Source organism: Eumetopias jubatus, unplaced genomic scaffold (assembly GCF_037043125.1).
Source record: "Eumetopias jubatus isolate StellerSeaLion01/CBP00866 unplaced genomic scaffold, mEumJub1_p1.0 scaffold_12, whole genome shotgun sequence".
NCBI classification, from domain to species: Eukaryota; Metazoa; Chordata; class Mammalia; order Carnivora; family Otariidae; genus Eumetopias; species Eumetopias jubatus.
Genome location: NW_028274818.1, coordinates 31,046,381 through 31,190,559, shown reverse-complemented (window position 1 = coordinate 31,190,559; position 144,179 = coordinate 31,046,381). Strand labels below are relative to the sequence as shown.

The 144,179-nt window shown below is 35.7% G+C and overlaps 1 long non-coding RNA gene across 2 annotated transcripts; it reads right to left on the bottom strand.

The window, feature by feature from the left end:
* Positions 1-33,923: 33,923 nt before the first annotated feature.
* On the bottom strand, positions 33,924-93,823 carry LOC114221950 (uncharacterized). Of its 2 annotated transcripts, XR_015769558.1 has the most exons (7): positions 93,719-93,823; positions 68,306-68,454; positions 66,329-66,375; positions 58,077-58,161; positions 47,949-48,062; positions 42,103-42,210; positions 33,924-36,541 (listed from the first exon to the last, which is right to left on the bottom strand). It is a non-coding gene; the product is annotated as an uncharacterized LOC114221950 (long non-coding RNA). The 2 variants fall into 2 exon arrangements; XR_015769559.1 differs by lacking the exons at positions 42,103-42,210; positions 47,949-48,062.
* Between the last annotated feature and the right edge of the window lie 50,356 nt (positions 93,824-144,179).

Below are 144,179 nucleotides of genomic sequence, written 5' to 3'. Positions count from 1 at the left end.
AAATGAATTCTGATAGTGTATCTTATTTAGAGTCTAGTGGACAGATTGGGAATCTGGGCAAAACTTAAAACAAGCAAAGCTTATCATCAAGACTTCCCTATTTTTTGTTGTTGTTGTTTTGTTTTGTTTATAACACCTTCTCTTTCCTTCCCCAGAACTTGTCTCTAGGTATATAAAGGTTCTGGACTCAGATGGATCTAGACAATTTCTTAACCTCTTGGAGTTTTTTTTTACTAATCTGGAAGATGTAACTAATAAGAGCTGCCTTGGAAGGTTGTGAGACTGATCTTACAAAATTACCTGGTACAATGTTGGCATTCACAAAATAGTACTTATATCATTCACTCTGTCACCTGGCTCACCTGTATTTACAGCTTGGTCCTACTTATGTGATGCTGGATTTTAGTGAAGAACACACACACAACACATACACACAACACATATCCACAAAAACATACAGAAACAGAAACATATACACAAATGTTAAGCAGTGGGTATTATCAGACATTACAGAACCAATGTAAACATATGACTAAAACATGGTTTCTACCATTGAACCAATTCACAACTAATAGAGGAGACAGTGGCTAAACAAATAAATTAATTCAGATGCAAGTATTCCCATGAGTAGGCTAATGCATTATATACATGAGAAATAATAAGCAGTGAACCAGGGCATGCAGTAAGAAAGAGGATAGAAGAGGAAGAGATGAGATGTCAGAATCAGCCAACAAATGTCATGTGAGAGATAAGGGAGGAGTGAGAGACAACCCTGAGGTTTTTGTCCTAGGTGCCTCACCATGGAAGACAGTGTGGAGGTTCCTAAAAAACTAAAAATAGAACTACCGTATGATCCAGCAATTCTGCTGCTGGGTATGTATCCAAAGAACACAAAAACTTTAATTTGAAAAGATGCGTGCACCCTTATGTTCAGTGCAGCATTATTCACAATAGCCAAGCTATGGAAATAAGTAAAGTATCCATCAGTGGATGATATATCACATATCACATTCGTATATATAATGAGGAATACTACTCAGCCATAAAAATGAAAGAAATCTTGCCATTTGGGACAACATAGTAGTATTATGCTAAGTGAAATAACCCAGACAGAGAAGAGACAAATACTGTATGATTTCACTTACATGTGGAATCTGAAAAACAAACAAACAAAAATAAAATAAAACAAACAGAACTCAGAAGCAGGGAACAGATAAGTGGTTGCCAGAAGGGAAGGTTTTGGGGGGTTGGCAAAACGGGAGAAGGTAGTCAAGAAGTACAAGCTTCTAGTCATAAAATAGGTAAGTCATGGGGAGGAAATATACAGCCTGGTGACTATAGTTAATAATACAGGGGAATTAGGACTGGGGAAACTAGATCTCTTGTGGTGATCATTTCATAGTACATACAAATATTGAATCACTGTGTTGTACATCCGAAACTAATATAATATTATATGTCAATTATACCTCAATTTAAAAAAAAAAAAATCACTGTGCATTGGGTCCCTGGTGGTGCCAAATGAGTTTTGTGAGTTTTTGAAAGCCCACAGAGACCAAGGAGAGTAGATGGGTGTAGATAAATCAGTGCATGTACCGCTTACACCCTAACAAATCAGCAAATTAGGATTCAACACTACCAGCATCGTTCTGCCTAATAGCTCAGGCAGATATAATAAACTGTGGGAGGAAGACCTATCACTGTTCTTTTCAAAATCTGGTCCTACCTTCACATTTTTCCCAAATCTACTTTTAATTCTATATGAGAACCAAATAAAAGATGGCCTAGAACCACTCTTTATATTGTAAAGTTTATCCTAACCTCAGAAGAGCATTAAATCTTCATCATTTATTGAAAGTTCCAATTGCCATTGATTGGTAGGGGTTGCCAAAATTTCTTAGTCCTTATTTGAGCTCACCAACAAAAGTGCTGAGTTCAGCCATTACCAGGCCTCCCAACAGTTGTGAGAGGGAGAAAGACAGCTCTTGTGCAAAGAGATTCCCTCCTCTGAGCTGAGATTTATGTCTGTATAGGCTCAGGCTGGGTCAGAAGCAGCCTCAGGGTGGACACCACATAAACTCCCATCCAGCTAAACTCTCCTATGCATCATTTCCATAGACATCCGTTAGCTCAAATATTTTCCTTCTTATTTCCACACATCTATTTGAGTACTTGCTGTTATATTGCAATTGGCAGGCTCCTTTTATGAGTATCAAACAGAGCAGGGCAGCCTTCCACCGCAAGAGCAGAGATTTCCCAGAAAACTATGAAAGCTTCACGATCACCCCCAAAATTGTGCTTCATTATAAAGACCTGTCAATACCATGAACCACAGGTGAGTAGTTCCTGGAATTGCTCAAACAGTAAATAAAAACATTTAAAAACACCTGAAGGGAAGGGACAAGAGGGCTTTTATCATAACTCCATTACAAAGCCCTAAAACACAAACACATTCATTTCCAAGTAAATTTCTTTTCATGCTTAAGAAAGGAATGAGAAGGAAAAGAGTTTAAATTTCTTTACAGTTTCTTCTGTAGTGGAATGTGTAATACCTGGTCATCGCTACTGAGTACACTGGCTTGTACGCAAGCATGAAGTCAAACCACATAAAATGATGTTACTGTTTTACAATTAAACAATTCTGTCACATGCCTAATACTGTGGAGGGAAATTATTCGGTTGAATTCTCTCTCTTGGCTCACCATAAAAATTGGCAAAATGTATAGGACTTGCCCTACATCAGGGGGACCCTCTGAGCTTTCTGTACCTTTTAATCATATAAATGTAGTCAACTCTCCAATGTCTAGTATTAATAATCAGTTTGTGAATTATACGCACTGGGATGTTCTTTTCCCCTTCTCTTAGTTTTTGCTGTTGTTTGTTTCTGTTTTTGCTTGATGGCTTGGCTGAGCTTTGGTATCTCCAGAAATGGAGTAAAAACAAATAAAACATAAAACAGGCTTTTTGGGGTTTGGGTTTTTGCTTTGGTTTGGGTTTTTTGTCTGTTTGTTTGTTTCTTTATTAAAGCCTAGGTTAAAGCAGTCAGTCTCTAGAGAATCCTGAAGTTTCAATCAGTTTCAGTTAATCAGGCCTTCCCCACTGCCCTCCATCTTCCTGGCCTCCAAAACAAACTCGATTGCCATGAATGAGAGTTGACTGAAGAACTGGCAGAATGGCATCAGAAAAAAAATAGCATTACCTGAAACATGGGGACTAGTTACCCTTAAGACCCTTAATTCTTTGTCACACTTTTTCATGTGTATTACCTCCTTTGCTTTCTTTTATTTTTAAGATTTTATTTATTTATTTGAGAGAGAGAATGAGATAGAGAGAGAGAGCATGAGACAGGGGAGGGTCAGAGGGAGAAGCAGACTCCCCGCTGAGCAGGGAGCCCGATGCAGGACTCGATCCTGGGACTCCAGGATCATGACCTGAGCCGAAGGCAGATGCTTAACCAGCTGAGCCACCCAGGTGCCCCCTCCTTTGCTTTCAAAGTGAGACACACCAACACTGAATTCCAGAGGGTAACACGGGGGTAAATGGCAGGGCTGTGATTTGTACTCTATTGCAAAACCAGCTCTCTTTCCTTACCCCCGTGCTGATTCCTTCTGGAAATGAACAACAGCAGCAGTAAATATCAAATCAGCTTTAATAATGTGTCTGAAGGTCTCTAGGTATATCAAATTTAGTTTTGTTGATCTCTCAGATCCCAAAATCTTGATCTACTCTCCAAACCAAAGTTTATTTTTCCCCATTGTTATAATCATGTTTTCACATATTATTTCAAATATGTGTTGGTAAGAACATACTAGAAAGCCATCTTTGGCTTTAGTGAACTTTTATTTTCCAGATAATGTTTAGCCAGATAATATGCAGAAGAGTTTCTGGGAGATCAGGTGCCTTCTATCTTGAATTTAAGGGGTGAATTAGGGTTTCTCATCAAAAGTCTATTTTCTTTTTTTTTTTCTTAAAGATTTATTTATTTATTTTGAAAGAGAGTGCACACACACATGTGTGCATGGGAGGTTGGTGGGTAGGAGGGGGAGAGGCAAGGGGAGAGGGAGAGAGAATCTCAAGCAGACTCCCCACTGAGTGCAGAGCCCAATGTGAGGCTCCATCTCACGACCCTGAGATCATGACCTGATCTGAAATCAAGAGTTGGATGCTTAACTGACTGAGCCAGCCAGGTGTCCCATAAGTGTATTTTCAATAGGTCTCTTATTAATTTATAATTCACTAGTTTTGCCAACTGTAGTATATGACACCCCCCTCCCTTCTCCTGGAGTAAAGAAAAATGCCATTTTAATACAAAGACATGATGCTTACTGTTGGTTGATACTTACAAAATTTGACTTTCTTTCATAATGACATTTTAACTTCATTTATTGTTTTAAAGTTAAAATTAAACCATTTTTAGGGATGCCAAAAGTTTTAAGGCAAATGATTTTTGGAAATGAATTATAGGATAAAGTCAACATATTCTTATTTCCACTCATTAAAAGATTTTATAGATTGTGAAGTCAAAACATACTATTTTTATGAAAAGAATTAAATGGGAGAGTGTAGTTTCCCAGAAGATAATAGTTGAATAATGAAATAATTAGTCATTTAGTTATAGAGCTGCTTTTTTAAAAATCATAGAAACTAACATTTGTGTAGTACTAAACCATCATTTAAATTATAATATTTAATCTTCACAGTTACAAATGGGGAAAACAAGGCTGAGAAAGATTGAAAAACTCTAAGTTCACACAGTCCGTAATTGCTGGTACCAGTTCTCAATCCTACATCTTGGCATAGGTTCCACTCTACTATATCCCTCTGACTCTTACTCTTTCCTCAAGATAAGGAAATTAGGGCCAGTGGCCAAGAAAGAAAAATCCTGTGAAATAAAATGGTTCAGTGTGATGCATTTCTCTCAGAATTGGGCATAGATTTCAGTTAAAATATCTCATCTTCAAAAACACTTACCATTTGGAAATATTTGTATAAAGTGCACTTGTGACTGATAAAATGAAAGCAGTTGCCAAATCCATTTTTAATGCACGCATATTATTGGAAAACATAGGAATTACCATCTTAGGAGGGAGGACTGCATTCCAACTAAATCTGAAGGGAAGAAGGAAGCACCAAGTTGGTGCTGCATTTCTCATTCCCAGGATAATGTCCTGATTAATGTGCCTGTGTTGAACTGAGAAGTAAGTACTTGAAAGTGTATTTACCGAGTTTGTTTTCAAGTGTGAGATTCATGAAATTCAAATATATTTATGAGCAGATAAACACATTTATGTCTACCAAGGATTATTCAAATTAAGTATAATTCTCGTAACCCTGGTTTTAACCCCTGTCTGTTGCTTCAAGACTTTGGGTTCCCTTTAAATTATTGCTCAATCTGGCTGAAGGGCTGAAGTATTCCTAAAGTGAGTTGCATGTGTCTAGTACTACTTTATCCTCCCATATATGCCAATTTCCTCCTCTCCTGACCAGGGACCTGGAGGTGGGGAGGTATCTTCTTGACATCCCGCTGCTTGCTAGGGTGAGAGCTTCTCACCCTAATACTGTTGGTCAGACGCAAAAAGACTGAGGTTCCTCACAAAGTCCTGTCTTCTGATGTTACCACCAGAAACATCCATGCTGGGACTGCTCATGTTTTGGAGATCACAAGCTAGACAATGACTCTCTGGGGAAAGATCTCAAGGCTCCTCAATGATCCTCTCTCCACTGACTTCCTCCCCAAAGAGGAGAAATTATGATAGATCGATCAGTTTCCAGCCCATGAATTGGGCTACATTTTCTATGGGATGGTATTTTAAAGAAAATAAAAATATAAGCCCTTTTCATCATAATTTCTTTCCTCCTTCCCTCCAACCAACTGAGGTAGTCTAGCCAAAGTGTCAGCCATTCTCCCTCTCCTGAGATGTCATTTTGACCCATTTGGCATCTAGACCAGAGTTACTACCAACTGGGCTCTAGGCAGGAGGGCACTTTCTCTTGGTCTTTCTCTTTGACTCCTGCTCTTCTGGCATTTCTGGGTATGCTCTGAGTCAACCTAACCTACCAGTGGTAGGATCTGCCACTTAATAAAGGAAGCCAACACTTTCTCTCTCAAGTCTACTCAGGTATATTAGATTTCTACTGCTGCATAACAAATTCCTACAACCTTAGCACCTTAAAGTAATAACCACTTATTGTCTCACAGTTTTTAGGTCAGACCCCTAGGAGGGCTCAACTGGGCTCTCTGTATGGGGGTCTCACAAGACTAAAATCAAAATATTGGCCAGATTAGGTTCTTATTTGGAAGCTCTGGGGAAGAATCCACTTCCAACTTCTTACAAGTTTTTGGCAGAATTCAGTTCTTTGTGGTTCTAGGACTGAGGTTCCAGCCTTCTTTTCAGCTGTTAACCCAAGGGTAACTTTAATTCCTAAAAGTCTGCTTACAAATCCTTCTGTCTCCAACCCCCCAACCCAGCTCTGCAATGAATCTATCTTTTGTCAAATCCATCTTAAACTTCAAATCTCGCTGACTCCTTCTACCATCAGCTGGAGAAAACTTTCTGTTTTTAAAAGGCTCATGTAATCAGATTGGGCCAATCTGGAGAATCTCCCTATCTTAAGGTCAACTGATTAATAACCCTATTTGTATCTCTAAGATTACCTTGCCAAGTAATATAACATAATTAGGATAGTTACACCTTATTAAGTTCACAGGGAGTCATTCTAAAATGCTGCTTACCACACAAGGTATTTTGAGGAAGTTTACTTCAACTCTCACCGCCTGCTTCTTCTGAACCCCTAGTCTCCACTCACCTCTTCCTCACACAGCTTTGTCCCATCCTGAACACTTTCTCTAAATGCATCAATAATATAGCAAATAAAAAACTCTTGTATGTAATGCACTTTACTACCCGTGGGGGTATTAGTATGAGATTATATCAGAGCATAATAAATACCAAAGTAATTTAAATAAATATGAGACAGTACTAAACTTTCTTCCTGGTCAAGTCCTAATACTTGGTTCATGACCATTTTCTCAGGGTCAGTTCTTCTTCATAAAGACCTTTTCTTCCTTCTCCCATGCTCTAACTATCTATGACTTCTTTAGAAGTCAAGGTTACAGTTTGTCGCCTACCCAAATTATCCAGATTTACTCAGGCACACATTCTGGAGCTTTCTCTGACAAAAGACCCATCAGCCAAGTCCTCATTCTCAATAATGGTCTCCTTCCCTGCTACCTCACCTCCAGTAGAATATAGAAAGGTTTTTTTTTTTTCAAAAACTTTATTTTAGCCCTGTATACAGCAAAACACTAGAAATAGTAGATTTTTTGGTTTGTTTGTTTTCTCCCATGTAAAGAAACTCACGATCAGTCCCACCAGTGTCTAAGTGGAGCAGTGCAAGCTGAAACCCTTGTGCACCAAAGCCTCATGTTTGCCAGAGACCTAGAAAATTCCTCTCTATACCCTGGTGCTCTATCATGTCCTCTGTAGCACTGCCTTATGACCTGTGTCTGCACTTCACGATAAAAGAGTTCTCTCATTTCTACTTGGAGGCCTCTCTCTTTCTATAAGACACGTGGGTCTTTTAGATCCATATATGGGTCTCCTGACATGGAGAAGAAAACTGACAGATGTGATATCCCACCTCTCCTCACAATAGAGGCTTGGTGGGGCCCTTTGGTGGGACATTTTCCTTAGCATGTCTTTCTACACAAGAGGTTTCCCCAGTTCCTCGTGTAAACCAGCTCCTGGGGGTGCCACATGGCAGCCAACCAAGAATTCACAAACATGCCTGAAATGCTGCTAAGACCACAGACTATGCTGGTTCTGGGATCACCTACACAGAGGAATTTGCAAATTGTTCTTTTCCTCATGTACCTAGACATACAGTCTTTTAATCTCAGCATGTAAGTGCTTTACCAGTTTTATTGGTTAGATTTGCAATTGCCTCTTTCACTTCTGGTTTATATGGTTGAGGTCAGAGTGTTAAGTTTTATGGGTTAAATATAAGAGACTCACTGTTCCTTCTTGTTTTTCTTGTCATAAAGAGTACAGCCCTGGAGTGGCAGAACTTAATGAATCGGGTCTTTAGACTGACATCCAGACCAGCACCTGCTGGTAGCTGGAAGTGACACCACTGTAAACCTTCTACCCCATGCTCAGGCGGGGCTCACACTGGAGCCTGTTAACACACTACCCTTTAAACGGATGATAAATGCTCTTTTTATTTTTATAAGGTGTTGTAGATCAGAATCTTGTTTTCCACATGGTGATTTCATCTGTGCTATCAGCTCTAAATATCGATAACAATAGAAAACCCATAGTGAGTTGCTTTGTGTGTGTGTCTTTTTATTGCAGCTGCAAAGATTTACATCTTTTATCTGCCCTAGCCATATTATGTTAATACCTAAAATAAACATTGGAACTGGATTCGTTCTGAAAAGTCTTGCATAGGCCAGGGAAGAGAAAGAAACTGACAGACATGAAATTAGATTCTTTCACCACAGCAGAGGCTCTGGTAGAGTAGCCTTTCCTTTACCACATTTTTCTACCCACGAGGTTTCCCCAGTCCCTCTTGTAAGCCAGCTCCTGGGAGAGGGGCACCTAGCACCCTGTCAAGCACTTATAAACATGCCCGAGATGCTGCAAATGACACAGACTATCCCCGTTCTGGGATCACCTACACAGAGGAATTTTCAAATTGTTCTTCGTCCCCTTTATCTCAAGTGGGAAACCAAAGGCCTGCAAACTCCAGAAATACGATCTGACAAGCCTCACCTGTCACAGACATTGAGGAACTGAATAGTTGGCTTGACATTAAGAACATCTTTTCCTTTTTCAAATCAGCAAAATGTGAAATTCTTTCCTTTATTAGTCTCTTAATGAAATACGTGTAAGAAATGTGACAGTTACTTCTTCAAAATCTTCAAAATAAAGTGTGGTGATTTTTTTTTAGAGACATTGTCTTTTAAATAAGTTCAGATAAAGACAGCCTGCAAGACGACTAAAAGGATGTGCTACTCAATCCCAGGCAGAAAAATTACGGTACAATCACTCTTGCTTTGAGAAAATGCTCATGAAACATCTTTTTACAACAAAAATTCTATCGCTGTGTAAATAAGCATGAGATTTTATAACCAAAAATCCCTCAAATTAAATTTCTTCATTAAAACCCAATCATTTTCAGGATTCATATAAATCTTCATATAGGGAACTTATTCTACACGATGAAGATAGTAGTTTCAATGCTGCAATGACCCCAGAATTTATTCTGAACAAATTGATTAAGAACAAAAGCATTTATTAGTGTTTTCTCTGTACCAGGGACTGCGATAGTTGCTGTGAGATACAGTATTTTATTTAAGCCTCACAAAATCACAGCAAAATATGTATGTATGTATGTATGTATTCATTTGTTCAGTCAACCAAGATTTTATTTATTTCCTGCTATGCACCAAGCACTACTCAGGTTAGTGTGTATCAGTGAAGAAAGTAAATATCTCTGCACTCAAGGAGCTTACATTCCAATGGTGGAAGAGAGAAAATATTCAATAAGCATATGTAATATACACATAACTTATGTAATGTATTAAGAAGGGCCAAGTGTATGGAACAAAGAAAAATATAAGTAAGGGGGATTTGGAAGGTAGAGAATAGTTTGCTTAATAAAATAGCATGATCAGAATAGGCTCATTGAGAAGGTGATATTTGGTCAAAGCCTTGAAAAAGATAAGAAAGTCAGCTATAAGATTATCTGTGGGAAGTTTCTACAGGCACTGGGCATAGCTCACAACAGATCTTAAGTCAAATGTGTAACTGTCCTGTAAGCATAATAGCACGATGCCCAGTATGGCTGGAGGCAAGTAAACAAGGTGAAGAACAATGGGAGATGAAGTCGGCATGCCATGTAGGGTCTTGTCGGTCATTATAGGGACTTTCTTTCCAGGTAAAATGGGGCACAGTTGCTGACTTTTAAGGAGAGGAGTGACATAATCAGGTTTACATTTCAAAAAGATTCCTCTCTTTACCTTATAAAGAGAAGACTATAGATAGGTAGCCAAAGGAAACAGGGAGCCAGAGAGATGAGATTAGAAGCTATCATAATGATTCATGCAGAAATGAGGGTGGCCCTGACCAGCATGGTAACCTTTGTAGGGAATAGCCAATAGAATTCCATGCCTGGCTTGATTTTAAGGGTGGAAAAGTGGCATCAAGGTTGACTCTCAAGTTTTGACCTAAACCATTATCATGACATAGTTGTTTCAACTGAGATGGGAAAATTTGTACAAGGAAGAGATTTGGAGGTAAAAATCAAGGACTTTGGTTTTGGACATGTTAAAAGTATTGAAAATTACGTTGGAAATTCCATGGATGCAGTTGGATACTCAAGTCTGGAGTGAGGAACAGGGCTGGGCTAGAGATGATTCTGGGAACCATTGGGATATAGAAATTGCTCAAAATCTTCAGTCTAGTTGAGATCGTCAAGTGAATCCCACAAATAAAGCATATGACCAAGATCTGGGCCCTGGGACCTGTCAAGGACAAGAGTTGAGAAAGCAGAGGGATCATCAGAGAGGGCTGCAAGGAGGTAGGAGCTTAAACCCTGAAGATGAGCAGGGAAGTGTGGTGTTCTCAAAGTAACACGAATGCAATGAAGAACACTATTTATCTATACATGTGGCTCAAAAAGTTTAACAATTATATTAAATTTTGTAAAACTAGTAGGGAGCAGAAATTGGATTTAAAAACCAGCTGTTTGACTTCAAATCCAGGTGGTTTTCCCCAAGCACTAGAATCCTAGAGAATAAGCTATATTTGTTATACCCATTTAAAAAAGATACAAACATGAGTTGCAAGAGAGAAGTGTTTTCTTGTCTTCAACAAGAAACTCAAACCAAATTGAGGCCAGAAAACTGAGAGCAATTCACTGATTATTGAGAGCGACCCATTGATGATTACTTAATATGAACATTTAGTGTACTTTTATCATACTCTAAAATGGTTTCTTATCATGGCTTACTGATTATTCTATTTAAAATAACTAAGACACATATAAAAATATATTTTAAGGAGGCTTAAAGTGAAGAGGAGACAAAATATATAGTAGAGAACAGAAAAGGTGAAAGATGTGGTAAAGAACTGCTGTGGTACACTAACTGAACTCGACTTCAGAGAAGTGGGTAATCTAGTTGAAATACTTGACTAGAAACAGAAAGGGCTGGAGGAGATCTGAATCTTCAGATCTCTAGGACCTCTTTTCTATTTTAACCAAAGAAGCGTCACTGATATCTGTTTTATACCCCAGGCTGCCTGGCAAGGATTTTTGTTTTTTGTTTTTTCCTAAAGAGCCTCACAAACGATTTTTACTAATCCAATTTGTTATTTTACCAATAAAAAAAAAAAAAACTGAGGACCCAAAAGTTCTGTGACTCATGCAATATCATGGCTATTAATAGTTGGGCTGAAGCTCAGTTCAATCTTAGGATCCCAAATCCAGAGTGTGTGTGTGTGTGTCTACTTTCTTATCAACTTGATGGAGAAGTAGGGAAACCCTACACTTTTTTTTTTCTTTTAAAAGATACATACAACATTCTTACTGACTGGCTAAGTAACGTCCATGTTTAGATTTTTGTTAAAAGCAGCTATTGAGTAAACTCAGGAAAGTATCCAATTTACGTGAAACTGTGATGTCTGCATTGTACTGTCTAATAAAGCATTGCCCCCTCGGCATGGCAAAAACCTCAGAAGTCCATCTCAAAACCTGTGTGGGAAGCTCTGGGCACCAGAGCGCCCAGGCCAATTCTATAGTCACTAGGGCTTGCCACAGTAATGGAATGCCGTAGGAAAACATCACCGTCGGTGCCTCTCGGGCTCTCGAATTCTTTGCCTCCCTTTTCGTTTCACCATTGCTCCTTCAGAGCAGCTGACTCCTGCTAATAGTAATAGCTAATACTTTTCAAGTCTTATTATATGCTAGGCACCACTCTGTGTTTTCTATATATTCTTTATTTAAATTCACCACAGCCTCATGAGGTTAGTTTTAAAAGCACTTGTAGCTTAGAAGTGAGGAAACCAAAGCAGAGTGTGAAGGAACTTGCTCAAGCTCTCATCACTGGAATTCAAATCTGATATTCTAATTCGAAAGACTGACATTTAACCAGTATGTGCATGTGGGAACGGTCCTGTTCCTCCTGAGCCCAACCACATGCTTCATGTTTTCTGAGTTACTTCTTGCTAAGGATAATAGTTTTGTTTTTTATAGGACTTCATACTTTGATATTTTCCCTAAGCATCACATCACAAAAATAGGCATTAAAACTCTTGCTATATAATTCATTTCATCCAAGCCTTTCCTTGACTATACAGCTAATCTGAGAAACCAATATGAGGGAAGTTATTAATATTTATAATGGGATAATGTATAATTCCCCTACTTTGCACTTACCCTTTATTACACTTGAAAAGAGCCTTTACCTAAACCAAACACAAAATAGCTGTGGAAAATTTAGCCTCCAGGATAAGATTGAGAATGAATATAGTTCTGATTTTGCCGATCTCAAATTACACCATCTGAACACACATATCAGCTATCTGTGAGGAGGGTCATATCCTAAAAGCACTCAATTTATAAACCATTCAACTTGTATTCTCTAATTGGTCATTACAGGACGTTGCAACTGGGATATTTCCTGTACCTCAGTGTATCTTCTAGTGTGCAGAGAACTAACACTGCCCCTTCCCTCCCATCCTTCTGGAAAATGATCTTCCCTACACTGTTGATTACAGGCTTTCTGTTTGAACTGTCATGGACCTACATGACTGCCTCCTTAGCCACTCAGATTGTGATCGTTGATTGGCCTAGATTGCCTGATTCAGCAAGAGTCCTATCCTAAGGTTTTCGAATTTGAGTACATTATGAGTCACTCTTAGTGTCATTCTGTTTGCAAAGCTGGGAGAGGTCTGTTTTGGTAGCTATGCGGTCATAACACCTACTGTGTAGAGAACTTGTGTCTGAAAAAATAAAGCCAATCTGGAAAGAGAATCTGAAATGAGGGAACTGGTAGATTCTGTCATCTTTCAAATGACTGAGGCCAGCCACACCCTTGTCATCCTACGAGTAGGAAGCAGGATACAGAGCAGCCAGAACAGGACCTGCCCAGGAGAGTCCCCTGCTAGACCCCCTAGATCCATCCCTCCCTGAGTTTTATGTAGAGAAAAACTGTAGCCAGAAGCTGAAAGAATTTTCTTTTTACAGGGAAAATTCTGAAACCTCGAGTTATGAGTGTGAGGGGGTGGGAAAAAGGGGCAGCCACCCCAGTTACTCCTGAGAACCATATGGTATCTGTTTAGCACTAGTTTGTCAAGTCAGAGTCAAGTCATTAGTGGCTTGGGCAATTGCATCATTGGAAAGGACACCAGACCTTCATAGTTGATACTGACAGCAGGGGTCAGAGAGAACGAGAATGTAATTGTTATTGGAATCCTGTGAAACATCTCAGGGACTCCCAGAAATAATTTTGTGAAGCTTCAGGATGGAGAGTAATAAGGTGTCAGTGGTGGAAGAGCTCCTTTAGTGACCGTGAACACTGTCATGCGAACACGGGTTATTAAAACAAACGTGACACGTTAGCTCCATCTAGAACTAGTCAAACACAGATTAAGCTAGTGCAATTTCATTTTCTATTTTTAAAAACATTTTTTTCATAAAATGACATAAATCAGGGTTTTGAAAAGGTTAAATTGTATAGAAGGGTTCATATATACAACAGTATTAACCTCCCCAAGTTTCACTTCTCAGAAATCATTTTTTTTTAATTTTTGTCTTTTCTATATTTTTAAATGGTATCTTTATGCAATTACTTATTAATGTATCCACTTTTAGCATAATTTATTGATAGCTTGCTGTGATTCTCCCTAACTCCTTCCTCTCCAACCCTCTGGTATATGGCTTCTCTGTTGGTAATCGTGTGGCTTTAAAAAATATACTGAAACTGCTGTTTCTTTTTCCATCATTATTGACAGTATATTTTAACTGCTTACTTCTTCAAATGAAGATATAAATGCCTCCAAACTGCTATTCTCTAACTTTTCTTATGCTTCCCACATTCTGGCAAGTTTACTGTTACTTTCAAGTCATCAAGGATGGTAACAGTTGGTCTGGGTTTGGAAATTAAGATTGAAAAATGTATTTTTCCTCTCATGTCATGACGGTATTGTTTCCTTCTTTTATGGTATCTTGTGTTGATAAGAAATTGAGTGCTACATTAATTCTCATGCTCTTTAAGACTTTTTTTTTTTTTTAGATCAGTTTTAGGTTCAAAGCAAAAATGAGAGGAAGATACAGGGCTATCCCATATACTCCCTGCCCCTACCCATGCATAGCCTGCCTCATTACCAACATCCCCCACCAGACTAGAGCATTTGTTAAATTGATGAACCTACATTGATACATCATTATCACCCAAAGTCCGTGGTTTACATTACAGTTCACTCTTGGTGTTACACATTTGATGGCTTTGGACAAATGTGTAATGGTATGTATCCATAATTATAATGCAGAGTATTTTCACTGCCCGGAATATCCTCCATGTTCTACCTATTCACCCAGATAGTCTTCTTTCACTTATATGGATTTTAGGCTCCTCTGTGTCTTTTCATGGCTTGATAGCTCATTCATTTTTAGTGCTGAATAATATTCCATTGTCTGGATTTGCCACAGTTTATTTATTCACTTGCTTACTTGAGGTTGCTTCCAAGTTTTGGCAATTATGAATAAAGCTGCTATAATCCATGTGCAGGTTTTTGCGTGGTATTAAGTTTCTAACTTCTTTGGGTGATACCAAGGAAATTGATTGCTGGATTGTATGGGAAAAATATGTTTAGTTTTGTAAAAAACTGCCAAACTGTCTTCCAAAGTAGCTGTACCATGTTTCATACCCACCAGCAATGAATAAGAGTTCTTGTTGCTCCATGTCCTTGCCAACATTTGGTGCTGTCAGTGTTCTGGAGTTTGGCCACTCTGATAGGTATGAAGTGATATATCATTATTGTTTTAATTTGCATTTCCCTGATGACATGCTTTGGAGCATATTTTCACGTGTTTATTTGTCATCCATAAATCTCTTCTGTGAGGCCTATTGTTTAATGTTTGTCTTTTTTCTTATAGTTGATTTTTAAATTCTTTGTTTATTCTTTGTTTATTATTTCTTATCAGATATGTTTTTTGCAATTATTTTCTCACAGTCTGTGGCTTATCTTTACTTGACAGTGAATTTTGCAGAGCAGAAATTTTTAATTTTCATGAAATTTTCAATTTTCATGAAGCCCAGCTTATCAATTCTTTCTTCCATGGATCAAGACTCTGGTGTTGTATCTAAAATGTCATTACCAAGCCCAAGTTCATCTAGATTATCTCCTTTGTAATCTTCTAGGTGTTTAATAATTTTCATTTTACATTTAGGCCTGTGATGCATTTTAAGTTAATTTTTGTGAAGGGTGTAAAGTCTGTGTCTGGATTCGTTGTTTTGCATGTGAATCTAGTTGTTCCAACACCATTTAAGCTCTGTGCTCAGTCAACTGTATTTAAATCCTACCCTAATTTAAAATATTAGATGTTTTAAGATAGTAGAAAATAATTACCACACAGGCTTTGTCTCACACGCAGGCCGGTGTGTCTTATGGGCACTTAACAGTTCACTGGAGACCCATAGTCTACCCCAGGCAGAAAGACATGCCTCTATAGAGACATTTCCCAAATTTGTCTACAGAAAATCTTTATCTTAGAATGTTAATAAGTGTTTCTTGAGAACATAGAATATGTGATTTTAAAAAATAAATTACATATTTTAATAGATCCTTTTTACTCACTTAATTTTTTTTATATTTAAGGTGGTTCAAACACATCTTGAGGATTGTTTTGCTGAAAAATAGGGGTTCAGAATCAACTTATATTTGGGATATGTCTCTTATTTTAACAAAGTCTAAATATCTGATAAAATTAATTTATCTCTATTTTTATAGCCAAGATGTAAAAATACAACAATATGTGCAAAATCATCTTCTCTCAATTTAGTCTTCCTCTGCTGTGTCCTCATTAAAAGGATCTTATCTGAGGTGCCCAAGTGATTTCTGGTCTCTTCTTCAGCCGATGCAGCCACAATTACCTTCCACTGGGACAGGCATTGCTCCTTCAGCATCTTTTCAGGTACCCCTTGTACTCCAGAGCCTCAAAAATCCACAGAACCTTTCCTATTTGCCCAACATTTTGAAAACACAGTCAAATCCTCATAACAAAGATGCCATGGCAGCTATTGAAAATTTAACTACTAATTCCTTAAGTAATATTTATCAAGTAAACATGCTATGCCCAGAGCTCAAGTGAACATGCTTTGCTATGCTATACATAATACCAGTACATCATTTAGTACAACTTGAATTTAGTCATAGTCCCAGGAGAGAGTTAGTGTTATATATAAAAAAATAATAGGAAGGAAGAGAAAAATCAGAAAAGAAAAAATCAATATCTTTTGATCAGAGTTTACCAGTTATGATCATAAAGCTCAGCTAGGAAAATTCTCCCATCAAGGGGCGAATGATTGACTCCCATCTTTCCCACACCTTGAGAGTAAATCCATCCTACATACATACTTTTGCCTCAGAAACTGTAATTGGAAAAAACAAAACAAAACAAAACAAAACAGTGTTTTCCTGGAAAAATTTAAAATATCTTTCCCAGTTTTTCTTTTCTCCTTTATATATTTGAACTCAAACTATCCCTTCACATTTAAATTGTGTCCCTGAATTGTTGGGGCAGTCTACTGACATTGCCTTCTCCTTTTGAGCTGAATACCTTGCACGTTATGTAGGCATTTCTCCAAGCTGTGATTGTGCTTTTCCTGTTAAGTTTGCTTCTCCCATAGGAAGGGATGCCTGATAGTGGTCCTGCAGGAATGGCTCTAGTAGAAAGAGACAGATAATGGTTTGAACACATAATGCAATTTACCAAGATTGTTGTTACTTTTGGGCTTTGCTGTGGACAAAATTTGGGAGAACATGTTTATTTGGCTTTTAAGACATGTTTATTCTAATAGTTCCAATTAAAATATAGCATTACATAATTTTTAATTAAATTCTTTGATTTTATATTTGTACCTCTTTACTTTTTATACTGAAAATCTTGGTTCTAATAATATTAACATATTATGTATTATTGTAATTATTTATATTATTCTCTAATTTACATAAAATAGCTTTCTAATACCAAATTACTGAAGAATTAAACTATTGAGTGAAATTTATAGCTCTGTATCTCTGTATGAGATATATTCCACAAAGGTAGTACCATCATAATATCATGTATTATGTCAAGTCTTCTACCAACTGGATATGCAATTAACTTGATCCATTTCAGTTCATTTTTAATTTTGTGAACTGTTTGTTAAGTATTTTAATTATATTTAATGCATATATCATTCTATTAGATATTGCCAAATTCTCTTTCATTGAGGCTGTACTATTTTGCATTCCCATCTGCAATATTTGAGGGTGCCAGTCTTTCCCTCAGTCTAAGCTCATCGGCCTATATTCCTAATTTAATGAAAAAATTCTGCAAAAAATTTGGGAGTATGAATAGCACATTTTTTCTTATTTTTTTCAATTGTGCTCTACTCTTAGTCCCTTTTGGACATTTCAGTAAAGATTTGCAAGAGGAGCAAGTTACTCTTGTGGAATCAAAGTGCAAAATTTTCCCCCAGTGCCTGATATTTCCTTCTGATGGCACTGAGTCAAATAGACTAGAAGACATATAGTGTTTCTATTACCCAGGGAGAGCTTGTATACCCATGCAAATACTATACAAGATCAAGTAAATATTTAACAATGAAATTATGCTTCTTGATAATTTACATGTATAATTATTTGGCATGTTTTACTTACATTGGGGGTGCTCTTGGTAGAATATAAGTTAGTAATAAAAGCATTGTGAATCAAGTTTGATGCCCAGGCTTGAAATCAGGAGTCTGAATCATTCCTCCTATTTCAATTAGCCTGGAATGAGATTTCAAACACATTGGGAATTACAAGTGTGAAGAAAACAGCAAAAACTATAACCTGCTGCTGACTTCCTCAAAGTGTGGAAATGAAATAAAACCCAAAAATGGAAACTTGGGGATTATTTTTGTTCCCTTTGCTCTTATTGTCATTGTTTTTATACCTCCTTATACTTGCCCTGCTTTAATATATATTTTTCTATTTGATTTTCTTTGAAGGTGTGCTCTTTAAAAGAATCTTATCTACATATTTTAGAGTGATCAGTGTGATTATTGATCCAAACCAGCAAATACTTCCTCCTCTCTCTATGTCTCTGTTGAATAAATGGCATAAGGGGTGCCTGGGTGATTCAGTCAGTTAAGCACCCAACTCTTGATTTTGGCTCAGGTCATGATCTCAGGGTCATGGGATAGAGCCCCAAGAACTGCTTGGGATTCTCTCTTTCTCTTTCTCTCTCTCTCAAAAGAAATAAGTAAGCAAGTAAGAAAATAAATAAATGGTTTAAAATTGATGAAAATAAAAAAAATTCCAATATCAATAAAGGCAAACGTAAAACAAAGTTTCTAAGATATATGATTGTTTGGCTAAATAATTTTTCTAAATTTTTCTTTTTTTTCAATTCAATTGTATAGATTTAGAGTTGCAAGGGACTTTCGATATCTACTATTCCATAAATTTTATTTAAAGATGAGGAAATCATTTGGCATGGAAGATTCTGGAAGAATAGTCAGTCTGATTTGCATCCTAGAAGTAGTTCATGGTAGAATTGGGCTGAAGCAATTCTCCCAATTTCTTAATTCAGTGTTCTTACTGGGAAATCTTGAGGTATTTACTATTTCTACTGTCATTGTAGATGTTAACAGGAAAAATTAAAGAGTAAAGGATTACTTAACTGGTGTTTTATGGAACCACTCTGAAGTCAGAGTTTGCAGACCAGTTTGAGGCTAAGTAGTTGCCTTTGCTGTAATTCAGATGATTCTCACTATGGCTTCCCAAGAATCTATTTCATGAAGAGCTGAGGAACTTCCTTACAGACAGCTTCATTCTAAGAAGGAAAAAAAAAAGATTTTTAGGGTTGGTACAATCATAAAACCTTAGCCTCAGACTTAGCCTTAATATGAAAAACAGTTCTGAATTTAGCAAGGTGCTTGACATGTATGTAAATGAGTCTGCTGGCTTCACCTTATGGATTTATGCTTGAGTCTCTGAATAAACAGAAAGAACTACTCCATTACAGCTTTATGTGGTAGTGGAAAAAATTCAGTTCTTTGGTAGCATTTTACTGGAGTGTGACACTGAAAAATGAAAGAAATTCTCTAGCTCTCCATATTGTGAAGCTTTGGCAGCTTGAGTCAGCACTGCAGGGGAGAGGTGGTACCCAGAAGTGGCAGAACTTGGCAACCATGTTGTTGTTACCCAATGAGACTGCTCTGTCAGCAGGAGAAAGCAGTGTCTGCTGGGTGTGACTACATGCAGCCAAAAGAACAGTGATGCTAAATAGGAATGGTTATAATTCAACAGAAAGGAGAAGTGGAAGAAGGTGGGTAGTACAATGTAAGGTTTGATTGGGTTTGTGAAATCTCCTAGAACCTCCATGAAATCTGTTGAGTTGGGGCTAGAGATGGGGAAGGAATTACTGAAGACTAAAGTCCTGCAGTATCCAGAGGGCAAGATTTTCATGGAAATAACTTAATTTCATATTTTATAAATGCCCAAAGTTCATTCTTATTTTGTAGTAGCCGATATTATGAACAAGATACAGAAAAGGTCTTTCTCCTATCATTATATAATTACAGCAGAAAATGGAAGGCAGTTATTTTTACTTAATTAGTACTACTAGAGTTTTACTAAAAATAACTCAAATTTAATGAAACAGAAAAGATAAATGTACTTTGAGTTCTTTCAGTTTATTTATTCTTTGAGAATGCCAAATTTACTGAGGCAGAATACCTCCTAGCCTTGTAATAGAGATGAGTTTATAAATATATCACGATTCCTATTCTTTTCTCTTTTATCATGTTTTAAATCATTCAGACTTAAACTATCTAAATTTTCTATCATGTCTGTACACTGATTTCAATAAAAATAACATTTTAAGAAAATGCAGTAAGAAAAGTGATAAGGGATAAAATAGTGAAGGAGTGGAAAGTAGTATATCTGGAGCTTTATTTTTTTTAAATGAAAGTGACTTAAAAAGGGCAAATTGCTTGCTGAAAGTTAGTCATCTATTGCTGTGTAACAAAGCACCCCAAGCCTTCACAGCTTAAAAGAATAAAGACATGATCTCACAGTTTCTGGAGTCAGGGGTCTGGCATGGCTTGTCTGGGTTCTTCTTGGTCCAAGGTCTTTTTGTAAGGCTGTGATCAAGATGTCCATTCAGCTTCAGTCATCTGGAGATTTGACTACAGGAGGATCCACTCTTGCAAGCTCACTTAAGTGGCTACAGGCAGGCCTCAGTCCCCTGCTACAGGAAACTTTCCATGAGACTGTTTTATGAGATGGCAGGTGGTTTTTCCCAGAGTAATCCAGGAGAAAGCAAAAGAGAGCAACCATGACAGAAACTACATTTTTTGGTAACCTAATCTTGGAAGTGACTCCATCACCTCCACCACAATTTGTTAGAATTAAGTCACTAGGTACAACTCAGATTCAAGAGGAGGTGTATGTTTATACACCAGAATGTATATATCAGTAGATGGGGATCTTTAGGGCCCATTTTGAGAAGCTGCCAACCACAGTCCTTAAGACAGGGAAATGGGTGGATCAAGGACTAGGTATTATGTTGAATGATGGGGGCAGTTTGAAATTTGGGTGCCCTAATTATCATTTCCCCTCACACTATCACTTTCTTTCATTGTTGAAATCATCCATATTTACCAGAATCCTCTCTGTTTTAAATTCTGTCATCTCTGTTCTAAATTCTGTCATCTCTGTTGTGGACAATGTTGATTGCTTCCTAAATGCTATAGAAGCAACTCAACTAGCAAACCCTTCAGTTCATCTTTCACACTGTAACTAGTGATTTTTTGAAACACTAATCAGAACATCCACTACCCTTCAGCCCCATGTATTTTAAAGGTCCTTAAGTAGACTCCTATTGTTTTTAGGACAGTAGACCAAAACTTTTAATGTGGCTTAAATATTTTATATGGCCTTTCCTTAACCCACCTCTTCAACCTCAAGTGACAGCAGTCTCTCTATAGGCTCTTTTCCAGCCACACAGTATGGGCCTCTAACATTTCCTTGAACTGTCTTTCTTATCCTACGATTGGCATCTACACATGTCATTCTCACATGTCTGCCTGGGATGCTCTGTCTTTCTTCCCTGACCCCCCCGACTCCAACTCCTTTACCAATTATCTCTTACATCTGTAAATGGAAATTTTTGCACCAGAGCAGCCCTTGCCTGAATGACACAAAAATTAAATTTCATCATAACTAGCTCAAACCATCTGAAACTTATAAAAATGATGAAACTTTGAATGACCTTGGTACACCAAACCCTTACTTGACCTAACTGAATACCGATTACTGACCAACAAACTATGAGATTTTCTTTCTTTCTTTTTTTTGCCCAACCATGTATAGACCTTGGATTCATTCATCTTCTTATCCAGAGAGCAAGTTTTCAAGACTTACTTAGCACATCACTAAGAATACCCCTGTCTAGCACTTAAAAATCTGTAACTTTTCCATGTCAGCAAATGACCCAGTGAATTTCTTCACTGGTATACCTTCTCTTGCTTTGTAAGTTAAATAAGATGCAACTTTGATCTTTTTTTTTTTTTTTTAAGTTCTGGTGGTCTTCCTTTTATTCTCTAGCCTTTTACTTTAGAGCTCTCTAATTATGCAACTATGTGATAAATATCTTTTTCTGCCGCTAGACTTCAGGTTCCTAGGAAGTGGTAACTGTACTTACCATGGTATCCCCCAGCACTTAGCAAAATGCCAGTAAATAAATAGGCTCCTAACACATATTTGTTTAGTGGATGAGTAAATAACTTTCATTTTATGGCCTTATATTCTACACCAAGAAAGTATATAGTATGAACTTTCTTCTTTTCTTTTCTTTTCTTTTCTTTTCTTTCTTTCTTTCTTTCTTTTTTTCTTTCTTTCTTTTCTTTCTTTCTTTCTTCTTTCTTTCTTTCTTTCTTTCTTTCTTTCTTTCTTTCTTTCTTTCTTTTTCTTTCATTTTTTTAGTTGTTTAGGTCTTAGGTTTTCAGGCAACAACTGGCAATTTTTAAAAATCTAATAAAGACACATCTATCTTAACTGCTTGTTAGTTTGTGTTTACAAGTTGCAAAAGGCATGTAATGATTTGGAGAAGGTGATCTCTCTTCCCCTTCCTTTTGACATTACCAATAATGTGCTTGACCAGCTGTGCAGCACTGTCCATGTGTACAGAAATTCCTTTCTGAAAGGCACAGGTGATCATGTTACACCCTGAAGCCTGAGATCTGATTACTCTTATTATAGTAGCCTGAAAAGTTACAAATGTCATTAGTAGTCATTAAATTACTCTACTTGGCGTTCTAAAAGGAGCTCTGGTATTTGACTCAGAGATCTCTTATGACTGTAAATTCCACATTTTGAACATGCATTTTCATGGGGCTGCATATCCTCTGACAGATCCTATGTATTATTGCTCTGAAAGTGACTCTCAGTAATGAAAGTAGAACCTGAACCCAAGAATTCTAATGGAAATTCATGAAAATACAAGTCTTGGAATTAAGTGTGTGTGAGTATTCGCATGCCCAAATTGTCTTCTCCAACCCTTCTACTACCCGCTTCTTTTTTGCTGTGTTCAAGCAATTTAATTCTGCATCTAATTTTAATCTGTAAACCATATCCCTTCCTGCAGTTGTAAAGCATGTGTTAGCACTTAACCAGCAGGAGGGGGTTGCCTAAGGTAAGAGGATTGATAGCATAGACCAGGCATCTTAAAAATGGCTTTGTGTGATTTGGCGCCACTAGCTAAGGCTTTGCGTGCATGGATCCAATCTGTCTGTCCAGGGTTGAGAGAGATTCAGGCAGTGAACATAGTGGAATCTTTTATTCTTATTACTTGCTGTTGATTTTTCAGGAAAATTTGCCTAGGGAGGGGTGGTTTAAAGCAATCTGAAGGTATTCACAATTGCTTTCTTAGAGGTAGAAGGAACAATAAGTGAATTTGTCTCAAGAAGGTGAGGACTTGGAAAATGTTGATTAAGACCCATTAAAATTATACTGAATTGTGATGGCATTGTGTAAAGTAAAAGAAAAGATTTGTACAATACAAATTTGGCTGCTAAGTAAATGCAATCTCTTCTTATTAGGCTATAATTTATAGCATTAGAAATTAAGAAAAAAACTGTTCATATACCAGGATTTATTTTTAACTTAAGGTCAAGGGGAATGTTAGATTTTAAAGTTAGCATCTAGAATAAAAATCATGTATAACTAAAACAACCCTTGAAAACTCTTAAAACACATGTAAATTTCAAAATATGTGTTTCACTTGTGGTCAATGGTGGGAAAAAAATTGTTGACATCAGTCCCAAAACTTCTCCACCATTTTTTTCCTTACTTGCATTATCTTTTCAGATTTATTTGTATTTGTTGTTTAATATAAGGAATACAACTCATCAGTGGTGGAGGTCTGAGGATAATTACTGTATTTTGTTGACTCTAAGATGAATCTTTTCTTTTCCATTTTAACATATCTGAAATTGAGATGTGTCTTATAATTGAGGCATTTTAAGATTATAATGATCAGGGTTTGTTCCTTCCTTCTTTTTTTGATATATTTATAAGTTTATTAGCTTATTTCTTTATTACGTCTCACCCTCCACCAAAATGCAAGTTTCTGAGAATAGGCACTTGTTTTCTGTTGTATCTCCAGTGTCTAGAATTGTTTCTGGCATAGAGAAGGCACCTAAATCCTTATTGGATTAGTGAATATAGCAGATATTCCATTAGCTTTGTTTTCTTCTCAGACTTCTCTCTCCTAGAATCTTCTGTCCTGCTCCAATCTGGACCTGCAAGCCCAGCTTTCCAATCTTGAGTTTTGGGCCTCTAAAGTTTTTCTTTTTCTTGGTTTAGTTCCTAATTTTGGTGGACCAGAATTCATAAATTGTAAAAATTTTTAGTTACATTTCCAATTGCTATGTTACAAACCACCTCAAAGCTTAGTGACATTATGCTACAACATCATTTATTACCTCTTGTTTTCTGTAAAATAGGAATTTAGGAAAAGCTCAGCTGGGCCCTTGTGGCCTGGGGTCTCTCACTGAGGTTGCATTTAGATTGAAGCTGGAACCACAGCATTTATACAGTAGTTGGGGATTGGTCAGGCATCTCTCTTTATGTAGTTTCAGGGCCTGTCCATTTGGTCTCTCTCTCCGTGGTCATCTAGTTTAGTCTTCTTCACAACATGGCGCCCTCAAGGCAGTTGGACTACTTACAAAGAGGCTGGCTTCCACTCAATAACATTATTTGGCCCTTCTACTTAATGAAAGTTTTAGGAATATAGAATTCTAGATAGATTATTTTCCAAGATTTTGAAAACAATTTTCCATTGTTTTCTGACTTTCAGACTTTTTGAGAAGTCTGATGTCATTTAAATTCCAGATCCCTATAGGTCAGCTGATTTTTCTGTCACACTTTAGAATGTTCTATTTATCCTCAGGGTTTTGAATTTTCATGTGAATCAGGAAATAGCTTTGATAAACTAGTGAAGTCTCGCTCAGTTGAATTTTAGGTTCTACTCCATTTTATGTCCTGATAACTGGGTTCTCTCTCATCACTTCATTAATCTAGTTTGAATCATGTATCTGTCTTCATTTAGGTTGTTGTAAGAAAATACCAAATACTGAGTTGCTTATAAACAACCAAAATTTTTTCTCGCAGTTCTGGAGGCTGGGACGTCCAAGATCAAGGCACCAGCAGATTTGCAGTCTGATGAGAGCCTTCTTCCTGGTTCAAGCCAATGCCTTCTTACTGTTTCCTCATATGATAACACAGCTTAGGGCTTTCTATAAGGTCTCTTTTCTTTTCTGTTTTTTTCCTTTTCTGTTTTTTCTTCTCTTTTCTTTTTCTTTCTTTCTTCCTTTCTCCCCTTTCTCATTACTTTGGACAATACTGTTTTGTCTTGTCATTAATTATCTATTAGATTGAAAGAAATATAGTAGTTAAATTCATATGTGGTAAATACATAAGTAAATGTTAAGACTCCACTCTAGAGGCTACAAATAAAGGCTACTTCTGTATGTAGTTTTTGGAAAAAAATACTTTTCAAAGAGACTCAACTTTGACTCATAGCATCTAGTTTAAAATATTGTATCATATGAGTCAGTCATTGGAGGTGCTGCTTGCTGAGTAACCATGTTCATGACTCATTCACTCAACTAATATTTATAGAGCTCTTATCATGTGTTTGACATTGCTCTTAATGCAGGTTAGAGCAACAAATGAAATAGGTAAATGCTCTGACTTTTGGAGATTATTTTCTCTGATGAACAAGGAAAAAAAAGGTCTTAAATCACTTAAATTATAGTACCATTCTTCCAAATATGGAGTCTGGGAGTACATACCTTATTCTCAGATCATGCCTTTATATATTATGTAAATCCCAACAAAAGTTAATTTTGGCCAAGGTATTATTTTTAAAGGAATACACTATTCTTTCTCAGAAATAGTTATTCATTGAAGGTTAGATTCTCAAAATTTCTATTTAAACTAGGTGGTATAGTTTAGAGCCATCCCTCAGCTGGTTCTGTGACTGTGGTCATATTACTTATTGTCTTGTCCCCATCTTCAAAATAATGATCTCTTCCTCAAATGGTTCTTGTGAAGACTGAAGGACACCTAGATCATTGTGTAAATTCAATAAAGTAAATGATAGTTCTATTTAACTTTATTTCCTTTTGCAATTGACCAATGCCTTTTTTTTAACATTTTTATTTTGTTTTTAAAGAGAGAGAGTGTGTCTGTTTGAGTGGCAGGGGTGGGGGTTACGGCAGAGGGAGAGGGAGAGAGAGAATCTTCTTTTTAATTATTCAGTTTAAACATTTGTTCTTTTTTTAAAGATTTTTTTAATTTATTTGACAGAGAGAGAGAGAGAGAGAGAGCACAAGCAGGGGGAGCAGCAGCAGAGAGAAAGGGAGAAGCAGGCTCCCTACTGAGAAAGGACCCTGGGATCATGACCCAAGCCAAGGGCAGATGATTAACTGGTTGAGCCACCCAAGCACCCCAGAAAGAGAATCTTAAGCAGACTCTATGCTCAGCATGAGCCAAACATGGGGCTTGATCTCACTACCCTGAGATCATGACCTGAGCCCAAATCAAGAGTAAGATGCTTAACTGACTAAGCCACCCAGGTGCCCCAAGACCTACTGTCTTTTAGGACAGCAAAGATATATGTGTTATCAGCTTGAAACAAAACAAAATAAAACAAAACAAAAAAATAGCAAGGCAAAAAAAAGGAGAAGAAAAGATAAATGCATTTGAAAAGAAAAATCACCAAAATTTCAGCACTAAGAATTAAACAAAAATAATGTGTCATACATAAGATAGAGTTTACTGCTATTACTCCCTGCTACTACTAAATATTTATTAATTGTCAGAAATTATACTCAAGTCATTACATGAATTATTTTATTTATTCTCAAAACAACACTATCAGGTAAGAAATATTATACCAACTATACAGCTGAGAAAATTGAGGCTTAGGAAGGCTAACTAATTTCTTCATGGTTTCTCCTTTAGTAAGTTGGGATCTAATCCTCAATCTGACTTTTACTTAATTATAAGCAGGCTCTCCATTCATTAAAACATTTTTGGGTTATTATTATTTCTTATCATATTCCTGTCATAATTCATTGCCCCATTCTCCACTGTTGAACATATAGCTTGCTTCCATTATTAAATTTCTAAAAATAATGTTGCTTTGAATATCTACATTAAAGAGAATCCTGGAAATATAGTTATTGATTCAAAGTTTATGAAGATTTTACAGTTCTTGATAAATAATGCCAAATTGTTTCCATAAAGTTGGCATCAGTTCAAACTCTCATGAGTATTATATGGTTCTGAAGGCAAAGGATAGATACCAGCCTTAGCTAACAAATAAACTAGGGTTTATTTCAAGGCTTCAGTCATTCTGTAGACATCTAAAAGCCACACACACACACACACACACACACACACACACACACACACACAAAACCAGCAAAGACAGCTGGGAAAATGAGTTCTAGACCTGGAACTTTGTGGACTGAAGTTACCCCATCCATCCCTCAGGGAACTGTACAATATCACACCTGCTTCTTATTGTTGCTCTTCATTGACCACCTTCTACTTCTGACTTACTGACATATATGCAGGGTAAAATGTCAATCCACCCCTTATCTTTGTGACATTATAGATCTTGTACACACCTACTACATCCTGACTGATTTAGTGTATTTTAGTTCAAATTCCTAAGAAAAAAATATAAAAGTTTCTGCCAAGCCTACAATTGGTTACCCTTGGGACAAGAGCATGCACCTGGTCAATCAGGCACTGCCAGGGAGATCACATGTTTAAAACAGGCGGTAAGATCAGGCTTGGAAGTAAGTATCAGGAGAAATCAAAGATAATCATATCTAGGATATGAGAACATTCATTTCAGCATTAATAGTTTCTGTGTCATTTTTGTAATCAATTAGCTTTACTAAAGATAAATTACTTCTCAGTGTTTTAAGTTTGAATTTTCATTAGTGAAGTTAGAATTTTACATAAAATATGTAAAATTTACATCACTCATTTGCATTTCTTCTGTGATTCTCTGTTTGGTTCTGTTGTTCATTTATCTCTTGAGGTGTTAATTTTTCCCTCATTGCTTTTTCTATATTAAGAACATTTTTAAATTTTTATGTATTAAGAACATTTTATTTGTCTTGCTTATTGATCATATTCTTTTCCATTTGGACATTTGTCTTTTTATGTATTTTTTGGACATGCTACAGATTGAAGATTAAGATCCTCCCATGATTTTTTCTTTTTGCTTTGATTCTGTTAATATCAAAAAAAGGTCTTCACTATTTCAAGATTAGTAAATCTTCAACTACAGTAACTTTAGAAAATTTTTTACAATTTCAGTTAATTCCTTAATGTTCTAAACTAAATCTTGAGGGATTATGTGAAATTCCAGGTAAAATTCCATTTTTTTTTTCTACTTGGCTAATATTCACATTTTTTCCACCAGAACAATCCATCTACTAAACATATTAGAAAACTTTATTCAGAGTGCATTAAAGAGTTCTACAACATAATCAAGTTTTTAATTTAAAAATACTGTGGAGAAAATATTGAACAGATGGTTGATTGTAGACGGGAATTAATTAGGAGACTGTTGGAATGGTCCAAGTAAGGAGTATGAGTTTCTAAACTAGGTAGTAGAAGTACACAGAACAATTGGAATTTTAGTTCACAAGAAGTGAACATCTTTTTTTTTTTAAGTTTTATTTATTCAAGTAATCTCTATGCCCAACACGGGGCTTGAACTCATGACCCCCAGATCAAGAGTTGCATGCTCTTCCAACTGAGCCAGCCAGGTGCTCCAAGAAGTGCACATCTTTAGGACATTGTGATTACATGTGCAGAAGAGAACAGAAAGCAAGAGATAAGAGATGCAGTATATAAAAATTTCTGGCTTTGACTGTCTAGTAGATGAAAGGTGTTATCCCTTGGGGAAAAGATGATGAGTTTGCTGTGGCCATGGATGCACTTGGGTCTATGGGAAAAGCAGAAGATAATTATATTTGCAGATTTGGGACATCTAGACTGGAGACAAAAATTTCAGTATCAGCAGAATCTAAGTAGATATAAACATCATACATATGCTGAATTCCTTCAAAGATTGTGAAGCATGAGAAGAGAAGAAACTCTGAAATTTCAGTCAACAGTGTGTCTCACAAGAAAACAATGGTAGATTAAACAGATTAAGATAGGCTTCTAAAATAAGAAAAAAGATCACTGTTATAAAGACAGAAAAATTCAAATGAGATTAGGGTCACAAAAGTCAATGGAGGCTGGACTTTAAAGGAGGAAGAAGTGTGAATAGTGACAGACATCAAGGGGAGTCCAAGCAGGAAAGCATGATTTGTATTTGTCAATATGGAGCTTGCTGGTGATTTGGTCAAGAGCAGTTTCAGTAGAACAATAGCATACACAGGTGGAGAGAGGAATGGAAGAAGAAGACAAATTACAGGTAGTTGTGAAAATAGGAAGCCAATAAATTTAGACAGTGCTGTATACTATATTGAAAGTCTCAGCTTTGAAGAGGAGAAACAAAGGGGATGAAGTGAGTACAGAGATTTTTCTTAAATTTCCTTTGTTTTTTGCTTGAGAAGAGAGAAAGCTAAACCTTATAAGTTTCTTTTTAAAGATTTATTTATTTATTTATTTGAGAGAGAGAGAGTGCATAAGCAGGGGGAGGGGCAGAGGGGGAGGGATAGAGAGAGAGAGAGAGAAGTAGACTCCCCATCGAGCATGGAGCCCGACGTGGGACTCAATCTCACGACCCTGAGATCATGACCTGAGCCCAAATCAAGAGGCGGATGCTTAACTGACTGGGCCACCCAGGTGCTCCAACCTTGTCACATGTTAAGTGGAAAGAACCAAGACAGTGAATGAGGAGAGGGATATCATAGAGTAAGGTGTGTCCTGAGCAAAACAGAAGGAAGATAACTATGGGGCAGGAACCTATATGTTTGTAAGTATAGCTGAGGAAATCGAGGGAGCAATTTGGTGGACTAAAGCTACTCAGTGAAAACCAGAAGTCAGTTCATCCATTGGAAATGGAATGATGAAGCAGCTGAGGAAGGAGGAAAACATTTGGGCTGACAGGGGAGAGTGGGGTAAGAGAATGCTAGGTCAGAGTTGAGGGACAAAGGAACTTGGAAACCCATGGATACGTACTAACATACATCCACATGATTCTGTGACATTTTTTCCCCAGCAACACCAAAACTGAAAAGACAGTCGCCTTGTGGATAAGAGAGTGAGAAACTAGAATAGTAGGAAATGATAGGCAGAAAGTGAGATACCAGAGTTTAGGTCTTGGATGTGGTGAAATATTTTATGGTCATGATTAGATCTGGAGCCAGGTCCCAGGAATGGGTTTCTGCAATGGGACTTGAAGGAAAATAAAGTTGAAAAGGGCAAGGAATGAAAAGAATAATGTATGTGACAGATTTTAAAATATGAATATCCAAGCCTTCCAAATATTCCAAACATAAACATTCTTAAAGGATTTATGTTATTATAATTACTATTATTACACATAGCAATACAATAATTATTATTTCAAATGATAAACTTAAAACTGCTGTGGTAGAATTCAGTGACAATAGTTCAATATAAAAACAGAGAGCCAAACTATTTCAGAAAAACCATGACATACATAGCCTTTTTGTAAAGAAGTCAGATGAGTAATATGAGGCAATTAATAGACCACGGTTGTAAGTCTAATAATACAGATCAGCATCTTGGAAGGCAAAGCACAAAGAAAGTGGGTAAAGTTTTATCTTCAAGTTGGACTTAATTAGAGAAATCAATCTACCATATGACTCTCACAGGGTCCTGATAGTTACATAGTTATTTATGCATTTTTTTCCTCCTTAGCTAATACCATAGCAAGAGGAAGGATTACTTGAGTCAGTCCCCACCCAGAGTGACAGAAATATAAAATAATCGGGTGTTTCTGTCCTAATTTGACCAAGAAATCCAATAAGAGATAGAATGATAAAATAAGTGCTGTTGTTATTAAGGGCATGGGTGCCAGATGGCGTGGGTGCTGATGTGTGTCTTTCTGTCTTCTCTGCCACCCACACTGCGACAGTAGGAAGGCGTGCTCACTTAAACTATTTATCTTATAGATTCTATGAATAAAACAGGTTACCTTTTTTAAAAAAAAAAAGTGCTCTGTACCATTCAGAAATGTAGAGAAGTATTATTCTTGCTTGAACTAGTGCCTTTTTCATCCAAATCTGATCATTATGATAAAAGCTGAGTAAGTAAACCTCATGATGCTGCTGATTGGAAAAGTTAAAGATCAATATTACTACATGCAATATATCTTTCAAAGGTGGGGTACCTCTTGATTGTGTCTGCAAAAAGTGGGGCCACAGTTGCATTCATTGTTCAGTGAGCTTGTCCACACAGTTCAACCCACCGACAGCAATGAATGTTGATTGTGACCTTTTAAAAAATAATCTCTGCATGGGGAAGAGAACATCCTGGGGTGTCCAGGTTTGGTTTTCCGTCTTCTGCAAATTCTGAAAGTTGTGGAGTAGTAGATGATGATGATGGTTAGCCATAGGGTACAATCAACGGTCGATGGTTTTGATTTTAATTCCAAACTCACCGACAGCGTTGAATGTTCACTGAAGCAACCTCTACGCTGAGAATTCTGCTGACTTTACAGTATCTGTAAGTCTCAGAAAGGGGCGGGAGACAGAAACAACAGAGTAACTTTAGTCATACATTTATGCATTTTAAGCCATTTCAAAAGAATATGAAAGAAGAATGTGATTCTTCCAACCAAGAGTTTGGCAAACCTCCACATCACATTGTGTGAGAGGAAAGGATCTGTTTCACTGAGCTAAAAAAAATATGCCTATTCTGGCTTAGTTCCAGAGATGAAATTATCTCACTCTTAATGACAGGGAGAATTTGTTATTCAAAGGAGGCTGAAGTATCAAATCAAAACAATATCTTATAATTTAAATATTGTTATGCTTATAGAAGGTAAAATGAGGTATTTAGATTATACAAATTAAACAGAAATTTTCATAAATTTCCTAAAATCAAATTAATGTTAGTGTTATCCTTTTTTATTTAGTATTTTTTTCTAAACTAGGTTATAGAAAAATAAAATTTAAAAAGGCTATAAAAATTAGTACATTTTCTAAACTATTGAACAAATAATAAGTGAAGAAACCAGCTCCACACATTTTTCTTTGCTTTTGGCACCAAGATTTCATTAAAATGCTAAAAGGTAAAAACAATCTACGTATGCTACAACACCATTCATTTCTAACTATTTTGGATATGAAAATCCTAACACTTTTTGGGGGTTCTTTTCATATTCCTTTTATCCAAAGTGCTTTGTGACTTATGCTTATTTTTAAATTATTGCAAATTCTATTGAATATATTTTTAGAACCACTTTCAATAATTTTTTAGCATCAATTAAAAAAGTCACTTTGTATGTATCAAAACCAGGATAGAAAGTCACTATTTCATACATTTAAGCGGCAACCAGTGTGGTTACAATTATCTGTGGGTAAGACGACCCACAACAATTTAGAATAGTGCTTTGAAGGTGACTATGGTCTGTTTCACCAAGGCAATTGTTCTTGAAATGTAAGTGAAATATGTACTCTAAACGGTTATATATTCTAATATTTCACTTTAATATCTTAAAGCCATTGATTGTTTAGTGCCTTCTAGATAAATGTTTATGTGGAAACTGATTTTTTAGTTATCTACGGGGAGTATGTACTGAGGCGACAATCTTAGAATATAAGCTAGTGATTAATCTAAATTTTACAGTGTTTAATTCTTTTGAAATAACCAAATTTTTCCTACAAAATAAAACTTTTTAGGAGAATGCTTTATCCGTAGGTATTTCTGGGTTGCTGCTGGAAAGAATATTATCAAGGGACTGCGAATTCATTTGTCTGTGTTATCAATTACAACTGAGGGCACGTCACTCCTGCTCTTTTGCCCCTGTTACAATATTAGTGGCAGGTCAACTTACAAACATTTTCAGTCATGCCTTTTCCTCTCTTGCTACATGTGTTAATATTATTATAATAGGGATGCTATGATAAAAAACTCTAACTTGTGTATTTTGCATTAATACAAAATATGCATTTGGCTTACTAATAAGCAAAACTCTAGGGCAGTTACAATTAATCGCAATGCATAACTATGTTCTTATTTGTGTTCCAAAATATTTTCCTACAAGTCTTTTATATAATTAACTTAAAATTCCTAACTATAAAAATGATTCACTTATAACAATAAGAAATTCCATTAGATGTCTTGCCATATACACATAAAATAGCAATAATAAATACAGTGATTAATTTCTTTTTTCCCTGGGATAAACTAGATGCATGCTTCATATAGTTATAGTTTGTTGAAGGTAAAATCTCATCTCTGAGCAATGTAAATGTTCCAGAAGTGGAAATAAGATGTCTGTGTTCTTACTTGCAGGTTCCCTTGTGTCAGACAAGAGAATAAACTTTAGGTTATTTTTATTCCATATGGAAAAAGTGTTCTACTTGCTGGTCAACTTAATTTTCTACTAATTCATGTGTGCTTTCAATTATTATCTCGTATCTTCTAAATCTCTCTCTTCCACACCTTTATTCTCATGACTTAATCCTTAGCTATAAAACAATGATTTTTGAAACACTGAGATTCAACAGTACTGAAATTTAAATTTTCTGTAAGAAAACATGGTTTCTTTTTTTAGAACACATTGTTCATAATTCCAGAATTCTTTGAGATGGCAATTCACAGACAAATCAGTCCAATAGACACTTATTGGCCCTTATAATTTTCAAAAGGAAATTTCATTTTTTGGAAAGATTTGGAAATCTACAGACTAGCCATCTTTGTGGTGTTTGTTCTTGGAAATGTTCACAGACATAAATATTGGTGTGTTTGGTAGCAACCTGCATACTTGCATCGTCTTCCTTGAATGAAAGGAGCCACGGCAGTAGGTCATTTATGGATCAATATCTTTCTATTCACCTCCTCATAACTTTGGAGGCTTGTGTGGACAGAATAAGACCAACTTGAAAAAAGGCCAGATTTATTTTAACCTTTATTTCTCATCTCTAGGCTTGCGAGAACATTAAATATTTCAGTTTTGCTTAAGGTTAGTAGGTCGTAAATAAACCAAAGCCATTTCTTTGCTTTGAGCAAGAGGGTCACAGAATACATGAAATACCACTTTTCAACACAGCACACCCTAACATGAATTGACAGAGGAACATGAAGAAGTGGTGTGATGTGCCTCAGTAAAAGGCCATAGGGATTTGGGATGCTGAAGTTGTCTGTTTTAAGAATAGATTATATATCTTGTCTGATGACCTGTATTTAATTTAAGTGACTGCCTCTGCCAGTGCTTCCAGAGGGCAAGTGTGTGAAATAGAGCATCTCAATGTCAGTCTCCAGTCCTTTCCTCTGCCTGATGCCTTGACCTAAATTGAGCATGTGGGCGTTGATCTGGACAAACGAAAGAGAATGAGACTTTGCAACCATGTGAGTTTTATTAATTCTAGTTGGTTTGAACATTTTAGGGACAGCACATATCCATGAACAGATTTATATTTTAGTCAGTTTTATTTTCTGTTTATGGAAATGAATCTTTGTTTTGAAACATAAAAAGTGAAAATGTTGTGTTAGAAAAATAGCCATTGCATTTCCCTCCCCAGTCCCCTGGAAGAAAGTGACACCATCTCTAAAACCCAGAATAAATGAGATGCCAGTTTAAGCGGTATTTTGGGGGCCCCTAGATTCCTTTCTCAGGTTCATATCCATTTTCTTGGACGATTTCTTCCTCTATTCAGGATATGAAATCTCATAAAATGTTTCAACACTAACATTTTCACCTTACCAATTATACAGTTAGAGTGCCTATTACAGAAATGCTCGTTCTTGGTAATTATAATTGGAATTATTGGGACTTCTGGCTACTTCAGTAGAAAGAGTGAAAGCATCAAAGAGGTAAGAAACTGACTCGATTCAAAGAGAGCCAAGTTGAATACTTGGACCTCGTTCTTCATGAGAATGCAGAAAAATCAGGGCCAGTCACGCCAGAGCTTGGCTCAGATGAGACATCTTTTACTACCGAAATACTGACACCCCAGAGGGGCCTGTAATTTTGTTTTCCAACAGCTTTGTAATTCCTGATAGCCTTTAACCCTTGGTGACAGCAGAGGGTCTGAACATTTCTGGTTTTCCTACCCTCCCCAAACTGTGGAAATAATTCCACACTATTCACTTCATAAAATATCTTATGAATTTGCTTTGGAGAAAAGAAGCATTTCCAGCACAACCTTTGTACTACTTGGCAACATTACCAGCAACTGAATAAAAAAAGATTGCCTTTTGATATACATATTAACTGGATTTATATATAAATAACCCATATAGTGTATATGTTCCAAAACAAACCACGAATGATTTTTAAATATTTTTCACAGAAAAATCAGTCCAATGGACACTTATTGACCCTTATAATTTTAAAAGGAAATTTCATTTTCTGGAAAGATGTGGAAATCTACAGACTAGCCATCTTTGTGGTGTTTGTTCTTGGAAATGTTCATAGACATAAATATTGGTGTGTTTGTTTAAAAACTATATATACTATCACAAATCAAAGTTTAATCTAATAGAGAAGGTTAAAAAAAAAGAACCTATAACTTCAACATGAATACCACTTTTAATAAAAGCCTAGCATTAGTGATACTTTTTGCTTTTCTGACTTTCCTTATGTTAATCATTTATTATCACAGCTGGATTAAAACTTTTTTTGCGGAGAACGTATACAAACTATGTTTATATGTACAAAGGCTTTCCATGTATGTGTATTGAGGCAATTTGAAAGGTATTCTTTATTGAGCAGCACCGGAAAATAACTAAAAGCACCAAAACTGGGTCAATGGACTGGGATCTGCCACTCACTGGCTTGGTTACATAACTTCTTTGAGCTTTAATTTCCTAGATAAAATCTGTATAATAAAATCATCCTCACTACACTAGTTCAATTTATTTCCAAATAATCCTTTAGAATAGATATTCTGCAAAGGATAGCATAATATTCCTTATTTTTTAAAGGATAGAGGTTTTTATCTAGGTCTTCCAAGAGTCTAATGCTTCTTCCCTTTAAAAACAGCTGCTTTCCCACTTCTAAGATGAAAAAAAGAGAGAGAGAAATGTTAGATTTCTTTTCTAAATAGCCTCAAGATATATAACTTAAAAAAAAAATAAAAGCACAATAACATTCCCAGTAAGATCAGCACTCTGCTATGTTTGTTCCTTACCTGGTAGGTGGTACTGACAGGCAGGGAGAACTCTTCCAAGACAGGTAGTTTTAAAGAGGATGGATTGATGTCTACTTTAAAAGTTACAATTAATCTTAAACGCTCCTGAAGTTAGGAGCCCTTGATTAACCTAATGCATCCCTGTCTTAATCCCCATTAGCACAGTGTGGGGACTAGAGTGGATTCAGGATGATTTGTCATCTTTCAAAATAGTTTCTTGTTTTTGAGGTTATGTTGTAAATTATTTTAAATCAAATAAGTATGTAACTGACTATGCATAGAATTAGATTAGTATTTAAGTATCATTTTATCTTTAAACATTCATCAAATCTTCATATTTTTTAATGTTTGAAGGTTTGTCTACTGGAAAAATATTTCAGTGTTTCTTTGCTCTGAAATTTAAACTTCTTCCTGAAGCAAAAAAAAAAAAGAAAAGAAGAAAAGAAAATATACACATTACTACATTCTCCCAAAATCCATTTGCATATTTTGTAATTAAATTATATTGGGATTTTAAACTATCCCTTTACGAATAATCAATCATGTAAATAACCAATTTACAAAAAATGTCTTTTTTTAACTAGACTAAAACCTCTTTTTTATAGAAAAGGCACAATACTAGTGTGAAGTTTGGAGTGAGCTGAATATAATGAAAAATTCAAGTCATAACTGAAGCTAAAAAATATTTTTTCATAATGAAGATTCATTATGCCAATAGTATAACCATTGTGACTTCCACAAACTGTGTCAATGCCATGGTTGGCAGTGTTTCTTTTTAGCAAGGAAACATGGTGAGTGCCCTTGATCTAAGACTTTGCAAGAATGGTTGATTAATCCCTCAGTTTGGAAAGAATAGGCATGTTGACTGATATTTAAAATAATTTGAGAATTAACCCCCAATAAACATACCATGTTAGTTACAAAACTTGTCTTATTACGGCTATATTCTTAAACAAGTAAATTAATTATGGAAAATTAAAAGTAACACATGTATTGAAGAAAATAAGTGTTTTCTCCAGGAAAAACGTATTAGTTTTTGAAAAAAGGCAGACCTTGCTTATATAGATTGCTTAAAATTTGTCTGTGGAAGAGACCAGAGATGCATAATAAAAAAAAAAAGATGATAGACTTTTTATTTTTCATGTGAAACAATCAAATACTAAGTTGTGATTTATCATGTTACATTACACATGAATGATTACAATAATATTTCTTAAATATTGAAACATCTTTCAAATTGTCTATGTTCCATTCAAAATTCAGTCTACAATTTAAATTCTTCTAAGCTTTTGACTTCATTCCCCACTAACTATGTTATTAAAATACCTCACTATTTTTGGAAGATATTGTGAAGGTATTTCTGGCTTCATGAATTATACGGGCATCTGTTCTTTCAATCAACAGGATACCAAATGTTTTTTACATCAATCTGTGTGAAACAATGTATATAATACTATTTTATTTCCCATGAGCTTTGAGTAAGCACTGACTTGGTAGTAAAAAATGTTTCAATGATTAGGATGGCGGAAAGGGGATGAAAAATAGTAAACAAAAAATGTATTATAAATAGGACAGTCTGTGAAAATTTTAAAAAAAGAAAATAGAATAAGTAGAATAGGATAAGCAGCCTAAAAATAGAAAATAAAAAAGAATTTAAGGTATAACATAACAATAAAAAATTTTTAAAAAAGTAGCTATGATACCTTTCTACGTTTCTATTCCACATAGACATTTAAAATTAGTAAGATTAGCAGAACTTGACAATTTTAACCACAAAGCTGCTCCTCTATTAAAAGGTTATTTCTTATGGCTCTAATATTATATAAAATACGATATTTGGAAAATATGGAAGTTTATAAAAATTGATATTAAGTTCTGATATTCATTACATGGATTTTGTTTTACTCCATCAAAATCACCTTTATAAGAATTTATCCTTTAAGAATGAATCACCTAAAGTAAACTCGGATATGCAAGAACTTTACCTAATACAACCAGCAGGCTGCTATGTTCTCTCCACAGTGACTTCTAGGCTGAGAAAGGATTCCAGCCACAAGTCAAGAGTCCGTTACTCTTTTACTCCATTAAGTATCATATTGCTCTTTAAATCTTATGAAAATGAAATGCTGTAGCACAGGTATTCATCAAATATATGTCATGTGACATATTTGGATTAATTGTCTAAAGGACTTATGCGTTGATTTGAACCCTGGAAAATGACCTTGTCTAGACCTAAGATTCTGTGATTTTTGTAGTTTTTATTCTATTTTTATCTTTCTTAGTCAAAGAGAATAATTCCTATAGGGCTTCATTAATATTTCCTCCACTCTGCATTTTAAAAGAATAAACAGGCAAAAACCCAATATTTAGTTAAAAATCCAGTGTTTTTCTCTTCTAAGAAATATTAATAGATCAGTTGTTTCTTGAACAATAAGACCATGTGGCAACTCAATCACTGAAATTATAATTGAAGAGAGGAAAGACAAAAGACCTCATTCAGAAGTTACTTGATGTTTGTACCAATGTAAGAATGTTCCTTATTAAGTGTGTAGCAATAATCCAGATACGCTGACCATTTTATACGACTAATTATATTCTTTATAACATTTCTTCTCCAAAAAAAAAAGTTACATGGAAATTATTGTATGTTAAAATCTGTTTTGAGATTGGGAGAGACAGATAGAGGAAAGTGACTTCATAGTAAGAAAGATTCCTTCCCATCTAAATCTTCAAATCTTCACTTTTGGGCTGCTTTCCTTTCATAGTTACATATTTGCAGAAAATTGGATGATGTAAATTTGCAAAAAGTACCATGAAATATATGAAAATCTATCAGACATGGAGGTAAGCCATCTTTGATATTATTAGGTTAAAGTGGAAAATTGTGATTTGATTTAAGCAATCTTTATGAATTTATTATTTGCAACCCAGAAAAGGCACCCTTCCACCACCACTAATCCAGCTAGCAAACTTAGTTTCTGGCAAAGATATGATATCATTGTACTATATTTTTTGAAATTATTCCTTTTGGACTTAATTTACGAGCAACTTCTCTCCTGTATTAATTATAAATGGTTTTTGGAGATTAATACTGAGGGAAACAGACACAGTGACACTCTGTAGAACTGTTTGTAACAATTAGTTATTTACTATTAATAATGGAGTGGCTTTATAGCTTATAATTTTTGATCAGTGACGGTATTAATCAGATAATCTTGGATCAAAGTCAATTTAGTTGTTTTTATATCCCCTCTGAAACTCGAATTAAATACACTACTCTTCCCAGTTTCCTGTCTTAAAACTATTTTTTAGTGTTGCCTTGAAGCTTAAACAGCTGCAACATTCCAAGCATGAAGTTAGCGATGAGTAAATTACACAAATGCAAATACTGTTAAATTTCTTCTTCAAAAGGGTCTCAAAGGCATAGATTTGCGGGGGGAGTATTTAGATGTCAAAGAATTTCAGACATAAGACTGTAGATATGCCAAAATGATGATTATTGTACAAATAAACATATCGTATAGCCATAGGATAAAGACAAATATTTATTCTCTAAAAAATATTAAATTATATACTCAATTGACACAGAGACTCAAAAGTTCTGGATAATTTGACACAAGCTATCAGAGAGTGACAGAATTCTATGGTTACTGCCCACCTCACCTCCTTATCAAATTCTCTCTTTATAATTACTCAGCATCTATTTTTAATACTTTTTCTTGCATAATTATTAGCTAAGAATTATTTTCAATTGTGCAAGAAGACAACATAATGTTCCATATACACCCTGAGACTTTTAAAGGCCATTTAATGTTGCCTGTTGAACTTTAAAATGAGGGGAGAAGAAGCAATTATAATGGATTAAAAACATAGACAGCAAGAAGACAAAGAATTCTAGTTTCAATATTATATATATTTTCTCTGTGAAATGGACTCTGAAAATGAAAAATAGATACACAAATACTTTTATGAAAAAGTGCTTTTTTGTATACTTCTCTTTCTTTGCCTGTTTTCCCCCACTGGACCGTGAGATCTTTGAGGTCAGGAACTGTTTCTTAAGTCATCTGAGGACCTGGCATGTTTCCCTGAACATAGTATGTGTTCAATGTGTGCTTGTTGTCTCTTCCTTGATTCTCAGGCACACATCTATATCTAACTGCTCAACCAGACACAGTCGATGTCCATCTATTCCTCATTTTCCTGACTTTATATAAAACAGCGTAGAAGCAGCTAACTTCCATGTTGGGGCCCCACACATCCAGATGGCCTGGAATCTCAAGCCTCAATCACAGAAGCTAATCATCCTCAAAGGTTCTGGTGTGGAAAAGTGCAAACGGGTTAATGCTCATCAGAGATCTTGGCCACCATCTGATTCATTGATATAAAGCAATGCATGGGGTTAAATTTCAGACAAATAACTCTTTTTCTTTAATAAAAGCATCTTATTAGATTCTGATTTTTACTCTTCTGTGCAATGGACCATATATTTTCTTCAGATGACATGAATAAAGATAATCATGTTTTTAAACACTGCAATCATAAACATGTGTCTAGCCCCAAAATATCTCTTGAGAGACTTTATACTTCTGATAATATTCTCATTTTTGAAAATATTTCTATATTATCTCAATTGAACAAGACATGTGGGTACTATGGGAAGCATAATAATTTTGGGATCCATTCAAAACTATATTCTTTAACTGTCCCCAAGTTTTGTTTAGTAAAAGACGATATAAAAGAGAGCAGAGAGGCAGCGATGTGCTCTGGTTAGATAAAAGTTCTTCCTTACCTACTTCTCTTCTTACCAGAACATACCTTTAGGGGGAGTTTCATGCCCTCTATCTAAATATATTAACCACATATTGTTCCCTCCTTGAGGTCCAGTAAAAATTATTTTCCCATCTCATTACTTTTTCAGTGTTCCTCTAAGTGGGTGTTCAGAACAAATATCCAGCTAATCTGGTTCTGTTTACCAAAATGAACTTCAGAGGTATTTCATTCAGCACAGATGAATATTAGATTAGTTGTTTTATTCCAGTCCTTGTGAATCAATGATCAAACTATTTTATGCACCAAATTTTGTAACATTATGGGTTTTCCAGCTATTCTTGAAATATGAATCACCCTCAAAGGATGGAGACTTGTCTTCTTTCAGTATAATGATGTACTATATGTTGGGTAATTGAATTTAAATTAAATTAAAAAATGGGGTTTAAAAATAAATGGAGTTGGATTTAAAGACAATTCCCAAAACGTGATCAAAGGCAGATTCCCTGGCCTGTGGTGCCACCTTCCGAGGCAATTAACTCCAAGGAGCCAATGGAGTTCAGATGTGTATATAGGATTATGCTTATCCAAAAATCAGTCACATTAACATAAATATTGATATTTATAATAAATCTTAGCAAGTGGAATATTTATTTCACAGCTGATTTAAAGAAACACAAGGGCTTATTTACTAATAGTTAAGATGCTATCAATTATAATATTCTCAAGGGCAAATGTTCTCACCTTTTGGGATTTTATTTTTTTAATTAAAATCATTTTAGCTAGAAGATATTTTCCGCAGAAGTTACCATTAGAAAGACCTTAACAAAATCATAAGTTATTCTAGAGTCTTCTTTCTCTAACATTTCTTTTGCTTTTATTAAATTCAGTTTACATCAATGTCCAAAAAGTTAACAATCATTCCATTGTCATGCTATCAACTCTTACTTTATTTTTCAGTACATCGTTCTCTTTGAGATGCCTATTTACATTGTGGTCATCTGTGGTCATCGTATTGTGCCTAAAATTGCATTTCTTAATGTTACACTGAATTTCTGCTTGTTGCTCAAAAGCAGAATTCTCACAAGAAAGCAACAAATTGTGTTATATAGTTAACCCAAAAGGCGAAGCATCCCCAAAATAGTTTCAGACATAATGACTAATTTGAGCAATCCAATTAGTTTCTCCCCATACCTCATACTTACCACAGGGAAGGCATATTTTACATAATGAGATTTACAGAAAGTTCTGTCATTCTGGAGAGAGAGCCATAAAAATATATTATGCTTCAGTCTATTTTCAGCTTTTATTTTCTGCCAAAAAAAGAAAAAATAATTTTGGCAATAACTTGTCAAAGAGTCCCCTCAATTCTTTTTGTTGTTTTAGGGCAACAAAAATATTTTTATGAAACGGAGTTTCTGACCTAAATGCTCATTTCAAAATAGTTTCTTTCACATTCTCAATTCTACACTCTGCCCAGTTTTGTTACGGTCACCTGAATGATATAAAATTTTGCTAACTTATACTGATTTAAGAACCACCATAAAAAGTGTGCAGTTCTATGGACACAAACTACAAGACTGTAACTCCAATAAACAAGATTAGCTTCATGAAATATCTTTCAATGAGCACTTTCAAGTTACCACAGTTTTCCCATCCTATATGGGAAACATTTGAAGGCACTCCAGAGAAATATCTTTTCTTTGGGATGCAAAATTATTATCAAAAAGCTAAAAATATCTATCGGAGACAAAAGATATATCAACAAATAAGCTTTCCCTTCTATTATGGGAAATGGCCTGAGGCACATGCAGAAATAATGGCAAGGGCTTCAATTTTCCTACTGCCTTTAAATATAACTTTTTACTTCAGTTAAAACCAATATTACATTGAAAGTACAATTTTCATAAGCTTCTATAGTTTCTAAAGATATCTTATTGGAATGGATAGTAAAATTTAAAATGAGATGTAAATCCATTATCACAAATTTGGAATAGTTTAGAAGAAATAATGGAATAAAATATATATATAGCACACCAAGAAATTCATAACAGATGTCTCCTGAAATTCAGTATATTTACATACTTTAAAACAGTGTATTTTTCCAAAACATAACATTTCTTCTTTAGGACAATTTGTGTGTTTATAGGATGGTGGGGGTGGGAAAGGAAAAACATATTTTATTCAAAGTTCTATACTTAATGAGGTTGAGTCTTTAGAATTCTTCCACGTGCAGGACATTTCCATTTGGAGGAATATTTGAAAGAATAAAGATTGGTGATTTGCGTCGAGTTATTTTCATGCTTTTGTACATTGCCCTGTGAAACATTTGCTCAGTACTCATTCCTTTTCTTTTTATATTTTTATATTTTATATTTTTAACGATTTCAGGGATTTCAGAGATTGGTGCATAAAAATGTGTGCCAGAGCTGTTTTCAAATATCCTTCCACAGGAATAAGGCTGAATTTGGAGGCTGCATCAATTTTCTTACTTTATGACTTTATAAAGTTTGTTTTGGAATTCTCAGTAGAGTGTGTTCAGGTAGTTTTTACAAAACCTTGCAAACATAAGGAGAAGCTGCAGGAATCTGAAGTTCAAAATTCCAAATAGGAACAACCTATTTTTTCTTATGTCTGGAAGCAAACGTGAGAATCAAATGTTCCACTTCTATTGCTAATTTAGTAACTGCACATCAAAGCTTCAAATACAAATAAATAAAATATTTTCTCATCTAAAGCTACCACCATTTTTTCTTAGTAAAATGCACCACAAAAAGCAAAAAGAAAAGGAGAGGAAGGAAGGAGGGAGGGAGCGAAAGGAAAGATTTTTAAGTGGCCTGCTCGAACAACAACTTCATCTTAAGAAAAAGGAAAACAAACAACCCTTTTAAATATGCTCTATCTTGGTTTTTCTTTGTAAAATTTAAAATTACAAGAGTTTATGTTTTAATTTCAGAGAATATTAGTATGAGGATTTGACATCAAATAAGCATGTATTATACCTTAAGTAAACAGATCTGCACTACTTACTTGCTTATAGATTATTAGCTGAAAGTGAGTATAAATTTGGATTACCTCTCATTCACTTAAAAACACAAACACACACTCATAAAATATCTTTTTATCAAAAGATAACACTTAGAGTTTTATAATCTTTAATTCTAATATCACTTATCTCCTATTCAAATTGTTTTTTAAGCTCTTTTATTTTTTTTAACTGCATGTAAGAATCTAGAATTTCACAGTTCCTTCACATTAGCGTCTTCACACTGGTACCACATAGACAGCTATTCTGTCCACTCAGCCCTTCTTTCCCATCTCCCAAAAAGCCACTAGGAAATGTGTTTGATCTCAAAATGTCATAAAACAAACTTCCATTAATTTTGTTTTTGAAGAGCAAGAATGTTTAATGGATTTTTTCCTTTGTTATTTTTCTTGGGGACAAGAAGCTGAATGTTTTATGTTTTGCAATAAATAAAAACTTTTTATCTAATTCTTAAAGCCCTGGATACTTTGTCTTCTTTCTTCCTCCTCCTCCTCCTCCCCCTCCCCTTCCCTTCCTCCTCCTCCTCCTCCTCCTCCTCTTCCTCCTCTTCTTCTTCTTCTTCTTCTTTCTTCTTCTTCTCCTTCTTCTTCTTCTTCAATAGCCACCTTATTTTTCAATATTTGAAATGAAGAAGGGTAAAGTGTAACTTGTGAATGAAAGAATACATTACCTGCAGAATTATACATTGGACCTTAAAATAGAATTTTCTCAGTATATTTTCCTGTTATTGAATTGACTTTCCAAAAAAATACTATAAAGCTTAAGTTCTACTTGATCTATGTGAGAAATAATTTAAAAATACATTGTGAGAGACATTTACCAACCTGTATTATTAATATAGACATTTAGGTTATGGGCTAATTATTACACTAGTTTGAATTTTGCTATTTATGGCTTTGTCTCTTGCCTTTTACTCCCAACCCAATCTAAACACACCAAAATATAGATAATTGGATTCTTAAAATATAAAACTACTCTAAAGATATAGAAAAATAGAAAGTGATAAGTGGGAAGTCCATACACATGGGAAAAAACAAATCTTCTGAAGCCTTGTCTGAGCAGGAACAAAGCTTGTTTCAGAGGTCTGCAATCTTCTATAAAGTCAGGCATCAGGAGCCATCCTGGACCCCTGTCCTTATCTGTGATGGAGTCATGGCCCCATTCTTACCTTTACAATTACCAGAAGAATCAATAAGCAAAACAATGTGCTAGCTTTCTTCTATGATTCCTTGATAAGATTTAGGGAGTAGATTTTCCAGAAATAAATGAAGAACTAGCTGACAAGTAAATTGGGGTTTGTTTGTTTGTTTGTTTGAACACAGAATTCATTGTAAGGACTTTCTCTGCATCATTATATGAAGTAAAAGGAAAATAATCAGAAAAGGTCAGATAAAGCACATTTTTTTTTCATTCTAAATGAACAATAACTGAAGTTAAAAATAGTTTTCTATTCATTTCAAAAGAGCAGTCATGTAGCAAGAGAACTGTGAGAGCGAACTGCAAGATGGTAACTGCTGACCCTTTATGCTGCCAAGGCCTGAGTTGGCAGCATGCGCCTACCAGTATCCCTTTGCTCCAGGCCCCTCTGCCATGGTGAGGAAGCGCAGCATCAAGACCCCGGAGTACAACACACTTCACAGTGCATGGATTTAAAAGAAAGCAGATGTAACCTGCAAAGGCTGATTGCAAGGTGGGTTCCTATCTTCTAGGGAATATTCCAAGGTGCTTTTGGCTCTCTACCAGTGCTCAAGGGACAGAATTCGGGTAATAGGGCCACAGACTGAGGCAAGTAATCTGCCTTAGGGATGTGCATTTCTCTACCCAAGCATTTCTCTCAAGGAGGACTCAGCACATAAATCAGAGACAGAAAGTTTGTCTCCACGGAAGCCGAGGTATAGCTGAGAGGGTGAGGGAGCCATTGTCGCCAGCACTTGGCTGTCTGTTGAGAGTGTGATTATAGGCTGGAAAAATGCAGCCTTTGCAGAGGTTCAAGTGCCTGAGTTATAAAACAGAGATTAATTAGGGCAGCCAAAATTCAAAGTACTGAAATAATGAATGAGTTTTCAGGACAAATGGAATTAATTTATAATGTATAGTAGGCAGTCTGCCCAATTGCTGTGCCCTTTGGACAAGTAAAATAATTAAAAGGCTGCATGTTCTACTAACTCTATGTGAATTTTTTCTACTGATTTCTACAATTCTTGCTGGAACTAAATATAGCATATGCTTTTTTAGCTTGACAAATAAAATCTGCTAAATGAATTAGATGCTCACTATTACACAAGAATTGGACTAAATAAAGAAGTATAAGCATGACCCTTCATTTTAAAAACCCTCAAAGACTCCTATTTTGAGTCTTTTAAGAAAGCAGTTCCCTTTTTCTCTGGTGAGGCTGAAAGAACAGGCTTCGGTATTACACTGAATCTATTGCCACCTTGACAATGAATTAATTACTAGGTGATTTGAAATTTTTCTCTTCAGAAATGCCGCCATATTTATCGAAGATTCCAGAAGCTGTGCTGCAGGTAGAAAATAATTAATACAAAATCTTGATCAATAAGGTATAGAGTAAAGCACAATCTTAATGTTACCATGTACTTTTTTGCTTTAGGATGAATATAAACATATACAGAATTTGGATTGACGTTATCAATAGTAAAAACTCATTTCCTCCAGGGGGAATATTTTAAAGAGGTTAAATGGTCTGGCTGGTAATGTCTTGGTGTGTTTGTGAGATCAAACAGCAGTTTGGAATAAACAAATTCTGTGACAGGAAACTATTGTCATTTCATTAACTGATTATTTGATAAAATACAGCTGTGTATTATAAGAGTAAAAGTAAGCGCAGAAAAATCCATAACACAGACTAGGACTACACTGTTTCAGGTTCTATGAGTGTGACTGCTACATGTGATATGCCTTTTTAAAAATAAGATTATAACCCATCATATATATATATATATATATACCCAGTCTTTATGTATATTTTTTTTTCAGTGTAACTTGTGAATTTCCACATGTCCCTTTCTATCCTAAGTTGCCTTCTGTGCATTTTGTTGTTGTTGTTATAAAGGGTAGAAATTGGGAAGGAAATTTGGTGTTCATTTATTTGTTCTTTTCATTGCCTTCATTTGTCACTTACAAGTGGGACTCAGTTCCTGGTATACAGTAACTAACTTGTACCAAAGATACTTGGCTTCAGCTCTCTCAACATCTCTCTATACCTCAATTTGGTTGGCTCTCTTATTATCAAATCCACAGTCCTCACAATGGTATACACGAATGGTCTGAATGGTTTCTCTCACTTTGTCTCTTACCTCTCTTCTCACTCACTCTGCCCTAGTCACTTGTGTCTCCTTGCCATTAATAGAGCATGTCAAATATGAATTAGCCTCAGGACCTTTGCTGTTCCTGCTATCTAAAACGTTCAACCATCAGTTATCCCCATGGCTTATTTTTCTCACTTCATTCGTGTCTCTAGTCAAAGGTCACCCTCTTAGTAAGGCCTACCCTAACCACTTTATCTAAAATAGTGCCCAGATCTTTCTCTCTACACACTTAATTCTGTTTTATTTTACTTAATTGCAAATATCACCACAGGGCATTACACTAGATATTAATGCAGTCACTTAATAAATAGATAAGGAATCCCTAATAGATACCAGGCCCACACTAGGCCCATACTGAAGCGGGCCTAGGTTCTTCAGATACAGCAGAGAACAAAACAGACAAACATCCTTGCCCCCATGGGGTTTACATTTGAGTAAGGAAGATGCAAGATAAACTAGACAAACTAATAAAAATATATGGTGTGTTAGACAGTAAAAAGGAATCATTATTTTTAGAAATAGAGCAGAAAAGGGAATTGAACTGTGACAAGGGTGGGATTGAAATTTAAAGTAGGTGCCCAGTGAAGGTGATTATAAGAACATGAATCCTGGGAGGAAGCTAACCCTTTAGACAGCTGCAGGAAGGCAACTCCCAGGCAGAGGAAAGAGCACTTACTGTGGGTTGGAGGAAGAGGAGGGCAGGTATAATTTATCAGTTGATTATCTCTCCCCTGGAATGGAACCCCATTAGCGCTTCTATCTGTGTGGTTCACTGCCAAATCCTCAAAGCCTAGAACAGAAAGCTCTGACTAAGCATGTGTGAATGAATTCAGTAAGTTAATTATTCTCAGTTTACCAATGAGAAAATTGAGGCACAGCAGTTAAGTGCCCTGCCCAAAGCACCCAGGTAGATTAAGATTTGAACCAAAAAAATCTAACCCCGTAGTCTATGTGCTAACTACTATTTTCTGCTGCTATAGCCCAATTCTTTCTGAAAGTAAGAAAGTTTATATGGTATGCAGATTAAATGGCTAAACTGGGAATCACAAAAGACTATGAAAAGAAGGAAGGAAAGAAAGAAACTATTCTAGATTACCTATTTTTATGTCCAATTTTAGGTTTAGACTCAGAAAGGTTAACACATTTCCCAAGGTTAACTCCAGAATTGTCTGAATCGAAGGCAGACGTGATCACCACTGAAGAGAACAGCGAGGGATGGGTAGTTAGTCTTGGCCTTATGGCTGATTGGTGTGTGACTTTGGGCAGTATCTTCGCTCTGTGCCTCAGTTTCCTCAGCTGCAAAATGGAAAGGATGGGCTGCCCAATCCCTAAATCCTTTTCTTTTTAATGTTCTTTTTTCTCTAAATACAAAGTCCATGAAAATATTCTGGAAAGTTTTGAGCAGTTCTTGTCCACTAACAGACAAGTAGAAATTATTTGTGAAGAAAAATGTACATACAGAGGCATTCCAAGGGGAAAGAGTTTTAAGGAGATGGCAACAGGGCATAACAATTTATGTGCCAGGGAAATAGTACACAAATATTAGACCAATATGGCTGGAACACAGGGTAAGGAGAGAGGCAAAGGGGATGTCTGAAGATGCTCAGTTTCTGAGCTTAGAGTATGAAGAGTTTTCAGCACTGTGGTAAGGAGTTTGGATCCTACTTGATGGGTAATTGAATGTATGGACAGTTTCTACACAGAATTACCAGGGTTATTGTTTGTTTTTCATATGGTTAGCGGTATATCTACATTATGGGCTAGAGCAACAATTAATGTTTTTTGTGCTAAGATGTTTTCTTTGATATGAATTGTTTCAAGACGAGGAGGACAGGGAAGAGACAGAGCTTTAGAAAGTGAATACATTTCACAGATGTTAAAATAACATTAGAAGACCCTCCTTTCTCCCTTCTTTCTTTCCTGCACTAGGGTCGTTGTAATTGTGAGGCTTACAGTCCCTGCTCCCATGCAGCTTATCACAGAGTGGAAGACAACATCAAATAAACAACGCAAAAACTTACTCCTTGGGTCACTTTATAGTGTATAGGGTACAAAACTTAAAGAACAATTCTAAATTGAATATGATCAATTTTAGAATTTTCAAATGGCACTATGTACATGAGAATGGTAACTGTAACAAAGAGTTTATAACAAACAAAAACTGTAACAAACTGTAGCAAAAAATAATGCAAGTGTCCTTTCTGTCCTTGGTTCACTGGTCAAGAAACTAAGGAACAGTAAAAACTGATTATAGAGAGCCCCCCCTTATTTTCCCCTCCCCTCCTTTCCCCTCCCTCCTTTTCTTGCTTATTCCTTGCTATGTTTTGCAGCAGGCATTGGTGTCAAAAGCTCAAAAAGCCACGTTTACAGACTGTGTGATTCACCAGTCTTTGCACAGTATTGCATTTCTTGATGACTCACATGTTGGATAACCCATGTGTGCCCTTCATCTGTAACTGGAGATTGTGTTTGTCTCCTAGAATTGTATGTAATTCGCATGGCCAGTAGCACATTAGTGCATCTACAAGATAAGTCAATAAAAAAGTAAGAAATACTTTTCAGCAACAGCTTGTCAAGTGCACCTAAGAAAATTTAGTAGAAATCCATTTCTGAACAGATAAGTCAAAAGGAAAAAAAAAAAAAATATATATATATATATATATAAAACACAGATGCAAAAAACGCATAAATACTCTGGATTTTGATCATATTAGGAAATTCCAGCCACATTCAAATCTAAATATTCAAGTTAACACATTCAAGTCAAATTACCACCATAAAGAAGAGTGACCAAATTCTAGAAATTGCTACAGTGCTTACCAGTACATTTTATTCAAAAAATGAAATTCATGTGTAGTTTCTAAGAAACAAAGGAATTGTTGCATTGATAGTTTTGGGGTGTGTGTGTGTGTGTGTGTGTGTGTGTGTGTGTGTGTCACATATATCTGTATTTTAGTAATATACATGTATATATTTTTAAAAATAATATCCTTGCTTTAAGTAATGAGTTTTTTAGAAGTAAATAGGCCATCTAAAACTTTATTTTCCTCTTCCCAATAGATTCCTCATATTTCTAAAGTAGAGACAACCACAGAACTCCCCCATTACTTTTCCATATTGCTTCCCTTTCTCTGCCTTCTTGACTACCATCCTTATTTTATTTTATTTTGTTTTATTTTGTTTTGTTTTAGTTAATGCCTTCTTTTACTCATCTATCCCCATGTATTATTTTAGAATATGTCTTACCTTCAATTTATTTAGAGTTTTAAAAAACAGTCTGTGTCTCACTTTTTAGGTACCTTAGTACAGGGATATTTGGAAGTGACAGGAAGAGTATCATTACAGAAGGGCCACTTCACAAACTTTAAAACAAATGGACTCTGGTAAGGTATCTTCTGAGAATCAGAACATAGCTCTTCCAAACATACACGACTACATCAGCTGTTAATGTCAGGCTTTTTGCAAAGTTGATGTCTGGGAAACAACTATTTATACTTTGTCTGGGGAAAAAAATTCTCTTCAGTTAGCTAATCCATCATAAGAAAAACAAAGTTTATTCATTTAAATGCGGAGAAATGAGGACAAATAACCATTCTCCTTTGGAAACGAAATTGTGTTATACAAATATTTCAGAATGTTTGCATCTTTAAAGTCGTGTCTATATTAAAAGTATAAACATAGGTATGTTCCTAGTTTTCTCCAGTGAACTCTACTTTGTTTGCATCTGAAAATATTCTAATATTATTACCAACCATCTTTTACCAACAAAATATTTTTTCCTTTCCTTGATTTTAGTTTTAAGTAGTCATTATTAAGTTCTGTTCTGTATTATGCCAAAGAAATTGAAATGTGGAGGAAGTGAAATCAATTGGATAAAAGTAAACATTACCTAATAATTCATTCTCCAGGAGAGAGGGTCATGTGAGCTGTGACTTGTTAGAGCAGGGGCATTACTACTGGGATTGGTATACAGATGTCTCTAGGTGGAAATGAAGCCCAGCAGTGGGAGAGGTGAGAAAAAAAACACACTTGTAATAAGAGGATGTAATATCTGTTTTCTTAATAGAAACCAAAGAGGGTTTGGGTCTGGATTTTTAAAGAGCACTTCATTCATATAGTTCTGTATTTTAACATTTACAATGCACTTCCCCCCCTTCTTTTTGAAAATACGTCGCAATAAAAGGGGCAAAGATACTTTGATGAAGTGACTAGAGTGTGAATTTTTTTAGTCTATATATAAAAAAAGGTAAATTCATTACATTTATGCTTATTCATTTGCATATGAGTGTGTGGAAACTACAGTTCTTTGACACAAAACTGGATTAATCCAAAAAATAATGAGTAAGTACCTTTAGGAGATACCCTCTTCCTCACACGTTAATGCACAAATAACATCTGTATTTACTAAAATTCAAACACAGCTAGGTTACTAATAGTTCTAGCAATAATTACTGAATTTTTCTATGGGTTAAAAACTAGCACACTGGAAGATACTGAATAGTGCTAGTGATCCACAGTTAGCTATAAAGACAAGCTTAGGTGGAACCCTTTGAAGGATTCGGTCTTGAAGTACCTGCACAATTCCTGTCACATCAGCTCAGGACTAGTAGGATTTGCATCAAAGCTTTAAAGTATTTTTAACACTACAAAAGTACAAATGCACTCTTCAGTTTATATTTAGGAAAATTTCTCACAGTAATTCTTCCTAAGAGTAATGAGATTAAGGTCCAAATGACGGAGAACTATTTTTAAACTCAAATCTAAAATGTGATGCTTACTCTGTTGATAAAAGAAGTATGGCATAGGGCAAGTTGCACACTTTGCTTATTTTAAAAACTACATATATTTAAGGTACTTCCAATCCATGAGCATGGAATGCTTAGATAGTTCAGACTTTAACTTTTGGGATACAATATGTTAACTCCACAAAAACCAATGGCAGTCATGGCTGCGTAAGCTATGGGGTGGAGGCGGAGTGTAAAGAATGGAAGAGAAGACCTGAGTTTTTGCTGTACCACCTATCAGCTATGAAATCTTAAATGAATGATTGAATCTGTCAGAACTCCATTTCTCAAGAGAAAATGAATAGCTCTCAACTTCCCAATCAACTTCATGATGTTGTGGTGAGGATTAGCATAGCTAAAGGAGGACAGAATCTATAATGGTTAGAATGGGTTTTGGTGCCAGGAAGACCAAGTTTGAATTCGGAGTTCTGCCACTTTCTAACTGAAGGCCTTGTACCTTTCAAAATCTCAGTTCCCTTCTGTAAAATAGGTATAAGAAAGCTGAGCCAGACTGGCTAGTTATCTTTCTCTCTATCATCTATTTATGTATCATATCTTTCTACCTATCTATCTAATATACTCATTTATCAAGTAATCATCACATTGTGAGTGCTGGCAAATATTAACAAAGTAGGAGAAAATATTTTGCTGATTAGTATTCCATGCAAATATAACCCATTATTAATGGAAGTAGCAGGAGAAAAATTGTATTTCTCAAATGTGTTCTTTAAAGTAAAAACTTTATGTCTAAAGTTAAAATTCTCAAGCAATTACATATTAAGTTAGAGAATAACAAATAGGATATTATATCAATATTTAATTGTAATTCCTGAAAGAAATGAATGCATTCAAGTAAAAGGGAAACATTGTAAAAAAAAAAACTATAAAATGTAGATTGTCTCTATCCTTCCTTCTGTCAATCTTAAAATATTTTTAGGTTTTCTTTTGACACCTAGGGGAGTAGCTGCTCAGGAGGCTGACTTATAGGAGTTCTTAAAAATCTTCATACCTAAAGAGAAGGCAAAGCAGTGACTCAAACAGATACTTGTACACCCACGTTTTTTGCAACACTACTGACAATAACTAAAAGGTGGAAGCAACCCACTGTCTATCAATAGATAAATGAATTCACAAAATGTGGTGTATACATACAAGGGAATATTATTCACCCAAAAAGATGAGGAAGTTTTGTTAAACTCTGATGAACCTTGAAGAGGCTAAGTAAAATAAGCCAATCACAAGAGGGCAAACATGATAGGATGCCACTTGAGGTACCTAGAGTAGTCAAGTTCATAGAGACAGAAGGCAGAATGATGATTGCCGGGGCCAGGGAAGAGAAGGAGGGAATGCAGACCTACTGTTTAATGGATATGGAGTTTCAGTTTAGGAAGATGAAAAAATGTTCTGGAGATGGACGGTGGTGATGGCTGCACAATGATTTCGATGTATTTGATGCCACTGAACTGTGCACTTAAAAATGGTCTAAAGTTTAGGTTATATATATTTTACATCATAAAAATATCTCCCTATCTAATAATTGTTGGTACATTTTCCTGCCTCAGAATCGTAATCACAACCTTCAGTTTTGGGTGTGTATTCAGTATTTCCAAAAATAATCTGAATGGGATGTGGAAAGGGGAGTAAAACTGATCCTTTTTGCTTTGGCTGAATCATCTCATTTTAATCCCCATTTTCTGAGTTTAAAATAAATTCATTTAATCCATGTTAAGATAACCAAAATGGCTTCTGGGTTTGCTTCTTCTTCTGGCTAATGGGTTTGGACTAGAATGATTGATTGATTTAGCAAGGCAGGCATTTTATAGAGCCATCCAAATAGCTCCCTATAAATGGAACTGAGGTCTATACACAAATAGTACTCATACAAATGCTGCAAGTATTTATAATTGGGTCTTTTAAAGAAAGTCTTATGTAACCGAGTATCATAATATTCTTTATATACCCTCATCAGAGCTTTTAAGTTTTTACTTTTCACGTACACCCTTACTCCATCCATAAGCTTTAAGATTCCAAAATTCCTATTCTAGTCCATTAGAACATTTCTTGCCCATGTGCACCAAAGGACATATGCAAGGATATTTATAGCAACAGCATGTTTAACTGCAAAGCAGGCAATAACTCAAATGTCAAAGAAGAGAAGAGAAAAAGAAATTGAGGGTATTTGCACAATTGAATACTATATAGCGGTGAAGTAAACAAACATATAATTATAGGCAACAATGTCCATGACCCTTAGCAACATAATATTTAGTGAAAAAAGCCAGTACTAGTAAGGCTATTAGAAAATGACATTTTTGCAAAGCTTTAAACAAGCAAAATTATCATACATACATAAAAAGATAATCCCAAAACAAGTCTCGAAAGTGGCAGAGCCATTGTGAAAATCTGTGTAGGTTACACTGCACACTTCAAAGGGCATCATTCATATCAGGCCCAGCTGGATATGAAAGTGCACATCTTGTACATTTGTTAAGTACACACTTTGCACAACTTTGTATGTAATGGCCTTGATAACTGTAGCTTCTGGGGAAGAAGGGAGAGAGGGAAGAAGAAACACTTTCAATACTGTTCTAGTTCTTAAACTGGGTAATGGATTTATAAGTTTTCATTGTATTGCATATAATTTTTTGTATTTATCAAATAATAGACTCCCAGAAATAATTCTAAGATATATCTTGGGTTTTAGGATAGAAGAGAGTGGGGATATAAGATCAACTATTTTCCATACATGGAAATTTTTTTATTCTACTCTATTGTTTCATCACTAAAAATCACTAGTTTTTTTTGCTACCTAAGGAAAAAAAATACATATTTTAAATCAGAATATTGCACTATAAGGCCCCATTTAGCTACATCAAATTCTGCAAATAAAATACTTGCAATAATTTCTTGTCAAATATCAACTAATTATGGAGACATCCAATCCTGATTCCATGAAAAAGTGATATATTAAATTGTCCCAAGCTCAGTAAATATCTTCTGCATTTCCTCAGGTAAGTAAAATACATTGAAGGACCCTGGCATTTCTAGGCCTAACTCCTCAAACCTACTGTATGTCTGGTGATTCCCATCATTCCTACTCAATATGTAGCATGCAGCATACTCGTCTGTGATTTTCTACACATAATTATTAGCGATAAAAGTTGTTCAAAATTGTTTGAAAATTTAAGAATCAATTTACTTGTAATGGTTGGCTCTTTCCAAAGCAGATGTACATAATATAATAGAAATATTTTCAGTTGAAGCTTATCTAAGGTAGTGTCACTTTCATTTAAAAAAAATAAATGCCTCCCATGGGCACGTTAAAATCACTTATTGTCAACAAGCATCTTGTATCCCAACCTTAATATGATTTAAAAATATTATTTTAAAAACTTAGGTGAATCTACTTGAAAATCCATGGATTCCCACGTTATATTTTTGAAACATGGAAACAAAGTTATCTATCAGTTACTAATCTAACATGTTTCTAGACAAAATAAATTTTACTTTTTTAAATATCTCTTATAACCACTTATAAATAGATGTAATATTAGATAGTATTAAGGTATAAGATAATTGATTACATATTCTTGCTGATATCTTTTTAATAAAATTCTTAAAATTTTTACATTTTTGAGAAAAAACTCACTGTTTCTGTAGAAAATGTAACATCTTATTTTCCTATCTGCAGGAACATTCTAAGCGAAATACTCATTTTCAGAAAGTTTTGATTGCTAAATCACTACAATAAACATTATTTTAAAGGAACACATTTGAAACTTGTTTCCCCAGTGACATTTGAAACACCATCTATATTGTGTGATACACAAAAATTCAGAAAACAGCTCCTTCCATTTATATATAATAATCCCTCTATTATATATTAGCTTAATATAAAATACTTTGCTTTAAGAACAAAATATTTTAGCTATTATTCTCTAATGGACACACATTCTTGATTTTCATTTAATATTTGTCTATAATAAACCATGTATCATTTCATATGTAAGAAAGATTAAAACCCCAAAAACAAACAAGCAAAAAATGCGGAGAGGGGTTATCACAATAAAAAGGAAAAAAAAACCTACAAATTGCTTTAAATTAATTAAGTTAAAATAATATAAACCAAAGTATGTCTTTTGTCTAGCTTGATTAGGTCAACTTGTAAACCCAGTTTAAAAAACAATTTGCTCCATTTTTCTTGCAGAAGTGAAAAATGAGGGCAAGTACAGTATAGGAGAATTTTTAAATGAGACATACTGACAGATTATAATATGGTGTCTCATCAGATGACGTGGTGTTTTGACTGCTTGACTGCAGAAGGGCTATAATTTAAATGCCATTAAAGACACATAAGCTCTAGCATGGAGACAGGAATACTGTAAAATTTTTTGGTCTGTAGTCACAATGCAGATAAAATTGTTCCTTTGATCTTTCAATGCCAAAGTCTGTTGTCCAGAAGGGAAATGTCTTTGTGCTTCTGTCTTAAGCTAAGACAGATTTCATTTTCCATCTAAGTCATTTTGTTAACACCACATAAAAAGTAAAGTGTATTTTATCAGCAGAGCTTAGTTTTCTTTCATTGTTATTTTAGGTTATTTTATGACTATGTAGTGCTCAAAAAAATGTGCTCAAAATACACACATCTGGGTTTAAAGTGACTAGACTCTAATTCCAAATATCTTGATGTGAACAGTTTACTGGCATTTGTATCTTAGGAATTAAGAACACTGTTGTTTTCTTCTCTTCTTCTCTATGTATTTCTTAAAGAGTAAGGACATACTTTGCTTAGAAGACTCACAGAACATAAACATACATTTGACCTTCGTGAGGAACCACACTAGCTAACAATCTGTAATAAAATTTATGCTGCAACCCGATTTGCAAAATCACACTGAATTCTCTCCTGACCAAGTCTCTTAATTACTGAAAACTTGTGATATGTTAACAAGTTTTTAGCTTTAAATTCTAAATGTGTATGTTACATTTTAAGGGAAAATATGATCTGGGAGATGTTCATAATAGATTCATTATGTCTTGTTCTTTGGAAAATCTGACAAAAGGAATCACTCATTGTGATTTGCACATAGTCTTGGTAGCTCATTGTAAATTTATGTCAAAAACAAATATTGTGTTTAGTCCACAGTATGCCAGTGAGAGTTTCCAGAATCCAGTAAACTTTAGGTCTTAAGCATTTACATTTTGACACTTTTAATTTTAAAAAATGAGAGATAATTTTAAAAAATAGATCCCAAGTTAAGAATATTTTTTGCCAAGATTGAATCTAATATTAAATAAATATCATTTATTTCTATTCTCTATTCTTATGCTTAGGAACTATTTCCGGTTTCTTTTCTAGGTGAAACTTTGGGGATGACTAAGTAGCATATTTAAAGGCCAAAAATCATATTTTTATTTTGTCAAATTTTACTCTCTTGACAATAAACTGCTAAAATCTTGATAATAAATTACTGAAGTCAGGTTGGAAATAGTTTAAAGGTGAAACGTCATATGCACAAATAGTATTTATTTTTTTCTTCCTTGATACATTTTGTTCTATCATGACATAACAAAATTCTAAAAGTCAACTTTCTGACTGACAGGTTTTTTTTAGAAAATTAAGTTATTTAAAAAATGAAAGAAAAAGGAAAAAGCTTATTCAGCACTATTTCTAGAGCAGATCATGCTCAAAGGACAATTCAAGCGCATCAGGCTTTTCTGCAAAACACCCATCAACAAGCAAACAAAATCACAACCAAAGCTTGTAACTGAACTCTTCATTAATGCTGTTCTTCTAAATATTTCAGAAACGGAGGCTTCTTTTGTTGCCTGTCCCAGTGAGGGGATGAATGGAGAGGTTTCTGTTAAAAAGTCTTTGCCTAGCTTTTGTTGTTGCCCATCGGTGGCACAGTATTAGTACAGACTCTAAAGTGTAACCTCCCTGAGAGCAGTGTCCTATGCATTCTTCTTGTTCTCTCCCCCAGAGCTCAATACGTATGTCAGATGACAGAAGTCCCCACCTGCTCGATGCTGCACCCGTGCCTCTTTTGTGTAGATGGATTCCTTGACAATGAAAAGTACATCACTGGCATATTACCCAAACCCCTGCAAAACACAAATGATGTGTAAAAATACCATCATATAAAAATAATTCTGCTTTATTAATTTTGAAAATAACGCATCTGCCTATGAATGTCTAGGAAGAACCCAAAGTTGATATAGAATTTTCTATTACTCAATGCACCTTGATGAAAAGTGAATTATAGCTAAGATAAACAAGAAGGGAAAGAGCATGAATGGCTACAAAAAACTACCCTAGGAATACACTGTATATTTTGTATCTGATTTTGAAATGGTTTTTTAAAAAAATCATGTCAACAACTTTCTGGAATCCATAATTGCTAATGGTTATAAGTATCAGCCCTAGGCAGATTGCCCAGCAAGATTTTCTGGAGCAGTGAAGGTAAACAAACCAATAACTATGCAAACAAATATTGCTTTTATGGTTATTTAAACACTCCATATACACTGGAGTATTAAAATACTAGGAGAAGGCACAATAACTTCTGGTTATCACAGGAACAGTTGGATAAAACTGACAAATGCTTAAGCATACACGGAATCAGTATCACAGGAAATTTATTATAAATCCAGCATAAAAATATTTCTAGCCAGAAGGGAATATCAGAGATTATAGTCACTAGAATAGAAGACATAAATAATTATTTTAAATCAACTATTCAATTATGAAAGAGAGATTGAGATTTCATCACTTATGAGTATAAAATTCCAGATGAAATAATTAAGCAAAGGGGCGCCTGGGTGGCTCAGATGGTTAAGCATCTGCCTTCGGCTCAGGTCATGATCCCAGGGTCCTGGGATCAAGTCCCACATTGGGCTCCCTGCTCCTTGGGAGCCTGCTTCTCCCTCTGCCTCTCTCTCTCTCTCTGTCTTTCATGAATAAATAAATAAATAAAATCTTTAAAAAAAAAGAAATAATTAAGCAAAAAAGAAAAACTAAATTAAATTGGAGATTTAAGGCAAATAAAAATATACAATGGGGGATATTGTTATATCTTGGGGGAAATATAGGAAAGAGGAAAACTTTAGTAAAATTTGTAAATTAAATAAAAATCATATCAATATATTCTTGGAGAGTTATGCTCTGAATCACAGCAGTCCTCAACCTGTTCTGCAGCAAACCAGTTTAGCTTCACGGAGATAACTGGTAATAATTTTGATTAATAAGGTAATTGTAGGGTATTACTAAAATCCATTTCATTCTTAATTTGATGATTAAAAAAGCACTAATGCTCTTATAATGAAGAAAACTATTATTTGTAGCCATTTTAAAGATAAATTAACAGTAAATCAACACAGTAGTTACTTCTTTTGATTCTTTTTAAGGAATAAAAGCATTCTGAATAAACAATATTATAATTTTACTGGCTCAAAAACACAAAATAGTTTCAGACGTTTAGTGAAGATAAAATACAATTGCGTGTGCCCAATACTAATAATTCTGCACTACTTTTGGAGATCTCTTGACTTCTGGCAGATTGATAAGGATCTGAAAATCTCTGTTAAGTGAGACCCTATGTGAGCAAATGCAAGGCATAATGATTCTCACAATACTATTCTAATACTGTAATGCTATTCTAATACTAATACAATTTCTAACTTAAATTAAGCAATTATCTTCCAAGTATTTAGATAGAAGCATGTCTTTGGATAAGACTTCTTCCATGCTGATTACTTGAGAAAATTATGGCAGAGGTTAAACCACCAAATAAACTATGGAAAATAGTGCGATTATGAACAAAATCAGGTTTAATTCTCTAATAAAGTGCACAATGTCTAACATGGCTAACTTTGGACTATGACCACAATGAACAGTCATCTGTCATGAAGAAAAAGAAACTCCCATACGTATAAGTGGTTCAGATTGTGACAAGATACACTTTGTTGTATGGTTCCAAACTGCGGTTGGTACAAAAGAGTGTGTTCTCCTCTATCCAAGCTCCTGAAGCAGCCAGAAAATATCAAAACAATGAGGGCACTTTGGAATGTGTAGTCAACTTCCTGCTGTAGAACAGGAATCACAGCTGCTACTGTATCAGTCGGTTTCCAGATGTCAAGGCTATAAGGATAGTGAGGTAATTGCAGGAAGGAAGGGATACAATTTTGTTATCACAGATTACCCTCCCCTTTGAGAACCATGGATACGGCATCAATGTCGATGCTTTGGATATGCACATTATGAACTCGGTCTTCATGCGGAAGTGTCTCCACATTTGTACATTTGCTTCTGTGGAAAAGGATGGGCCAGAATTATTAAAATGGGTGGGAAATAAAGAGTGGGCGCTCTCAAAGCATTATATTGCTGGTTTTATAAAGCGTCTGTAAAGTGTTAATAGGCATTATCAGCTAACGATCTTCTAAGGAGAAGAACCAGACGACAAGGTTTAACTGCAAGTGTTCCTGAACGATAGCATTAAGAAAAAAATAAAATGTTTGGACATAGATTAATTAATCAACAACTCTATTTAAGGCTGTCTGTGATTATTAGTGACTGAGCAGAGGAAACTGGATGATGATTTTCCAGGATTCAGCTAAAAATAACTCCTTTCTCAGCTTCCCCTGCTGTGTTGTCAAAGGCTAGAAGTCATCAAAAAACTCCATGAACTTTTATTCCAAAGCCAGAATCAAGGTGCTATTTTGGCATACCTCACTGGCAAAACCAGTACATATTTGTTCACGGGTCACTGAAGTTAACTGAAAAAAATTCAACAATTTCTTGCGTTTCTGTCTAAGGTTCTCAGTTATTATGCTGAGTGTGGAACATCTGTTTAGTGCTCTTTGTAAATGAACATTAGCAGTTGGTGCCTCGGTTTACCTACAAACAAGGCAGGATTGAAAATAGTTTCTGAGAAGTGGTCAACTCTGGATTCATTCTACCAACTATGAAGCTAAGAGACTTCTCATTTCCCTCACACCAGAAACCCAACCCACTAAAACACTAAGCTTTTCACGGTTTTTGTGGGCAGGTGTAGATTATTATTGACTCACATTGAGCTAACAGCAGTCTACTAAATCAGACATAAATCACATGTGCCATTCTTCTGCCATGTCTCTTTCATTCTCCAAGAATTTTGGAGTTAAGACAAGAACTTTATGGCTGTCTTATTAAACCTGGCCTATTATTTCTGACTAAGGAACACCTGATTGCACAATTCCAGAGAGTACCATTTACATCATCGTCTAGATCAATGGTGCCTCCTGAAGTTGTGCAGTGCACAGCCTATATAACTGTAGGTGATAGCCCTGCATACCTTTGAAAAGATTGTTTTGAATCCTGAATAATTTATCCAATATAATAGATGTCCTGTAGTTTAATGACACCTTAAATTTAATAGGACCTTGCCAAAGTTTAAATAAAAGTCTTGAATTAGTAGGGTTGTGCTGTACATTTTTAAGCTGTAAAATATATAAGGGCAAGAGCAATTGTATACTTTGGGAGGCAGGACAGTGAGTGGTGAGAATGATTAATTCTTTTCTGGCAAGTGGAAAAAAGATGACTAAGGAAAAAATATGAACAAAATATTGATAACTAAGTGTTTTCTAGTGTGGGAAAATGAACTTTTACTTTGCAAGCAGGCAGCATTTTTTTTAAAAGGTTTTTAGCAATTTAAATCCCTGTTTGGGCATAGTTTTATCAGTTTTCTTTTCCTTTTAAGGTTTCCTGTCTTTCAATGCTGTGTGAAGAATCTTTTATTAAAAACATCCACTGTCATAAGTCATTCTTCCCAGTGACAAAGCTGATTTGGTCTACTGCAGATGAGTAAACTGAAATTTATACAACTCCTTTAAGCAGCCTTTCCCATTTTCAATAAAGAGAAAGTTACTAAGCACACCAAGAAGCTAGATCAGAAATTAAACATGTGTCTAGAGCCATGGGCCTTTCTGGGCCTGGATTACCTGAGCACTTGCAAGAAATGCAGCTCTCAGGCCTTGCCTATTGAATCAGAAACCCTGGGCTTGAAACCCAGCCATCTATATTTTAACATGCCTTCCAAGTAATTCTGATATGGCAGAAGTTTGGGAAATTTTGACCTAGAAAATGTGTGATAATCAAAGTCATCCTTTAGTAATTAAGTTGCAAGAAATACTGACAGTGCATTGGTAAAGGAAACTGTATTTTCAATTTCTACATATTTTCCATAAAAATACTTTATTACTTTTAAAAATTCAGTAACAATGATAAGTCCTTATATCCACTTTTCTGTTTATATGTTACCAGGGAAAGACTTCACTGTTGATTAAAAAAAAAAAAAAAAAGCACTGTTACTCTGAGTTCTTCATAAAGAAAGAAAAAGCTATAAGCATAACTCTATTTTATAATTTCATTACTACAAGTTGGAACTATAAGCTTTCCAAGTTTTATGTCTAACTCTTGGCATTATAGATTCATGGTTATATGTTCAGTGATAATCCAATTCATGCTAGAAAGGAACTCAGCCCATATCTATTCTTAGTGTACAACTCAAGGTCTTTAAAAGGCAAACCTGTTATTTTATCTTTCATGGATCCAGAGATTTTTTTTTAATCTCAAGTCTGAAAAATATAATAAAAAATAAATATTGGTTATATTTAAATTTTAATGCCTCCATATCATTAGTAGAGGGTCTTTAAGTAGACGATCTTAAAGAGCTTTGGAAAAAGTACATGAATGCCATCAAGAAGGAAGGGCAAATCAGCTCAGTCTTCCCAGGTGCTCACTGGGGAAGCCAAACACATTCATAATATATTTATAATTGTATACAAAAGCTAAATAAAACATCATTTAATATATTGAAATCATTCATATAGCTTTTTTGTTAAAGCTAAACCAGGCTAAAACTTATTGGCTTAATGACTTTCACAGTTTTTAGAAGACCAATAGATCAATACTATCAACATATTTTTTTTCCAATTGTCTAAAACTTAGGATTCCTTGCTTTCTGCATACTTCTCTTTTGATGGCTTGCTTCTTAGACTTCCATGTAGCTTATTTTTTTTCCTTTCTTATCAGTATATTTCCATCAAAAGAAAAAACAACTCTCAAGTCCCAAAGACATATCAAATTAATAATTCTCTACTACCTCATTGTTAGTTAAAAAAATCGCTGATAATCTGCATTTTAAATACATGGTTATCAGCCCATTTTGATGATGATCTCCCCAGTTCTCTGCAGACTTTTTTCTTTTGTTTTCAGTCTTTTGTGTGCCATTCCAAGGAAACTGTGCTTTAGTACACGGAGAAAGCCAACATTTATGGAAAGCACAATGAGGGCCACTATCCTGCTATAATCAGCTCCATGAAGAATTATCTGGTAGCGTCTTAGTTTGTTCTCTGCTGCAGAAAGTTACCTTTGAAAATGTATTGCTATATTTAACTATAATACACAAGAAAAAAGTTTTCATGTCCAATCAGAGGCAAACATATTTTGCATTAATTTCCCTGGCTTACATTGCAAGTTTTCAGGTATGGCACAAAGTATGAGCTCACATTCAATATCCCTTATAATTTGTGTATTTTTTTTATAATTTGTGTATTTTTAATACAATATTTAATGTTTCAAGTAATGAATGTACCATTGAGATTCCAATTGTTTATATCCTGCTGAAATATTCGCATTATAAACCACTTCTTCACTTAGTACATAAGAGTACTTTATAGAAAATGTCTGTTAAAGATAATGCAAAAAGCCAACAAAACTCATTTTCAATTGAGATAAGAGAAGAAATGAAAAATATCTAGACATGTGGCTCTCAACCAAAGGCAATGTCTGATAATATCAATGTGGTAAGAGAGGCATGCTACTGACATCTGGTGAGTAGAGGCCAGGGATGCTGATTAAAAGTGTTACAACGCTTTTCGGCTCAGGTCATGTTCCTGGAGTTCCAGAATCGAGTCCCGCATCGGGCTCCCTGCTCGGCGGGGAGTCTGCTTCTCCCTCTGACCCTCCTCCCTCTCATGCTCTCTCTCATTCTCTCTCTCGCAAATAAATAAAAATCTTAAAAAAATTTAAAAAAAATAAAAGTGTTACAACATACAATGCTACAATGTACAATCTCCTATGCCGAAGAATTATCTGGTCCAAAATATCACGTGCCTCTGCTGAGGAACCCTGGCCGAGAGAAAAATTAAGTACTATTTAGTCAATACAAGTTCCATGATACCCATTGGAGAAATTAAAGCCTTCCATCATGGCCATGTAACTATGGAACATGAATCAAATTCCCTTTTCTTACACTCAAAATGTCCACATCCACACTAGCCATCAAGATCTGAAGAGACCTCTTTTTAGTGGAGAAATATGGCTAATTATTGTAGACCAGCACTGAATCCCTTTTTATGGGGGGATTCAATTTTTGCACTACCTTGTGTGAATGTTCAGTTTTGTTAATCAGCTTCTTTCCCTGAAAATGTTATTTACTTAAAATGAAACTTCATCTTGAAAAAATAAGCAGTCACTTCGCTATCTATATAATTACTGCTCCTAACAAGATTTTCACTTACATTTCTTCTCTTTCTAAATTTCCTTTATAATTGAAACACTATCAATCAAGTATTTTATGAAGTTGATAAAATACTAAAGCACAGCCCAGCTTCTAAATGAAATATATTCTTGAGCCATAAACATCTTTCAATGTGTCTTTCATCAATCCCTACAATAGCTCTGAAAATGTTTTCTCAAGGGTATGTGATGACTTTTTCCTTTATTCGCCAAAGGATGTTTCTAGGCTTCTTTTGTTAAAGATGCCATTCAAAATTTAGTATAATTGTGCAACATAAAAACTAACAATGGACAAATATTGTTGTGCATATAAAATTTATCTGGCAATATAAATAGCAGATTGGGAATACTGTATTTTTGTGCATTCTGATTTGAATTTGCATTGAGTTAGATCCTTTGGCACTATCTGTAGAAAGGGCAGGTGATACACAGCTGCATTTCCTTGTCCCTGAAGATTCTAGAAGAGGTAGTTTTACGTGAAGCCTAATTATCTCTGCAATGTTGGATCATAGATATCTTTATTAAAAATACACATACCACACACCTACAAACTTTGATGTCAGCCATGGGTTTCTTCATATACCATTAAGACAAGATATATCAAACCCAACTTTTATAGTCTATGAAAGTACCACGAAAAATAATCATGTTCATCCTCATTTGTTCTGATTTCCCCCACATTTTGGCTAAGGGAATGTAATTTTTCCATAAGTCTGTATTCATTATATTATCATGCTCCATATTATTATTTAAATTATGACAATCATAGAGACAAGATCTTGGTGCTATTTAACTAAGTTTGAAGGCCCTAAAACACAAATTAAAATAAACTTGAAAACTGCCACAAAATTGTTGTTTAATTTAAAAAAATGTTATGTCACTTAGATGTGTCCTCAGTGATTTGGGACTGAAACGTATGCCCTGAATAAGTAGCAAGTAGCATTTAATTATAGACAGTGAAAACAACCTAAGTAGTACTACTTCATCAAAATGTTCATTTTTAACTGAAGACAAAGCCATCTTTTAAATATTTGCATCAGAAAATGCCTAGAACTAAAAAAGTTAAAGAAATTACAATTTCTTAGATATATCTAGACTTGCATTTTTAACCTTAAGGCAGTATGGCAGGCTTTTTAAAGCTCAGACATTCTACTTGTTTACTTTACAAAAATACTCATTTCCAGTAACATCACCACACATATTTCTATGTGATGTTCCCAACACTAATCTCAGTAAATATCTCTTTCTTTCTTTCTCTTTCTTTCTTTCTTTCTTTTTATTTTTCTTTCTTTTCTTTCTTTCTTTCTTTCTTTCTTTCTTTCTTTCTTTCTTTCTTTCTTTCTTTTTTTTTTATGCCTTGATATCCTAGAAAAACTAGAAAGCCAGCTTAGGGGTATAATTAAAAATTTAAAATCTTTGTTTTATAAATATATTTTTTGGTATGTATAATATCTTGTTGTTTTTTAACATTAAGCCTATTCCATCTTCAAGAGCAAACTATATTTTCTATAGGATGCAACCAATTGCCTCTAATAATAGGGTCTAGCTGTGTATCTATGGTGGATTTCCTCCCTACCCCGACTTCTGCTAGCTCTTATGGGAATACTCATAAATGAAAAAGTAAGAGTCTGTCTTATTTTTTTTTTAAGAATACAATGCTGGTAATGGAAAAAGAACTTCTGAATTTCCAACCCAACTTATGAAATAACTTACCTTCTTTTCTTCTGGGCAATCCTTTTGTTCTGGTTAAAACTACAGAACTGTGAGTAATATGTAATCAGAACACAAAAAAGTCAAAAGGGGGTTGTACTTATATGCAAAAATAAAGTTCATTTATATAGATACTTTGAGCTGGTTTACATATTATACATATATAGAGATCAGAGGATGTATTAACAATGAAAGTAAGTTTTCCTATATGAATAAAATCCCCAGGCAATTTCAATATAGATTATCAATTATTGAATGATAGTTACATTTTACTACATACATATTTTAATGATTATATCTCTCCTCAAACATTTGTAACCAGTTTCTGGGAAAATATTTTCTTTGTCTAAATATATGCAAAACTAAAATTAAACCAATGGCATTTATAGACAAGCAGAATGACTTAGCTTCATTTCAATATGAGAGCTGTATTACAAAATTTCTATGCTTTCTACCAACTCTCTGACTCTGTTAATTCCAATAAAAAAATAAGGATAAGGCCAAATTATGAACCAAAATTCCCAAGATCATAGTGAATATTACATAGGCTAGACAGACATCTGTATTTCTCATCATTTTATAAGCGATCCTGTCACTATAATAATTCATTCTTCAAATTGCTCCATCTACAAATTTGACTGCCTGACACCCATATGTGCACACACGTTCTTTAAAGCCATTTTTAGGGAGGCTTTTTTTTGAAAATCGACAGTCAGATCATGTTCAAGAATGAACTGTTCTCTGGCCAAAGGAAAAGCCCTTTGAGATGCAGCGTCTCCTTTTTAAAATATGTTCTCTGTTTTCTAGGAGCACAGAGCATGCGATGGTAGTCAGAGGCCAAGCAACTAGGGTTAAAATATAAGGTTTAAAAAAAAAAAAAATATATATATATATGAAAATGGGAGGAAAGAAAGTAATAGATGGCCTTGTCAAAGACAGGGATGGAATCAAACGGAAGTGGAAGACATGGGTGTGGGGAAGAGGGGAGCCAGGACCATCAGGAAAGGGACCCAGCGAGGGATGCCCATCATTTAGTGCATCTTTATCACTCGAGGCCTGATTTACTGTTATATTTTGAAATGTCTTCTTCCCAGACTCTATGCTTAAGTAGCCATATCTTTAAACTGCCTGACTCCAATAGCTTGATGCGGTTGCCACCACAGAAATAGAAATTATAGCTTTCAACCCTTCATTTTGTCCCTCTCACCTATAATCCTCTAGTTCCAGTCTGTCTGACCACTTGACAAAGTTCTTTGGTTGTTGTTGTTGTGTTTTGGGGGGTTTTTTTGGTTGAGTTTTTTTTTTTTTTTTGGTGTATGTGTGTGTTTTGTTTTTTTAATTAGTGCAGCCTTGTGGGACCACTTAAATATGCTTTACACACAGAGAACAGTAGATAGCCCTGAAAACCTGATGAGAAAAGAAAAATCCTGCGGGGAGCAAAAATGGCACAAAGGGCCCATAATAATGATCCTCATAATTGAGATGGTCATGTGTCTCATTCACAGCCATCATTTACCTGGAGGTCTTTCTTGAAAAACTGCTAAGATTCTTTACAGATTTTACATAAGGATTTTTTTTTCCCCAAAGGCTCACTGGTCTATTTTCACATGTGTGTTGTTTGGTTGGGTCCTTCAAAGGCTTCAAGGTTTACTTTTATATTTAAAGAGGGCAAAGATGAAGGCTATTATTTGAATACCGCATTGCATTCAGTGGCATCAAGATGCTTATTATAACTTCCCTGATAGGCGGTCAAAGCGACTCATGGCTCCCAGTACCTTCTAATGTGTATTTAGGTGCCCTGTTGGATGGCTCGCTTAAGTGATGTGGCATATATTTGATGAAAGGACAATAAACAACATCAATTATAAAAGACAATCTGCTAATGAGAGGAAGAAAAGGAAGAGAGGGAGAGACTGGGAAAAAAGAAGAAGAAATTATGGAAAGAAAAAGCATTGCAACTGATTTTAAGAAATGTCATACCTTAATCATGTCCTAATTTTAGGGCACCACTGTAATCTTCTTTGGAGACATAATGTGGTTCTTCAACTTTTGTGGGACTGTCATTGAAGATGAAGATCAAACTGCTTTCAGTTTCCTTTATGGATTCGTTGCAAATTTTGCCAAGATCCCTGCACAAAACAAAAAGTGATATTAAATGAAACTCAGGCCATGCTAAGCAAATTAGCTAAAATTGATTTTTGTCCTCTTATGGGGATGTTTTCCAATCCAACAAGACGTAGAAGATCCGCCAACTTCTTATGTCCTAAATTTTTCCTTTTCAAGGGCTACTAATTTGGCCCTAGAAAACACTGTCTGGGTTTCCCCACCATAAAATGTCTTGTCAAGTAACAACCAGAAACCCCTGAAGAGATAAAATAGATAGCTTTGGCTACTTTGCTATGCTAATTAGTTATAAGGATTCGTTTTCCTTTGGATGTATTTCCCATGTTTAAAAAGGTTTTAAAATATTACCTACCATTAGTACATTTGATAGATAAATCTAGATTTTATTAGCAGACATATTAAATATATTTGCTTTGTTTTTCATCACCTAATTTCCTTATAGAGACTAATTTATCTAAATAATACAATGTTACCTCTGTATCATTATTCTAGTCTATGATAGCAGTTGAATTTTCAAAGAAGAAAATATTGAATGTGACTAAGCGATGCCGTTTTCTCCCTTTCAATTAGGTTAAATGAAGACAAGCACATTGTTATTTTCCTTTTTACTCTTAAATTAGGGAATCCTGGTATTTGCTTAAAAATTACTGTAAGAAACACTGTTTCGAATGTGTAAGTTTGTTGATCTTCTTAGGTTAGACATATGTATTCTCTCTTCGAGAATGCATTTCTGTTAAAAGAGTATCAATATTTTCCTCGGTATCTTCCATATAACAATATGCTTTCTTTTCGTAATTTTCTTCTTTGTTGATTGGCACCTGAGGTGATGCTCTAGGGGCCGCCGAGGAAGTACGACGGAAGAGGCCTGAGTGACCCTGTTGGCTGGTACTGCTAGGAAGTGTATTGAAAAACTTCACATATCCTCCTCACTGTTGTTCTGAAGTCTTGCGAGGCCAACGTAGTGGGCTTGGCGGTGAGGGGTGGGGCCAAAGGTAGCTCATTTTCTGTTTGGGGTTTGGGACCTGATGCCGATTCACTTTGGCTCACTCAGCTACTCTGTGCACATCCGCTTAGCAGAAACATGACTAACGGGGGAAGAAAGTTAATATAAATATGTCACATATACTTTAAGAAATTTGAGATCGCAGAGTATCAGATTCAAAATTACAGAAATATTCTGAAATGTGTACAAATACATCAGTTAACCGGTCCGTGGTGTGCTGATTGCATAGCCTTTGTCTGATTTATTTTACTGAATTCACCGGAGACTTCCTTTCTCCATTAATGACATGGGATTGCTCTTCATATTAAACTTTAAAGTTTTAAAACACAACAAAAGTTTTACACTCTCTTCCCACTGTGCACACATGTATGTTAGCATTTTGGGGCCAACACTGCCTTTGTGGATTAATCCCCCCTCCCCAAATTTCCTATGATTGACAAAATTCCTCATATTATACAAAGGGAAACTGAGGCTCAGAGACTCACTAAACTTATAGTGGCTGAATACTCATAAGTAATTATGCTCCCAACTCTCAAATATGTGGAACACTCCCTTTTGATAGTAAATAGATGAATGCTTTGAACATTTAGGTTATTTTTAATAACCTAATGGAAATAGCAGTTTGATTAATTAATGTTATGAACATCTTGTTCAAAATGCTGTATAGTATTTTGATTAGACTGGGAAGGAGAGCTGGAATGTTTCCTGACATGAATATTGTTGTGGAAATTAAGAGTTTGTGTAAAACATTTTAGTGGTCATAGGATTAACCTAATATTCTCATTTTTCCTCTCAGTCATCTAAGATTATGAAGTACTTTGTTAGTTTCTTTTCTTTCTCTCTCTGATATTCCTATTGACTAAAGGAATTTAAGAACTGCGGGAGCTTGAAAGGGAGTGGCAGAGTACAGAATGTGTTCTCAAGTTTTAAAAACTTTATTGTAATTTTTTTTTAATTAAAATATTCCCAGTACACTTTCTTGGTCTCTAACTCCTGACAGCTACTACTAATTACATTTTAACCTGTTAATGGTCTAATGCTTTTCAACATATATTAAGCCCATTCCAAGTATTCTGCAAATATTGAACCTATCTCTTAAGAACAGCATGCTGTTGAAAGGATTGGAACGGGAATGTAAGCAGGCTCAATTTGAGAGAGAAGAAAACATAGTGAGCTCTTTGGTCCCATAGAAATATTTGAGGTGGGGGGCAGTCTCCTCAGGCAAGGGCAACAAAAGGGAAAATAAACAAATGGAATTACATCAAACTAAAACATTTTTGCAAAGCTAAGGAAGCCATCAACAAAAGAAAAGGGCAACCTACTGAATGGGAGAAGATATTTGCAAATCATACATCTGATAAGAGGTTAATATCCAAAATTATAAAGAATGTGCACAACTTAATATTAAAAAAAAACCTCTACAATCTGATTTTAAAAAAAGGCAGAGGACCTGAATAGGCATTTTTTCCAAAGAAGACATACAGATGTCCAACAGACACATGAAAAGATGCTCACCATCACTCATCATCAGGGAAATGCAAGTCAAAACCACAAGGAGACATCACCTCACACCTGTCAGAATGCCTATCGTGAAGAAGACAAAAGATACCAAGGGCTGGTGAGGATGTGGAGAAAAGGGAATCCTCATACACTGTTGTTTAGAATGTCAATTGGTACAGCAACAGTATGGAGGTTCCTCAAAAAATTGAAAATAGAAATACATATGATCCAGCAATTCCATTCCTGGGTAAGTATCTGAAGAAAATAAAAGCACCAATTTGAAGAGATGTACCCCTTTGTTCATCACAGCATTATTTACAATAGTCAAGATATGGAAGCAGCTGTGCCCATCCACAGACGAACAGATAAAAGAAGCTGTGGTATATACCTATACAGGAATATGACTCAGCCATAAAAAAGAATGAAATCTTGCCATTTGCGACAACATGGATGGACCTTTAGGATATTATGCTAAAGGAAATAAGTCAGACAGAGAAAGACAAATACTGTATGATTTCACTTACACGTGGAATCTAAAAAACAAAGTAAAACAGAAACAGACTCATTGATACAGGAGGTAATTTGTTGGTTACCAGAGTGAGGATGGTTTAGGTTAGCAAAATAGGTGAAGGGGATTAAGAGTTATAAATTTACAGTAACAAAATAAGTAAGTCATGGGGATGTGATATACAACATAGGGAATATAGTCAATAATATTGCAATAATTTTCTATGGTGACAGATGGTAACTAAACTTATTCTGGGGATCATTTCATAATGTATAAAAACATCAAACCACTATGACATACACCTGAAACTAATAGGGTATTGTATGTCAATTACACTTCAATAATATTTTTTAAAAAAACAAATAAAAGTGACCTCACAGTTTCTTTTCATATACAACTGAATTGGCTTTGCATGGTATATGAAGTTAAAGAAATACAAACACCCACCAAAGTTAAAAATCTAAGGAGGTAGAGGGGAGAAGCTTTTTCCCGTGCATGAAAAGATCATTCTAAGTCAAAACTTCGAACTTTCTCTCTCCCTTCTCTCTCTTCCTCTTTCTGTCTTTCTCCTTCTTTCTTTCTCGCCCTCTTTCTCTCTGTATATTTATTTATAATATCACTTGAAGATATGTTATAGGTTAATTCCCTGATTCATTTTGTTATGTCTTCTTTTTTTTCACATATTTCTCCTTTCATCCCTAAATGTTATGCTGGCATATATGAATTTAGGTAGGAAGAAACACGTGAAGCATGACCTTCCATAGCAAATGATGATCTTCCTTTGTCTCCCAGTCTGAGCCTTTGCACCCACACACTGCCTGGCGTGTGGAGACCAACCAGACGGCCCTCACTGTTAGATGCCAGAAGGGACTATGCAAGCCAAGGGCCCTGGGCTCACAAGCTAAAACTTGCATGCTTGGCAAGGCTCAGATGCCAAGGTTTGAATCTCTAATAAACCACTCGCTGCCTCTCCAGTAATGATACCCTGGGGCTGCTGGGAGGGGATTCTTTTTATAGGAAACATACTCATAAGGATTTAATATTATCTTTCTGAACCCTTTGATTCAATAGGGTTTTTTTTTAACTTTCCCCCTTTATTTTGTAGACCCTGTGATGTGAACCAGTGTTAATTTTTTATGCAACAGTAGTATGTAATCAACATCTCTCCACTGAGCTCAAGATTCTTTTTTCTTTTTAACCATGTGCTTAAAAAAATAAAATATCTTGCCACTGAATGTCTTTTTACAGACTGAAAAGACTTTTAGGTTAAACAACATTTGTTAAGCTTTGATGCAATCAAATGCAATTTCAATCTTCTTGAAATATTCAGCCCTGCCTCTCTAAAATTGCACATATGTGTCAGCTTTCAATTTTTTCTCACTAGTGTTTTACACATGAAATCTATTTTCACTGAGAAAATGGGATCTTTGTGTCTTTGTCTCTCGGTGCGCTGCTTTCAGGCATGTTCTGGCAGGGGCTTTGACTATCGAGGCACTGGGGGAGGGGTCTGGCAGGCATTTGTCAGCTTTCCTTGCATCTGTAATTTCTGGCCACTCAGCAGTATTAGAGGGTCTTAGAAACCGAGTGAGGAGGGTTGGGGGAGAGCTTGTCATTGATGAAAGCCAAACTCCGAATAACTGCCCGATGTTAATGACCGAAGAGAGAGAGGAGAGTCTGAAAAACTTTTATTGTGCTTTAATGAAAAAGATTTTTTAGAAATGGCTAATTTATAAAATTGCACATGGTAACATTTTCAGATCTCAGTTTGGAAAGCCCCTGTCCATATTATGTTACCGATTTCATTGCTTTTAGCTTGGCAATGGTTCATGAAACTATTTTAATTTTCCACCAGTGGCTTCTGGTTATTTCTTATTTCCCTTATTTCCTCGTAACATAACTGACAGCCCAATTAAACATCTGCATTTTTTAATCTGGACTTTCCTCCCATAACTATTTTGCTTTTCTTCTAAAACTTCCAGATGTTTTGGCTCCTTTATGATTTTAATGCATGCAAGTATATTTGCTCCTATTTCAAAGACAGAGAACTAGATGGACTGACCATATGTTTCTGTATAAAAAGCTTTGTAATACACCAATAATAAGGTCGGTATTTTTGTCTCTTTGTGGATACACTTACATTAGGATATATCTTATTGTCTTTTAGCACTTGACTATTTGAGTTGATCTTTGAAACATTTTTGAGGTCAGAAATCACATGGTGATTATGTTAGTCAATTAGCTGTGGCTGATGAAGAAAGTATCCAACTCTGTTATGCCGGTGTCTAGTAACAGGAATAGAAGCTGCTGTGATTTTTTTTTTCTGCCTCTTTTTTTTTTTTTTTTTTTTGTGAGAGATAAGAAGTTGTAAGCTTTGTGAGACAACAATATATTTTAACTCAGTTTCCGGCTTTGTACAGACATTAAAGGAATCATCGATATCTTGCCTTGAAGTTTCTGGACAAGAGTTAAAAGAATCTCTAATATATTTCAAGAAAACCTGTTTCCCATAATTAATAACAGGAAGAGGAGTAAACAGACATTTGCTGACAAATGAAACTGAAACAGTAACGTATACACAGAAACATGGGAAATGAAACAATGCAGCATTGTATAGTTATACCAGAGTGACTCCATTTCCACAAACTTGTGCAATACTCACAGAAAACTCCAGAGTAAATGATCATTAATTTTACATTTCAAGGCGAATTCTGACCATTTAAACACATGTTTGTAGAGTGTAATCATTTCTCCCACTCATTAGTATTTGAAGTGATCTCAGGTTATTTGTGTGTTTAACATTTAGGCAGAAAAATCATCATTTCTTGGAATACAGATTTTCTAGACAATCAAGTATACGTGAAGGAAACTAATTTAAAAAAATTGTTACAAGATTTTTAAAGGCTATTCTTACTGCAAACTTCTGGAAATGAGAACACCTAACAGGGTAATTTTGGTGTGTGTAAGGTTTTTTTGTTTTTTTGGGTTTTTTTTGGGGGGGTGGGAGGGGAGGATATCATCATAAAGTCTCAGGCAAACTAAATGTAGCAATCATTAATTAGACAGGCGCAAAGGATCACTGGGAACTTGACCCACTTGTGCTTGAAGCTTCAGACAAAGCTTCCCAGGGAAGTAATGTGTCTTTATCTTCCAATTGTATTATACAGTGGGGACTCTCTGATCTTAGTACTGACCTTGAAAGCAGCAAACTGATATGATATGTGGTTTCCCTGCTTCTTAGAAACACTGAACTCGATTTGAATTTCTTTTTTTTTCTTTTTTAACAGCATTAGCCACTTAATTTGCAGTTAATTTTTAGGTATAAATGGCGATCCTTTAAGTGACAATGTTTTATTACATTTTAAAGATAATTACCCATCCAAGAGCTGTTAAATGCAAAATTAAGCTTTATCAAATGTCTATTTCTGGTTTTGCAAGATGAATAGGAAAATAAAGAATGATGGCAAAAGTGAGGAAATGTTTTTATGATGTACTATATAGCAAATTAAAGGATGTATTTTGACTACTCTAGTGTAATAAAAGAAACCTAAACTGTGTCACATAGCCAGAGTTATGTATTTTCCTGGTAAGCACCCAGTGAGTGTCATCTTAACGTTAGAAAAATGAGAATGGAAAGTGCCTGGGTTTTAGGGTCAGAGGTGTTTGTCCATGGGTAATATACACCCATGTAACTGAACTAGGAGCTAAAAGCCAAATTAATTTTTTTCTTAGCAAAATCTGCAGTAAATATAAATTTAAAGCAGAAGGGTTATACTCAGAGCTGTTTGGGTCTAATTAAAAATAAATGTGAATTCTCATATTTTATATATACATGGGTGTGGAAAAGAAGGATGCCACACTTTATCTCCACAATCTTATATTCATTGTGGAATTTGAAACCCACAAAATGAATATCTTGAATTTAAAGAAAAAAATGAATTGAAAAAAGTATCAGGGTAAAGCTTTGTTAATTGCAAATGTAAGTAAGATATTTTCTAAGCTGTAAAATGTAATAAGTTTGTAGAGGAGCAAGAAAAGTGCGTACAAATTTAAAATGATTAAATTTAAAGCATATTTATTTGGATTTTTGTTAAGTATAGGGTGGACTACATATGTTAATTATAGGAATATGCCAGTCATTCAGAATATTTTCTGTAAGAAAAACAAATTAGTAAATCCAAACTTCAAAAAATGCCATCACAGTTCTCTTTTGTTAGATCCTTAGAGAAAGAAAAGTAAAGCCCAGCAGGTTTAGTACTAGGTTATGCCATTTGCAAATTGATGCTTTGAAAAATATAAAATATTTTTCCAAAATTCTTAGGTAAGGATCTTCTTGGAAGACTTTTAAGTATAAACTATAAACTTTTGATTATTAACCATAAATTTTTATGGAAACAATGAAGATAAACTTAAAAATAATCATGTTCACAGGCAAATTCATTATTGTACACATTCATGTCATAAAATTAAAAGTTGTTGTTGGAAATGGTTCTTCCTAAAGATCATATAGATGATATGAGTTACATTGTTCAAAGAAATGATCGCAGAGCCATCCAAGATCTGGTTACATCTATTTCTCAGGTAGGTTAGGTTGAATAGAATTACCAATGCCTGGCAAGATTAACTTTCCCTTCCTTTCTTTGACTCCATCAGAGCACAATGTACTACTAGTTTTTAGATGAACCTGATGGGGAAAATTTGGTGTATTTATTAAGAGAGCAACAATGAGCTCAGCACATAATTATCACAGTCAGTAAATCATCTTGCTTATGTAGGAAAGGACTAACTAAAATTTCATATCCTGAAAATGCGATTTGGAAGGAAAAAAATATTATGGATATGAACCTCGGTATTATACTGGGCTTGGAGCAATACTTTGATCAAATAGCTAATATAGATAAAGCAAAGATAAACTTGTGTAAATTTTCTAATAGTAACATCTTTTGGTTCAAGTGGTTTGTGCATGGTATGTGAATTTCACTCTTCTGTTTGTTCATCATATAAATGTATGTTTGATGGTTTCTCTGTCACACTGTTTTCTAGCTTTTATTTGCATTTTAGGAACCTGCCTCAGGAAACACTGAAAATCTATCTCCTAACTTCTGCCTTTCCCTTTTTTATTTTCTTTTGTATGTATTTATTTATATATGTAGTCCTTTGTAAATTTTCTCTAAAAGGTATTTCAAAGAGATAAAACATGGATATGAATGGAAGGTGGCAAAATTATTTCTTGACTGCTTGGTGACTCTGGCCTTCTAACATCTTTAATAGCTCCTGTGGTCTACCTGGTACCTAGCAAATTTCCAGTAGGACCTGGGAAATTTCTGCTGTGACTGTCAGGTGTGAGCTGGGCAATCTCCATTCACACCATTTGCTGAAGAGCTAGGAAACAGTTGGGGTACTGGTCCAATTCTCTAACAGGATTTAGCAGTTTCAACACCCCCCTCCCTGCTCCCTCTTCAGCCTCGTTGTTATCATCAAACAAAACTCTAAAACTATCCCACTCTTCTCAAACAAGAAAATTCTTCCAAACTTCAGCCAGGTTTCTAGAGCTCTTTTTGTCTTGCATTTTTCTGTGCTTGAGTTAGCACACCTCAACATATTTCTTATTGCTGTTGTCTTTCTAAGCATGCACCCTGCAATATACACTGAACCTATGGATGGGAAACATGTTATTTTGTTAATAATGTGCTAGCAGCAGAAACTATTAAGATCGAAGAGCTGTTTTTAAAGACCCAAGCATGAATAAATGGTGGTTGCGATGGCACTTACATTGAAGCAACAATTAAAATTTTATTTGCAGTATAAATATAGGTCAGGACTGGACATGTACATGGTCTATAAATACCAGGAATGCTGATTCTTCTGTAATAAACAACAGAACATGCCTAAGATATAAAATCAACCTTTCTAATTTTTGCCTTACGATAAGAGCAAATGGTGAATTATTATGCCACTTCACACATATTATTCTCTTTCATTTTCTTTTCCTACCAGTTACATGTAGTACTCCTTCAAGGAAAACCAAATTTGCCTTGCTAGAGAGGAAATTATGTGTATAAATTTCAAGTAAAAAAAGTGTAAAAAGGAAAAAAGGAAAAAAAAGAAAGTAAAAACATGAAGTTTTTCTCGGTAGCTTAACAGGTAGAACATATTTCATCCAAAATATATTCAGAAGCTGAATTTATTCTGCTTTACAAAATCTGTGGATATTTAAGGATAAAAATAACATTAAAGAATAATTTGCATTTTAAAAGTTTAAATGAAAAAAATCTGAATGGTATTGCTTAAAGAGAATTCCTGGTGTTTCAAGAACCTGTGAATTTTCTTATAGATTACTTAAAAAACCTAAGTATGCATCATGAATTTTGTTAAATTTTATTTGCTTCCAGATAAAAGGTTTATTGAAACTTTAAAAACATGGTACATAAATTTTCCATGAAAGGGAACTAGAACAATGTGTGTGCAACTTTCAGGGACGGATGTTCAGTCTACATTTCCATTCTGCATAGGATACAATATCCCTAAAGTTTTCAGCTCACTTTTATTGAAGTGTGATAAATAGGCATGTCAAATTGTACATAGAGAATGGGACACAAATCAGCTCTGCTTGTTTCTGTTGTTTTTTTTCATTCCCTAAATAAGCATTTATTGCTCATAGAAACAGGGTGTGTGCCGTTTATTTGGTAGCCCCTATTTCTTCATTGGCTTCTCCATTTCACAGGGTGGGAAAAGAATCAACAGCCATGTACATGTTTCGGGAAAAAATGTATTGAACAGGAAAACCACAGATTTTCTTTTCTTTTTGGTAAGTCTTACACTTTCTCTTGTAAATTCTATGGCAGTATATAGCGATCAAGCCAAACTTGGCTATACGAGTTTGAATTATAATTTCAGATAATAAAAATTCTTCCTTTAACAATGTTTTTTAAGAAAAACCATTCAACCTTTGTTTTTCTTTCAGCATAACACACAATGTTAATTATATATAATGCAGCAATATTTTTTATAATTAGCTCTTACATAGCACTGTAGATTATGAAATTTATTGTCAATATAGTATAAAAAGAGAACTTCTTTATTTTTTGTATTATGTTACTAAATTTCCATGTATAATTTCAAGAAAAAATTATTTGGTTATATTGTAAGTATGAGAAAATATTTCTAATGCTAATTATTAGTTTCATAAAACTTAAATATTTGAGATATTTGTGGCTTTGAGGGGCAATGTATTTTTTGTTAATGGGATTAGAAAATTTGGGGCCCTGGAACCTAACAAAACTACCAAATAGCTATTTCATTATAATCTTTCATCATATTTAGTACACTCATTGAAAACAGAACAGAACGTTAAATTGAAGGCACAGAGGATAATACATTCCAATTTCTACTCTTACATAATCTTTTGAAAACATCTAAAATATGCAATCAGGGTTTAAGCATGCCTGGCTTTCAATCAATCCAATTTTTAGAAAGATAAGGTTGAGCATCAGTGACTCTGAGAGGATAAATTATTCTATCCTACTTACACTGTATCTACATGCATCCATTATAGCATCTCCTAAGACAGGAAAAAAATCACTTGTTCCCCTTAACATCTGTATGGGAACATGGAAGATTTTCATTGGAAGGGGCCTTGGACACCAACTGACCAAGACACTCTATACCTAACCAATATATAGTGCCATCTTGAATGCCCTTGGTGACTTAAACAAACCCTGTTCCTTTCTGTATTTTAATATATCCTTAGTCCAGTAAATATGCATGGAATGAGTAACCTTGGTAGAAGATGGTTGATGTTTCCTGTTTCTTATGCTCTTCAGTTTTCTTACTTACATCTGCAAATTCTCCTATGATCAAAGGTGAGCACAACATTGAGGAATAAAATAAAAAAAGAGATCCAAAGGGAAACTATCTTAAAGGAGATGGTGAAACTTACCTTTGATGGGACAGAAAAAGGTTAAAAATTTTCTTTTCCTTTGGACACTGGACAAAATGCTCTTTTTTTTTCTCCTTTAAGAATAAGCAACTGGTAGGAGTCACCAGGTATCAATTATTTAGCCTCTGAAGGCAAATGGCAAGATTTTCCTTAGATCATTTAAAATGATTATGTAGGAGTCAAGACTTTAGAAAGCAAGGTCTGTGTCCAATTCTCTGTTATTCTTCCCATCTCTTGGCTTGAATATCAGGCATTTTAGGGACCATCAATAGATGCACAATGCATTAAACTCTATTTGAGTTTTCAGAGGAAAAGGATGGAGAAGAGAGAGAAATGAATGCTCGACTCAAGAGGCTGAGAGTTTATTTAAGTCAGGTGTGGGTCTAGTAGAAATATGCAGAAAAGAATCTTGTGGAGGAAAAATGACTCACAAGAATGTGAGGGGGAAGACTTTTTAATGTCAATGTCCATATTTCCTGATTAAAATATGGACATTTGCATCATGCTGTAGCAGTCTAAATATAATAGCAGCTAAGACTCTCTAAGAATACTTCAACTCTTACTCAAGAACAGGAAAAAAAGAATGAGGTAGAACCCTAATGGTCCAGTAAAAAGTATTGTTGAGCACAATACTATCATTACAATAAAACCTGTTAGCTGATTCGTTAATATTTTAAAGTAAATGCATAGATGATCGAGAAATTTCTCAGAATTAAAATAAATAGTTCCTTGGCTAACATTTCACAATAAAAACTATGTCAATAGTCAAGACCAGAAAGACACTTATATTTTTACTTTTTAAAAATAGTTTGTTAAGTGGTATCTTCAGGTCTGCTTTCAATAACATTTAAATTTTAAACACACGGGGCGCCTGGGTGGCTCAGTTGGTTAAGCGACTGCCTTCGGCTCAGGTCATGATCCTGGAGTCCCGGGATCGAGTCCCGCATCGGGCTCCCCGCTCAGTGGGGAGTCTGCTTCTCCCTCTGACCCTCTTCCCTCTCGTGCTCTCTATCTCTCATTCTCTCTCTCTCTCTCTCAAATAAATAAATAAAATCTTTAAAAAAAAAATTTTAAACACACATATTAAAAACAAAGAAACAAAGAAAATATCACTAATCAAATGTAAGCATTCCCCCACATTGAGTGCCTTTTAAAAATCACTCAAATATGAATTATTGCATCATTGTTTTGGGCCTACAAAATTCAAAGCATTGATAAAAAATTCACTACAATAATCTTTTGAAAAGAAAATACTAATGGTTTTTTATGAAGCGAACCATGTAGTCAATATTCAGGATATTTCTTAATGCTAAAAATACTTTACATATGGTCTTTTAGGTCAAAATTTTTCTTGGGTATGCAGAAGAAAACTGGGAAAATGTGAAATATAGTGGAAGGAAGAGTAGCTTTGGAGCTCAGGGGTCTGGCTTCACTTCTGACACAAAGCATGTCACTCAGGCTTCTTTGAGAACTGGGATTAGGCCTAACAGATGAGCTCCCCAAAGAGTAAGCAGGAAAACAATTGCCATGATAAACATGATATCATGGGGTCTCTTAGAAGAGAGACTTTTCTTTCATTGACATCTGGTAGAACCCTACTTAGTAAAAATCTGAACGAATAATTTGATCTATGTTCTATCTTAAAATATATCCAAAATCCAGCTATTTCTCACCACCTCCACTGCTACCATCCTAATACAAGGCACCTGCCTCTCTTGCCTGGATTAATGCCACCATGTCCTAACTGCTCTCCATGCTTCGTCCTTACACATTACCACCTCTTTAGCCTAACATGCTCTTCATACAGAAGACAGAGTGTCCCTTTTAGGGTTAGAGCCAAATCACATTAAGTCCACTGCTCATAACTCTCCAGTAAATTCCCATTTCACTCAGAATAAAATCCCAAATCATAACCACGTCCTGCAAGAGCCCTGTGAGGTCTCCCCACCCCACACCCACACATTATCTCTTGCCACTGTTCCTTCGTTGACTCTGTTTTAACTCTAATGGTCTCCTTATTCTTCCTCAAGCACCTTAATCACATTCATTCCCCAGGGCATTTGCTCTTGCTGTGCCCTGGTCTAAAAAGCTTTCTTTGAATATTCGTATTGTTCCCACCACCCTTTCATTCAATAGTTAGCTCAAATACCACCATATCATAGAGGTCTTCCTTGACAGCCTTATATAAAATTTCAAATCCCACTTATTGCCTGTCACCTTACTGATTTCATAGGTGCATTTACTGTTAAGTAGAGAATGTGCTTGTTTAAGCACATTAAGACTTAAAATATAGGTACTCAATAAATATGTGTTGAATAACAGAATGAATGGATGGCAATCAGTCTTAGAGGTATATAAACCATAAAATCTCTTAAGATTCCATCTTTTTCTTGTATTCCACAGTCACCTCTTCTAATCTTAACAATGGTATCTCTCTATGTGATTCATTTATTTCTCACGGTTTATTCTTTGATGAGTTCTTTATCTGTATTTTTAATGTTTAATACTTAGGGTCTCATTAAAATCTGTAAAAGTAACCATTGTCTTCAGTGCTGGCCATTTATTGGTCACATTTGTAAAGTCACGGGAATTAAAGGAAATGCAATTTATATGATAAAATCCTACAACTCCTATCTGATTCCCTCAATTCCTGTTTTTGTATTCAACTTATAAAGAAAATTGGGACCATTTGATTATTACAATTTGGACAGAGAAAATTTAGGACTTTTAAAATTGCTAGAGCTTTTTCATTCTTAGAACCAATTCTTGATTTCTGCAGGGGTTTTTCTAAAGTCCTCACCCATCCATTCAGCATTTCAACAAATACTCACTTTGCACCTACTAGATTAAAGGCACTCTGCTGAGTGATTGGGATCCTGCCTTCAAGGACTGGTCTTCTAAGGATGAAAAGACAATAACACAAGGAGCAAAGTGTTACATGCCCTGAGAGCCATAGAGCTGAAAGATTATTAGGGTTTAAAGAAGAGATGAAGCCCAGCAGTGATAGATAGGGCGGTGTATTGGAGAAGGTAGTGAGTTGGGCGACTTTGGACATTTGGATAAGAGTAGGGAAAAAATCATTTCAGTAGAAGGAAATAGCATAAATGAACTAGGGAGGTATATGGAAAACAAAACAATAGGAACATAATAATGGGAAACTGTGGGCTATGACCGTTTATACACTTAAGTTCTCTGTATAAGAATATACTAACTCTAATACATAGTAAGGCCTACATTTAAATGCACTTGTGTATACACTTGAAAATATGCATTTAAAAAAACTAAAAATTTCCAGTTTTCCCCAGTTTTGCATTTTGAAACAAAATGAAATTTTCAATGATCTCAATGGATTAGAAAATTCATAAGTAATAATCATATATTATCACAGGTAATGTACTCATATCCAGCCTTGAGCACTTGAAGAGAAAAAAAGAAAAAAAATTACAGAATTTTTTTAAAGATTTTATTTATTTGAGAGAGAGAGAGAGCACGAGCAGGGGAAGCAGCAGAGGGAGAGGGAGAAGCAGACTCCTCTCTAAGCAGGGAGTCTGATGCGGGGCTCAATCCCAGGACCCTGAGATCATGATCTGAGCCGAAGGCAGATGCTTAACTGACTGAGCCACCCAGGTGCCCCAAATTACATAAATTTTTAAACCATTCTTTATACGCAGTGTAATTAGGAAATGTGCCACATACATTAGGTCACATCGGAAGTGTGTTAACAGGATCAGATCTTTGCTTATGTGGTACAATGCATGCTTACATATGCACATTGAGACGGTTTTCATGTTTTGTGTAAGCAGTGAATATAAACACGGCAAACTTGCTGAGAAACCTTAGAGTAATACCGTTCTTCCATTTTTATATTTCTAGTAAGAGTCAACATTTTATCTTCCATGTGCAATTTATAATTTCACTATAGCTTTCATGATCCGTTGCATTACTAGCAAATATGTGGCAAAGGAAGGGAATATTACTTTCAGTTAGAATGTCAGCATTGTGCATTTTCCACATCTGAAAGCATCTTACACTTTATATAGCATCATTTTCAAATGAAAAATGTCAATGTTCCTGTGTGAAGTGGATATTGAGCAAGGCACAGCAGGTACATGGGTGTTGGGAGACCCAAGCCACCATCAGCCCCTTAGTGACCAGGCACATGCTCTTAAGATTAACAACCTAGAGTTCTTCCTTATGGGAGCTGCATTTGCTTTTTACACTTTCAGGAATAAAATTATATTTAGCCTGAAACTACCTACACTGACTTAAGCATGTGCTCCAAATGTGTAAATGAGGACAAAATAAAGAGGAAAATAAATGGCTGCGTGTTTTAGTGTTTTGTTTAGAGGGTAAACCGTCTGGGAAAAACACAAGTTAGAGTTCATGCTTGGATCATTATTTAATTTTTGGCAAATACAACATTACCTCATCTGAACCGATGCCTGCATTCTCCTTCTAAAATGCAAATCTGCGCCTGCCATACTTTCTGTTTGTAATCCTAGAATGACCAAATCACCCCTCACTACCTGATATGTAGCAAGCGTTTCATGGCTGAGGGAAGGAACCATGTGTTTACAAATGAGCTACGTGGGATTCCCAGAATAGAGTACTCCCAATGTGAAAATTGAATAAATGCCTCTGTAAACCCGAGGTGTTTTATGGGAATTCTGTAGCCGACTGCCTTCAGATCCAAACTGCAACTCTTCCCTGGGTCTCCAGCCTGCTGGCCTATATTACAGAGTTCAGACTTGTCAGCCTCCTCAGTTGCATGAGCAATTCCTTAAAATCAATCTTTCTCTCTCTCTCTCTCTCTCTCTTTTTTTTATGTCTACACACACACACACACACACACACACACAGGCATGCACACAAACACAAGTGTACAGGCAAACCCTATTTGTTCTGTTTTTAGGGAGAACACTGACTGCTACAAGAAGGTTGGATGTCTTAAAGATGGCTATATGAATACCAACCACCCTCTTCAGGTAGGTTTTGCCATATAATTCCTTGTCAAATCCTGTCACAGACTCCCTCTTAGAATTATTTTAGAACTAGGTCAGTAAAGATCTGTTGGATGCATTGGCTTCACCTTTGTACTCAAATTATTCCAACACTCAGGACTGGCAACCCCAGTAGTCACTATTGCATCTCTAGAATGTCTGTGCTGAAAAGCAGCAACTTTGAAGGTTATTTCTGCTATGCCGCATCCTGCTGGTAGCTGCCCCAGGAGGCAAAGGGTTGATATCAATGGAAAGGCTGAGAATAGAAGACAATGGGGGAGAATAGGAGAGAATCCCACACCTCCATCAACATTTTGGGCAAAATTGTTTCCGATATCTGCAACAGTTAATTAATACTACATGGTGAAATGACTTGGCTAGAGAGGTATTCGTCCTGTGATCACAATTTTAAGTATTTGTGGAAGAATTTCAACAAATATGAATCTCAGATAACAAAACTTTTCATAGGACAAAAAATTTTTTTCTAGATATTTGCCATGCCCTGTTATTTTAAGTATTAGGATAGTGAGGTGGTTTTAGAAGGAGCCTTTTTAGAAACACTGAATAAAATCTTCTATTTAAAAGGACGTGTTTAATTTGATGGTGAAACCAGAATTGAATGGTTGGTAGAAGGGTGGGCAGAAGCTTGAGAAGCAATTTTCTTGGGGATGGCTTGGGTGAAGGATCAATTTACTTTACTCTCTGCAGTTTGGAACCCTATAGCTCAGCCCTGGGGGGGGGCGGGGAATAAAGGGAATTTGCCTCTGGTGCAAATCTCCAAGGGCTCTTTACCCACGGCTCTGAATGGAAACTTCTGGCAATCACTTCAACCTTTGGTCATGACTCATCCCTGTGGAGAACTCTCTCCTTTTGATCATATATGTATAGGTTATCTGTTAGCTGTCTTTAAGAATATTAATTTAGATAAAGAATAGAAATGGGATTTTTTTTACTCTAAAGCTGTATTTTATTATTTTTTCTACTGTATATTCTACTGCCTTTTATTTCTTTCATGCATATCTTTATGGGGAAAAGTTCCTTCTCTTGTTCCTGACTTTTCATGTGTAGAGACTCCACTAGCACACTAGCATAATACTCTTCCCTCTTATTCATTCTACTCCAGACAGGCATTTAATTGGTAAGTCTGGAAGGAAAAACTGTGCATGTGACCCAGCATATATCCATCTGTGTGTGTGTGTGTGTGTGTGTGTGTGTGTGTGTGTGTGTGTGTTTCTCTCTTTCATTCTCTCCCTGAAGAACTAGCCTGCCTACAGAATGTGTATCCTCTTGGATGACCTTCTCCATAAAATAGTTTTCAGCCTGCATGCTCAAAGGTCTATGCCATATATTTCAAAATGATTCATACTGTTATTATAACCCCTTTATTTTTTTAATGGTGACTCAGAATTGTGTGTGTGTAATAAGGCCCAATTTGACATATTCTTATTTTTCTCTTAAAGAATCTAACTCAGTTTCTTCAATTAGTTGTCCTGACACTTCATTTCCTCTGAGGTGAAATGATAATCTGTACCTAAATTAGGATAAATCAAATGAATACAGATGAAGACTTTGATTGCAAACACCTGTATTATAACTTCCTCTGCTCTATTAGAGTATATAAATTTGACCCAAAACAAAGCAAATAGCTTTGACAATTTTCTTTTTTTTTATGTTTTACCACAGATTGTGCTATTTTGTAGAACTGGCATGCACTGCCATTACAAACCTTTTAATTCTTTATTACTTTTAGATATACAAGAAGCCGAGATAGAGGTTGAGGACTGCCTTGTTACTGTATTATGATTTCTTTATTCTTTCCTTGGGTGTTCCCATTAATTTAGAGGTGGCATTTCTCTCCAATGAGAAAACCTATTAAAACCAAGAGCTAAGTAAAAATCTCTCTTCTCAGTTACTTTCTTAGCAATTGGAATCATAGCAGTTTCAATAGAGGTAGGAGGATACTCTAGCATCATAATATTTAACCATATAAAAGCTATGACAAATTAGTCAAAACTCTTGAAAAACTCTGGCTGTATTGGGGGCAAAGAGATATAGTCAACACTTTAGAGGTGGCTGGTAAAGAACAATATTTATCCTGACAGGCTCACTGAGATAATGAGCTGAGTCAGCAGAAGGAGAGGACACTCCCCCAGGAGCACCATGGTAGCTGTTATCATAGCTGCTGGGAATCCTACACTGAGGTGTGGCTTCCACAAAAATGAGAGATGAGAACAGAATGCCACGGGCTACCATTCATGACACTTGAAATTTCTCTGGAGGTAGCACTGTGCACCTGAGTCTCTATAACCAAACTAGAAATGGGGTTATTGTTTCTGAGTGCCTCATAGGGTTCATCCTGATTCCCTGGTCATGGTGCCCCTTGGCCTCCATTTAGTCTTCACGGTGTGTTCCCTTGCTATCTCCCTGAAATTCTGTGTTCTTCATAAAACTATTCTATGTTGTCTCACAAATTATCATAACTTAAAGTCTTTTTAGCAGTTCCATTTAGCATGTATCCCTCCAGGTCCATCACCAGAATGAATCAAAATCCCTGATGTTGATATGGCAATTTCTAGAAAGTATGATTCTGTCATCTGGCTCAAATATCCTTACGGTTAATTGTGGATGAGTCAAAGTCAAAATAAGCCCCTTCTCATTTGCCCTGCACAAAGAAAGGAGTAGAAAGATCATCATGGTGATACTGATGAATGATACAGAATTAATATGAGGATTCACTGGTAAGATAAAGTATCTAAGAAATATAGGGCTAAGTTTCAAGGTGACAAGTGGCAAGAACTCACCTGTCAGTTGGATCAATGGCTCTAAAATCAATGATCCCAAGAGCTACTCTTGCTATGAGACTCCAAATTATTCCAGAAATTGCAGTTTAATGGGACTATTTTGTTTCCATCTGACTAACTCCACAAGCACCATGGTATTCCATCAATTCTACTGCTCTGAAATGATTTTGAGACTACTACTTTTTTGGTTTCCAGGTCTGCTGAAAAGATTATATTGGTATCAAACACTGAAGACCCAAGAATAGGGCAACTTTAATTCTGAAGATTCTTGAAGCAGTGACAGGACTGAGTTGACCCAGAGCATGTGGTCAATAATTACACTGTGTTAATGCTGTGCCATCTACATTCTCAATGATAACATTGGTTTGATGAATATGAACTCTGTAACAAAGAGAATGAAATGAATGAATGTTAAGATCCCAAGTGTTATTTGCAATGTATCCGAGTTCTTCCAAATGCCTGTAGATTTGTTGGAACAAATGTCCTACAGCAGAAGCTACTTGTTTGATCACATTGAGGGTCTCATGCTTGGTGTTTTCTTTCATGTATATGCTCTCAGAATTGGGGAGAATGTGATTATAGTCAACTAATAATGACTTGAGAACACTTTTTTATGCAGTATCAAAACTAGCAGTAATTATCTGATTAAAAATACTCCTTCAAGGGGCGCCTCAGTTATTAAGCGTCTGCCTTCGGCTCAGGTCATGATGCCAGGTCCTGGGATCGAGCCCCACATTGGGCTTCCTGCTCCACAGGAAGCCTGTTTCTCCCTCTCCCACTCCCCCTGCTTGTGTTCCCTCTCTCACTGTGTCTCTCTCTCTGTCAAATAAATAAATAAAATCTTAAAAAAACTCCTTCCAATCATGAAATAAGAAACATTAATACAGATCTGTCCATTTTTTCTAAAAATGAATTGATACATTTGATTAATCCTTGAAATCCCATTTTCAGATATTGTAGGAATCAAAGAAGAGACTTCATCCCAAAATTATACGGTATATAATCCAATGTTTACTTTTATAATTCTGAGCTTCTATTTCCTCTGGTCTTTATTATGGGATCAATTATTTGAAAATTATTGAAATTAGGATATTGCTATCCTCAAATTTAAGAATTTTGTGATAAATTTTTCTACAACCATATAGAAAGACAGTTGTCTTTTAACCTCAGCCTGTATTTTGAATAAAAGTTAACTACTTTAAGTACTTTTATTTTATTTTGAATCAACTTGGTTATGAACACTTTGAGGATGGAGAGTAAGTTTTTCTCCTGTTTTTGATATCTTCCTACCTGTGTAGGCCAGTATTTAGAATAAACAAGAGTTCTATAAATAGGCATTGAATTAAAGTAGCATAGTGATCCAGTCTCTACCTTTCCCTGTGACCAGAATCTATGTAATTTGGTGAGCATCTCTTTTGCTTTCTACTCTTCAGGGACACCATGTTAGTTTAACTTGACTCTTTATGTACATGGTAACAAATTCATAATAATACATGAATGTCTTATTGAATGATTTCAAAATCACTTATGAATATGAAGGTTTAAGAGAAAACTAGATGCAAATTATGAACAAGTATTTAAATATAAAACTTTCTAATTAGGGTTTTTTAAATGATTTTTGCAATAACTATTCAGTAACATTTGAAAGACTGGTTAGAGTAGTTACTCTTCAGAGATAAATAATGGAACTTCTTTAGGATGGCCCACATAGATTTAGAAGACAATTTCAAATTTATTGTAGAATTTGTCAGAATTTAGAGCAACATTGCAGACAGGAAACTGCCAAACTATCTTCAGTCCCTCATTATTATGCTTGACCTTTAACAAGTTTTACCACAGTAGGCTGAGATTGTACATAGGCACATTAGATACATGTTTTAAAACAGTGAATACCTTCAAAGATAATTTCAAGTGAATGAAAAATACATATAGTAAGAATTCTTTCAGATGTAGTATATTTAAAAAATGTTCTACTGTTGTTTGTGGAATGAATGAGTTTCTGTAATGAGTTTCACTACCTGCCATGAAATCAAGAACTATTTTTTTTTTTTTTTTAGAAAGCTGAGAAGCAACAAGAAAACTTTCGGGCAATGACTGACATTTCTTCTCCAAGAGAGAAGTTGATTTGAGTCAGAGTTTCACATCTAGAAACATCCAGTTGAATAACACTTAAAAAATCATGAGAGAGAAAGTCTTGTGAGTCCAACCAAGCCTCCAACTAAACTAAATTTTAGTTGTTTATATAAATTTTAGAAAATGCAAGAAAAAAATTGAGAGGTGTGAGATTTTAGAATTTCTAAGTACATATTTTTATTTCTTGACAGACTCCATTAACCCTGATCCAAGATTGATATTGTTTACAGATTTTCTTTTTAAAACCATGAGAACACGAACTACGTTGATGTCCAATATCTTCTCTAGAGCTAACATTCAATAAACATTTTAGATTGATTATGAAATGGCCACATTGTAACAGTTTGATAGCACTGTCTGTGGGTATAATCTCGTCCTTTCATGAGGATCATTGGTGGCTGCATTCATTTGGATGGAGGCCATTACAGGCTGACTTCTGTGCTACTGTAAATTGTCTTAAAGCTGAGTTCAGTGCATTTACTAAAATGCTATGAGATTAATTTTTTAAATTTGCAACCAATACTAATATACACTTTTTGCAGCATTACTGGTATTTAGATGGAATAGCAGAATATAATATGTTGATGAGGTAAAGGAGATAAAAACAGGATACTGATGAGCCATAGGGAAATATGACTGAGAACAAATTGATTTCATAAAACAAATATAATTGGCGTGACAATAAAAGGTGTATTATCCACACAGGTCAAACCCTATTATAGTGACTTTCAAGAGAACTCAGTATATAGGAATTTTAAATAAATAAGTAAAATAAATGGGCTTTTCTATGGTGCTTATATATGTTCTGTTTCAATCTTCCTTGTAATGGAACTCATTAGAGAGATTTGACCTGCACATCTAAGAGTTGATTACCCATGATAATGTGAGATCGGGCAGGCATCCTTTCTAGAATTAATACCATCTTGCATTTATAAAATGCTTTATTATACTGACGTTCCCCCCCACCACCCTATTATCCCATATTTTAGGACAATAATAGAAGAAAAGCCATGAAGAAAAGCAGTTAGATGCACAGGTGAAGTGTCTGGTCTTTGGGTTCAAATGCTAGTCCATCACACAGGCATTGTGTCAGCTTGGACTTATTACTTAGCCATTCTCTTATTAAATTTCTTCATTTCCAAAAAAGGAATACTAATGGGACTTACATCATAGAAATTTTAATGAGAATTATATGTACTGTACATAGCACTATGATTTACTGGCAGTAAGCACTTAATAAAAATCCCTAGTATCATGGGATCTATAGGGTATGTGTGAGACCGTTCACAAATGGGAAGTTGCATAACAAAGGGGTTAAGTGCTTCTGTAGGAGGTTTGATGCTTCTTATGAAAATAAATCGACTCAGCTTTATCTGTAGCAGGGCTTTTATCAGAACTAATGTTATTAAGCAAATGGAAATGTTGTGCTTTCATCTCTATGTTTTCTTTTATCCAGTCATTTTTAGAGACACCTGAGAAATGGAAAGAATTCTATCTTATCATGCAAGATAATTTACTCCATGAATTTGGATTACTCACTTCTCTTTTCGGGGCTCAGTTTCTTTGTCTACGAGTAACCTCTAAGGCCCTTTTCTGAGTGAAAATAATATTATTTCACAAACTAGATCATCAAACTCTTGAACTCTGAAGTTTGACTCTAATAAATAAGTTTCTTAAATTAAAAGAAAAGAAATCCACATTGTGAACATGAAAAATGTTATATTTCATTTTATGCATATTATTTAGGCACTGGTATTTCCTAGCTCACGACTTCCTTTGGTTTGGCATCCCATTTCAAAAGGAGTTATAATGGAAATTCAGATGCATAAATTCAACTTAGCATTAACAGAAATTATGGAATTAAAGTTTTCCCTACCAAGTTCAAATGTGACCATTTGATGTAATGTATTGTGTGTTACTGTTTGCATATGGTATAATGTATCACAGCTTTACAGAATGACAGACAAAATTCATATCTGATATAGGTAAATATTTCTGAAAGTCTACATGATTTTCATTAAATAATTCACATTTCCAGTTAACAAACTACTTTCTAGACTTAATATGATACTTTTATTTTTCTCCTTCATTTTCCCTTTCTAAAGATTAGGTTTATATGATTATTTGAATAAAGTGACTTTTTTTAAAAAAGAGGGATAAAAAAATTCATAGACATTTCCACAATTTCATATTATAGATAATTTTATAATACTTAATTTTTGTATGCTGTGAACATCTATAAAGGCAATTTAATTTGGACGTATTCTGTGTTTCTACCATATTCTAGAGGCAGAGATAATTTTGGTAGACAAACAGGCATAAGAAATCAGTTTCTAATTGTCTAATTTATGACATACTCTGAATAGTTCTTAAATTGTTGATCACAATTTCCTGAAAGGATAAATTAAATCTCTTACATAGACTTTAGTAGAAAAAAAAAACTCAGTATAGTTATAACCCTTTATATTTCAAGTGTATTTTTATAATTCACTTTACATTTATTATTTAACTCACTTGACATGATATTTTTCTCCATGGATTCCCATCACTCATGCTGCACTCCTGATTTTTGGACTTCTAGTATGAGCCCTGCTTCTGACATCTGAAAGTGAAAATTCAACTCCTTGCATTTATTCCCTGTGGAAGTTGTATCTACATATACCATAGTTATAAACTAGTTTAAACCTAAAGCATAGCCTGAATTAGCAAGAGAATTTATAACTTTCCTAAGTTGCTCATAAACAAGAGATCTGAGTAAATTTGCATTGCTAAAATTCAGGGTAAAAACATTGTTAGAGTTCTTCAACAGCATTTCAATGATCAACTTCCCAAAAATAAAAATAGGGGTAGTGCTAACTTGAAATACCACTTTGGTAATACCTTGAAGATGTCTATTTTGTAACTCTTAGTATTACTGTCCAGATCAGCATCTGGGAAACCCCCACAGTCATATCATATGATTGCAATAATAACAATTAAGATCTAGTGAATCCTTTCTTTTGTTGCACAACCCAGTGGTTCCAGATTATTACAGAGTTTGCAAAGAATATCCTACACACACACACACACACACACACACACACACACACACACACACACACACAATCTCTATGAAGAAGTGACCATGTTGTTTCCTGATCTGACTTGGTTCATCAGTAAAATACATTTTATGAATTATCTAAGTTCTCCTTAAACTGTATGGTTTTACATATGCTATTTCATGCAGGAAATCAGCAGATTCAGATGAAGAATATCTTTTGGAAGGCACAAATAGGAATCAAAGTTTATAGACAAAGGGATTTAACAAGTGAAAAGACATTTAAAAGGAATCGTTTTGAAAAAGTATAAATATGAGTAGATTTTCAATAGGCTGGACCACTTGGCACATGTGTAACGTATTGAGATTATTTTGAAAGCACAGAATCCATTAATCTGTTAATAGTCTCAATTTCAGCTAATCATGCAGAGGTATGTCCTGGGACCTTGGAAATCTAGTAGCCCTAATTCCCTAAACTACTGACAGGGAAACTGAGGTCCCCAAAGAGTCACACAGTTACTTATTAACATATCTTCTCATTCTTTACCCAGTGTTCTTATTTGCTGTGTGACTATAATGAGAAACAGACATAAAAATACTGAGAGATGTTAATAAATTGACCAGAGTTTTGGAGAAACGAGAATAAAAAAAAAAAAAAACCAATGAGTGACACTGACTATGAAATTATCTGAAGGGAAAGGATATTGGTAGGGCATCTTAAAGGCTAAGGAAGATCATAGGTGGCTGAGAAAAAGAAAAGAAAGAAAAAGTGAAAAAGTTCCATAAATATGTTTGCAGTTCTTTTGGCCACGTTATAAGAGAAGAGCCTTTAAAGACCAGTTTTCCATACTCTTGAATTCGTTTTATAGTAAAAAGGTGATATCTTTCAATAAATGATTTGGTATACAAAAATTATAGAAGAGATAAATTTTAACTATGTTGTATAGCAATTTATTCTTTTAAGAAACGGTACAGTCATAAAAGATCAGGGTCACATTTATTGAGGGCTACAACATACTCTGGTTTGAACCTGAAAAAAAGTTGGGAGTCTTGCTTACTTATCTATTATCATCTTTAAACTATGTCAGCCTACATATTGCCTGGAGTAAATATTTACTAGTGGTTACTATTGTCCAGTCTTGAAATAACACATGTAGTTCATAAATGAAAGTTGAAAATACAGTTTTGTTGGAGAGCGAGCTCAAGTATCTGACCTAGGTATTTTAGATGCATCTTTTCTGAGGCATTAAGATCTTGACTTAAGTTTTAAATTGACTTTAGGTATCTCTTGATAGATTGCTACCCAAATAATTAGTAAGGGATTTATAGGGAAAGATAAATTTAAACTCACCTTCAGGTAATCCTAAAATTTTCTCTCTGAAGATTATGTAAAGGTTCTGATGCAGATTTCCACTCTGATGCCCTCACAGAGGGATACATAGCATTAAGAGGTCTATATGGCAATGAATTACCACATAGCTCATGCAAATCCACAGCAATACTGTGCTCAAATAAGGATCTCGGTTTCAATACATTTTTTTCAGAAATGCATTTCTTCCTCTTTAAAGGGAAATCTGACTCCACATGAAGAGGCAAAAAACAATCCTAAAGTCAATGCTCATTTCTTTAACTATGACATTACTGACATTTTCCTATCAAATCAAACCAAACATAACTCTGCGGCTCCTTAGAATACTTTAAAATAAGCATCTGTATGAGATACTATGAGTGTAAAAATATGAAAACTAATATCCATGAAGCTACCTATAATACCTGCTTCTTTATAAAAACAATAAAATGAGGGCAATGGAGATCATGTTAAAGTATAAAGCTTTAGTCATATTACCAATCTCTTATGTAATGTGAAAACCGTAAAATGTAAAAGGCTCAATTCTAAAGAATTTGAATAAAAGGGAGACAGGAGACATTTTCTCAATTTCTGCAACCAAGGGAGTTAGTAGAGGTGGGCAAAGAAATCTTTTAACTTAAATCTTTATATTAAATCATAATTTTTTTAAACTAGAAATGAATAAATACGGTTTCCAATGAATATATTCACTTGAAAATTTTTCAATAATTTTAAGGTAAATTAAGAAGCAGCGAATATAAGAACTTCATATTTGATATTTTGTTCATTTTTTGTTTGTGATACATAACTTGGTGATTAAAAATGAAGATATGAAAGATGATCTCGCAAGCAAAAGGTAGTGATTACTCCTAAAGCCAAAGGGACATCAGGAGACAGAAAGGGGATTGGAGTCTTCAATCGGTTTATAGTTAATTTCTTAACGGCTTGGAGTAAATGAAGAAGAATACTAAAAATTGTTAATCTTGGTGGTAGAAACATGAAAATATTTTTACATTGCTTATACCTTTTGTGCAGTTTGAAATATTTCTAAATTAATCAGGATTTTTCCTACTTTCTGTATTCTAGCTTACAAAGACAAGTTTATATATGACTTCTTTTGTGAAATTTTAAAACCTTTGTTTTCCTCATAAGTTAGAGATTTCCTTTTCTTCAAAGTTCAAAACTATATATTTAAAATGAGTAATGATGTAATTTAGAGAACTGTCAATCAAAACTTTCAGCGGAAAGATAAAATAAAATTTTAAAGCTTTTAATGTATTCTATACCCAATAGCTTTATTATCCCCTTTTATGTTTATATAATTAATTTTGAGTCATTTTCTATGCTTTATGGATATTATCTAACATTTCAGAGGCAAAAACATGGCTATTTTATTCAAAATATCAATTAATGCATATGTATAAATGGTTTTCTCTTAGAGTTATCAAACACTATGTAAATACAGAAATATACTTTATAGAATTGTTGAAGTAAACAAGTTTGACTATATTCCAGGATCAAATCCTAGGGCATTTTATGTTTTCTTATCTTAGTGAATGCAATTTTTAGAAGTAAAATTAATCCTCTAGAAAACAAAACAAAACCTAGAACATAAGAGCTTCAGGTATTACTATGAGTGTGTATGTAAAAATTTAAACAAAATAATTATAGATGATTTTCTGTTAATTTCAAGGATAATTTGTTTAGACAGAAATCACTACCTTAAATATTCTTACAAAAATTCATCATAAGGTACCAAACTGGTTTTAATGTAAGCTTCAATGGAATCATAAATTTAGTTATATCTTGAAGAACACCTATAGTCGCCATGTATTAATTATAAAAGAAAGTGGATGTAAGTTTACAGATCTTCTTAACCTTTCTCTCCCTCTTTTTTTTTAAGGCGGGCATCATAACTACTGGATTGCTTTTTATGCTAAGCACGCTCTGTTCATTCACAATCTGAAGCTGGTACATAGTGTCCAATAATGGCAAAGCACTTGCAAAAATGTTGCACCTGGAACAAGGAGGAGTGAGGAGAGCAAAGGTCAAATCCAGGCCTTAATAAGCATTGACTAAACAGACTTTAGACTCAGTGAAAAGTCCAGACGACCCCTGCAGCGTCATCTTACAGCTCTGATTTTCTTCTTTTCAAGATGTAGTATAATCCATAAATACAACCAAATCACTAGCAGCTTAGGCTTTGGTTTGGTTTTTATCTTCCAGGGTTTTTTCCCCCCTCTCCTCACAGAGATTTGAAAAATTAACCCTTTTCTGTCATCAGACTAAGCAAAGAATGAATTTCTTCCTGGTCACTGTTGTCAGCTTAAATCTTCCCGTCCTTTCAGGGCTGGGGCGGGGGGGCGGGGGGAGGCACTCTGTGAAGTGCTTACAACAACCAGAGCAGTGGCCGACTGTTACATTTTCTCCCCTTAAACGTTGATGGATAGATATCCCGGAGATGGTTAATAGCAACAAGGTGATCAGACGACTCTACAAATCAGTGAAATATGTCTCTTTCATGAATGTTTCTAAGCAGTAAACATAATACTTAAAATCTTAAATGGAATTTTGGTTTAGTTCTGGTTTTCCATCACACAGAGGTTACATTTCCATACAGATTTCTAGATAATCCATATGGATGATAAAAATAGAACCAACTAGAATCAACTTTTTGACATATTTGCCTCACTTTGGATTCTCTGGTACAGTTCCCACGCTCATATTCTTATGGACATAATCTCTTTTCATACCTTTGTTCTATTCCACATTTGCTTAAGGAAAGGTTAGGCCCTTTAAGTTAAAACAGCAAATTTCCCTGTAGGAAACATACCAAATCAAGTATGAACTGCAGGAACGAAGAGTCCACCTCAAGTGCATTACTTGAGAGAAAACTTCCACTCCAAAGTGGGTAGAGTCCACGTGCTGGAAGTGAGAACTGTCCAATCACATTCAGTATAATCCTGTTATTCTGTTTACGACACTGCAGATTTTCAGAATGCCAAAGATATCTGCATCTGCCCCTACATTTATTCTTTTGATGTCACATATACCCTGTTTGCCCCACTTCTTTCACAGTTTAAAAATATAAAATTAAAAAAAAAAATTCAGCTCTGAGTGTGAACCGTAGCTGCCTAATTAAGGGTGAGGCAAAGTCTTACCTAAGCAGGAATGGCTGAGAACGTAGCAAACTGGGTTGAGAAGCCTCAAATGTTCAGATGTGTGCTCTAGTCTGGGGAACGATTCTTTAGAAGGAACGTGAAAACAGATACAAATGGTGTCCCTGGAGACTTAAAGGGGGCCTGGGTTTCTCGAGGATCTCTCTCTCTGACTGATGATCACAGTTTTACAGACCAGGAAAGGGGATATAGTGAGGTGCAGACATTTGACACAGCTGCAAAGCTCCCAAAACTGATCACAATTTCTCCTGTGCTGTTCATCTAAAGAATTGGGATATACAGGAAAACAGACTAGCAAATCTCAACCATGACCCCATATAAATAAAAATACTAAAATTCATTTAGTATTTGTCATTATCAGTGATCCTACAGAATCATGATCCGTCTATTTTTCAGAATAACATGGAAGAAGAGAAAGTGGGAGTAACTCAGAACTATATTCCTTTTTTTTTTAAGATTTTATTTATTTATTCATGAGAGACAGAGAGAGAGGGAGAGAGGCAGAGGGAGAAGCAGGCTCCCAAGGAGCAGGGAGCCCGATGCGGGACTCGATCCCAGGACTCTGGGATCATGACCTGAGCCGAAAGCGGACACTTAACCATCTGAGCCACCCAGGCGCCCCAGAACTATATTCCTTGTTTATACCTCTCTGTTATGAACATCTTAGCTTTAACCATCTGAAATTACAGCACCAATATAATTTTAATTTTTTCCCAAGATCCCATTATCTATTACCTCCTACATAAATGGCTAGATTCACTGTCAACTAGAATTTGTTCTTTTAAGAGTAAAATTGTATAATTTTTAGACTTTGTATTATGCTTAGACTTTGTTTTCTGTTTATATTTTGATGTCTCAAGTTTCTAAATATACTTTATGTATTTAGGGTAACAGAATAAAAATGGGCTAAATCATTGTCATATATTTCTAATGGGTTTTTTTAAATTCATGAATCAGGAGGAAAATTATCAAATATGAGACATTGTAATTGATGTATATACTTAATGATGTAATGAGAGTTTAAATATTTTGGTAATACAAATTGACTTTTTACAAGGTTCATAAAGAATTGACTTTATATGTTGGTAGTTAGAACATGCCTTCAAAGGTGTGAATCCCATGGGCAACGGCATTTCAGTTTTTGTGAAATTTTGATGCAAAGAAATTCTAATTGATCTGATCAGTCATAAGCTGCATTTTTTAAACAATTGCACTAGTGTGCCTTTGATGAGGTATCTCACTTTTGACAACTAGTAGATATGCTTGAGGTAAAAGGTTACCTGCAGAAGAATGAGCAAAGAATTCCAAATCAGAGACAGTGTTACTGGGAGGCCAATATTTTTCAATGACACTGATGTTTAATTCAGATTTTTTCTAATATCTATTATATACTTTTAAAATATGCACCTTTGGTACATGTTTCTATCTTTATTAGTCAAAACAATGACAGGATCAGAAGGATAATTTGCTTTCATCTAACACTTTTACCATCTGAAAATTCAATTTTTAAAAAGAGAACATATTTGACTCTTTGAAGTAATAAACTATGAAGAAAATTATTTGAGTCAAGAACTTGTCCAGAAGAAACAAAACCTGAAAACTCACATGGCCACTTTCACAGCATATATGATTTGCTAAGTGAGCCACTGACTATATTAGATCATCTTCAGTGCTTGCTGTCTTTTAGTAATCCAAGTCCAAATGAAATCTCCAGAATTTTTTTCTTTTTTATATAATGACTACACACATAATGGACCAAGAATTTTATATAGTGGATATTTTCAAGGTAAATTTATAAGTATATGTATGTTCCAATAATGATGTGTTCAAAATAAATTGAGTATCATCATTCTTCTTAACTCAATCATTATGCCAGTATTTTAATGCTTTTTTAAACCAATCACTTGCTTACCAGCTAGTTGAGAGACTATGGAGGTGCATGATAACTTTTTTTGGATTACTTACGATGAAATGGCAGAAACAGCCAACTCACATAATTTGCATTGAGGATTAATCTCACAGCTATATAATTTTAATAAAAATTAAATGTTTTCAATTAGTTTAGATTGGCTAGTAAGGGAAAAACACAAAGACAAAACTGAGGCAGTGAGCCTTACAATGCCTCCACTGATTTCTCCACTGGCCCTTCCTCTGCACATGGTCAATTAGAATTGAAAATCCTGTGCTGATTTCATTCGCTGGAATTTTTAAGCAGGTCAGGAAGAAAGATGTTATTGAAAGGAAAAGTCTCATCTAAATAAGAAAGGAGCACGTGGCCATCTGGTCTTAGCTATACATATAAAAAGTTATTTCAGCTGAACTGCAGGCTTGATGTTTAAAAAGATGTGCCAAGAAATCAACCCCAAATCTGTTTACGGTAAAATATCCCAAATGTTTCTTTTTCAACCTCCAAATATGCAATACACAGTTCATTTCCTATCTGTGATTCATGAGCCCATTTGACCCCAGCGCCTCACTGAGCTTGACTGAGTTTCAGGCAGTGGAACATTCAATCACTCTTAGAACACTACTCCTTAATGGGATATCAACAGGACCGTGGGTCTTTTGAAAATTGTGAAAATAACTTGGATAGTTTTCACTCAAATTAATTTTGAGTGCTGTCTGCATGTAGGCTAGAAAGAATAAAATCTGAGGCATGAGGCAACCAAACCAATTTTCTTTCTTTTCTCATTGTGACTTGAGGTTCCTGTGCATTCTCTGCGCAGTGCTCGGGCATCTACTCAAAATAATTTCAGGTCTCAAGCCTAAAGGCAAGTTTTTAAAAAAAACCCAATCTGTTCTTTAATAAAGAGAAATATGAGCGTGAGTCTACTTTTAGAAATCATCTTCATAATGTTAAAAAATGAAGTTTTTCTAAAAAATAACATTTTATACTGTTTGCCACATTAGAGTCATATCTTTTGATACGATTGAAATATGTTTTGATATGAGACATTTGCAATTACATCATCAATACATTAATTTAGCCATTATCTGAGTACGTCCCCCTGCTAGCATAGACGTGGCTATGTTGACCTCCCCATCTAAATTTCATTGTATTAAAATATGTTAATATTCTAACTCAAGATCATTTAAAAAATTTAAAAACTCTGGCTATAATAAAATACCAACGATTATTTTTGGTCATAAAACTACATTCAAATATATTTTATATATACCCAATCTATACACATGTTCAAGAACACATGATTATAATATCAACATATATGCTAAGCAAGAGTGTAGGTTTTCACTAAAGTCTTCAGATAAATGATTGAATTAAGGATATTCTAATATATGAAATAAGAATCTTGACATATCTCTGACATAAGATATCAGTTGTTTTGTATTTTTTCTTTTTGTATATTTACTATGTTTGTTCTGCCGTTTCAAATAAATCATTACTATTGTGTAAGAAGAATAAACTGTACTATAGTAAATTGTTCTTTCTCCTTTATGCTCTGAAAAACCATTTGTTCTGAATTGGCGTTACGTAGTTCAACTATTTCAATCAAGTCCATTATCTTCTTTTCTTTGAAAGATGCCTTTTTAGTAACCTGTATCCCCAGTGGGCAAAGTCATGTTCTGTTTTTAGAAAGTAGGTGAAATTTAAATCCAACTACTTGTTCATTTTTTATGTTTGACAAAACAATTATATAATTCATCCTCAGGCAAGAACTCCACTATAGGCTGGAAAAACTATTTATGTAAAAAGTATGGAGTCAAGCCCAAAAATTTCTCAAAAAAGTTATTTATTAGTTCACACTGGCGTCTTACCCCACAGAATGTCACCTAACTTGTGTAGCTTGTTTTTTCTAAGTACTAAATGTGTCTGTTCTTTGAGCTATATACTTTTCTCAACAGAAGTAACATGAAAGCAAAAAAGAACAAAACACTTTTTCTCTTGTTTTAAAACAATCACACAATACCTCAGCAAAATTAATTTCATTAATTTGTACGTTGGTATATAAATCGTGCTGGTCATATACATATGTCTTGCAAATCCTTTCAAAATTAATCCTTTTCTAAGTATGCAAGAAAGAAGTATTCAGAGCAAATCCCAAAATTCAAGAAAATATTGTATCAAATACTTGGTATATAGGAACTGGTTAAGTATACCCGGCCGTTCTATATTAATGAAGATTAACTTAAATTACATATCAAAACTTAGTAATTAAGAGACATTATGTATGCATGGTTGTTCTATATTTATGTCTCAGCTATGGCAATATGTTTCCATAAAATTATTAAACTTTGTTCTATTTGAGTTAAGTAAAATAAAATAGTACACTTAAATATACACATTATTAAAAATCTAGACAATTTGTTTGGTATATAACTGTTTAGTGTAAGACCCATAAAATAAACTTGAAAATAAATACAAATACTGCACCAGCCCACAAAATTTTAACCCAATTATCCTCTCAACCAGAGCACATGAAATGAGCATTACTTTTAAAATCATTGGTATATATTTTTTCTTTAACCAATAAGTTAAGAGTGAAATGATTTAATGTTTGCAAAAATTTAACTGACAAATAAGAATCACTAAGTCATAACACCTATCAGTATTGTAGCATTTTTATCCAAGTGATTGCAAAATGTTCACCATTTCTACATCCTATTCATAGCACTGAAATTGAAATTCAGCCACCTCTAAAATGTTCAACCAGCATATTAGTAAGGCTTCCTAGAACCAGAAAACTCTGCCTGACTACAGATACCTTGATAAACATGCCCATACTGCCCCATAAACACATCTTCAAGAAGGAGATAACTACAAATAAAATAGTCCTTCCTGTGGGTGTTGGTTAACCCCACAAACATGTGAACTTCCTATGGGCACACACCCAACAGACATTGGCGATTAGGTGATTGAAAATGTTGCCCACAAAGGCGAAATTTTATATGTGATGACATCACCAGCAAACCAGGGTTTCTCTGTGATATAATGATATAATTGCCTGGCTGAATGTGTCTCTTGAGTGTGTGTGTGTGTGTGTGTGTGTGTGTGTGTGTGAGAGAGAGAGAGAGAGAGAGAGAGAGAGAGAGAAAGACGGTTAAAGAACAGCATCATCAGAAATGCTATAACCTTCTGCAAGATTTGCAAGAATCTTTCCACAGACCTTTGACTTTTTCCAGATTTAATACAGCTTAAGTTCATTCAAAAATGCATTTCCCATACGAGTAAATTGTGTTTTGTTTAGTTAGCACACTGTTAATCCTAAAATATCCCCCTGATGGGTCTGTCGAGATTTCTATACCAAATGAGGCATGTGTATCTGTATAATATGATGCAGGAGTTGCAGGGTCCCTTGAGACCTGCATTGGAACGGATAAGACGTCTTGGTTTTAAAGGTAATGAAAGGGTTAAAAATTGAGGCTGTCTGGGGTAAAAGAAAGGGGATATTGTTGTCTTTAATCTTTCCGCAGTATGTGTAAGACTTCCATCCCGGATCTGCACATAGCAGTGGAATAGGCTCGGCATGCATTGCGTGCAAGCTCCTTGATTGTAGAGGGGGGAAAAAAACCTGGCTGGAGTCCAGACAGGCTGGAGCTCTGTTGATCATTATGTCTAGCCTTCAGGTGTCTCAGCACACAGTGGGCGGCGGTGGGGGAGGTGTAGATAACATGAGAGCAGACAAAGAAAAAAAAAATGGTGTATTTTAAAAACATTATGTGAAAATTTGTGTCCAAGTCCTCTTTAAAAAATGAATCCTACCGTCTTGGACTTTTATAATTAGAACACAAGCTCTGCTCTGGCAGATCTCTTTAAGCCATAATTAGTTATGTCTGGAGCCTTTGAATAATTCCTTTCAATAATTGATGGAGTTGATACTCTTTTTTAAAAATAAGGAGGGCAATGTTTTCTTACAAACTCTCTTTTTGTTGGAGGCTTTGTCGTTCAAAATCTTCATCAGTCACAATCACATCGATTTGATTTGCCTTTTAATTTCTTATGAGACTTGGCTTATAACTTTTTAAGAATTTGGATGATTCTAGAAGTAAAGGCATAACGCATTGCTAGATTACCCTAGCTCAATGTAAAAAGAAAGCAATAATACAGGATCATTCTTCCCCCATTTGTTTCCAATTATTTTATAAATAAAAAAAAAAAAACTGGTTTGTATGTCGCTTCTGTTTGAAACTCCATCAAAAAACCTTACCAAGCATGTAAGTTAGATGCTAAGTGTATCTTTTGCCTTCTAGTAAGAAGAAATCCCAAATTCTTTTATTCTTCAAGCATTCTATAAAGAAGCTTCCGCATGCCTCCTCCCCACCCCCACATCCTCACTCCACCCTATTAGGAATTTCAAAAAAAAAAAAATCTTTATACATGGAAGGCTGGATCCTGATACAGAAAGCTGTCTTTTCCTTCTATCTTTACACTGACCACTTTACCCAGTCACCTTTCACTTCTGCCGGGACTTTATTTCCCATTTTGTGGACGAAAACACCGAAACCAGCTAGGTCTCTATCATTACTATAAATGAAAAGTCGTGGTTAGAAAATAAATAAAAAGAAAGCTCTGGCTTGAAGCCATTGTTCAGAATTTAAGAGCTATTTGCCCCCAAGTGTCTTAGCAGTCTTTCGTAGCTAATTATAATAACTGTCAGATGTCTGGAAAGTCTATGGTACCCTTGTCAGTGGAGTCAGCAAAGTTTGCCTTTTATTTTTCTTGGGGACAGATCAGATCTGATTAGACATAAAGAACGAAAAGAAGTGAACTAAGTACATATGTGTGTGCCTTCATTTTTTCCTTAGGAACAAAGCAGCATACAGGAGCAAGGTTCCGGGGTGCAGCCCTCCTGCAGCTACTCTTTGGAATGCCTGACTTTTATTTTTAATTCTTTATCCTTAACATAACAAAGCATGCAACAATTGTCCCCCCGAAATATCTTCCTGCCTGCCGAATACCTTTCCGGACACATACAAAAGAGTGCCCTAAAAATCCTTACATCTTTGATGCTTATGACATAAAACTATTTTCATCAGTACACTTGACGGAAAGAAATGTATACTTACAATTTCAAAATGGTTATTGGTGCTATTTCCTTGTCCCCGGAGGCAGAGCAGGCTTTTGCCAGACTGTCCCTGGTACAGGTGCAGAATCCCCCGTTTTCCTGAAGGAGGGAGGCAGGAAAGCGCTTCCTAAAGTCACTCGGAACTCAGCCACTTGTGCTTGGGCATCCCTTGCTCCTGTAAAAGCTGTACTATCTGCAGTTCTGAATTGAACCAAATTACAGCCCATGTGAAAGACAGGGCCAGCGAGTCATGTGGGAGACACACAGCCATCCTATTGGCCACCGGGACATAGCTTAGGCATTCTGCCTTTTCCACCATTGGTGAATAGTTAAAACTGAAAGCATCTAGATCCTCCTCTTGAGCTTATTTGTCCTTTATGTGTGGAAGAATGACTGTAGGATTTTACAGTGACAGAATTAGTTAAGAAAGGGACTGAAGTCATCCTTCACAGAGACTAGTGGGAGGAGATTGGAAGCTCAGCTTTTTCAAGATTTTTTTTTCCTTTGGATCCCCCTGCCCTGCAGTTTTGCCTGTGATTTGCCTGTTTGCCTGTCAGAAAAACGTGTTTGTTTATTTGTTTGTTTTCCCGGTTAACTTTGGAGGTGACAGAAAGTAAATTATCATCTCATTCCTTTGTGGAACTCAATCACGTTTTGAAGCACAAAATCATTTTTTTTTCAGTGATGAATTCACAGATTTTATTTTGATAAAGAAGCTTTATTGCAGTTCTAAACTAGCAGGCTAAATTAGTCAATCATGACACAGAAATAGAATTAACTTTTTTGAGGAGCTATTACGTTTTGGAGAAAGCAGGTGGGAAAATAACTCTGGAAAACATTAAAAGGCAACAATGTCAAGGAAATCAAAGAAACGGCTTCAGCTAAGCAGGGATGAAGAGGAAGTATAATTTTTCCAAAGTCATTTTTTAATTTACCTCTTATGGTAATGCAAAAATTTCACAAAACTGGCAGGCAGAAGTTATATTTCAGCTATTTCAGGATGATTTCATTCATCTGATTCCTAAAAATCTCTGGTGAATTTGTAACGATTTAGAGGTACAAGTTATCTCAGAGATCAAGTCCCATGTTTCCAGCTTTGAAGGTGAGGAAAGTGGACTCTGACAAATAATAACTCTATTCATTTATACTGATCCACAGAGTTATGCAAAATAAGTGAAGGGATTTCTAAGTGAGTAGTAGTTTGCTCTTTCTTGCTGTGTACCTGCTAAGACCTAGTCAGTCTTGTTTAATTTAATCGTTGCAACAACCCATAGAGTCCATTTTATTACTTTTGTTTCTTGTTGGCAAAAACAGGTACTTTACTACCATTGTTTTAATCCATATATGACTGATTGCATGTCCATTTTTTCCAACTAGATATGTTGCCTTCTAAAATAATAATGGTTATCATTGTTATAGGTACCTTCTTATTGTGTATGCCAGGTAATGGGTACAGCATCTCACATCATCTTGTTTAATCTTTACAACTATTAGTAAATGAGTTATTCTGTTATCCCTGTTTTGTAGATGAGAAAATGGGGCCTATACTACCCAGTGTCATGGAGTTGGTAGTTGATGGTACTTGATTCAAACCAACTCTCATTCATTTTACACGCCATATATGTTCTCATCATGATGTTGAATAAGTTTTTTTTCTTTATTTCTTTCTGGTATAATATATTTGAATATTTCAGCATAAATGGAGAACATCTACTTCAGTCATGTAAGTGTGTTTGGTTCAGACCCAGACCATACCATTAAAAGTAATCCACATGTGACTATAAATAGGCATTAGAGTACCAGGCATGGAGCCATATTTTTCTCTGGGCCCCACAAGAGCCCTTGCACAGAATCTTGCAACAATAGAAGCTTCCATATTTGTTGAAGGAATGCACTTTTCCCAGAACATTAGTCTGGGGCTTAAGAAGCCCTTCAACTGGTTCAGAGCTTGGAACCCATGGAATAATAAGATCAGACAAGTCATGGATCCTTTCCAAAATGGCATCAAAAATTCCATTTCTGTTAGGGACATATCAAGAGCCCTCATGGAGTTTCTTGAATGTGTCGCTCCTGCAGCCTAAATCATATAAATTAAGGGAACTCCCATTCACTCTTCCTACCCCTGTGTGGTCTATTTGTAGACTGGAGGTAATTTCTGAAGGAAATATGATTGCATCCTCATCACCTGTACAATCTAAAGTACACACTGCTATCTCTTAGAACATGCTGTAGCTAGGATAGGTTAAGCAGGTCCAAAGTAGAATTAGAAGATAATTTTTAGTCCTCTGCTTTTTTGAATATTTCTCCTTCATTGAATGGTGCCTAGTTTCCCCTAAATTGTCATCATCCAGGGCACCTGGGTGGCTCAGTCGGTTAAGTGTCTGCCTTCAGCTCAGGTCATGATCCCGGGATCCTGGGATGGAGTCCCACATCGGGCTCCTTGCTCAGCAGGGAGCCTGCTTCTCCCTCTCCCTCTGCCCCTCCCCCTGCTGTGCTCTCTCTCTCTCTGTCAAATAAATAAATAAAATCTTTAAAAATAAATAGTCATCACCCATGCTGTCCAGAATTTTTCTAGTTCTGCCTTCTCATATGACACCCTGTGATAGTATTATCTTACCCTATTTTCATTAAATTTCTCTACTTGGGTGTAAATATTTCAAGGGCTGAATTGTATTTCACTATTTTAATCCCTCATAATGGAGATGAGATTAATTTTTGCTGATTTTTTTTTCTGTCTTGCGGTGACCTATTCACTAGAAGCCAAGAGATCATAAAAAATCTGGTAGATAATGCTAGCATGTTTTTTTTTTTTCCACTATTCACAGAACAGTTTATTGACCTACCTCTCCTGGCAGTCCCTTAATGCTATCATGTTAAAAAGAATGTTTTAAAATAGAGTCCAAATAAATGAATCAGACACTGGAGGACAAATAAGGAAATCACTGTGAGACCACAGATTGTCCCCAATATTGGTCTAAATTAATCATATAGGACACTTACACTGACCAAACTAATGGTCGCAGGATTGGCACACATTTACACAACTCCTCCTTGTTGTCACCTACCAACTTTTTCTTCAGTTTTTCTCATTCACTGGACACCAGGCATCTGGGTCTCAGATTCCCCCTTCATCTCTAGTTCTGCTATCACCCCAGTTTAGTTCAGTGCTCACAAGGGCAATCCACTCAACACTCTAATGTCTCACTTTACTGATATCAATTCTAATGACTTGGCCACCTCCACTCCCACCATAGTCACTTGCACACAAAATGCACATTGGGAAAGTTTATTGTTAATATTGTAAAGTCAAATCACCTACTCTCTAGCTACCATGTTCAGCCCTTCCACTTCTATTACTACACCTCTTTTTCAACCTTTTTGATACTTCCAATTCTTTGGCTCCTCTGTTTTCTCCTTATCTATCATCCCCTTCATGTCCCATCCCCTTTCCTTTCATACTTCCTGAACTAGGATGGTCCGTATTTCGGGAGGTCACACAGCATCTGTTCAAGATACGTAACTTTCTTGCCCTGTTTTCCTTCTGATGTCCCATCAGTCCCACCGGGCAAAACCCAATTTCGGATTCACCAACTGATCATCTTCTCTAAGCTATTCTGGGCTTCCAAGAGCGGCTAGATAAAAATTTAATCTGCCTATAAAAGATGCTACTATGCTAAGCAAAATAAGTCAATCAGAGAAAGACAAGTATCATATGATCTCACTGATATGAGGAATTTTTAATCTCAGGAAACAAACTGAGGGTTGCTGGAGTGGTGGGGGGTGGGAGGGATGGGGTGGCTGGGTGATAGACATTGGGGAGGGTATGTGCTACGGTGAGCGCTGTGAAGTGTGCGAGACTGATGAATCACAGGCCTGTACCTCTGAAACAAATAATACATTATATGTTAAAAAAAAAAAAAAGAAGAAGAAGAAGATAGCAGGAGGGAAAGAATGAAGGGGGGAATTGGAGGGGGAGACGAACCATGAGAAACGATGGACTCTGAGAAACAAACTGAGGGTTCTAGAGGGGAGGGGGGTGGAGGGATGGGTGAGCCTGGTGATAGGTATAAAAGAGGGCACGTTCTGCATGGAGTACTGGGTGTTATATGCAAACAATGAATCATGGAACACTACATCAAAACAATAAGAAAGAAGAAAGAAAGAAAGCAAAAGAAAGAAAGAACAAAGACAGAGAAAGAAAGAAAGAAAGAAAGAAAGAAAGAAAGAAAGAAAGAAAGAAAGAAAGAAAGAAAGAAAGAAAGAGAGAGAGAGAAAGGAAGGAAGAAAGAAAGAAAAGGGGGAAGAGGAAAAGAAAAAAAAGATGCTACTATAAGCTCAGAGCTTCCAAATCTGATTACTCAATGCTGTATAAAACCATTTGCCCATGTAGCTTTTTCACAATGTTTTCCAATCCTTTTTTTCTCTCTCTACTCAGTTGTTCTCCCTAGATTGCATTGCCTTCCCATTCTCAGAGGGAACCAACAAACTTGCCAAAATGTAGATTCATCCTTTTCTCATTCCTTCCCATTACAATGGAAAAGTTTTTCAAGCTGCCCAAGGCAAATCAATTACAGGGTTCATAGATGATAACTTCTCCTGCCTTTGCAGAAATTTTTTCTTAGTTGTTTCTACTGTTCTCAAATTGTCAGCAGCTCCTGGCCTACAAAGTCTATTTATTAGCATTTTAGGAAGCTCAAGTTTCTTCGATATTTAAAAACTCCTGCCTTTGATACCAGGTCCCCTTTCCTGTATTCTGTCCTTCCTGGGCAAACCTCTTAAATAATTTAGTGACATTCACTCTTTCTACTTTCTTTTCTCTCATTTCTCTACCTACTAAAATCTGGCTTGTGTCCTTTCCATCTTTTTAAAATTAATTAATTTATTTTTAGCAAGACCACCAAATACCTTAATGTTGCTTAATCTCATGAACTATTTTCAGTCCTTTTAATACTTGTGTTATTTTAGGCACTTGATCACTTATTTAGGCATTTGATCACTTTCTCTTTCTTGGAGTATTCTTTCCTTTTGGTCTCATTTATTCCTGGTTTTCTTTTTCTTTCTTATGCCTCTCATTCTGTTTTATAAAAACTGGTTTTTCTCTTCTTTTTTCTAATATATTTGTGTTTTTCAGATTCCTTTTCAGACCCTATTCTCTTCTCACTCAACATAGTCTAAGTCACATTGTGTGGCTCTATGACTTCAAAGACAACTCAACACAGATGACTTCCACTTTCTCTGAAGCCCTGGCCTTTTTCCTGAGCACCAGAACTGTAGATCCCACTGTACTTTTCCCATTGGATGTCTCACTGATACCTCAACCCAATACATCCAACACCAAAGTCATCATCTCTTCCTCTAATCTGTGCGTCTTTCATTGTTGACTGTCTCACTGAATAGTACACCGGGGACCAAAGACAGAAAACTTGGACCAGAAAATTTTAAATCATCTTTTCCTTTACTGAGTTTTCATGTCCAACTAATCATCATGCCCATAGATCTCTTGAATCTGTCCATTTCACTCCATCTCATTCCCGGTGTATATGCTTTAGTATGCACGATAGCTCAGATTAGGGGTCTTCTTTGTCTCCAGTCTTGCTTACTCTTACTCCACCACCTTCACTACTGTAACAATCCTCTCTCAAACCTGCAACCAAATGGGTCTTCTAAAGGGAAGCTGATTCTTTCACTCTTCTGCTTAAAACCTTTGAGTGACCTCCATTGTCCATAAGGCGCTTAGGTGCCTGTTTTTGTAATTTCATGTTTTATCTAGAAAAGTGCATGGAAATGTTTAATTCTATTTCATAATTTATAAATGGCATCATATGTCACATAGAATTAAGCCTCTTAAACTTGGCCTCCCAAGCCTTTGAAATCTTCAAGTAAAATTGATGCAATCAGCAAAGTACCACATTTGTTTAATGATTTGGAGAAGTCCTAGGAGAAACTGACATTCCAGTCCTAAATTATAAAGACAGAGTGGATTCAATGCCTTTCCTCTTAGAGAAGATTCAAAACCCACTTGCACACTCAGAGGGACTTGGTTTCATTTCCCCTGGCCTAAAATCTGTCTTGAAACTCCAGAAGAATTTTAGGAAATCTTAAGTATTACCGTACATCTCTCTCCCCTTCCGGGGGTCTGTAAAAAGTGAGGGCTTCCTAAACATAAAAGAACTAATCGAAATTAGGAGGTTGAGCAAGTCACATGCTTTCTAATTTTCTTGGATCCTCCTCTTTTTTTCACATGCTGCTCATTCTCCAGTTTTCTCCAACTCAGCTAATAACACGTCCATCCAAAAAATTGCTGAGTCTGAAATCTAGCTACCATTCTTGATTCTCCTCTTTCTCCTTTACGTGCCCACTGATAAGTGAATATTGTGGGGCTCATCTTGGAAATAGACTGTAAATGCAATTACCTCTCACCATGCCTTCTGCTGCTATGCACATCCAAACCACTATTATCTCTCACGTGCATTATTCTAATCATCTTGTATCTGGTCCGTCTGCCTCTACACTTGTACTCACACCACAGTATGTTCTCCACAGAGCAGCTAGCTTTTAAAATATAAAATATATCATGCCACTTTCTTGCTTAGACTTCTGCAATTGCTTCCCAGTACACTTAAAATAGCCTCCTCATCCATTACTATGACCTACAAGATCCAACATCATCCTATTGTGGTCCCTACTTAACACCCTGATCTCATCTTGTATCCACCCTTCTTTCACTGCACTGCAATCACACTTGCCTTGTCTCAGACTCTCCTCAAGCTGTTTGATTAGTTGTGCCCATTGCCTAGAATACCCTTGTCCTAGATCTTCACCTGCTGGCTCCTTCCCTTCATCTGTGTTTCTCTTCACATGTCACTGCTCAGAGAAATGTTTCTTCTGGGATGACACCCACCTATTATCCTATCTAACTTATTGTTTGGTTTTGGGTTTTGCTCACTGAACTTACTACTATCAGAAAATATCTCATTTTTCAAAGGTACTTGTCTGTTATATGTCTCTCCCCGCCTGAATATGAGCCTAATTTTCTGAAATTGGTTGTGCTTATTCAAAATTCGAGCTAAAAAAATTCTAAATAGAGTGTACAACAGCCATTCAGTATATTCAGTTATAAAGGATTGGTTGAGAAAATGAAATTGAATAAAATGCCCAAATGCAGTGGTGATGAAAATAAAACAAAAATAACACCAATAAATTAATTTTGCGTTATATGTTTTGCTTGTTCTTTCAAATTTGTATATATATATGCTTTTATAATTATTCAAGTCCAGTCAATAAAGTATAAAAAAGTACATCTATGTTTTTGTCTTCCTATATTAAAAAGATCAATTTCTACTTTCAACTTTCTGAAGGAAAATCTATTGAAGAATTAACATCATTGATGGCAGAATGGGACTTTCTAAATTGCATATTATTAAATAAGTCCAGAATATAAACCATATTATAAATCCTAAAATGTCTTTAAGAAACACACTTACCAGTAACTGACTTTTATATTTATACAGTACTTGACACATCTCATATCTCAAAGCTTTTTAAGGTCCACTGTTATATTTGGTATTTACAAACAAAGTACTGTTATCCCCTTTACTACATAGAGAGAAACTGAGATATGGGAAATTACTTGATTTGTAGAAATAACACAACATAGAAACCATGTCTTTGCAGTCCCAACACTTAGAGCTATGGTGACAGGGAAAATGTTAAGAGTTCTGGAGCTCAGACATGCAAGTACTGAGTTATTGGATTATGTTAAGACTTCTAACTTGGCCTCAAACTTGTATTCTAAAAGAAAGGATACATAGAAATTTCTGCTTTTCACACATTTACATACAAACTGTTTTTGTTATAAAATTAGCTCTTGGTCGTAATTTTGTTTGTCATGGGTGGTCTGAGACTTGGGTGGGGAAATTGGGATCAGATGAAAATGATATCTGAGTAGGAAGTTTCTCAACTGTTCTGAATTTATAACGAGGACACATTGGGATGTGTGGTCAGATCCCAGGGAGTTGGGCCAAACATGCTGAAGAGGTTGCTTCTTACTTTTTTTTTTCTTTTTCTTTTTTGAACTCTGTAAAAGACAAACCTTTTATGAACTTTAGATGTTTACCTTTAAGTGACTGAAAGGCTTTTGATTTGTCTCGGTTTATTATCCTCTCCTGAGTGTGATGTTCGCATTTCCTACAAGTAAGTAAAAACTAACACTCAGACATAGAGGATTTCCCAAATATGCATGTGATTAATGTGGAACAAAGTAAAAACCCCACTATTTCGGTTTGTCATTTTTCATGTGGCTCTTTTGGCATCATGTGAACAAGTGGGAGAAGTAGGCTGACATACTGTTGTCTTAAATCTCCCAATGTCTAATGCTTTTGATGATAAAAGGCAGTGTATTTTCTGTTTCTTCCAATCACAGGGAAACAAGCTATGTAGACGACATACAACCTGTGAACAGAGACTAATTTTTAAAATGAAAATTCACCAAAACAGGGTATCATTATTACCTCGTCTCAGATTAAAATAACACAATTACATTTATGTAGAAGAACAATGATTTCATTAGAGTCTTGATTTCACTTACCAGCACATCTTTTGAGTGTTTTTATCTACCTACCAAAAAGCAATGTTTTTCAAACATTAATATGCATATGAATTACCTGGGACTTGGTTCAAATGCGGAAGCTGGTTCTGTAGGTGGGAGGCATGGTTTTAGATTCAGCCTGTCCCCCTAACAATCTCCCTTGTGATGCTGATGATGCTGGTTGGCTGAGGACACTTTTATTAGCAAAGCTCTAGAAAGCACTTAGAAGCATTAGATTAGAACATAGCATTAGAGGCCAACTACTCAATAGGACTTACTGATTATCTCCAATGGGAGTTTCTCTCATTACCTTTTCCCCCCTTTTTTCCTCTATTGTCTCCCTAACTCTCCACATTTCATCATACCTTGCTATCACTTGTTGGCATATGATGCCTTGGGCAGTGGCCGAACTGCAGGGGATACCTTTACAAAGGGGCACAGCAATCCTCTGGTCCTCAGCCACACGCCAGCAAAACAGAATTTATAAAAAGTCTGTTGAACCATGCCAAAGCTCCTACTCAAAGTCCTGCTACTTTACTTATCCATTCAAGGTATTACATTCATCTTTCATCCACAACTTGAACTCCGATATGATTTCACTTAGCTATTGGATTTTTTTTTTTTTGCTTAAAAATATGATAACTAATTTTTGCCTAGTGTTTGTTATGTTTTTATGACAAAATAAATTTGAAAATAATCTACTGTTTTTCTGAAATGTTTGCTCAGCATTTTGTTAGACTGATTTTGTTAAAAAACATTCCCCAATGGCATTTTTCCACCAGACAGCACCAGTGTGAATAAGTAGAATTAGGTAAGACATTTATCCATTTGGATGTCCAGTGGTGAAAATTTTAGTCAATGACTACTTGGAGAGGAAACACTTTGGTAAAAGATGAGATTGTTTTGTGATCCAAATAATATCCAAATAATTATACCCAAATAATACCATTAATTGATACATTATCTATTGCCTTCTCGGCTTGGCATTTGTTTTTTCTAATATCACACAAATGATTAGCTTAAATTAAGCTGTTCTAGCTTCCTCGGTATAAATTGAGTATCCATATGATTGTTACACAGTGAAATGTCAAGGTTGAAGTACTTTTACCCCTACTTAGGGAGTTGTAAATATTTATGGAAACTTCTGCGGAATGTTCTTTTAGCCTTCCTAGGACTCTTTTACGAAGGTTTCTTTTCTGTTATTTCTTAGTTACCTTCAAAAATAATCCTCACACCATGATAATGGCTGAGTTGATACTTTAATGAAAGCGTGTATCTTATCGGCAATTAACTTTAAGAAATTATCTTATTGACCTTAGAAAATAAAATAAAGAAGGCACAAAGAAGAATAATTCACTCCACAACACTAGTTTCTTAAGAGACGTAAGTACGTGGCTTTCACAGACACAACAAATTATCTATTAAGATCTTCAATTATGAAAATTGTTAGGCCTACCAGACATAACATTACTTTTGAGCTGTATCTATATACTCAATTCCAAGTCTACTTCCAACTCTTGGGTGGTCTAAAATTGAGATAATTAATTAAACCCTTTGAAAAGCATCTGCCATCCACATTTTGTCTTGGATGAAAGAAATTATTTCATGCTTTACTTAAGGAAAGTTAATAGCCAAAGGCTGCACATTAGTGATGTCTTGAATTAGAACTTACCAAATCTGAAAATTGGTTACTCACATGCAATCTTCTTTAATAACTTATGAAAATTTAAATTAAATTGGATTAATAATTTATGTTGAAAGTTTTACCAGTGAAGCTTAAAATTTTAAAATTTCAGAATAAGTAGTGAAAATATCAGTTAGAAAAATGGGTTGTTGGATGTGCTCTTTTAAATATTATTTTAAAAGACATTAAAAAACAGGAAAAAAATCCTTCTAATGGACTTGTTTGTGATGGGAGCAATAAAATGATTGAAAGAAAGGTTAAAAAGAAAATGAAATCATTCTGCTCCCTCCCCCAAACAGATTATTTTTTCCATTCATACAGGTTTGGGAAGTGAGGAGCATAGTGACATCAGTGGGCTGTTTTAACAGATGATTGTCTATTAGAAACTTCCAGGTTAAGCTTTAGCACTAGAGATGGGCTCAGGGAATGAAATCGAATGACAAAAATATGCTTCTTCATCAGTTGGGACAGAAGGGACTATATAGGGGGTGTGATCGTCTGTGAAGTATTCTAGAATCTGAGCTGCAGGTCTGGGTAGGAGCAAAAGAAAGCAGGAAAGGATGGAGCATACTAAGATGATTGTAGACTGGTCCTTAGGTTGACAATTACTAGATCAAGTAAAAATCCACTGGCTAAATTTAGCCAAGCGCACCTGAGAGGATATGGAGGCATGGCAGGGAGGAAAGGGATTTAAGGTATTTCTTGTTTAGAGCAGAACTCCTGCCAGCAGCTATAGGTAGACAGGAATAGAATGGATGCCTAGTGCATAGTTTCCCCAGAATTCGAAGAAGTCCCATGCAGCTTTCCATCCACACCCTGAAACTGGAGCAGTCGTGTCCTATTACCTAGCCCACAATGTGTTGGCCCAGATATGGGACTTAATCTAAGCCCGGTTAATTTCAGTTCTTTTTCTTAGGAATTTGAACTTGTGACTAAAAGCTTTTACCTCCAGTCAATAGACTAAGAAGGACTGACAGTCTACTTTCAGCAAGACTATAGACTAGAAAGTAAGGAAATTCTTCAGCAAGAATGAGGAGTGGTGCAGAAGAGCCTCCAGATGTGGATGGTACACTTCTTGAATTTTCTACAATGCCATAGTCTGGTCTCAGTTTTAACAGTTGGTTATGTTCTGGCCCTTGGGCTTCCTGACATCTTTCCTTCAGTTCCCAAGGACCCATGATTCAGATCAGACATGGGCTGGTCACAGAAACAGATATCCGTTCTAGAAAGGTTTGGTGCAACTTCTAAGCATAACCATCATATGATGTGTAAGTAAGCATCACTTTCCCTCTACCTTGTTTAATCAATTGCATTTTAATAGAAACAGATTAGAGTCACTTCCAGCCTCATGGAGCAACGGCAAAGTGGTCCTTAAGTTTGCCTCAAGCATTTTCTTCATTTATAATATGTATAGTAAGGTTGAATCAGTCGGCCAATAAATATTTATTGAGAATGTACTATTTTCTAACACTATCATCAGTTGAGAAAATGAAAGTGAGGAACATTACTTCACAGAAAGAGATAATAAGGTATAGAATCATTGAAATGCATCTAAAATAATAAACACGGCATTGAATTTTAGGCTTCTTTTGATATATTGAATTGTATATAATGTATTATATATGTAATCTAAAAATGAGAACCATTGAAGAGAAAATAATCTTGACATTAAGGAAGTAAAAGTCCAGTCAACACTAACACTTTCAAGAACATTGCTCTGCAAATCTCTCTTACAACTGTTTCTTTTTGATTTTTGATGTTCTACGGTGCCTATAAAGGGTATGATTTTCATTAAGTTCTTTGGGGGTTCTTTTTATTGATGTTTTGAGTTCATCTCCATCACTTCACATTTACTAATTCTCTCCTTGAACTGGAGTCAAATCAACTCCCAGGGGAGGGAAACTCAAATGACACTGATGTATTTCATTTGATTTTGACTTCCAACCCCAAATTAGGGGTTTGTCAAAATATTCAGGGTTTTATAAAAAATGAGGTATAATTTTTCTTATTTTCTTATTTTCATGAAAACAAAAGTGAGATCAAACTTCTCATCCCCTCCCCCAAAGAATTCCAATTACAAGGGCTTTTTGCTCTCTACCCTCTGCTCCCTAAAGCCACATCCTTTGCAGCTCTTACCAGTTCCAGATTGCTGCAAACCTTGATCTCTTCAGATCCTTATGAAATTCATGAAGCTCTCCGCCTCTCAACTTTCACATCCATTCATTCCTGTTCTTATTGTACTCTGCCGTTTTAGGGAAATAGAAATTTGCTAACACCCCTTTGTACTCATGAGCAGAAGTGATGCTATCATAAAGTATTCGTAAGGATACACATTTTTTAGCCATGGTATCTCTAAAATTCAGGACTGCTAAATATATTTGAGCTGCCTTTTCATGTCATTTTCCAGAATATTAAGGCATCTAATTAAATTATGCATGCTGCCTTGACCAAATAAGGCATTTGCTTCATTTTAATGGGGAATGACATTTATTTTTCTATCCTAAAATAATTCCACAGAGCTTTGCTTGTAATAAAGGCTAATTTTATCTCTAATATGGTAACTACATAGAGATAACCACACAATTTGTTTGTTGGTTTTTTTTACAGATTAGTCCTCTTAATTTAAAGAGGTAGATTTTCCATACCTGCATCTAAAAATTAACAATAGTCTTGATAACTAACTTCAACTTTTCATCTTGGTTTTATGGCATATGTTCTTGTCATATCCCCAATCTGTGAACTGAACATATCATTTGAATGTACAATTTAGAATCAACATAATTATTTTAAACGGTTCTTTTGATGTTTCAGATGACTATTGAAATTTATACAATGGGGTCAAATTGCAATTTACAAACTTTTGTGCATATTGAAAGTGATTTCTTTGGCAGTGATATGTTTTCAACAGATGATGATGATGGCAGTTATCCTCTGCTGGTCTGAATTTAATTTTAGTCATTTTTATTATGATATTCTAACCCATGGCATATTAACAAATACATAACTTCTAAAAGTGCTGAATTCTCTTTGAGATGCCGTTTACCATACTGTTAAATACTATACATCATAAGCAAACAATTCATATAGAAAAATGTGCCTGTTCTTTGGAGGGAGGTAAATAGATAAGCTGTCCAAGGTACAAGGAAATAGAGCATAGATAATGCAGGTTTGAGATATTCTCTTGCTTAAGTGATGCATTAAATCAATATTCTGCAAAGTCTTTTTCTTGTTATGTTATTTACTTGGATACTGTCACTATTTTCCATTAAATTGTCTATTTCAGAAGAAATATTTTTCTCAGTTCCCAGTTTCATTCGATTAGTATTCTTTAAACTCTTTCACTATATATGCAAATTATCAACTATTTCCATTATGTCACTCTTCTGCTCAAAAACTGTCAATGGTTCTCTATCTCTTGTCTCATCACATGTAACCAATTTTTCCTGATTTTCAAGATCTATAGTATCTGTGCCTTCTAACTGTGCAACATTATTTTCTAGTATTACCCAACATTCTTTCTAATGCACTCGGGCTGCTTCTTAGTGTCATATAAACTTACCATGTTAGTTTCATCCACCATATCTTTATCTTCTTCCTCCTGATCCTCTCCTTCTTCCCTTGTGTGTGAGTGCATGTGTGTGTGAGTGTATGTGTGTGTGAGTGCACGTGTGTGTGTTGAGTGCATGTGTGTGTGTGAGTGCATGTGTGAGTGCATGTGTGTGTGAGTGCACGTGTGTGTGTGTGTGTGTGTAATGCCTTTTCTCCTCATCCCTTTCTTCAGTCTTTAAAGGTTGAGAACCCTCCTTCCTAAAGCCTTCTCTTACTCCCTTAAAAAAATAATTGATTGACACTTAAACAAAAATTCCTGAACACACAAGCACACTTCACCACCTCTAACCACATAATATAGGTCTTTTTATATCTTATTTTATTTATCCTAATAGCCATTATCATATATTGTGAGGTTCACTATGTCTAGTCATTTAGAATAAATGAATACAGCAAGGTAATGATTTGTCCACTCTTACATATGAGCCAGAACCAAGAAATCAACTTATGCCTGAATCCAAAAGCACTCCCCCTCCCCCTACTAAGCTGCCTATGTCACACGAATAATTTCTCCATTGTTAAATTCCATGTACTAAATGAGGTAGTAAACATGAAACACTGGAGGAGTAAAATAATATGAATTAATAAGCTCATACCTTGTTTTAAACCCGCTGTGCTGGCTGAGGGTCTGAATCTTTTGGAAGTAGATCACTTCTCTCTGTTTCCTTAAAATTCTAATTCCTTAATAGTAGTTTGTGGTTCTTTATTTTTCTGAGAAGATGATAAAACAGTGAAGACACACTTGGCATTCAATAAAAACATTTTTAGTGGGAAAACATTTTTCATTTCCTTATGATTATAAGGAATTTTGGCAAATCAATGTGATTTATGTATTAGAAGTTATGAAAAAATACATAATTGGTAACACCTGTCATAAAATCTTCAGGTAAGAAATAAAAAAGCACTTAATACAAGATGAGTATTGAAAAATATTTGTTCATGAATAAATAACCAACCTTTAAAAATGATTACGGGATTATAACTATACCTCTGAAAGGAAAAGACTAGGTATTTCACATATAACAAACTTTAAAATGACAGATGCATAAGATGAAGTTCAAAAATAATCCATATATATTAATAAGGTAGATAGTTTGTATCTTTATTTTAGCCACTGCTGAGTGTTCAGTGAATGCTTAGCAATACTAGACAACTTTGTTCAAGCATTTGAAAAATGGTTGAAACATCTAAGCTCCCTTGGAATAGATTTTTGCAAATATTTAGTAGCTTTTCTAAAAATATGATTCATGATATAGTGGGCTGATATTGAGTTCTAATCTCTGGAACCTGTAAAACTTACCTTAAATAGTAAAAGATGTGAATAAATATTTGGAGATGGGGAATATCTTGAGATTATCCAGGTGGGTGCAATGTTATCACATTTATGAGTCACCTGGAAAGACAGAGGTGCAGGGAGATTCGACACAGACAGAAGAGAAGATATACTCACTCACACACACACACACACACACACACACACACACACACAGGAGAGAGAGAGAAAAGAAGGCAAGATTAAGATGGAGGTAGAGAATGGAGTGACGTGGCCACAAACCAAGGACTGTTGGCAGTCACCAGGGGCAGGAAAAGGCAAGGAACAGAACGTTAAGTATCAAGGAAAAATTTAAAAAACTTAATAGAAGAATTACATTATATTTCATGGTTTATTTAAATTATTCATTCATTCTTAGAAATAATTTTTAGCTTTGGTGACATCCTTTGTAATTTTTTACATAATATTCCCACATCATAAAGATATAGAATATTGATTTTAAAATTCAGAATTATTTTACCAATCAGACTGAATCAACTATAGAGCTTAACTTGTCAAGTGTTTGTGGAAGTAACCCCAAAAGATAAATTAATGCTGCCACGAAATGTATTCCTAAGCAAAAAAGTGCTTTGAAAATAAAATCTGATGATAAGACTAAGAATTTCAAAATAAGGATAATAAAGAAGGTTTAATTACAAACCACAGATGCAGGATGGTTTAAAAAAAATCTTTTCAGTGGAGTGCTGGTGCATGTTTGACTTTGGGAAGGCGTGAAGAAGAAGTAGGAAAAAGTCCTGATTTGGAACATTTGCTGATTTCCATGATGCACCTACACCTAACGTGGCTGATGTGACATCACTGAACATGTGGGGGAAAGATGTGTACAATTGGCTCTTGCAAGCCTTTGCAGCTGGATTTCAATTCCAACCACTAGATATTTTTCACTTGTACACTAGACTTTCAAAACAGATTTCTGCAAATGTGCTTACTTGTGGTTGCTTACATTCAGGTTTTTTTTTTCATACAAGTTATCTGTTTTTATAGGTAATTATCTATGTGCTATAAAAATTTCCAGCAATGCATATGGCCAAATATAGCTTTGCAGAGAGTTAAATGTCAAAACAACGCAATAACTAAACTTTGTATTCTTTTTTTTTTTTTTTTTCTGAAAAAACACCATAGAGGGAGAAATGACTAGTTTCCAGGCAGGCTAGCAGAAGGCTTCATGTATGTGGCGTCCTTGAGTTAGTTCTATCGAATAAAAAACTCCAAGAGAATAAGAGAGAAAAAGTTATAACAAGTTATAAAAGGTTTATAAAGAGCATGAAGGGCATGGAGCTTTGAGACATTCAAACAAAATTTACTGATTTATTTTTAGGGAGATAGTCCTGGTGGCAAGGTGGGAATTTAACTGGTGCAGAGAGAAGCTTTGTATTGGGCTGAGTAGTTGTGAGGGTATTACAGACATTGGTAGGTCTACTTCAAAAAACAGTAGTCTCTACTTCTTGGAAAACTCTATTTCTGATTAGAAGCCTTAAGTTGGAGAGTTCTTATGTATTGTGACATGGTGGACATTTCATATATTAAATGTTGACTAAATGGCCCCTGGAATTGGTTTAAAATAAAAATTTTAAGGAAACCTGGAGATCCTCTGAGCTGGTAGACACCCCTTACTGCCTGCATAAGCCCACATGAAAGTTTGCTTTTGTGTGATGAATACATTGCCTCAACTGGTTGAATTCATCTCTTTTCTGTGATAAGTCACTACAACCATGGTGAGTGTGTGACATTACAGCCTATCCTTTGAATTGGCAGGGCAAATATTAAAGTGGCTGGGTAAGGAAAAAACAAAGATAGGACCCACTATTATCTGCTCCGGGGTATAGAGTGATGTAGGAGATGTGGGGATACATGAAATAAAGCAGGCTTATCAAGTGAACCAACGGTGGATTAGGAGGGTAGAGAACAGGAGGGAATGTTAGAAAGCTGGCTTTTGTTTACTCCAATTGAGAAGGTAGCAGAGGAAATTCTTTGCTTGAGGAAGAGGGTGATGGCATATAATCAGAGTGGAAAAGGCACTGGAGAAGCTCTCAAGTACCCTAAAGATGACAGGAAGAAGGCCCAAGTCCCCGAGAAGAGATGTGTGAGCCATTCTAGGGAAAATGAGGAAAGAAAATTATACTAACAAGTTTCCACCTCTTCCTAAGGTAAAGTCCTAGTCACATGTGTCTAAGAGGAAGGAGTCACATGTCCCTCTTCCATCCATGTAGGGGGACCAACCCTCCTCATGTAAGGAAGTGTGGGGACCCGTCCCCCAGTGAAGCAGAAGTCCACCCACATAGACAGTCCGGTCATCCTGCAGTAGAAGACAGAAGCTGCAGATTCACTAAGGGAAGGGGTTGGGCCAGTTTTAGGAACAGTGCTTCCAACAAGCAGAAGTCCCCCTCGCCACTGGGCTATGGACGATATAGACAGTAAAGACAGAAGGGGTACACCCGTCAGACTTTCATAAGTTGTGTTCCCCCTTAAACTCATTACTTCCAGATATATTTGATAGAGTCACTTGAGCCCACACAATTTGTGCATTTCTGATGGCTGAGGAATACCCAAACATTGCCAACAACATTGCTTCTCTCACTCTTTCTCTTTGGTGACTTTAATTGGGCGTTTTACATGTTTCCTTTTTTTCTCCTTTCTTAGCATATCTGTAATACTTTTTTTAAACTTTTTTATTGTGGTTACCTTAGAGCTTTCAATATGCATTTACAACTAATCCAAGTCCACTTTCAAATAACACTGTACTACTTTACAGGTAGTGTGAGTACCTTATAATAACAAAGCAACCCTAGTGCCTTAACCCTTTTCCCCTGTATCATTGCTCTCATTCATTTCACTCATATATAAGTATACATAAGCAGGGACATATACACGTATATAAGACATATACATAAGCATACATAACTGAACACATTGTTTCAATTATTCTGACCAAACTGTTATATGTTAGGTTACTTAAAAATAAGAAATATGAAGGTTTATTTTACCTTCACTTGTTCCTTTTTCAATGTTGTTCCTTTCTTTTTGTATATCTAAGTTTCTGACTTGTTTTATTTTCCTTTTCCCGAAGAACTTCTTTTACCATTTCTCATAAGGCAGATCTACTGGCAACAAATTCCCACAATTTATGTTGGTCTGAGTAAGTCTTCATTTCTCCTTCACTTTTGAAAGATAATTTTGCAGCATACAGAATTCTAGTTGGATGGTTTTGTTCCCTCAAAGCTTTAAATATTTCACTGGATTCTTCTTGACTGCAAGATTTCTGAGTAGAAGTTGGATGTAACTCTTACCTTTATTCCTTTAGAAGTGAGGTGTTTGGTTTTTTTTCTTCTGCCTCCTTTCAGGTTTTTTTTTTTTTTTTCCCCGTATCTTCGATAGTCTGTAACTCTTAAATGATATGCTGAGGTAGAGTTTGTTTTTATTTTGTTTAGGGTTTTGCATTTTTCCTGCTTCATGTTCTGTGAGCTTCCTACATCTCTGGTTTGGTGTCTGATATTAATTTGGAGACATTCTCAGTTATTATTGTTTCAAATATTTCTTCTGCTCTTTTCCTTTTCCTCCTGCTGTCTGTCCCCTTTATGCATATGTTATCTCTTTTGTGGTTGTCTCACAGTCCTTGAGTATTCTGGTCGCTTTTCCTCAATGGTTCTCCTTGCTTTTTAACTTTGGTGGTTTTTACTGATATATCTTCAAGCACAGTGATTCTTCCCTCACCTGTGTCCAGTCTGCTAATAAGCCCATCAGAAGCATTCTTCATTTGTGTGACAGTGTTTTGTCTCTTGCCTTTCTTTGTTTTGTTTTTTTTTTTTTTCCTTAGGATTTCCACCTCTCTGCCTACATCATCCACCTGTTCTTGCATGCAGTCTACCTTATCCATTAGAACCCTTGGCATGTTAATCATAGTTGTTTTCAATTCCTGGTCTGATTTTAACGTCCCTCCCATGCCTGTTTCTGATGCTTGCTCTGTCTCTTCAAATTGTGCTTTTTGCCCTTTGGTATGCCTTGTAATTTCTTTTTTCCTGATAGCCAGACATAATGTGCAGGGTAAAAAGAACTGCTGTAAATAGGCCCATAGTAATGTGGTGGTGAGGTATAAGAGGGGAAAAAGCTTTCTATAGTCCTCTGATTAGGTCTCAGCCTTTTAGTGAACCTATACTTCTGGACTGTGAGCTTCACAAGAGTTTCTTATGTTCCATCCCCACCCACCCACCCACCACCACCTCAGGTGGTGAAACAGGATGGCTAGAGTGGGCTAGAGTTGTTTATTTCCACTTCCCAGGTCAGTTAGGCACCTGTAACCCCCAGCAGAGTAAGCTCTTGTTAAGCAGTTTCCCCTAAGGGCAGTCCTTGTTAAGAACAGGGCATAGTGATGTATTTCAAATGGTTCCCTCTGCCAGAAGTCCTGTTCCAGATTCAGAACAGAAATCTCCTGTTCCAGATTCACCGTGGGAACCTGGTGGAACTCCAGGAGTTAAATCACACAACATTTTGAGGGACTACGTCCCCCTGGAGTTTTTGATTCTCGGAGTTGGGGCACTGAGCCTCCAGCAATTCATCAATTACAGTTCAGGGTTCCCTACCCTAGTTCTAGTTCCCCGTGGTTTCTGACGGGGAGGGGGTAGGGGACATGAGCAGCTGCTTCCGTAAGATGCAACTCCCTGTATTCACCCGTCTTTCCAAACTTTGAGGCCGTGGTTCACCCTGTGTCCTCCCTGCTCTTATGGGGCCAAGAAGAGTTGTTGATTTTTCAGTCTCTTTGGCTTTTTACTCCTTCCTTGGATAGAGTGGTGACTCTCAAGCCCGTCACATGAAGAACCAGAAACCAGAAGTCCACACAGAGCAGTGGCGAGGGGCTCAGTGGCAGAGAACCTATAAAGGAGGTAAATATGATGGCCCCACAGTCCCTTTGCTCTACTTTGTTGTGACAGGCACTAGTATAAATGAGACACTGTTGGGGTTCCTGTATTACAGCACCCCCATATCAAGCTGTTCTTGAAAACCCTGAGTAACATCTAAAAAGATTTGGTAGATTTAATTTATCACAGTAACAAAACAAAGATATCTGAAGGAGAAACACAGGAGAGACCCCAGGGACTCAAGCTCATTCATAACCAAAAAGAATGGCGAGAATATAACAAAGCAAAAGAGGAAGGGTTCAGAATTATCTGGCTTTTAAAACATGAGCTCAAAAAGCTGAAATTGACCTTAACCCCATAGACATCCCAGTTAGGAAATACCAAGAGAAAATGAAGAGGGGGAAAATCAGGATCTATTGCCCTCGTCACCTCATCTCCAGATCTTAAATCCAAACTTTAAAAGGTGATGACATAACTGCCCCTAGGGAGAAAGCCAATGATTGACCCAGGTTAGGATACTGCCCACCTGGGACCACTTTTATCTAGAAATCATAATATTGTTCTAATTAGAAGCATATTGTAATGTTCTCCAGGTACTTGTGTTTAATTTAAGCCAAAACGACAGATGTGGGGGAAATGTGGCTATACATTGTCACAGATGATTTCACTAAAACTGAATGGCTAAGCAGGTGTCCTCCCCCACCCCATGTACATCCCACTGAAGAATATGACAAACTCTTCATACCCAGAAGAGCTCTTCTTCATGCAAAGTTATTCAGGTTAACCAGCAGACTCAGAACCAGGTTTTGAATTCTCCAAGAATAGAGATCCTATCATCAAGTTTGTGTGGATCTGCCAGAATACCTAGCTGAGCCGAGTATACTGATTTATCCAACCTGACTTTCATATGTAATCAAATATCTTTACCTTCTCTGACTAGTATTGGATGAATTTGTGGTTCCCAAATCTACCAGACCCATGTTTAGTTTCCTATTTCCCTAGTGTTGCCTGAGAATTCTACTTGTTATTTGGCTATTTTCCAGGTCCATCTTCTAAGAAGATGCTTTATTTAAGCACTTTGGTGCATCTGGCTATGGGTATTCACTTATCACATCAGGTAGTATCTCCAACAGTTTGGAGTTGCAACTTAGTACTTTCTGATTTCCTTGCATAATGAAATAATTTGGAGGTAAATTTTATGACACTTTTTGGTATTATTTATAGTACTCTGCTATATAACAAAATAAACACTGGAAGTAAAGGTGTTATTTTTTAACTGCCAGAAAATATCTGGCAAGACAAAAAATATTTATTTCAATATAAAACTCTGGGAAAAAATTCTGAAATGTCAAAGATAATAAAAAGATTCCGATAGTGTTTGTAAAGCCCAACTTACTTCTTGTTGAGATTTTTTCAAATAATATTTTACTTCAGAAATGTTATACTTGAAATAATATATTCTACATATATTATCTTCCAAGCTAAAATATAAACAATGCTTGGTTTCTGCTACCAAAAGTGGATACATCTTTATATCAATATACTTTTGGGCGTCTCCTTTGCTATTCAGCTATTGGTAATTTCCAGAACAACATATGATTTTTAAACTTAAATTCTATTAATTCAGGCTGTCTAACACTTTGCATGAGAATGTGGTTCTCCTATAAAGACAGCAATAATAACTTCAATTTAAAAATTTTTTTTAAGATTTTATTCATTTATTTGACAGAGAGAGACACAGCAAGAAGAACACAAACAGGGCAAACGGGAGAGGAGGGAGTGGGAGAGGGAAAAGCAGGCCTCCCGCTGAGTGGGGAGCCCAATGCCGGGGCTCGATCCCAGGACCCTGGGACCATGACCTGAGCCGAAGGCAGACGCTCAATGACAGCTACCCAGGCGCCCAATTTTAAAATATTTTAAATATAGGTGGAAAGCCAAAAACCATTCTTCAGTTATTTTCAAATAATTACATATTTCCCAAATGTATATTTCTATAGCAAATATTGACTATGAAAAGGGTTTTTTTTTTAATTGCAAGAATTCCTTTTTCTAGGAATTCTAGTCACCTGGTATCTATCAATGACTGAGTGGATTCTTGAATCATAATTTTACTGAAATACATATATTAAATTATCTTGGAAAAAAGTGAACATTTTCATGCTTTTTAATGTATAATCATGTGATCATTTTAGTACAGCTTTCAGTTTGCCCAAGAGTACTGCTCTGGTTTTTCCCATAATTGGATCTCATCCAGTTAATGTCTGACCCCTTTTAGCCCTTGTAATATCTGTTCCATAATGAGTACAGGGAAGAAAAAAGAAACTGTTGAAACTATCACGTAGTGACTGTACCAAGAAGATGAGGTGGTTAAATTTAATGTGTAGCATTACTAACCAGGGATGTGAAACATTCACTAGGAGCCTGCACTTGTGGGGTACCACTTTCCTTACCTCTTGCAACTATGTAAGAAAATAAATCTCAGGTTGTCATTATATGGAGGATGGGAAAGGGTCATAAATTACAGATTAATATGTATTTCACAGCCTTTCCCCTTTTCTTCTGTTAATGGGATACAGTTGAGGCCATGCAAATATGGATTAATTTAAACTACTTGAAAATCTGGTTATGCATTTTATGAAATCATACACTTGTTTCTGGAGAGAAAACAACGTATGATAATGGGATCAGCTTTACTTGGAATACTCCAGCATCCTTGTATAATTTTTATGCAGGACAAATAAGCAAAACATCTTATGAACTAATAGAAAGAAAATGATTGCTCAGATATTTTAAATTTCAGCTGGGCAAAAGGCACAATGACAGCGATCTTGTTGAAAAGTTTGGGGGGTGTGTGTGTGTGTGTATGTGTTTTGTTTCAGTGTGCTTTCAGATTTTCATCCATCTAAGTTTATCTTTAATCTGGAAAGGGCTGATGAATATCATTAAAGGAGAATTGGAACTCACATTGCATTATGACAGAAGTAAGGACTTTCTTCTTGCTTTAAATGAGTTCAAATTGTTATGATCAAAAGAATTATAAATAAAAAAAGAATTATACACAAAAGCTTTGAAATAACTTTCAAACATGACTCCATAGACTTTGGAAAATTTTAAAGAAAATGGAAATGCTTCCATACAAATGAAGAAATGTTATTGTACAGATTTTTTTTTTTTGAAGGGTAAATAATGAAATGATTCTGGAAACTATAGACTTGCAAATTTGATGTGAACTCCTGATAGTAGCCAAAAGCAAATACCTAGCAAAAGTTGAACAGAGTGATGAAGAATCATACAAGGAATGATCGAAAAGAAGCTCAAAAACTTAGGTTGAAATCGATTCGTTGTCCAGTAGGACACAGAGTCAGAGCTTTCCCCAAAAGAGATCATGTGGAAGAGGAATCAGATTGCATCATGGCTCCAGAGGGCAGAACACTGGCCAAACTTTGGTGGGGGGGAGGGGAGGGAAGAGTGAGAGATTTTCCAGTAATTGGAGCTATTTGTAAATGTAATGGGCTATAAGAGTAATGATTACCCAGTCACCTGGAGTTTAAGCAAAAGTTGGAGAATTACTGCTTATGTTTTAAAATAAGAAAACAACCTCCTCCCCCAGAAAAACAAACAACTTCCTGTATTGTATCAAATGAGGGAGCTAACTTCTAGTCATTCTTATTTGAACTCATGTCAGTTTCTTCTCTCTCCTTAAAATACTCCTTTTATCCCACTTTTTAAACCAATTATAACTTGTTCTTAAAATTTCATTTATAGTAATTTGTCTTTGATGGCAAGGTCTTAAGTTTATTAAGTTTAGATTTGTGACTTAGCAGGTAAAGGATAAATAATTGGATTTTTATATCTTTACAAATAATGCCTCCAGATAAAAGATATCTCTTTTTTTTTTGTCATTGGCTATTCATGTAGAGATTCATGTTGCTTCACTCAAACTATGAACATAGGAAATAAAAATATTCAACTTTATCACTTTCTTCTCTGAGAGCACACAAAAATATAAGAAATGTGAGAACTGAAATGCAATAATTATAAGAATATTTTTATGCTTGGGCTTGAAACTCTTTCAACCAGTATTGGATAGACTCAAGAAAAAAAGTAAAAAGTAAAAATGTTTATATGTTCATAGGCTCGCAGGATGTCTGGCCACATGGTTGAAATTTCAAGTTTGGCTCCTTGTGGCTCCTTCCTCTCTGAATTAATTGTAGCATTGAATACATTTTGAATCAACTACAGGAAAGTATTACATGTAAATAGAAATCCTGCTGTGTTTGATTGCTGGAGCCTCTGGAGATCAGGAGCCAGAGGTACACTCTCTTCTTTGGCATATAGTGGAGGGAAGCAACGGTGGAATCAGGTTAATCAATTAGTAAGTTTGCAGCGAGAAAGTAAGATGCCATGGAAGATTATGAGGACAACAGTATGAGAAGGAGACAAAAAGACCAATTCTAGATCATTTCGGATGATGCTATCAAAAGATTTTTCAGATTTTTCTTAGATGGCTCTGAAGGTGAGGAAGAGTCAAAATTGACTTCTGAACATCTAAGCTTGTGTTGATGTCATATTCTGAAACAGAAAATTCAGGAGGGAACAAGTTGGTTTTTTGAGTGGGAGACTGGAGGGAGAGCAAGATCAAATATAAATATGTGAAGTTTTAGATGCTTATGAGGCATTTATGAGGATATGTCAAGTGAGATGCATGAGTCTGGCACTTAGAAGAATTATCTCGGCTGGAGATAACAAATTGAAAAATCTATATTTATGTGTTATTTAAAGCTACAGAGAAGTAGGATCATCAAGGAGAGTTTAGAGAGAAAGAGAGAGAAATGGAGGCTGACCTATAAAAAGGTAGATAGAGTTATTATACATTTTTCCTAAAGGGGTTTAATCAAATGTGCCCAAGCATTCAATGGCAAGAGCTGAACTTCCTACCCAGAGACTTCTGAATGGATCCAGGAAAAGAAGTGAATTCTAACATTTAGGACACAGCTTGGCAAGACTGACAGATTGAACACTTAAGAAGACTAGGCTGGAATGCAATATAGTCCATGGGGTGACATGATTCAGCCGCAGGAAGCAAGAACTGTAGTCCAAGAGCCACGTATCCATGCACACAAACAAGAACAGGCCGAAAAATCAGGGTGAGGGATGTCACAAACAGAAGTCAGTAATAGCTTGTAATTAGTACAGCACAATAAGAAAATGTTACATTTGATGGTCCATGCACATCTAGAGATGAATAGGAAGAACCAAACCTTGAGGGATCCTCCTTTCTAGCGAGAATGTAAGCTCTACCCAGAAACTCAGCACAGGGTCACTGTCACCAGTTTTGAATTCAATGGTGATAAATACTGCTGCTCTCCCTACTAAAATCACACTGGCATGTGGAACTCAACATTTGCCAAAGTGAACTTCATATCCCCCTCCGCCCCACTGTCCCCTCTTTCCTCACCATGGACATGCCTGTTACACTTCTTGATCACCCCTACAAAGCATCAAGTTAGTAACTGAAATGTCCGTTCATATAATTCTCTTTATGAGACCCCTCCAAGGGCTTCCTTTTGATCATATAATTAAATCTGTGACTTCAAGAGTTCTTAATGTTCAGATTCCTGACCCACTTTCCCTCCTCATATTATATCAGTCTACCTCTTACTTATTACCCTCTGGGCAACTGGCCTTTCATACTCTTAGATGCACTGAAATCTCACCTTAGTAATTTTACTTAGTTCTCCTTGCACCGGATGTCCTTCACCCTACTGTTAAGGCAGGTCTCATTCTTCCCTCAGGCTTCAGCATGTCTCTTTCTCGGAGGCGTCTTACTGAATATCCTATTTAAAATAGTTCCCCTCTTTTATTCTCTCAGCTCATTTCATTCCTTTCTTTCCCCCACTTGAATTAGAAATTATATATTTACTCCTGTGTATTTGCTTGCTAGCTGTCTGCCTGTTCTTTAGACTATTCACTCCATTAAGGGCAAGAATTGTGGATTTTTAATAAATTACTGTATCCCCGGTATTTAGCACATGGAATATTAACGTTAGCAATATTTACTAAAGGGATGAATAAATACATGAATAAATGAATGAATGAGTGAGCAAGTGAATGAATTAATAAACGAAGGAAGAAATGTTCTCATTAACATCTGGCTTTTTAGTACATGAACACAAGCCACCAGCAACGGAAGTAGGGCTCAGGCAATCAACTTCTCTCTGCAGTGTGTGAAACTACAAAATGTAATAGTCCTACTCCAATAAGTAAAATGTCATTACAACATCTGTTCCTGGATTTTAATGTTTTTGATACTTGATTTGGTTATTTTTTTGCTTGTTGCTAGGTTTTAAATTATGTTTGAGAGTATAATACATTTATACTTTAATTGATTTAGAAATCTACTTTTATTTCTCACAACTTATGTCCAACCAGTAAAGAATAACTAATCTGCTCACTCCAATCTAGAGTGATGTGATTCTCACTTCACAACTTACTAAATTTCTCTACTCCGTTCAGAATTTAGAAATCCATTGTTTTCTGTATTCTCACAAGTGACTTGAGAATTCCAATTTTAGTCTGAGTTTATTATTATGGAGGAGAATAAAGTATGCTTGGAGAGTAAATCCCAAACTACTTATAATTTTTAAATCTAGTTTTCACATAAAATTTATATTAATGTCCAAAACAAGTGATTGAGGAAATGAGGCCCGTGTTTTGCTCTGGTATTGATAATATTTGTTGGAATAGCCATAGCCTGCTAAAAATCTGTGGTTTGAGGAAGGAAAAATATATTAATTAGTTTTCATTACAAAACAAATTCTCTTTGAAATCACAAATCATTGTGACTTTTGTACTAAACTGTGTCTGGTAGGTATTAGGGACTTAAACAATGTTAAATAGTGACAAAGAGTCTTCTATCAAAATTCAAACGGATCCAGGCAGTCATTCTTCAAAGTTCCAATAGGCACTGGTCTCAGTTACCATGGTTTAGTTATGTAACACCTACCTCCAAATGACATGGTTCGAATTTCAGTTACCACAGCATATTAACTGTGAATGACTGCATAAAGTACATGCTTTGCTACTGGCTCTTTAGTTCACAAATCACCACATAAATCATGGATGCAAATCATGGTCAGTGGCCAAACATGCTGCTTCTTCCAGGGTCTGTCACCGATTTTGTTATTCTGTTCACATGCAGACAGGAAAGTGTGCAGTTGTGTTGCCTCCTTGCCTCCTCATGATAAACCTCCATGGCAGTTTGCAAAACAAATAATCAAAAGAGGGAATTAGACAACAAAGAGGAAATTTCAGTAAAAAAAAATGAAAAATGATAATGCTTTCTGTGAAATATGAATAGACAGAAGTAACGAGAAATACCTGACTATGGGAAGAGACTCCACACATGCAGCCAGAGCTTAATAGGATGAATGTGCCAACATAAATGGAATGGATGAGAAGGATGACAAAAAAGATGAAGAGGTTCCAGAGGGGGAGTGGGGTGGGGGGTGGGAAAGATGTCCCGGAGGAAGTGGAAAACTTCACATTAAAGGGATTCTTGGAGGTATTTCATGACTTTGAAAATGCAAAAGATAAAACACTGGAAGTTGATCCAGACTTAGGAAGGAATATGACAGTTCACTAAGGCACAGAAAAGACATTACATGATGAGAAGAAGGCAAGCACTATCCAAACTACTATTAATAAGGTGTTTACAATGAAACAAAATACTTTCTCAGTGTTTTTAATGTTTTACAATAGTGTCCTAAATAAATATTAAGTTTACTATTTGTTTTCATTTCTCCATACGTTTATCACTGATAGGAAGAGGTTTTAATATTTTAGAAAAAAAAACTTTAAACATCATGGAAAACTCATAATTTTCCTATTGGTTATTAAGATCACTTTGTACAATTTCAGTTTGTCTGTGTTTACGGTCCCACACTATCGTGAAAAGCAAGGACTGCCTGTGCTAATTCCTTTCCTGATCTGAATGATTAAGAATCAAGTTCAGTACATTTTATCAGGTAACAGGTACTGTTTTCCAAATGATCACTGGTTTCCAAATGATCACTAATCGCACTTACATAATTTAAAAAAAAGTACTGTTCTGATATGCGTTGTAGCTTATTAACAGCCTAAAATTAAAGACAATTACTGATATAGGCTTTTAAGCATGAATGTTAACTGACCTGCTACGAATCAACATCAACAGGGGTAATACAGCATATGGAGTCTTCACTGATCATGTTTAATTGGAAAATATGTCATAATTGAACACTGAAAAAAAGTAATTTAGGAAGCATAATTTAATCTCTGAAAGATATATCCTAAAGTTATGATTTATTATTTTGAAAAAGCTTCATCTACATTTTCGCTTATCCCAAGAAAGATGTCATGATTTTTTGGGGGAAAAGTTATAAATTATTTTCATATCTCCTCAGGTCATAAATAAATTAATTGCATTAAGATTTGCTTCCATTTTAGGAGCAAAGAGATAAATTAATAATGCATTTTGGTGTTAAAGAAGTACAGAGAAGGCTTATATTAGCCTTTATATTAGCCTAAGCTGGACCATAAGCCAGTAAGCAGACTAGAAACACTCTGAATCAATCAGGGTGTAGGTTAGAGATAGAACATAACTAAAATTGTTAAAAGAGACTCTAACAAAGTGTTTGAACAGAATTAAAACAACCAACAATGTTTGTTGAAGCAGCCAGAGATTAGCGTAAGTGAGAAAACTTCATCACCCTTGGCCTAAAGGGTTAAGGAGAAGACGTTATGTTAACACCCCAGTGAACTCTGAAGTGGAGGGGTACAGGCTACTGGACAAGAACTGTAGTCCCGGAGGCTCCAGCCACTGCTGGAAATGTGGCCTGAATCAGTAAAAGAGAGGGCAAGAAACACCCCGATCTCTCCTCCAGTTTCCGATCTCTGGCCAGTGGGCCCCACTGGTTAAATACCACGGGGGACAGCCAAAAAGGGGATAGATATTTGTTCTATGGGACACAGAGCCTCAGCAGCCTCCATGCATTGTATGGAGGTCAAGTTCCTGAGGCCCTACACAGAGAAAGGAGTCTGGTTCTGGGGGCTATGGCAAACAGAATAACCATCATAATCATAAGACCTTTTTTTTGGGGGGGGGGAAAATGCAACAACTTTATTGAAAGAAAAGTGCAATGAATTTTGTCAACAGCTTAAAAGGGGGAACTTAGACACCTCCCCTCAAGAGCAGGACCAAGTGCAGAGTGGACTCCTTCTGGATGTTGTAGTCAGACAGGGTGTGCCCATCTTCCAGCTGTCTCCCGGCAAAGATCAACCTCTGCTGGTCAGGGGGGATGCCATCTTTGTCCTGGATCTTCACCTTGACATTCTCGATGGTGTCACTGGGCTCCAACCTCCAGGGTGATGGTCTTACCAGTCAAGGTCTTCACGAAGATCTGCATGCTCCCTCTGACGCGGAGGGCCAGGTGCAGAGTGGACTCCTTCTGGATGTTGTAGTCACACAGGGTGCGCCCATCCTCCAGCTGTTTGCCAGCTGGGACTATGGCAAACAGAATAACCATCATAATCATAAGACGCCAACATATTTGTGTCCCACTGAATTAGGCTTCCGAAGCAAGACTAAAACACATATCAGGATTTGAAAGCGAGCAGACGTTTAGGAAATATTACTTGAATTTTTTTAAATGTGTTTTATTGCAATAATGTCACAATCTCAAGAAGGTGCAATCCTCATTTTCCTATTTAATTTTGCTTAATCCTTATTTTCCCACTTCACTTAAGCCACTTCTTTATATACCTATATTTTGAGAGCCTTAGAGGCACTTACCTGGGAGAGATCAAAGATACAAGCAAAATAATTGAAATATAGCATGGCATGACATAAAAGGAGTGTGTTCAATGCTGCTTGCTCATTAAGAGGTGGTCAGGGGATGTCATTATGTAAGATTATTAAAGGTGAACAGGCAGCCACCATCCCCAGAGAGCTGAGGCAGCATGTTCAAAAGTAAGGAAGCAGGAAGTAGCATGGTACTTTCCTAAATCAGCAAGCAGTTCTCTACACTGAAGCATAGGGTAAGAATGTGATGTAATACAGATTTGGAGAAGGGCAGCCTTCTCCACATGATGCAAATGTATATATCTTAAAAGTGATGTTGGATTTTATATTTTCAAATAAGATGGAGAAAAGAGTGAAAGCTAAGGGAGAACTAGCTACTTTGAAAGCTTGCTCTGCTGGTCAGATAGACTCTGCCTTCTGAGCAAAAAAATGTTGGAGCAAATTAACTCAGGATTAAACTGGGTTTTTTTACGTAGAGGTAATAAAAACATGAAAAAACTAAAAATGGTGATTATATTATTTATATACTGATAAATAATGGCTCCTGAAATGCTTTACAAAGACCGGGTCAAATATTTATTTGATAACTATGAAGAGGGAGCTATACATGTTACATCAGACCATGTATTTCTTGCAGTGGCTACAGCATCAACATTTAGGTATCAAGACAAAGCACATAAAACAGTGTGAATAAACATGGTTGCCATATGTAGCTACATATTCGTGTGACTCTGGGGGTTCTGACACATCACAACTTTAAGACATAGAAGAGAAATTAGGTGGATGCTAAAGCTGATAGGCAGTGTCATATCTTTGGCTTTTTCTTGGGAAAAAAATGCAAGAATTTGCTGATTTATGTAGGCAAATCTCAGAGAAATACACATGAGAATGAATTCCAAGTTGACAGAGTGAGGAAGGGAGAAATAATTTTTAAGAAGGCTGAATTTATAGGCTTTGGTGTACTTACCAGGGAATCTAGTCATGACAGCACAAGCCATTGTGAGTAGTTTGAATTGTTTCCTAGTTTGGTTTGATCGCAAAGTGGACCACACACAATACAGATGAGATGCCAGAGACGTATAGAGAATAAAGATTTTCGAGGCTATTCCTTCTTAAAAGACCTAGATGCCCTTCCCTTCATCCAGCCCTTTAAAAAGAAGACAAGACAAGAAATGGGGAGGGGTGTATTGTCATGTTTGAAAAATAATTTAGTGGAATTTTTTTATATACCAAAGATGTTTATAGTAGACTCCATAGTTGATTTCAACAAGAAGACAAGAAGTTAGTCATGCCAGATAGTGGCAGTGAGACATGAATTCCAGGTGGAAGTGGTAACCAGGGTAGGCATCAGGATGAGCCTGCTCACCAGATGGGTCTCATTGGCATAGAATGGCTGATTAGAAGGTCTCTAGGGTCAAATGAGGTAATCCATAAAAAATATTCTTTGCTTTAGTTATTAAGGGAAAATTCATGGTAAAAGCCTGAGATGAGATACCAAAATAGAGAATTGTGGACCCCTCACCCCATTTCCAGACCAATTCACAGGACATAGCTCCTTGAATCAAATACCCTGAAGGAAGACCCACCAATAATATTTAAAGTGCATATTCTAAATTTTCCACCAACTATCCCCCAAACAAACTGGCTTTACATGCCAGACAATTCTGCACTGGGAAAACAAAAATATTAAAATTTTCAGGTATTATTGGACCCTGAATTTGAGGTGGTTTTGATTCCCGAGGATCCAGAATGCCTCCAAGGGCTCTCAGTCAGGTGGTGGTGCTTCTGAAAATCCTTTCATGGACTTTTGATCTGAGTTCACATTTTAGTAAGTTCATAGGGTCTTCAAACTGACTTCATAGCCCTATCCTCAGTTCTTCAGTGTTTAGTTGAAATAGGTATTTTCAGCAACTGGCAGAATCCTCACGTTGGCTCTCTAACCAATAGATTGAGGGATATGGTGTTATGCAGGGCTGAGGGAAGCTTCTGGAACTCCCACTCTTCACCAAACTATTAAACCAAAAACAATTCTGTGTAGCTAGGGAAATAACAGAGATTAGTGACACTATCGGAGACTTGAAAAATGCACGGTTGGGGTTCCTGTCACATCGACTTTGAATTCTCCAATTTAACCGGCACAAAAGACAGATGAGTTTGGAAAATGGCAATGGGTTAAGGACTATTTTAAATTTAATAAGATGGCAACCGCAATTGCAGTTCCTATATCAGATGTTGACTTTAAATGTAAAAAAAACAGGAGTTCAATAAGGATTATCAAGTGAGCCAGAGAGGAAGACCTACATGATAAGAAACAAAAGAGAAAGGGAGAGGGGGAAAAAAAAAACTACTACATTGTCTGGCAATTCTTTACCCACAACAAGTAGAGGGGGAAGCTTTCTATTGGAAGGAAGGGGTAATAATATTCCAAGAAAAATGGACAGAACAAGAGAGGAGGTGGTGACTTTTATTGCAACTTCTATTCCAAGCGTGGAATTTTTTATATATTTTGAATATTTTCTGTTCCAATCTCTCTTTTCTTTCCTTTTGTGAATTCAATTTCATATATGTTAAGCTGCTTGTTATTGTCCCACAGGTTATTAAGGCTCTGCTCATTTTCTTTTTTTAGCCTTTTTTTCTCACTGAGTTTCAATTTGAATAATTACTACTGCGCTGCATAATTACTATTGTGATCTTTTCTTCTGCAGCATCAATCTGCTGTTAAGCACACCTAGTGAATTTTTCATTTCAGTTATTGTCTTTTTCAGTTCTAGGATTTGCATTTGGTTCATTTTTATAGTCTCCGTGGCTTTGCTTAGATTCCTCATCTTTTCACTTGTTATGTGTATCTTCTTCTTTATATTTAAAACTTATTTTAATAAACGTTTTAATGCCATTGCGTGCTAGAGACTCACATTTTACTATGTCTTCCCATGCCCAGTAATTTAAAACTATGTGCTTGTATTGCAGATACATTGTTGCGAGTCTGACTATGAATTGTCTTCCTTTCAAGACAACCAGGGTGTTGAATTTAGTTCTGGAAGGCAGTTGCTACACTGGCAGATGAACTTGATCTTTTTGAGGCATGTCTGTTGTTGTTTTTTTTTTTTTTTTACAGTAGACTTCATTCTAGGGCTAGAGTAGCTTTGTTTGTAATATGTAACTATTCTGGTAACTCAGTTAAATGCTGGGTGGTTCCTTATGTTCTCTCCACTCTGGATCATTAGAAATCTTACATCTCCCAACATGGTGAGGTCTCTAAAGTCTCTGTTCAACTCACAGCCCCCTCAACCTTTTTCAGACCTCACATTATTTCCCCCTGTTTGTGCACAGTTAACATCTGGACCAAAACATCAGAAACTCCTAGGCAGAGTTCTAGAACACTTTCTTTGAACAGCTTTCTTCTATTTTGTATCCTGCCCTGCATTCTCAATCCATCTTAATAGCTCGCTTTTTCTTATTCTACTGAGACGTTGTTTCAGTATTCTACAAAATAAATACAGAATTATAAAGGCAATCACCATCAGTACAATAATACAATTTTGGTAAGAAAAATTATAAAGAATATAAGGAAAACAATGAATTGTTAGGGAAACATTATAAAGGATAAGAAATAAGAAATTAATTAAAACATACAAATGTAGACAAAGAAGGAAGTATGGATAGGTAATTAGGTTTCTGGTCTGTTTGCTACATGGCAGGTAAAAAGCCAAAGGACTAAAAGATTGGTGAGCCATGAAAGCTCTAAGTTCTGCTAGGTGAGACCATTCAGTATCTGTAGAAATGATTTTTCCCCCCTACAACTGCCCTACAAATAGCTGAATGTAGTCACAACTGAGTGCATTAATTTGGGGCAATAAAATATTAAAAGAAAAAATCTAAACATGCTTTCATATACTTGTAATATTTTAGAATTTTCAGCCTATTTTTATAAAAAGTGACTTGTGGTATCCATTTAGAAGGTATCATTGAATATTGATTTAGACTTAGGATTTTAAAATTAAATTGTGTCAGTGCATATTTAATATCAAAACATTTAAGAAAACGTAAGGTTCGTTGCATTTATAGGTTCTTTTTTTTATATTTAAAGACAGTATTCAGTGCTTGTGGATCTTGTTTGTGGTTTTGCTGGTTATACAATTGAACACTTTAAAAGAAAGTAGAATACAGTAAACATAAATGGAGCTTAAAATGTTTAGATGAGGGGCGCCTGGGTGGCTCAGTTGTTAAGTGTCTGCCTTCGGCTCAGGTCATGATCCCAGGGTCCCGGGATCGAGCCCCACACTGGGCTCTCTGCTCAGTGGGAGGCCTACTTCTCCCTCTCTCACTCCCCCTGCTTGTGTTCCCTCTCTCGCTCTCTCTCTCTCTCTGTCAAATAAATAAATAAATAAATAAATAAATAAATCTTTTAAAAAAATTAAATGTTTGGATGAATTTAATCAAGTTTACAAATTAAATTAAATATTAATTTAGGCCCTATTTAAAGTTACTCTTCAAATTAGCTAGATTTAGAAATACAATAAAATTTGGAAGATGAACTTAAAAAGCTTACGTAATAACTAATATCAAATTATAGTCTTTTTTTTAAAGATTTTATTTATTTATTTGAGAGAGAGAATGAGAGAGAGAGAGAGAGCACACGAGAGGGGGGAAAGTCAGAGGGAGAAGCAGACTTCCTGCCGAGCAGGGAGCCCGATGCGGGACTAGATTCCGGGACTCCAGGATCATGACCTGAGCCGAAGGCAGTCGCTTAACCAACTGAGCCACCCAGGCGCCCTCAAATTATAGTCTTAAAAAAGCATCACATTAATACTCTTTGGAACACAGAACCTTCTATCAAGGACACTTAAAATTTGATCAACCATGCTTTTATAGCACTGTGCATAGCACTTAATGTACCTACAAACATTGCAATTCTCTATTTGTATAACTAGTTAATTTCTGTCCCCACTATTGACTATAAGCTTCATGAAGGCAAAGACCATGTTGGATTTTGCTTTTTAATCCCCAGTGGAGTGTTCAGAGTAGGTTCTCAAAAGGTATTTTTAGATATGATGAATAAATGTTAACAGTATTTTTCCATTCTATAATGAGTATGAAACCTCTTTTTAGTGAAGTAAACATAGATAGCTGTGTAAGTATAATGCAAAAGTTCCATTTATTTCTCAGGTAAAATATAAAGCAAAAACTTTCTGCCTTACAGGTAGACATCTTCAGGTACCCTGTCTCATACTAGGGGTATCTGGACACACGTTCCTGCCACCATACACTTCTGTGCGAAGGAGCCAAGGCCCCTGGGGCAGATCATTGTTCACATTAGTTGAGGTCTGTTACAGAGGACTGTAGGCAAGAGACCAGACTGCAGGTAGCTAAAGAGGACTGGCTGTGAAAGGAAAATATTGAAAATAGAGGTGTAGGCAGGATTGAAATTTCCCTCTTATTTTATGTGATATTTTTAAGAGAGATGATAATGATTTGGTCCCATTTATTTGCTTATGAAGGAGGAGACTGGCCTGTGCAAAGAGGAAATGCAAATGGTGCAGTGTCGCCGTGGAGTGGCTGGCATGGCAAAACACTAGAGGACCTAGCTTTGGGGATGGGGAGAGGAAATGTTTCCTCTAAGACGAGAGGGAAAGATGCAAGTAGATGCAGGTGCATGCAGGCGACTTTGGGGATACTTGCACAATTAATTTCAGACTATCTTACTGCCCTCTCCTTTTCTCCAAATCCTCCTAACCAAGTTCAACGTTGCCTGAAATTTTGATTTCACTACTCAGTTTGAAAGGAGATTTTTTTTTTCTTTATTACTCATTTAAAAAAAAAGATATATTTATTTTAGAGACAGAACGAGATCACAGGGAGGAGAGACAGAGGGCGAGAGAGAGAAAAGAATCTCAAGCAGCCCCCCCATTCCCTTTGAGCACAGCCAGACATGGGGCTCAATCTCAGGACTCTGAGATCTTGACCTGAGCAGAAATCAAGAGTCAGAGCCACCCAGGTGCCTCTGTTTATTAGTCATTTTTATCTTAAGTTGAATATTTATTAGAAATATTCCTAGTAAAAGTTTTGAATATGACTGGTTTAACTAATGACCATCAGAACCAAGTATAGCTGCGAGCAATTTATTTCTGGAATGTGTGTATCTACATGGAGTCAAGTGTGTAGGAAAAAGAAATATGTAAAAAGAGCTAATGTGTGATACAAAGAAAGTGCAACGGAGGTAGAAAAGGGTAGAAACACACAAAGACAATTTGTTTTACCTATAATCCTTAGCAATAATACCTAAGAAGTTTTAACAAGTGCTCCATCCTTTTCTTAACCTCCCAGTTTAAGGATTCCACAATGGAGCAAGTGACCCTGAGGCACCTTAGTAATAAGGTGATGATTAGTACCTGAGTTTCCACTTTGCTCTGAACCATTGATTCCAGCTGCCTCCCTGAGGACACACAAGATAATTCTAGGCAAACCACAGCCAACATCTGACTACTTTATTGATCATTAATTTTCCATTTTAAGTGTACAGATCTGGAAGTAAATACTAACCACCTTTCCTGGAAAGACTAAAACTTTAAAGGTTCACATAGAAGGGGCGGGAATGACACAGAGAATACTGTAAGTTAGGGAAATGTCTCTCCAGGCTGAACCCCCGAGGATCCTAGAACATCATGCTCTTTACATAAGACTCATATTCTATATCCTGCTCTTACCTTAGTTCATCATTCCCTAAGACAAAATGGTATGCAAAATCCCTAGTCATTTTCTTTGATAAATAGACTTATGCTAACATAAATTCATCAGGAAATTTCAAATTATGAGTAAAACAATGGTGATAAAATCCTGTATTTTATTTTATTTTATTAAAGATTTTATTTTTTTATTTGACAGAGGGACACACAGCAAGAGAGGGAACACAAGCAGGGGGAGTGGGAGAGGGAGAAACAGGCTTCCCGCCGAGCAGAGAGCCCATTGTGGGGCTTGATCCCAGGACCCTGGGGATCATGACCTGAGCTGAAGGCAGATGCTTAATGACGGAGCCACCCAAGTGCCCCCCAAATCCTGTATTTTTATTTTTACATTTTTTCTTTAATTTTTTATTGTTATGTTAATCACCGTACATTACATCATTAGTTTTTGATGTAGTGTTCCATGATTTATTGTTTGTGCATAACACCCAGTGCTCCAGGCAGAACTTGCCCTCTTTAATACCCATCACGAGGCTAACCCATCCCCCTAACCCCCTCCCCTCTAGAACCCTCAGTTTGTTTTTCAGAGTCCATTGTCTCTCATGATTCATCTCCCCCTCCGATTTACTCCCCTTCCTTCTTCCCCTCCTGCTATCTTCTTCTTCTTTTTTTTTTCTTAACATATATTGCATTATTTGTTTCAGAGGTACAGATCTGTGATTCAACAGTCTTGCACAATTCACAGCGCTCACCATAGCACATACCCTCCCCAATGTCTATCACCCGGCCACCCCATCCCTCCCACCCCCCCACCACTCCAGCAACACTCAGTTTGTCTCCTAGGATTAAGAATTCCTCATATCAGTGAGGTCATATGATACATGTCTTTCTCTGATTGACTTATTCCACTCAGCATAACACCCGCCAGTTCCAACCAGGTCGTTGCAAATGACAGGATCTCATTCCTTTTGATGGCTGCATAATATTCCATTGTGTATATATACCACCTCTTCTTTATCCATTCATCTGTCGATGGACATCTTGGCTCTTTCCACAGTTTGGCTATTGTGGACATTGCTGCTATAAACATTGGGGTGCACGTACCCCTTTGGATCCCTACATTTGTATCTTTGGGGTAAATACCCAGTCGTGCAATTGCTGGATCGTATGATAGCTCTATTTTCAACTTTTTGAGGAACCTCCATACTGGTTTCCAGAGTGGTTGCACCAGCTTGCATTCCCACCAACAGTGTAAGAGGGTTCCCCTTTTTTCACATCCCCACCAACATCTGTCCTTTCCTGACTTGTTAATTCTTGCCATTGTGACTGGTGTGAGGTGGTATCTCATTGAGGTTTTGATTTGGATTTCCGATGCCGAGAGATGTTGAGCAATTTTTCATGTGTCTATTGGTCATTTGGATGTCTTCTTTGGAAAAATGTCTGTTCATGTCTTCTGCTCATTTCTTGATTGGATTATTTGTTCTTTAGGTGTTGAGTTTGATAAGTTCTTTATAGATTTTGGACAATAGCCCTTTATCTGATATGTCATTTGCAAATATTTTCTCCCATTCTGTTGGTTGTCTTTTGGTTTTGTGGACTGTTTCTTTTGCTGTGCAAAAGCTTTTTATCTTGATGGAATCCCAATAGTTCCTTTTTGCCCTTGCTTCCCTTGCCTTTGGCGATGTTTCTAGGAAGAAGTTGCTGTGGCTGAGGTCGAAGAGGTTGCTGCCTGCATTCTCCTTTAGGATTTTGATGGACTCCTGTCTCACGTTTAGGTCTTTCAACCATTTGGAGTCTATTTTTGTGTGTGGTGTAAGGAATTGGCCCAGTTTCATTCTTCTGCATGTGGCTGTCCAAGTTTCCTAACACCATTTGTTGAAGAGACTGTCTTTTTTCCATGGGACATTCTTTCCTGCTTTGTCAAAGATGAGTTGACCATAGAGTTGAGGGTCCATTTCCGGGCTCTCTATTCTGTTCCATTGATCGATGTGTCTGTTTCTGTGCCAGTACCATACTGTCTTGATGATGACAGCTTTGTAATACAGCTGGAAGTAAGGAATTGTGATGCCGCCAGCTTTGCTTTTCTTCTTCAACATTCCTCTGGCTATTCGGGGTCTCTTCTGATTCCATACAAATTTTAGGATTATTTGTTCCATTTCTTTGAAAAAAGTGGATGGTATTTTGATGGGGATTGCATTGAATGTGTAGATTGCTCTAGGTAGCATTGACATCTTCACAATGTTTGTTCTTCCAATCCATAAGCATAAAACGTTTTTTCATTTCTTTGTGTCTTCCTCAATTTCTTTCATGAGTATTTTATAGTTTTCAGAGTATAGATCCTTTGCCTCTTTGGTTAGATTTATTCCTAGGTATCTTATGATTTTGGGTGCAATTGTAAATGGGATCGACTCCTTAATTTGTCTCTCTTCTGTCTTGTTGTTGGTGTATAGGAATGCGACTGATTTCTGTGCATTGATTTTATATCCTGCCACTTGACTGAATTCCTGTATGAGTTCTAGCAATTGTGGGGTGGAGTCTTTTGGGTTTTCCACGTAAAGTATCATATCATCCACAAACAGTGAGAGTTTGACTTCCTCTTTGCCAATTTGGATGCCTTTGATTTCTTTTTGTTGTCTGATTGCTGTGGCTAGGACTTGTAACACTATGTTGAATAGCAGTGGTGATAGTGGACATCCCTGCCGCGTTCCTGACCTTAGGGGGAAAGCTCTCAGCTTTTCTCCATTGAGAATGGTATTCGCTGTGGGTTTTTCATAGATGGCTTTGATGATATTGAGGTATGTACCCTCTATCCCTATACTCTGAAGAGTTTTGATCAAGAAAGGATGCTGTACTTTGTCAAATGCTGTTTCTGCATCTATTGAGAGGATCAAATGATTCTTGTTCTTTCTTTTGTTAATGTATTGTATCACATTGATTGATTTGTGGATGTTGAACCAACCTTGCAGTCCAGGGATAAATCCCACTCGGTCATAGTGAATAATCCTTTTAATGTACTGTTGGATCCTATTGGCTAGTATTTCAGTGAGAATGTTTGCATCCATGTTCATCAAGGATATTGTCTGTAATTCTCCTTTTTGATGGGGTCTTTGTCTGGTTTTGGGATCAAGGTAATGGTGGCCTCATAAAATGAGTTTGGAAGTTTTCCTTCCATTTCTATTTTTTGGAACAGTTTCAGGAGAATACGTATTAATTCTTCTTGAAATGTTTGGTAGAATTCCCCTGGGAAGCCATCTGGCCCTGGGCTTTTGTTTGTTGGGAGATTTTTGATGACTGCTTCAATTTCCTTAGTGGTGATAGGTCTGTTCAGGTTTCTATTTCTTCCTGGTTCAATTTTGGTAGTTGATACATCTCTTGGAATGCAGCCATTTCTTCCCGGTTATCCTATTTGCTGGCATAGAGTTGCTCATAATATGTTCTTTTTTTTTTTTTAAAGATTTTATTTATTTATTTGAGAGAGAGAGAGAATGAGAGAGAGAGCATGAGAGGAAGAGGGTCAGAGGGAGAAGCAGACTCCCTGCTGAGCAGGGAGCCCGATGTGGGACTCGATCCCGGGACTCCAGGATCATGACCTGAGCCGAAGGCAGTTGCTTAACCAACTGAGCCACCCAGGCGCCCGCTCATAATATGTTCTTACAATTGTTTGTACTTCTTT